The 142,828-nt window shown below is 40.5% G+C and overlaps 9 protein-coding genes across 17 annotated transcripts; 4 read left to right on the top strand and 5 right to left on the bottom strand.

The window, feature by feature from the left end:
* Nucleotides 1-42,625: 42,625 nt before the first annotated feature.
* ndufa4a (NDUFA4 mitochondrial complex associated a) lies at nt 42,626-46,120 on the bottom strand. Its single transcript, XM_078269126.1, has 4 exons — nt 45,976-46,120; nt 45,227-45,315; nt 44,914-44,974; nt 42,626-44,490 (listed from the first exon to the last, which is right to left on the bottom strand). Exons 1-4 carry the CDS (start codon nt 46,015-46,017, stop codon nt 44,434-44,436), a joined length of 249 nt encoding a protein of 82 aa, XP_078125252.1. The 5' UTR covers nt 46,018-46,120; the 3' UTR covers nt 42,626-44,433.
* An 803-nt stretch (nt 46,121-46,923) lies between these two features.
* slc35b1 (solute carrier family 35 member B1) lies at nt 46,924-53,934 on the bottom strand. The gene is made up of 9 exons (XM_078269125.1): nt 53,360-53,934; nt 52,255-52,358; nt 51,875-52,005; nt 51,738-51,768; nt 51,214-51,374; nt 50,947-51,073; nt 48,334-48,440; nt 48,041-48,194; nt 46,924-47,606 (listed from the first exon to the last, which is right to left on the bottom strand). The coding sequence occupies exons 1-9, from the start codon at nt 53,482-53,484 to the stop codon at nt 47,554-47,556; spliced, it is 993 nt and encodes a 330-aa protein (XP_078125251.1). The 5' UTR covers nt 53,485-53,934; the 3' UTR covers nt 46,924-47,553.
* Nucleotides 53,935-54,768: 834 nt separating this feature from the next.
* fam117aa (family with sequence similarity 117 member Aa) lies at nt 54,769-63,657 on the bottom strand. Of its 2 annotated transcripts, none has more exons than XM_078270086.1 (8): nt 63,117-63,657; nt 61,698-61,843; nt 59,252-59,347; nt 58,956-59,069; nt 58,009-58,125; nt 57,406-57,637; nt 57,104-57,278; nt 54,769-56,107 (listed from the first exon to the last, which is right to left on the bottom strand). In XM_078270086.1, exons 1-8 carry the CDS (start codon nt 63,238-63,240, stop codon nt 55,894-55,896), a joined length of 1,218 nt encoding a protein of 405 aa, XP_078126212.1. In that variant the 5' UTR covers nt 63,241-63,657; the 3' UTR covers nt 54,769-55,893. The 2 variants fall into 2 exon arrangements, with proteins under 2 accessions (XP_078126212.1, XP_078126213.1); XM_078270087.1 differs by lacking the exon at nt 63,117-63,657 and adding an exon at nt 59,914-61,475 and having other exon boundaries at nt 61,698-61,784.
* Nucleotides 63,658-64,822: 1,165 nt separating this feature from the next.
* Nucleotides 64,823-78,464, bottom strand: rundc3aa (RUN domain containing 3Aa). 2 transcript variants are annotated; one of them, XM_078269213.1, is made up of 11 exons: nt 78,226-78,464; nt 69,189-69,316; nt 68,806-68,939; nt 68,599-68,684; nt 68,239-68,328; nt 67,468-67,548; nt 67,215-67,380; nt 66,949-67,106; nt 66,271-66,384; nt 66,056-66,162; nt 64,823-65,669 (listed from the first exon to the last, which is right to left on the bottom strand). In XM_078269213.1, exons 1-11 carry the CDS (start codon nt 78,330-78,332, stop codon nt 65,527-65,529), a joined length of 1,314 nt encoding a protein of 437 aa, XP_078125339.1. In that variant the 5' UTR covers nt 78,333-78,464; the 3' UTR covers nt 64,823-65,526. The 2 variants fall into 2 exon arrangements, with proteins under 2 accessions (XP_078125339.1, XP_078125340.1); XM_078269214.1 differs by having other exon boundaries at nt 69,201-69,316.
* Nucleotides 78,465-79,891: 1,427 nt separating this feature from the next.
* On the top strand, nt 79,892-82,709 carry rnf113a (ring finger protein 113A). The gene is made up of 10 exons (XM_078270405.1): nt 79,892-80,020; nt 80,401-80,480; nt 80,561-80,659; nt 81,016-81,123; nt 81,474-81,583; nt 81,695-81,801; nt 81,909-81,998; nt 82,083-82,176; nt 82,263-82,369; nt 82,483-82,709. The coding sequence occupies exons 1-10, from the start codon at nt 79,915-79,917 to the stop codon at nt 82,548-82,550; spliced, it is 969 nt and encodes a 322-aa protein (XP_078126531.1). The 5' UTR covers nt 79,892-79,914; the 3' UTR covers nt 82,551-82,709.
* strada (STE20 related adaptor alpha) lies at nt 82,614-94,310 on the bottom strand. Of its 3 annotated transcripts, XM_078270403.1 has the most exons (13): nt 94,183-94,310; nt 92,398-92,455; nt 91,839-91,896; nt 89,577-89,605; nt 87,028-87,130; nt 86,505-86,626; nt 86,139-86,247; nt 85,891-86,014; nt 85,125-85,296; nt 84,825-84,929; nt 84,361-84,614; nt 84,216-84,258; nt 82,614-83,675 (listed from the first exon to the last, which is right to left on the bottom strand). In XM_078270403.1, exons 2-13 carry the CDS (start codon nt 92,407-92,409, stop codon nt 83,520-83,522), a joined length of 1,287 nt encoding a protein of 428 aa, XP_078126529.1. In that variant the 5' UTR covers nt 92,410-92,455; nt 94,183-94,310; the 3' UTR covers nt 82,614-83,519. The 3 variants fall into 3 exon arrangements, with proteins under 3 accessions (XP_078126529.1, XP_078126527.1, XP_078126528.1); XM_078270401.1 differs by lacking the exons at nt 89,577-89,605; nt 91,839-91,896 and having other exon boundaries at nt 94,183-94,309; XM_078270402.1 differs by lacking the exons at nt 89,577-89,605; nt 92,398-92,455; nt 94,183-94,310.
* Nucleotides 94,311-94,318: 8 nt separating this feature from the next.
* Nucleotides 94,319-105,199, top strand: ddx42 (DEAD (Asp-Glu-Ala-Asp) box helicase 42). Of its 5 annotated transcripts, none has more exons than XM_078270398.1 (19): nt 94,340-94,411; nt 95,739-95,875; nt 96,038-96,256; nt 96,387-96,537; nt 96,644-96,705; nt 97,134-97,170; nt 97,542-97,694; nt 97,795-97,899; nt 98,110-98,229; nt 99,185-99,361; nt 99,471-99,599; nt 99,708-99,807; nt 99,890-99,937; nt 100,036-100,133; nt 102,092-102,368; nt 102,548-102,774; nt 102,860-102,970; nt 103,450-103,557; nt 103,910-105,199. In XM_078270398.1, exons 3-19 carry the CDS (start codon nt 96,045-96,047, stop codon nt 104,558-104,560), a joined length of 2,766 nt encoding a protein of 921 aa, XP_078126524.1. In that variant the 5' UTR covers nt 94,340-94,411; nt 95,739-95,875; nt 96,038-96,044; the 3' UTR covers nt 104,561-105,199. The 5 variants fall into 5 exon arrangements, with proteins under 5 accessions (XP_078126523.1, XP_078126524.1, XP_078126522.1 ...); XM_078270396.1 differs by having other exon boundaries at nt 94,396-94,411; nt 95,521-95,875; XM_078270397.1 differs by lacking the exon at nt 95,739-95,875 and having other exon boundaries at nt 94,319-94,411.
* A 1,839-nt stretch (nt 105,200-107,038) lies between these two features.
* limd2 (LIM domain containing 2) lies at nt 107,039-121,260 on the top strand. The gene is made up of 4 exons (XM_078270406.1): nt 107,039-107,219; nt 119,798-119,842; nt 120,076-120,212; nt 120,314-121,260. Exons 1-4 carry the CDS (start codon nt 107,217-107,219, stop codon nt 120,471-120,473), a joined length of 345 nt encoding a protein of 114 aa, XP_078126532.1. The 5' UTR covers nt 107,039-107,216; the 3' UTR covers nt 120,474-121,260.
* Nucleotides 121,261-124,883: 3,623 nt separating this feature from the next.
* map3k3 (mitogen-activated protein kinase kinase kinase 3) lies at nt 124,884-142,254 on the top strand. The gene is made up of 17 exons (XM_078270400.1): nt 124,884-125,180; nt 129,317-129,396; nt 129,922-130,043; nt 131,225-131,265; nt 131,714-131,813; nt 132,209-132,322; nt 132,560-132,671; nt 133,513-133,646; nt 133,833-133,906; nt 133,999-134,066; nt 134,525-134,620; nt 134,751-134,912; nt 135,465-135,613; nt 136,839-136,970; nt 137,923-138,052; nt 138,206-138,383; nt 139,544-142,254. The coding sequence occupies exons 2-17, from the start codon at nt 129,393-129,395 to the stop codon at nt 139,770-139,772; spliced, it is 1,845 nt and encodes a 614-aa protein (XP_078126526.1). The 5' UTR covers nt 124,884-125,180; nt 129,317-129,392; the 3' UTR covers nt 139,773-142,254.
* Nucleotides 142,255-142,828: the final 574 nt, after the last annotated feature.

Raw genomic sequence — 142,828 nt, 5'->3', positions numbered from 1 at the left:
TGGAGATTTTAACTTACAGCTTATTATTTCGTTTTTAGGGTGCACAAATTTATGTTTTGATTCACTCTAGCCGAGCAGCTAAAGTGAATCAAACCATAAAAAAATAACTTCTACAGCTGAAAATTGTGTTATTAGAGCTAATAACATAATTTTCAGCTGTAGAAGGCAGCTGATTTAAGCAAAAAAAAAGCTTTAAAAACTGACTGCAAGCTACCCGTTCAGCACCAAATAGCAGGCAAACAAAGTTAGCTACCAGCAGGTGAACATAGTGGAATATTCAAGAGCTAAAGAGACACATGTTCCTCAGGGGTTGGTGGAGAAAAGATGATAATATGTCAGTGTTGTGTCCACCTTCATAAATTGTTTGTGCTGCCCCCAAGTGGATAAAAAAAACTGTTATTGCAGGTTTAAAGAATATTCTATAGTATCATGTCCTCAACTTCAAATCTCACCTTCCTTCCTCATTGTTCCACGTTTGGAACTAAACATTTATATAGTTTTTGTGGGCTATACTTTCTGTGTCCAATATACACACTGGTCAGAGGTGTGATACTGGGTTGTGACCACAGGAAATGAAGTATGACCTGGAGCTTGTAACAACCCCATCAACATTTTAGATAAGCAGGATGGGACCTGGCCTTCATGCCCTTCCTGTCTTCTCTGTCCTGTGTCGTTTCCCCTCCTGTGACTCTGGCAGTCTCAAGTGGTCATTTTGGACAGGGACAGATGACAATAGAAAATCCAACCAGTCATGCCACCGGTCCGTCTGGGGGAGAAAAAAAAAAGAAAAGAAAAGGAAAATGGAGCTGCCAGACAGGGAGGTGGGAAACTAAAATACAAGAGCAGAAAAAATAGAAAGCAGAAAATTAAAGATCCGACAAGACACACAGGCGGGAGGGGCAGGATGAAAGATAGGTCGATGTACAACAGGCTGTTGAAATAGAGTGAGAAAGACGGAGAAAGAAAAGAGTGGAACAGCAGCTCAAACAATAGTCAAGAAACAGAGGAACAAAAAAAGGAGAGTCACTAAAGGGATAGAAGACATTAAGCAGAGGGCAGTGAGGAACATGAAGAGATGGGTAGCCCAAAAAATAAAGAAAAATGTCAGACTCAATTTTTCTCTCAAAAGAGGGGAGAAATAAGGTGGAAGAAGAAAGGGTTGCTCCTCTATGTCTCACCGCTCCTCAAACCTGCCCAGACTTAAAAAGACCAATCTGTAGAAAGGGACAAAACGCCAGGGGTTGTTACATCAAGCGCTTCACTACATTCAAAAAGAGCCACAGAGGAAGAATAACTGATACAATTAAGAGCATAACTGTCATCACAGCCAACCAACTCATTGCCTCCCACACACAGGCATTGAGCAATAGACCCATCATGAGGAGGGATGAAGGACTGCTAATTCCACCTAGCAATGCAGCACTCACTACTAATAGTGAATACCAGAGACCTTTAAATGGTTAAAGGCCTTACAGCATTGTAATGCAACAGAAACTGGAGACACATGTACAAAACCGCTCCATCACAACACGTTCCTGACTCCTTTGCATCCTAAGAGCAACGCTGACATTTAAATACAATCTTCCTGACATGCAAATTAAGTACAGCCAATTTCATAACCTGCATGTGCATAAAAAAAAAGACTGATGTTTGAATTTCTAACCAATCACAGGTGGATGCATACCCTCACTCAATAAAATACAAACTAAATGTAATGAGCTCTCAAGCTCCTTCACGGTGACATTTCCTCTTCCATTTCTCCATCTTTTACAACTCTCATTCACCTTACCTCCATTTCTCTTTTTCACCCACTACCAGCTGCCCCCCACTCCACCTCCACTCGCTCAGCTTTTCATTCTAAATCCACTTCTAAGGCTCCATCTTTTTCTCTCTTCATCCAAAACAACAGCCATTCCAGAAAGAGGGCCATCAATCTTCTTCAATGAGACCAGAGTGCGAGGGAGTGCCAAGGCTAGAGAAGATTACTATCTCTCCTTACCACCACTCAACACCGGATAACATATAGAAGGAGAGGATGGGCAGACGGAGAGGCAGGGAGGGTCGAGAGCAAGTCAAAGAAACAATCTTAGATAGCGAGCGCACACATTTAGATCTTAAAAGCCTCAAACAAACTGTCAACAGCAGAGGCTTGTCAAGTAAAGAAGCACAGCGGCTGAATTTAAAAACTCTAATCCTAACTGGCAACTCCAAACCTGAACCCTTGATTTATTTCTTGAGAGCTCTGCTAATGGGAAGACAGGAGCTACACTGCAGCTTTCATCTCCTTCAAACATCTGGCTTTGCTCGAGCATTGGAATTCATTGGTCATTATCATTTTTTTCAATATCAATTAATCAAATGATAATTTTTCTTTTTATCTGTCAAATGTAATAAAAAAAAAGATTTTTGCTTGACAGGTGACTTTATAAATGACTGTTAGGGCTCTACAAATTCTTTTAATATACCTATTAAATCTGGATCTTATCAAATCCCTTATCAAATTTGATTTGATGTTTAGCTTTAAAATAACTCAAACTCAAAGAACTGTATTCACCTTTTGTTGGTCGAGAAGACAGAAACACTACTCTGACTAATCTGAGTGTGACAAACCGAATATAAACATGTCTGTTTTCTGCTCTCTGCAGCCGGCGTCTGCGCTCAAGATCATTTGTGAGGGAAGAATCTCCACTCTGTAACACCGCTGTACAATCACAAGTGGACTTAAGTATTCTGTAGAACCAACACAGTGATACCTCTTCTCCATACGTCAGATTCAGGAGTCGCATATTCCCCCAGTAAAACTGGTTTGGAAAATGGAGGGTGGTCGGTTTAAGTCCAGCACTGACCACGCTATGGAGTATGGACTGGTAGCCGGAGAGGTGCCAGTTCACCCACTTGAGCAAGGCACTAAACCCCTAACTGCTTGGAGCACTGACTATGTGGCAGCCCCATACCTCTGGCATCTCTCCAAAACCACTGCATGTGCATGTGTGTGTATTTCCTATGTGTGTATGTAAAAAAATAAGAATTTCCCCAAGAGGTACTGATAAAGTACTTTTCTTCTTAAACCTGGTATTTCAATGTGCCAGATAGCCTACATAATCAATCAAAATTTGAGAGACTCGCTCAGCAAATACAGGTATTTTACTTTACAGGAACCAGATCCAAAATGTAACCCAACTATAGTGACTGTTTCAGCACTATAACTATATGTAAGTAAGTAGAAAGGAGGTGGGGAACTTGATGGAGCAGCTGACATGTATTTATTAGAAGACATTCCAAGCAAACAGTGCGAATGTGTTAGCGAATGTGTGTGTGTCTTAATAGAACGTGTTATGTCCTAATGGGTCAAGTGTACTTGTACTGAGGGAAAGAGATGGGATACACAGGAAAGTGTGGAGGAGAAATTCTGCATAAAAAAATTCACCTTTCAGTAGCTAACACAAGTAGGGTATAGTAAAGGCTCTGTGATCACTTACTTATACAACATGGTCTTCTCAAGCAACCATGTCCAATCCAAGGACACAACAAGACCACCAAGCCAGCTCTGACAGCTACATCCACAATTGAACATGATAGGGCTAATCGTTATGCAGCTTTCTCGCTGAGGAGAACCTACATGGGGGAGTTTTGTCAGGCATAATAAACTCTCCTTGAATTGTCAGAGCTCTGTTGAGAAGGAAGGTTAAACTTAGAGCTGTCTGTAAAGCTGTCCCTCTGCAGCAGCAGTGCTCTGACTGGGGATCAGCGTAGTGTGGCTTCTGTTGGGCCTCTGGGCCACACAGCGAGAAAGAGGACAAGGAGGAGGAGGAGGAGAAGGAGGAGGAGGCGGTGGGGCTCAACCCAGCACTAAAGACTATGACACTAACATAATCACTGATAATTGATTCAGCTAGTGAGGAAGGTGTAATATTAAAAGATAAAAACGGGAGCGGTGGTGTCAGGACAGCACTGGGGCTTAATGTGAGCTGATGGGGCCGACGCTGCCTGTCACACGCCGTCTAATCACACAAAAGGGGACGTACACATATCATCAAATCCCTCCCAGCTCTGGACCCGCTCAGCACCCTCAAAGGGGCTTTGATCAGCCAAGGGAAGCGAGGGGGCACACAGGCCAAAGACGGCGAAGAGATGGAGGAGAAGACAGAAAGTAGACAGGCATCCTTTTCTGTTGCAGGACGGCCCTGAGATATCACATGAGAGGACAGGAACTGTGGGGTGTATCAATGACTAGCACCCAAGGTTCACACTACTTATTGAGCTTTAACGTAGGCAATAACCTTGTCCAGTCCAGCAACCCTAATAAATACAAGCAGAGTTGAATTTACTTGCATGTGATTTTATTCAAATTTCATTTACAAATGATACAAAATGTTCCAACTTGATGTTTGATTTGGATAATGCAGTTTCCAGATACAAAGACTAGATGCTGATGAACACTGAAATAAAGCTAAAACAATGACAGAAAATTAACCAGCAACTATTTGATGACAGATTTATTAAGTCATTTATCAATAAAAATGGCAAAACATTACCAAGTTGTAGTTTCTCAAATCGTGAGTTAACTATGGACAATCATGCAATTAATCCTGATTAAATACTTTAATCGATTGAAAGCCCTAGGAAAGATATATATATATATATATATATATATATATATATATATATATATATATATATATATATCTTAAAGTATTTAATCAAGTATTTAATCAAGATCAAGGTATAAAGAAAAAGCAGCAAACTAAATAAATGCAGCCTGTACAAGATGTTTGTTTCAAAGTTAATTCCTTTGCTATTAGCTGTATAATTGCTTCACACTTGCAATAATTAAAGTGGAGCATAACAGTCAGTTAATATTGCAGTTACACTATGACTAATGTTATTCTTGTTAGCTTATAATGAACTGACTACTACAATACTATGGCCTTCCATTTTACCCTGTTCAACCTGTGATTTGAGCAGACCGGTTTTTTAACGTGGCATAACATAGAGCGCCAATTCTACTCACCCTCACAGCTTTGGTATTAACGTGTAATGGAGACACATGAGGTAAGTCTACTAGCGGTGACTAGGGTGTGCCTAACTGCAGAGTGAACTGATGAAGACGGAGGGCTCCCTGTAGCCTTACAGTCAGAGCGCTGATAAATTGGCCAGCCTCCAGCCTTTCCCCAACTGCAGAAAGGATGTGTGCGTGCATGAGAATCAGCATGGACGCCCGCTAGACTGGAACTGACAATATTAAGTGGCAGTGCCACAGTTTTCATGAACACAGGGAGGCCAAAAGAACCATGGGCCAGGAAGGCCTCTATTATGTCACCGAATCGTAGACATAAAAGGAGCCAGTCAGACTATCTGCCCCCAGTCAGACTATCTGCCCTCCTCTACAGCACCAACAGACTCACCTTTCCAAAATTAAAAGGTTGCTCAGTACATGAACAGCAGGCGAAAGACAGACAAACACACATTTCCACTTTGTGTGGCAGACATAAACACACATCCCCTCATGTTGAAAATGGCTGGTGGGAGATCAAAGATTTTACAGATGTTTAACAGAACATAGGAGCTCCTTTAGAGGTAGACTGCAGGGGGCGGATATCTTACAGAGGAGCAAGGGAGGAAAGAGGGAGGCTGAGAGTGGAAAAAGGAGTAATAGCAAATAAAAGGGGGAAGAGGCACAGCGAAAGCCACAGGCTAAGGACGGAAGGGAGAGAGGAGGAAGAATGAGAAGTAAGTGAGAAAATGCAAATGAGAGGCTGCCGAGCAAAAGAGGAAAGAGAGGAGAGAGAAAGTGAGAGATTACTATAGGGACTGTTGAAAGAGAAGCTGAAGACCAGAACAAAGCTGACAATGAAACAAGTGTGGTGGGGGGATAGCGAGCACAGGAGGAAATGGCAATGCATGAAACATGACGAACACACATCATGCTGCCTGTTGCTGCATAAATGGGCCTCATGCTTTCCTCATATGTCCTTCAAAAAGTAGTGCCGGCGGCTGCAGACATCACAACACACGTTCCAAGAAGAAGAAAAAATGCAGGAGACAGAAAATGAAAAGATGACGAGAGGTAGCGAGAAAGAGGGCAAGGTATAATAAAAGGATGGAGACGATCCCCAGAGAGGCGGCCCATGGCATCGGTTTGTCACAAGCCAGCGCCACAGGGGGAAAGAGGAGGAGGACGAGTGTAGGCAGCAGACTGAGAGGTAGCTCCTCTTCTGAGTCTCGCGCTCCCTGGCTTTCCTCCACCAGCAGCTGGAGGCTAAACTTAAGCTCCGCCAACAGCCACCAGAGAGATAGGAGAGGCCTTGGGTAGGGGTCATCTACAATCACCAACCAAAACAAAATTCAGGGACGCACATCTGCATCATTAGCAGAGGAGCCAAGAGTCCCCTGATGTCCACAACAGATCCCTCAGAAATGTGGCCACCACAGTGCCTGTGCACACAAACATCCTTTGCACAATCGCCATAGAGCGATGTCAGCCTGCTTTTCATGAATATTCATCTGCCTCATTAACACTCAAGTGGGGAAACACAGCATATTGCATGAGACCCCCGTTACTTGGAGAGAGGACGAGAGCTGAGGGAGGGAGAGGAAAGGGGAAGAAGAGATGGGACACATAGTGACTATAGAGGAAGCAAAGGGGAAGAGAGACACAGTAAGAGGCAAAGCCTTCTTTTCATGCCAGCAAACTTTTTTTGAATCTCAAGAGTGGAGGGAGCTGATAGCCTCCTGTCGCTTCTCCTATGAAGCCAGACTAGGACAGTACGAAAGCAGCGTCAGCAGCAGAGACAGCACAGCGGGAGCCCAGGTTGGGAATTACAGACCATTTTACCCTGCAAATCCTCCAGTAATAAAAATCTTTAAAACAGCAGCAATTTCTCCAGTAATGGCTGGCTGTTCACAATAACTGCTAAATTGTAGGGGATATGTGTGAATACACCTCAACGCAAGCTGCTGCCAAACAGACATTCATGCATGCCCCATCCTTGTTCGGTAACAAAACACACCCTCACATACAGACGTACAAAGCCAGGCTTGCTCACACGCAGACACTGATTCTGTCAGTCCACTCAGTCAGTCTTTCTCTCCGAGCCACTTGCCAACAGACACACATGCAGACAGATACTACCACACATAGAGAGGGGATTATTTTCTCTTTATGTTGTAATGCCAGTGAATCTCTTAACATGAACTGCCAACAGGGGAAATCTCCCATCCTGCAGCTGTGTCCTCAAAGAGACTGAAAACTGTAGAAACAGAAGACTCTATTTCCTCCTTCTGTGACTTTGGTGACAGAAAAAGCCGGCCACTCGGGGAGGAGGAGATGAGGTAACGTTGGGCGATGCCCAAAATTTTGCTCCACCAGAGTCACTCTGGTCCTTCAAAGGGCTATGACAAAACCAGCGGTACCATAATTTGACCAGGTCTTTGGAAATCAATATTGCTGCTTACATCAGGGGCCTCTACCAAAGCTATTTCATATTCCACATTCTACACACAGTCTCTGACAAAAAAAACAACCTTCAATTTCAGAACAGTATGAACTATCGATTTCACAGCCACGATTCTTACTCTCCCTCCGCCTCCTCCTGTCCCCTCTCTTTTCCAGACCCCTACCGTTGACACGCAACTCCTTTAACAAAGAGTGTTTTCTGTGGGGGGTGAAGAAGGGAGTGCAGTGACGAACTGGCCATCTGGAATTTGGGCAAATGCCAGAAGGGCCGCCCCCCTTTTGACCCCGATGGGCCACTACTGATAATTTGTCTATATTGTGATAATAAGTTATTTTATGCATGCAGCCACAAATATTCAAGATTGTACTGCAGCGAGGTACATGGAAAGATTCACTGGGAAGGCAGAGTTCCTGATTGACAAAAATAGGGCCGGTGTGTAGCAAATGCCAGGGCCGTTTTTTGATCCCAGTCCGTCACTGGTGGAGTGGTTCTTACCTGTGAACTTAACATCATTTTAGACCATTCAAATCCCTTAAGTGGCTTCCTATGACTTCACTTCAACAGGTTTGGGACAAGGTCCTTCTAATAGAAGTTTCATGAGGGCACTACAGTCGTTTCATTTAGTTCTTCAAATAGCAAATAGTGGAAGCGAATAGTGAAGACCACAGCTACTTCCTACTCTTTAGATGCATTTCTAATATTTCACTGTTGTTTAAATTGTCTGCTCTTCCTTCTTGTTTTCAGATTTATATCTATATGCAAGCAGTTATAGTTGCACTTAAGTTTGTAATTGTTATCTAGAGATGCAACCAACAATTATCTTCAATATTAAATAATCTACCAGTTGTTCTTAAACACTCATTACATTTTTAAAGAAATATCAGAAAATAGAGAAAAATTCCCCTACATTCCATTTATTATTATAAAAAAAGACTAAGAAAACCAGGAAATATTGACATGCAAGCAGGAACCAGTTAATTTTTTTGGCACTCGAAAAACCGATTAACCAATTATCTAAATTATTTGCTACTTCATTTTTGGTCGATCAACTGGCCAATTAATCGACTTTTGGCTCCATTATTATTATCTTTAATATTATTATTTGGCTATATCAGGTGGCACATTACTAACTCAGGAGGCCACTAAAAAAAATTAAACAAACATGTAAGTAAATGTTTGATGTCACACAATGACAGTAGGGATGCTAATTAAGATTTCTTTTGGACCTTTTGACTTGTCATAGTAGGAAAAGCACAGCTGAAATTGATAACCTTAACGATGGCTCAATTCCATCAAGTGTCCCAGTAAGCTATTTCAGTGAGTCAGCATGCACAACACCAGGGCCTCTCCTAAGTGGAATGCAGCCATCATTAATGGTTTTGAATACACCTGTGCTTTTCCTACTATGACATGCCAACATGTCTGCCGTGAAAAAGGTCTTTTTCAGACTGATAGCCGATCCTCGTTAACCGATCATTAACCATTAACCGACAAGCAGGCAGAGTCCCAGTTCACCCGTCTGGAAGCTGCTGACTTGTACCAGTCGCAAAGCCACGATGTTCCGTGCATTGTCGTGGACACATGCAGCCACTTTCCTGAAACCACTTGCGGTCCACAGAGCCCGCGCTTGTTTCCACCGCATCCACCTGCGAGGTTGTCAGCTCTGTGTCTGCCTGGCCTACTCTGTGTGCCAGTCCTCGATAGAGTGGCATGTGTCACCCGTCCAGCAAAGAGCAACGAGCTTAGCAACAACAACAACAACAACAACAAAAAGTTTGTACTAGCAAGTTAACTAGCAGTAAAGAAAAAAGATTGTATAGCCTAATTTTCTTTTCTCATGCAAGAAATTGTTAATTACTTTTTTTATTTTTTTGTTTTAGTATAATTGTTTTTTTAACTGTTGATCATTAACATCCATAAATAACAGTATAGTATGACTTGAAATGTGTAATATTGTAAACAATCTGCATGCAACTACTAGTCATGTATGAGTAAATAATACATTACAGTTGCCTTCAACATTTTACCTAAAAATGGTATCCTTCTCAAATGCCAAATCAGATATTTCAGCCATGACGGAGCTGGATCTGGTAATCAAACCATTAGGATGGGTCACCATTTTCTAGGCTTAAATGCCAGTTAATATCAGCAGAATTGGATCTGACGTTTGGGCAGTTTGGACACTTTTAACCAACAGTGTTGTCATCAATTCATATTCAGATGGCTTTCCTGGGTCACGAGTTGTGCTGAGCAGCCTGGCAGAGACTGGGGACCTGACCAGTTCAAATCACAGGTCCAAACTCAGCATGCATGCATGATTTAAATACATCTAAATGGCAGATGGTAAGAGAGCTGGCTCGTGATGGCTCCGAGACAGAAGCAGTGATGTAGGAGAAGCAGAGGATGAGGCTGCGTATTAGAGTGAGGAATGGCTTGGCTTGTCTTTAAGATTACTTTTCCTCTTAAAACATTCACTTCATCTGTGTCACTCCTGCTCCCAACTTGTTATTGGAAAATAGAAAAGCTGGAAAACCATTCGATGCCAGCACTGTCTGCATCAGTCACACACTGACACACACATACACAGAAAATACATTTCATCCTCTATATCCGAAACAGCCAATAGCACTGGCAGGCATTTGCGACCCCAATCCATATTTCAATTTCCCTGCTCTCATGCAAACTAATTCAATACTTGTTGCCTTCCCTCACAACTGTTCAGCAATGTGATAAATGAGCTTCTTGTCATGCTGCATCTATAAAAGGCCCAATCAGAGACATTTTTGAGTGGGCCTCTGCCTATATAAATTATGTCTTAGTTGGTCCGCACACAGGAAGATTCTTGGAAGTAGCATTAAAGGATGGAAAATCAGTGCTTTTCAACATTTTCTGTAATAAAATGCAGATCACTTTCCTCCATATGTTCTGTACTAGAATGCTTTCAGCCTACATTAGCTACATTTCAAACTCATATTTTACATCTGACAGTGCTTAAATCTAGAGCTTAACTACTCATGTTTTCAAACCAATTTAATAGACCTTTTTCACGGCAGACATGTTGACATGTCATAGTAGGAAAAGCACAGGTGTATTCAAAACCATTAATGATGGCTGCATTCCACTTAGGAGAGGCCCTGGTGTTGTGCATGCTGACTCACTGAAATAGCTTACTGGGACACTTGATGGAATTGAGCCATCGCTTTTCCTACAATGACAAGTCAAAATGTCTGCTGTGAAAAAGGTCCATAAGCTTTAAGCTAACAGCGGGATGTCAGTCAAATGAGTATTTTGAAATATGATGTACTCATATTCAAGATTTGAACTTTAAAGTGGAAATCAGGTTCAAACAAATATCGCACAAAAAAGGTTTTTCTACATTTATCAGTTCCCATTTGTGAATTTGTAAAAGTCCGTCAAAAAGTCAGACAGAGAAATGCCAAAGCTGTAGGCTATGACGCCTTCGCCCAACACTTTTTTGGAATTGATCTACCGACACAGCTCAGGAGCCGACTGTCCACAGTGATGAGCCAAATTTTAGGGGAATTTACGTACAGTATATTCTCTGAATCAGGCTCATTGGCGGAAAAAAACTCCATTTACTTAGAGATTCTACAATGGATTTCTGACGAGGGGACGATTTCAAATGACTTTCCCCTGACTAAATGGTGTTTGATGTACAAACTGCTGTAGCGTTTTACACTGTGACGACCTAGAAAAGACTCACACATGTTGACATCCTCCCCTGCAGCACCATTAACAAAGCAATTCCCCAAAAGCACACAGCCAAGTAAGAATATGAGTAAACAAATACAGTACATGGCTAGCTGGGTGCAGCAGAGTCAAAGAAATGGTGCAGTGCAGAAACATTTTGTTTTGTAAAATGTACAATACTCTGAAGTAGTCCTCACTTTGTACGTGATACCACTACGATGGATACTATATTATTGATCCTTACATTAACTGTCAATGCATTCTGCATTCGATGCTGAAAATGCACAAGCATGTGTGCAAGTATGTACACACATTTGATATTGTTGAGACAGGAAAAGATGAGTCAACACTTGCTCCAACTCCAGCACCTGGCTACACTTTTCCTCACAACTCTTTGGCCATGTAAAGGGAGAAGCAAGCAGGCAATAGCGACAAATTTAGGGGCTTAAACGGCGACAGCTTTACGATGCCTGAGCGGCCTCTATGACTCCATTTCTGTCAGGTTCTATTAGCTTGGCCTCCACCGTGTGTTTCAATTGGCTCTTGGCCTATTCCCAGCAGTTCCAGAAGCACCTCACGTAAATAAACCAAATGGCTGCATCTTGTAGTGTATGAAGAGGCGTGGGGAGGGCTCTGGGAAGCTGGGCACTTGTGTGTAAAGAACATCAGACAGAGTGGTTGAATAGTTTAATATACAGCACCGAGCTGAATGGACACAGTCGAGTAGAGGGAGAGCTTGACACACATCAGCCTAAGAGTTTAAATTTGACTAATGTTTAAAAAGAATACAAGCAGCCAGGCGAGAAAAGCACTACTAAATCAAGACAAGTGGTCTCATTCCACTCCACACACACTCCAATAAACAAAAGACAAAGTGTGTCTATCTGCCAGCTGCCAGGTGGTAGTCTAAGGAAAGGCCACCTGTCTAATAACTGTTTTTGATGCGCACAGCTCAGCAGTATGAAACTGAGCATCTGGCCTGGCCCCTCCAAACTGATCTTGTTAACAGCATGTATATGTGTTCCTCTTATATAGAATTTATTGCACCCAAAAAGGTTTTCACCTACCCAAAAACATGATTTTCTGATTATTAATTCAACCAATTATGCCTTGTGAATGCAGTTTTGCCAACAACTCTCAACTGCCAGATGTTCACTGGATATTTTTTATAAGCATGCAGTGTTTCCCTCAGTTTGAGAATTTATTTTTTGTTGTCTACCAGAAACTGAGAATCATTTGAACTATTCTGAAAATAAGTCACTGGTTATTTTATAATCCAAACACCCCAAGAGTGAAACAAAATGTAATAATAACTTCTGGTAAGAATTATTAAAATGCAATGCTTGACATGCTGTGGCTGAATTAGTTTTTTTTATGGCTTTGAAAAACATTTCCTTGCACAGATAAAAAACTAACTGGACTGTAGCTCAGTCTGCTGAAAGAAGAAAGACTGCTCACACAATGAAATGACTATGACTATCAGCTACGTGTTTGAATTTTTAAAAGAAAATAAATACAGAAAAATACAGAAATCTATTTGGGAAGAATACACAAAAGCACATGAAATATTTTTTATTAATAATCAATAGTATAATTATGATAAATAGTAAATATCTATTGCATTTATGACTGTAACACTTTTTTATTTTATTGTTTTTGTATCGTTCTGTTTGGTCCTTTTTCACAGCAGACATGTCATAGCAGGAAAAGCACAGGTATAATTATTACCTTTAATGATGGCTCTGCTTTATTTAAGTCTATTGAGCAAGCACATGCGTTAGAGCTGGGCAATATATCGATATTATATCGAAATCGTGATATGAGACTAGATATCGTCTTAGATTTTGGATATCGTAATATGGTATAAGTGTTGTCTTTTCCCGGTTTTGAAGGCTGCATTATAGTAAAGTGATGTCATTTTTTGAACTTACCAGACTGTTGTAACTGTTCTATTATTTGCCTTTACCCACTTAGTCATTAGATCCACATTACTGATGATTATTAATCAAAAATTACATTCTGTAAATATTTTGTGAAAGCACCAATAGTCAACACTACAATATCGTTGCGGTATCGATATTGAGGTATTTGGTCAAAAATATCATGATATTTGATTTTCTCCATATCGCCCAGCCCTAACATGCGTACAGTGACCAGGCCCTGAAACTAGAGTGCAGTCCTTCTTAGTATTGAATATTGCGCCTGTCGTTTTGCCTCTATCATTTCAAAATGCCTGCAGTGAATAAGGCCTATGGCATTTCTTCTGTGCTGTAGTCTTTCTTTTTTTTTCTGATTATCAACAGTAGTGTCTACAGATCTTTATGTTATGGTCACTGAATGCTGTGCGTGCCAGTGAACCCAATTCTATTTCTTCTGGCATATTTTTTGTTCAAATATGACTTAAAATGTTTATGGTTAGCCAACAGAAAAAGTGTTGCCTCTATGCATCGTCATCCATTTTGTAAAATATTACAGTATTTACAGTCTACTATCACTCTGGATAATATGTCTTTATTACTTATGCTAGACGGTAACATCAGATCCTTTTAATGAGGTGAGTTAAGGGTAATTTTGTTGGACTATAGACAGGTCTGACTTAAATGACTGATGACCTGCTGAGAAGAAAGTACTGTATTTCAAGTAGAGCTGCCTGCAGCTTAATAAAACTTTCACACCATTATAAGTCATGGTCGTGTCAACAATCCCTCTTTACCAGCTATGTAAAGAATCTGTGCGGCAGTATAAAAGGAGCTGTAAAAATGAGAAGAATGCAAAGCCAGCCGGCGAGTTATCTTTGAGATTCAAATACTTTCACCCATAGACTGTTATGAATCAAACAAGACTCCCATTCAGAGTGTTTCTGAACTCCCACACGCCACCCTGCACATGCATACAATTCCAGCCCAGCTGAGCAGAAAACACTGTGGGGCAAACTCTCTGAATTCAAATAGACAGCAGGGGTCTCATTTATAAACGTGGCGTACGCACAAAACGGGGCTGAAAATGTGCGTACGCCACTACCCACGCAAAGGTTGTGATTTATAAAAAACAAACTTGACGGGAGAATGTGCGGTCCTCACGCAAACTCTGACCCATGTGTACGCACATTTTGGAGACGCAGATGGTGAGGTGGTGAACTGAAGTCAGACTGCAGAAAGTAAATGGGAAAAACGACTACTCGTAATATTTTCAAGTATTGATATGCCTCACGCACATTTCTTCACTCCATATATCATCCACGTTATCATAAAGATTAAATCCAGCTGTGTTATTTGCGCTTGTACTGAGTGATACTTGTTCCATAAACACCTTGTAAAATCCAACTCAAATCTTTAATAAAAATGTGTCCTTAATGTTTAATCGGCGCTGTCTCACCGTCACATTGTCCGCTACGGAGCGCAGGAGGAGGAGATGGCCCGACTCCATGGAATACAGGATAGCATCAAATACCCTAGCATTAGATAACCTCAGAACACAGTGTAAATAACTAAATATCTGTCTTTAATACTGTGCATATATCATCAAATGTCAAAGTCCGGAAATACAGCCGTTAAGCTCTCGCGCAATCGTTACACTTAATGTCCTCATTATCGGTCCTAACTTTAATACTGTTCATAACAAAACCTGCATGAAGAAAAGTGTGTTTGCCTATTAGACTTTCTTTCGTCTTCAAATTGTATCTCGGGTGGGGATACTACTAGTTGATGCTGTGTTGGCAACAATTACGAATTGTTGTAAACATATAAATACTGCGGTGAACCCGTGCGTAATGCTGCATGATGGCACTGCTGGCCCTGCAGGAGGACTACGCCAGTGGAAGAATCAGGACAAAAAGAGACTTCAGGGACCATGACAATGACAAATGTTGGGCGTACGTACACTTACAGTAAGGATCCTACGCACAGTTTTATAAATGAGACCCCAGGACTTGTAACTGCCAAATAAATTTATTTTCTGTAATAATGCAAGAAACCTTCCTTGCCTAGTATAACAGACATACTTCTCTGCTTTATTACAACTCACAGTTTCAAGTTAAAACAACATAACCACATTTAAAGCGGCGATAGCGTGGGTGCGGCCGCCCCAGAACCCCGTGCGAAATAGGGGCGCCGCTGATCTTGCGTCACTTGACATAAAAGGGCCATTAGTGAAGTGACACACCGCAGATTAATGGCTGAAGGAAGCTTATTACTGCTCAAAGTCTAATGCTGCAGTACTCCAGCTCTTCTTATCAAACGTAAGAGTCACTTAACTCATGGTTACAAATGTAAACCAGCACAACAATGACAATTACCAGGCAACAAAACACTACATTCTAAGCAGACACGTTTAATAAACGGAATTCATAAAGTTACATTTGTATTTTGAACAAACTGCAAACTTTTCAGCAAATTTTAACACAACTCTATTTACCGCCTTGCATCATGGGAACTGACCCAATGAACCAATTGCACCTGACTGCAGTACGCAGATCGGGGTTGGGCTAAATGTGGGCGGAGCTAAACGTTTGACTTTTGAAAAGTACTTTCCATTTCAATTTGAGAAGAGTGAAATGCCAAATTCACAATTGACAAGCTGTTGACAGGTACTCCCTCCGCCGGGGGCACCAGTGCTTTCTTGTTTGCCACAACACGTGTTATATTTTAGTTGAAATTTGAATCGGCTACATCACTTATCTGCGGTGTATAATTAATTTATTGTATCCATGCTTTAACTTTGCCATGAAAGAAGTTATTTTAAACTCGAAAGGCAACTCTTTTTTGTTGCAACACACACACACGCTTTTTTTTTCAACTGATAACTTAACTTACATACCCAAGTTCAATCAACACATACATATCTGACAAAAAATTTAAATAGTCGACCCAATGAATAAATGCAAGTTTAACTTTCAAAAACTCAAAGTTGAGTTCAAAATCCACAACTTGTATAAGCTCGTTCAGTTAAAAATAAGTGGACATAACTACCGTAAATGGGTCTGTAATGTTTTACAGTGTAGCTGGTCTGATTTGCATTGAGAGATGATTTTATGGAAAGTACCCAATGCCCACACAGTACCCACACAGACATTAATGGCTGTGTGTTGAGTTATTTTGAGGGGACAGCACATTTACACTGTACACTTAATACTTTATATTGTAGCAAAGTGTAATTTCTTCAGTGTTGTCCCATTAAAAGTACTAAAATGTGAGGGGTGTACTCACTTTTGTGAGATACTGTGTGTGTATATATATATATATAGATATATATATATATATATATATATATCTCTTTCTAGTGTAAGACATGTTTTGTTTTGTTACTTGCTTCTACTGTGAAACTAACTTTTGTGAATTGATTTGTTGTCTGATTTGTTCATTTCTTTTGAATACTGTTAACTTGTAGGCAACCATCCTGATATGCCAGTTTCTTTACCAGTGTCAGAATTCAGTGTTTACATTCAGACTGAATGGGCTGTCAACACAGTTTCTATGCCACAGCAATCACTGGCATTATATTACCTTAGAAAAGAAATAATACATTTTGGAGAAAGACAGCACTGTTATTGGATTGGTATTGCTATATCTGGGGAGAAAAGATTGGAGCATCCTTGTTCATTTGTTTTTTGAAAAGTGGTGTTTTACTCTTTAGCCTTAGTAGTAAGCAATGGTGGAATGTAACTAAGTGCATTTACTCAAGTACTGTATTCAAGTTTAATATAATTTTGAGGTACTTGTACTTTACTTGAGCATTTCCCTTTTATGCTAGTTTATACTTCTACTCCACTACAATTCAGAGGGAACTACTGTACTTTCTACTCCACTAAATGTATTGAACAACATTAGCTACGGCTGTGCAAATAATCAGCTCCCAATGATCACAAAAACAGAATAATCGAGAAAAACAATTATTTAGCTCATTATGTTTCGCAAGTAAACTCTTATTTATAAGTTTAAATAGGAAAAGTATTAAAGCAAATTTCACAGTTGTATGTTTTTTTACTGTTGATTTATTTAACTTTTTCCACAGTTTTTTTAAGTTCAATAATTGCAACATCTTTCCAGAAGTCAACGAGTAATCGTGTTAAATTATCGTGATTTCGATATTGACCGAAATAATTGTGATTATATTTTTTTCCATAATCGAGCATCCCTAGCTACTTTGCAGATTCAGATTATTGATACAAAATATACATCAACTAATAAATTATGATTATTATTATAAATAAAGCAACCTGGCAGTATGCTGCAATATTAGTGATTAGGGGTGTCACGATTCTCCAAATCCTCGATTCTAAGGTCACGATTCGAAGAAAAAAAAGCAGAGGGGAAGACTTGGCAGTCCCCTAACTTGTTGCTCTCTCTAATATAACCAAAATACTGTAAGCTGCTCTGTTTAGGATACAAAACGTTCATGCAGGCTGAAATTCAACCGTGCAGTTTTGTTGGGATAAAGCTATAAGCAGAAGGAATCTCTGCTAGCTGCTAGGCTAACGTGCAATGGTAAACACAATGGTACACGCACGTAGCAGAGCTTCCAAACTGTGTTTCTTTTTGTCAACAACGCAAACGTTGTCAACATAACTCACTGGAAATCCAAAATACTTCCACACCGGCGACTTCAGTGAAAGAGGAGGGGGTTCAAGTTCTGTTGCTAGGTCTGCTACATCTGCAGTTGCCAAGCTATCTTTTGACTGGCTGTAGCTAAGTTAGAGGAGGTTGACATCCTCTAACTTAGCTACAGCTAGTCAAAAGATAGCATGGCAACTTCAACACGTGTGTTTTTTTCCGCTTGGCAAGCCGACCAGACATGACATGGGGGCGTGGCAGTATCGACGATTCCATTTTTTAATTCGATATTTAAGATTGTGGCTTACTTTCGATAAATTTCCATTTAAAATCGAAATCGTGACAGCCTTATTAGTGATGCTTAAACATGAATGCCCCACTAATTATAATCCACTGATACAACATACATTATTCTGAAGTTTACACTGGGGTATTGCTACTTATGTAAAAGATCTAAGTAATACCAAAACTGGTAGTAAATATGTTTTATATGTTCAGCACACTCAAAGTCAAAGTTTTAAATTAAGTTAAATAAAGTAAAAGTAGCTGAGTAACTGTGGGTTAATTCTATTGATCTTGCTGACCCAAAAAGGTTACTTATAAAAGTAAGTCACAGTTCTTGATCTGCTTAAATAAAAATACACAGTGGTGGAAAATGTATACTCCGATCTTTTATTTAAGGACAAGTAGTAATACCACAATGTAGAAATACTCTGTTACAAGTAAAAGTCCAGCATTCAAAGTCTTACTTGACTAAAAGTGCAACATCACTTTATTGTTGCCGCTGGTAAAGGTGGAGATTTTTTTTAAACTACTTCATATAGCCTACTGCCATGTAGCTTAATCCATAATAATAATCATAATTTATTAGTTCATTAATAGTTTGTAGTAATAATCTGTATGCATAGCTGCCAAATAGGCTAAATGTAGTAAAACATTAGAATATTTGCCTCTGAGATGTAGGAGTATAAAGTAGCATAACATGGAAAACACTCAAGTAAAGTTGTTCTTAAGTACAGTAGGCTACATGTGTAAATTAAGTTACATTCCACCACTGACAATACATCACTTATTTTCATTGTGGCTTGAAACCACTTTTACTTTGACTGCTAAGAGGTGAAGTTAGGACCTCAGTCTGCATTGCAGTGTTCCGCTGGTTTGTGGTTTGTACAGGTGCAACCATGGATTTAACCTGCAGCTGCCCTGCACTGCGCATGGAGACACCAACAGAGGCGGGGGGCACCGTGGTCACTATTTGGCAGGATACTCAGACTGAGCTGGAGGACGCTGCACCGACTTCTCTTATACTGTGCTCATTATTTTGCATCTGGAATTTTTACACAAATATATTTCGCTGTGACACACACAAACAACCAACAAACCTCGATATGACACAGAAAATGACATAAAGCACCCGAAAAGTCCTCCACACAATCTCGACATCTTAAATAACACACCTGAGCCGATACTAACCTGCTAACATTAGCCAGCTAGCGGCTAATATTTAAGCCCTGTAAAAGTGTTCCCAGCGTTAAAGCGAGGCAAAACGCACGTTGTACGGGGAAAGTAGCACAAGGTACAAACGATAAGTGTGCGAAGAGACAATTGTGTAGCTATAAAACTCACCTTTGTTTCGCTGTTCCACGACATGGATGAAGGCTTTTTAATGTCACTGCACTTCCGGGTTAGCCTATGACGGTTACAGGCGCCCTACAAGCGGCTGGCCATGCTGGGATTGTTTTGGTTTTGGTCTCTGGGTGTTACCTACTGGCTATGGGTGTTACACTAGAAAAAAAACACCTCCACCTCCTCCATTGCATTTAACCCCCAGTGGTGCCCAAACTGATTAGTTTAGTTTAGTTTAATTTAATTTAATTTAATTTTAACATAACTCATTACTTATTAATGTTAATTAAGATATGATATACAACTTTATTGATCCCCCAGGAGGGAAACTTAGCATTACAGTAAGAAATAGACCAGAGAGGAGGATGTAAAAATATGCAGATCCTTTCTCTAAGTAAAAGTAGGGAGCATTTTAAGGAAAATTGTAGGCCTACTTAAAGTATTGAATGTGAAAATGCTTCTTATGCAGCAGAATATTTGTGGATTTATTTTGATTATGTATGCATTATTGTGTACAATTAATTTTATTGTTGCAGCTGGTGGAGGTGAAGGAATATTTATACATGTATATAAGTATAAACTTATTTATGTTATTTAGCCTAGAGAGATGCATCATATTTTATAAGCTCATATATGTTTTGAATGAAAAATACTTCTTAGATACTAAAATACAGAGTAGAAGTACTAGTTACATTTAACCACTGCCAAAAAAGTAGATAAAAAAAAACAGGATACGGATGAATATAAATATATATATATATACTGAAAAAAATGAAGCTACAGTAATTTGAGCTTGCTAAAGTGTGCATGAATGTAATGCAAGTGCAAAATGAATAGTTCAGTTGTTTTATATTTAGAAAACAATGTGTTAAATGCTTCCATTAGTTAGTAGAGTAATAAAAAAGACTATTGGCTTAAATTCTCAAAACGGTGAAGGGGCAACAAAGAGAAGGACCCAAATGCAGACAGTCGGGGCTGATGTCGAAACTATGTGCACATTCATATGTGTAAAATGTGACATTTCTTATTATATGGAGGATAAAATGTAGCCAGACATCAATGCAGAAGACATGTCTAAAAGTAAAAAAATAAGTGTCTTTATTGCCGCATGCAGTACCCATTTTCTATTTGGAGCTGGGTGTACAGGCACACACAGATAGATTGTGTTTGTTGTCACCAGTAATTGCTGCACTTAATTCCCAGAATTCTAGTCAATATAATTTATAAAAAATAAATAAAACCCTATTAGATGCATGCTTTTTTTTTCTTCTTTTTTTTTTTTAATTATTGCCCCCAGGAAAGTGGGTCATATATGCAAGCAAGACATGTGAGGATACAGGAGGTAATGCAACAAGCAATTAAAAGCGTACTGAGAATAATGCAAAACATAAATTATAGTGCAGTGTCTTTTTAAAGATTTACAGCTTTTTCCGGTTTGATGATATGACATGAAAAGATGTGCTATAATATGATTATGATCTTGATGCCAGCGTCTAAATTGGCTATGAAAACAATGGTGTGCACGCTTGTTTATGTTGCAGATGTGAGTATGCAGTATTATGGATATTAAGTCACCACATGTGGGTAGCTGCCCATGTAGGATCACCTGGCAATTTCGCAATGTTATAAGAATATCATAATATGATTTTCTCTTTTGAAGATCTGAATCACAATTATCCAACTTCAACAAAAGCACTTGGGATGCACTACGAATTTGCTGTGATGCTCATCCAAAAGGGTGTCTGGTAGGATATTTAGTTTAAGACAAAGCAAATTAGGAAGATAAACAAAAAAGGAAAGATAAATCTGGCAATTGAATAAAGGAAGAAGAAAAAAGTTGTTATTTCACCTGGATTGTTTTTTTCTCAGGAATGTTTGCTCTCTGGAGAAACAAAATGCTGCAGGGAGGGTATTGATATGATCCTTTTACAGGTGGAATTTGCTTCTCTGTTGTCCAAAACAGTCCACGTTCCCACAGTTTTAAACATGTCCTCCAAACCATACAACCATATAGATCGTTTATTCCTACCCTCTAATACAACCCATGGCGTGGTGGCAGGAAACACTGCCCACAGAAGCGTTTTCTGTCCTCATTTCCAAACGCATTACGGTTTTAAACACGTTAACGTTGTTAAGGCACAAAAACCACTTGGTTATATTTCAAAAAAAGATTGTGGTTTGGGTAAAATTAGTACATTGAATACGTTACTTCACGTTAAGTTACGCACGTGACGGTCATGATCACTACGACCACTAGAGGGCGCCTCCACTATAAACGTAAGAATGGGTCGTAATTGCTGCTTGAACAAACGACTTATAGGGTCATTTTTCGGGGGAGGACGGTCTCGATTCAAATTATATACATCTGTGTTGACATTCTGTGTAGCTACTCATGGTGTTTGGAATAATAATCCAAATTTTCTTTTGTTATCTTGTTGTTGTTGTTAATCTACAGTGCATCCCTACATGATTCATAATGTGGAATTTTCCCAGCTGGTGTGATGTTTCAGTACATGAAATTGTATTACTGTGTGACAATCCCAGCTTACTCCACAGGTCTGGCACCGTGTTCAGCCATGGCTTAGCTCCGGAGTTTAATGCAATTATAAATAAATAAGCATGTGGTCGGGAAGAAGACAGGGCCCTATGGGGACAAGCAGAGAAAAAAATAGAGGAAGTTTAATTAAAGCTGCAAACTGCACTCCCACACACAGACACACGGTAATAGAGGCAAACCAATACACACCAGTTATGTGTTTGTGTGTGTGTATTTCACTTGCCTGTGTGAATGTGTGTTTATAGCTACAACTATACAAAAGAGGGAACTGTGTGAGTGCATGCGGTGCGTGAGTATCAATGCGCACATGCTCACTTTTGAGCATCCATGTGTGCACGTCTTCAGTCAAATCAGTACATGAGGAGGGAAATGTGAGTGTAGATTGAGTGTAATCCTGTGTTGTGTTCAGGTAAAGTCCTCTAAATTTCTTCATCACACAGGTTACCTTCCTGACAACAGAGAGGAAGGTTTTTTGCTTGAACCCAACATTCACACTCTTGACACAGCCACAGTAAAATTATTTGGTGTATGCAGCTATGTTTTTATTACATTATTTTCAGCAAAATGATTGAACTGCCAGTCTCCTTGTAATTACCTAAGGGGTGAAAGCAAAGGCACAGCCAGTAAAAGTCTGATGAGGGAGTATTGAATTTGCACTTTAATTAGAGTGCTTATAAAGTGTGGATTACACAAGGACTCCAGGGCCACTGCTCTCTCTCAATTACCACAGTGTACTATAGGAGGAGGCACAACAGGCAGGAGAGGTGGACAGCGAATGCATCAGGGCAGAGCAGCAAGGTGGCGGAAGAAAGAACAAAGAGAAATAAGTACAAGATGCTGAATGATGGTGCAGCCTGAGCCAAGTCTTTAATCAGGACAGATCCATGCAAATGCAAGGACAAACAACTGGAGGGAGATCCATTCATGTGTGACTCAGGTCTCCCTCAATCCAAGTTCTGGCCTTGGATTCACCAAGGACATCTGAAAACATGCAGCCATTTGAGGTAGGCTATTAGACTTCCCCGACGCTGCACAGACTAGTACTTCACTGATTTGAAATGCCTCTGTATGTGCATTCATTTCCATTTTTCTGTTGTTTAAATAAGTCTCCTTCAAGTTTAAGGGTGTACAGAGGAATCTGTTGAAAAGGATCCAAAAAAAAAACAACCTTAACAATGTGTCTGAGTCCCTGAGTTAATTCTCAAATGGATTATTGAGCCAATGAGTGAAAATCACCGGCCATTTAGAGTGGATTTGTCTGCGAGGCAGCGATAAACGACAGCTCGCTTTTCTCCGGCTTAGCTCCTCAATTCTGAGGAGATGCTTGAAGGGCATGCTTTTGGAGTAAACAGACCAATGGCATTGAAGGAAAAAAGAAAAATTTCAATTTGATTACTTGGCTGTACTTATTAAGACAATGTGAGATGATATGTGAATAATGAATTGTTATAGAGACGTATGAAGAGTTCCTGGTGCTTAATTCCTGGTAGTGATGTTTGCACAGTGAGATTTTAAAGGTTTCAAAGGGAAACTGTGCAACTCTGAAATCACTTTTACAGTATAATAAGTTGGAGGCTGCAATAACACAGGGTGGCAGTGTTATACATATGGGGAGGTTACCTGAATTCAATTTGACAGTGTTATAAGATGTAACTAGCAGTTACACGAATGCAAAGCTTATGCTAATTGGATATGTGGATGAAGAAATAAAAGGACAACCTAACAGCTTACTGCAAAAAAGGGATTTTATATCCTTTAATCTCCAGCAATTTTCTTTCTGTTTAGATCATCTCCTTCCCTTCTACCTTTCTCTCCTTCACTCTCTTTCTCTCTCATTGCTACTGTCAACAAAGAATGTGCAGGCTTCCCACAGGCCCTAAAGGAATCTCTCACACTGCACTCACATAATCACTTCAGACCCGACTGTTTAGGCCGACATCTCCACTGGGACTTACCAGCCGCTCGCTGCAGGCCAAATCAGACCACTGAGTTAAAAAAAAAAAATCAACTGCAACAGTGAAACAAAGAAGTGCAAGTCAGACAGAGGAGCATGATCAGTCTGAGAACATCAAGCGCACATCTTTTGGTGGCTGAATGTCATACTTTCCTCCTTCAGTAATGGGATGATTTGGTGCCCTCCTGTATGAAAATGATAGACTAAGAGGCTTCCTTTCAAAGCGCAATATCATATTGTGTATGCACAGTGTTCAGTGTGTGTGTGTGTGTGTGTGTGTGTGTGTGTGTGTGTGTGTGTGTGTGTGTGTGTGTGTGTGTGTGTGTGTGTGTGTGGCAGGTCAAGCATGAGTCTTTCACTGCCATAAGATCAGTTTAAATTCCAGCCTTTTCAAAGACCAAATGGGATCCAGAGCTTCATCTACTTATATCAAATAAGCTGGATTTAACGACATGTTTAATGACTCCTTACATTGGCAAATTGGCTTTATTTGAAATCTCCAGCTCTGTAAGAAAGAAGCCCTTTTTTCCTCCAATTAGAGGCATCCTTTGGAAGACAGACTCGCTGTTCTAAACGAGGATCATTTTTTTTTCAAAGATAGAGAAAGAAGAGCTGTTGATGCTTGGTCCCTCGCTAATGTCAGGCTCGAACAGGCTGGAAATATATTAAACTATCAAGGTGGGGAAATATTTTTAACAGTGTCAGGCAGCGACTGAAGCCTTGTGGGAGTTGACAGCTTATGAAAAAGAGAGTTAAATGCATCTGCTGGATCAGACTCAAGATCTCCTCACTGTATTTTATGGATGGTATCTCCACTTCACTTTTCATTGTTTTCAATATATTTCCACTACTTTGTTCCACTTGTTTTTTTGTGCAGTCAAATTTGTTTTGGTTTTTTTTTACCAACGCTTACAGCATTATGTCAACATAAATGCTGCACTGAAAAGTTGCACACTTTGAGATGTGTCGCTCTGAATTCGGCAAATTGTTGTATTGAAAGTAGCATATCCTTGCTCTGAGCATAGTTTGCCTCAGTGAACCAAATTATTAATATCCTAATTAACAACTACAATATCAAAAGTGTGAGACACATAACCAAAATGAGAGGGTTTTTTACATTCTCAGAGGCTGAGCTATGCAGCTCAGTTTGAAGGACTCAAAAAGCTACTTCCCCTCCAGCATTGACTTGCATAGAAACATTTGCATAGTAAAGGGTGATATAGAAGCTGAAAAAAGAGTAAATATATGTGAAATACTAAATGTGAAGACACATGTATACAATAAGATACAACATATTGCAACATATTAATATGTAATAGCTAAATCAAAGATCAAACACAATTATTCAAACCCTAAACTTTAAAGGGGTACTCCAGCAATTTGGTAGTGTTCTTCTACAAAGTTGGGGAATATAATGGCTAAGCCTAAAAACTTAAAAACCACTGAGGGACTGCTGGACGGACTTGAAACAAACAGTCTATGGCTAGTAAACTAGCTGACCCTGAGCTCTTATACCTTACACCGCTCAGTAGCCTTCTGTTGAAATCATAGACTCCAATAGTCATCGTTGCGTTTTGATGGACATTTATTGATGCGGTGTGTAGCGATTTGATGCGGTCAAAAACTATTTGTGCTCCTCCGATTAACAGCACCCCCTGTTACCTGCTGAAAGGTTCCTACCTAAATAGACATCACTCAAAATCACACTAGTGACACCAGTGGACAATTTGTGTCCTACACCCAAAACAAATGAAAAATGGCTCTTACAGGGAACTCGAAAGAGGCAGGCTAAATGAAGACTGGTCAAAACTGAAGCAGCAAAAGCTATGATATCCTGAGTGTTATGGGGCCTTTCACACATATGGACTCAAACGCTAGAGGTACACAAGGATGCCACTCACTGTGAATGGAAACTCCAAATAGCAGCCTGATACCTTCCCCACGATTCAACTCAAAACCTTTGCTGCAGGACAGCATGAGGAACTTTAACTTTATGCAAGGTGCATGAGCGACAACCTGGACCAACCAATCATGTTTGTTTTGATTTCCAGCTGTCAGCAGCTCAGCTGTTAGCGCCAACTCCACTATGTAAAACCGCTTTAGACAAATTTGGTAAATGGCAGTAGAGGTCTTTCCCAGTCATGTGATATACATTTAACAAGGTACTGGGACTTGACAACAATGCGTGGAAACACATTGCTCGGAAAATGAACTACTTTGCTATGTTTCCAATCAGACCGACTTTCAGTCCGTATTTGTGACAGCCCACAAACCCTGGATCCTACACTTTCCATAATGCAATTTCATAGTGTCTTTTATTCTTTATTATCTGGTAAATGTCAACACCTTTCAAACTCCATACCTAATTTGTAACACAGGTTTTCTCTCCCTTCAAAGCCAAAGAAGATATTGTGTAAAATTGTGTGCCTCTTTAAATAATACTGGTTTAACTTATTGTACGAACTTATAATAATAAAAAGTACATTCAGAAATTAGCAGGAAAACAAATGCAAAAGGAATGGCAGCAATGGTAACACACATCCAACATTGCTTCGGGCTACAAATCATAATTCAAAGATAAATCGTTAAGATCTGTGAAAAATATCATTCACCTCATTTACTCCTAGGAGGCCCTTGTATGTGTCTTTCAAACTACAGTCATTAACTTCAACTAAAGTATTTTCTGAGACAGAAAGGACACTGGCTGTCTTTCAAGGCTTTGACACGCTTGGCTCCATCTCAAACATGTTGCACTATTACTCTGTTTCTAATTGAGGAGATAAACAAGGACATGAAAGAAAAATGCCAAAAAGTCACAGCATGAAGAACAAAACGAGCAGCTTTCTGTCAACACACACTCATTTGTCATTTAATTTAACCACTTCACCTCCGTCTTGGTAGTGTATCCGTAAAGGGCTTCACCTGTTAGATAAAATCTTCTGCTCACTGACCAGCAGCCAAAGCACCGTACAGCACAGGCTTATCTGTTACTGACACAGCTGGGGCATAATGACCTCATGCCACAGGTCGAAACCTGTTTCTGTCCTCCATCTCCCAAATGAGGCTGCCTCTGCTCATTAGGGAACCAGCGTTTAAAAAACAGAGAAAAACAACCAGTGCCGTGGCCATTAAAGATGCCATTGACTTTTACATTAAGTCTCATAAATGTAAGGTAATGTACGACGGCGTAAAGCCAATCCCATCCCATTTCTGTGTTCTTTGAGGCTTTAACAGATCTGTTCTCATTTCACGCTATTAGAGAAGGTCTGGGACTGAACACTTAACATCTCAGCAGTCCCCAGTCTAATTTCACATTGTGTGCCATAATCCAATTCCACCATTTAATATGACTTTTTTTCTTTTAACCCCAACCAACATGGCAAGAAAAGTTTATTTGTAAAGCACTTTTAAGACTTACCTTAACTTGGTGATCAGAAGACAAATCTAATGCTAATGTAATCTTTTGTATCAATTGTTTGCTAATAGGTATCAACTTAATGTGTAAAATGTGTCAGTGTTGTGTTCACAGCTTTGTTTCTGCTGCTCCCAAATGGCAAAACATCAGTTATTGCAGATTTAAGTCAACATGTAAATGAGCCTGAGCTGAGGGCAACGTGTTGCTCTTGTCTAAAGATGCTTGATATATTTTAACAGGTCGAGTGCCAGTCACGATCAAAAACACAAATTGTTTTTTCTGTCTGTATTTAAATGGATCAGGCCTCACATCTTCAGACATCTGTTCTAGATATATGGTAAGTCCTATATCCTAAAAAAAACTGCTTCCCACTGTTTTTTTGTATTCCTTGCAACAGTAAGCAAGACAGCCCCAGACAACCTTAGAAGTCCAGAGGGTTTGTAACACAGAAGCAGGTCACAGATGAATATTTTGGCCCTAAAACGTTCAGTGCTTTACAAGCAAGAAACACTAATAATATTTTAAAAGCAGTCCTTTGACTTACAGGCAGCCTGCAGAGTGCAGTGATCTGATAACTGTAGTATTGTTCTTCTTCCTAAGTCTGAGTAAATACTGTAGCCCCAGCTGTCTGGTTGCTTTTTGGAGAGACCTGAGAAGACACCTTCACACTTGCCTAGCCAATGATAAATATAACTGGAGATGGACGTTTTACTGACACAAATCCTTAAATTTGTGCTTTTTATTGTGATGTTTTTTATTTGGTTGCTTACTGTAAATCAAGGTTTGAATCCAAACTATTTATTTTTTTTACTTCTTTTTTAAGTACACAGTCTATTTAGTTTTACAGCGTGGTACAGCTGATAAGTTGTATCTTTTTTGCAAAAAGTGTTTGTGTCAGAGAAACATGAGTGAAAGGCAAAAAAAGAGATCAGGACAAAAATGATTGACCTGGATTGACTACTTCAGACTCCCAGACCACCAAACAGACTTTGAATGCTTCCTCTGATTCCCTCTGTAGAGGAATCATCCAGAGGGGAGGTGATGTTGGAGAACCTTCACTCACCTCACACATGGGGCAGGTCACAGTGACCTCAAATCTGCACAGATAAAGTTCTGAACATCACTGGGTCTACCAGGATGCAGTCATAAGACCGACCTCCTTATCTCCAGTTGGCACAAGATACCATATCTAATGCTACAAAGTGTTGAGGGACAGTTCTACTGCAAGGAAGTCCAAGTCGCAAACTGGGTTGGGTTCACTGTGAGATTTCCAAGCAATTATCTGATATCATGTCAGCCTGTCAACGTACAGTATACTTTATGTGTATACGTTTTAACATGACTATAATCCTCACAATCACCTTGTATTTTATTACTATCTATTTATTTATTTATCTATTTATATCTAGCAGGCAGTTTGTGCTATCCATCCAGCTTATCTTGATAGATTCAGCCAACGTTACATTATCTGTTCCAAAGGGAACAGTATTGAAGAAAATCTTGTGGTTATCTTTGTTTTTCATTGTTTCTTTCCAAGTTGGACTAGTGGAAGTCAGACAATGTAAAGTTTTTTGCTCTGAGATAGATAGATAGATAGATAGATAGATAGATAGATAGATAGATAGATAGATAGATAGATAGATAGATAGATAGATAGATAGATAGATATAATTAACTGTTACAGCAGCAAAAGATAAAGAGCAACAATAAAAAGAAAATGCTTATCAATAGCATACTACTTATAAATGATAACTTCAAATAAGTGGGATAGTTTTGCAGCCCAAACCAGGGTTGGTTTTGACAAGAAAGAGGACTCAAATAGATGTTGCTCTGTGTCTGCTGGATGAGTAGTTAAGTGAAGTAACAGCAAGAGATTGTCACACATTAGCTGTATTGCACTGTACTGTGTGTGTGTGTGTGTGTGTGTGTGTGTGTGTGTGTGTGTGTGTGTGTGTGTGTGTGTGTGTGTGTGTGTGTGTGTATATATATTGTTGACTGAAGGATAAAAATAAACTCTGAATCTTGGTCATGACTTTTGACCTCTGCAACTCATTAAAAGAGCTGTTTTCTTTGCAGAGTACAGTATGTAAAAAGATTTACAGTGCTTTGATGAACATATGTTTATACACTCTTTGAACCTTAAAACCATAAAAAGTAAGTCAAGCTTGTGCTTTGCTCCTGTCTATATGGAGAAAGAGTATGGAGCTGAATACATTTTGCTGCTCCACTAATCAAAGACCTTGAATATGGGCCAGGACATTAATGTCAACGAATGGCATACAGGCAGGAGAAAGAAGGTAATGGGGTTGGCAATATAAATCAGTGCACAAAAAACTCTATTATTGGTAAAGTAATAGGGACCGACGTTGTTTTTGTAAGCTTCAGCTGTTTGCTTAATTGCAGATTTACAACACTAGCTCTCATTTACATATGTAAATTCTAAGCAGGCCAACAGAGCTGTTCTTGGCAATGCTTCTGTTTGCCTGCAGGAGGGGGGAAAAAGTGGGCTGTGTGGCAAGAGAAAGAAAGAGAGAGATAAACAAACAGAAGAAAAATAAAATAAAAAAACAGAGAGAGAAGGGATTGTTTAAGAAGTGATGAGCAGGAATGGTGGCAGAGTTCTGGGGTGAAGTGGCGGTCTAGCAGAGGTGGATGGATGGATGACGAGGAGGGCTTTGTCAACACAAGAGACGGTCTCCACTTTCCCCTACATATGGCAGCAGTCAGGACAAGTAAATAAAAGGACATGTTGCTCTTTCCTGTAGGTTAAACCAGAGAGCGCCCCCGTACAGGTTATCTGACAGTTGCGAGAGTCCTTAGGGCAAATTACCCACTAAGTTCAAGGACTCTCAGACTCACACTAATGTGCTCAGATGTGCACAGATGTTGCGTTGCCTGAGACTGTGATCTGCTAGCATTAGTGGCACTGTGTGTTACTAATTCATATAGACAGCTGGGGACAGTAGGAGCAGGTCCCCAGCGCTTTACCCGCTTCCAGACAGCCACATGCCGGCAGCTAATATCGCCGGGGCATGTGTGTGTATAATGTGTCTGTGTGCATAAAGGAGAACGTAGGGCCAGGTAGTAGTACAACTGAGAAAGAAGGCACTTTTCACAGGCCATAAATGAGAGAGCGCAGAATTTTGCAGCCAGACACACTTTGATCCTCATTGTTCCAGTGAGATCTCGGTAAACGGGGAGAGAAAGCCAACATGGGAACATGCAGAAAGAAAAGAGTTCAAAGTTTAAACTCACCCATCTGAGAGAGAAAAAATAAGCTTTGTTTAAGGGAAAAATTTGGCAACATGTCACAAAAATAAATACTCATCTATTCTCATCTCATCCCTGATTATGAGTAGCAATATCTATGCCTGATTATACCAATCAGCGACAGAGATGATATGACATAAAAATGATTCAACCTATTCCCAGTTCATGAATATACATTAAGTCTACCAATCATCCACTGACTGGGGAAAAACTCTAATGTGCATGTGTTTATGGATTTTACATTTACTGTACAGCTTGACTGAAATATAATTTAAGAAGAAAGTGGTACAGTACTGACCACTTATAAGTGATAACCCCCTAAAGAAGGAAACCATTTTAACAGCAAGGTGCATTCAAATATAGTTAAAGCTAGAAAACCTGATGAGCTGAAACCTTATTAAGCCCAAAGATAGCAACCATTGGATGTCTCCCTCAGAGCCTTTTCTGAAATAATCATGGTTTTACTTGAAGCAGCACCAATATGCTGCAGATTGGAGGAATGAAAGCGAGTTACTGATTTACAATTAATGTGACTTGGCAGCAGAGCAGACTGATGTCTCTGGTCAATCTCTCCCACTCGTTCCCTCTTTCACACATGCATGCACACAGACACAAAGGCAGGAGAAATATCAATAACATTCCTTGCCAGGTATTCTCACTTTGCTCTCCTCCTGTTGACAGACTCCTCTCTCCCTCTGCTGATCTACAGGCTGTCCTAATTCATAGATTCTCCTGAGGAACCATCAATGTGCCTACTGTGTTATTATTATCTTTCATCTGCTTTACCTGTTCATTTTACCCCTTTGTGCACACTTTTGGTGCAATGAATGTCCATAACAGTGGAGGTTGGGTAACAGTCCAGAAATGAATCCTATTCCCAGATGGTGAAGTTTATAGTGTGTTCTCACCACCTCTTCTCTTTAATGTAGCTAAAGCTTCTTTGTTTGGACCTCTGTGTGGGGAAATTGACCCAGGAGTTGGTAACACAACAGCATGATGTGTTTAAAGCTGAAATGAAGGAGCATGTTTGTTAAAGGGGAATTCCGCCAAGTTTACACATTAAAGTCTGCACACAGGTCTTGAGGAGTATTACTGCCTATAGGAAACAGGTCAATTGGTAAATTGCCTCAAGTGATTACTTGAGTCAGTGTCAGTTGGAGACTACAAGTCTGAAAATGAAACAAATCTGAGGGCTTGGAGTTAGAAAGAAGTGAGGTTAGCAGATAGGTAGCAGATCTCTGTAGCCCGCTCCTCATCTCTGCTTAAGGCTAGCAGGCTCGAGGCTACATTAGCTACTACTAGCATAACATACTCAAATCTCAGACCGCTGACAGACTGTCGGCGGTTAAGTTGTATTTTGTGTAATGTAGGCGGCAGGGCTTGATAAGGAAAATACATTATCTCTGGTTCTGCTGCATTGATTTTGATCCTTTTTTCCTTAGAACTCTGCATTGCGTCTCCAACAATCTTATAAAAGTGCAATGTCTAAAAGGATGGAGTTCTCTTTTAAGACTGAAGCACATTTTCTCCTTGCTACTTTCAATCTGAAATGGAAATATCAGGTTCAGCACCACGGACAGCGCCAGTCTGGAAATTGTTAAATGGCAGCATACAAATTTTTTTTTTGCATTTTATTGGGTCACAGTTAGGCTACGATGACGGTGTTAGGCTTCTACAGACAAACACTGGTCTTTGAATGCCTACAAAAACACATTCCCTCTTCGAATCAATAATCCAATATGTTCAGTCAGAGATAACAGATGATCAGAAGATAGGTACTACGTGGTGCCAGAAGGCGCCTCCATCACCCCTGGCTCACACATTTTAAGTGAAGAGATGGCCCGCCAAGCATCTCAAAGGACTGCCAATCACCTCCAGTAATGATAATACCAGAGATAAATGAAGGCAATAACTAGCAATGGGATTAGATTTATATAAAAGTGTGAAAGAGGGAGATTTGGGACATTTGTCTCCTCCACTACAGTGCAAATATGGCAGTGAAGTGCAGTGAACGCAAGTGTGAGAGAGTTTTTAGTGGACATTATGCTGACATTATTACAGAATTGTCACATCATTTTTATCAATTCTAAATACAAATATTTTTCTATATAACTTACTGCCCATATGATGTCTATCCAAGAAAACAATCAAAAATATATCCAGCTATAAATTTCAATTTGCACCTGATTTTAAGTTTCTACATCAATGTTAAATATACATGTGGTATCTGAAATGCTCTCCGGTTTTGAAAACTAATTGTCAGCCAATCTAATGGCATTTGTTCTTTCTGTACTTGCTGTTACCTGTAGGAGATGCTTCGGAGCATCTATATTAGTAACGTGTCTGTGTGTGAGAGAGGTGTATAATCACACCTTGAAATACATAACTGATTTCAGGATGTTGGAGCCTGTCACATATCATTTATTACTGCAGTGAACATTATCCAAGGTTTCTGACAACCTTATGTGAATAATTGCTAGAGTGAACAAAATAATCTAAATGTTTTTGAGCCATTCATTTCCATCCAATAACATGCAATTTAGTGCATTGTATTCACTGTCACACATGGTGTTGTGACCATTTAGTCTCTACTTTTGTAGCTATAAATGTGGTTTTAGTCTCATCACACTAAACTGCAATCAAAGGCACTATAATGAGCAAATATGGACTGTATGAGGCGTGCATATTAACACACACCCTCTGGTCCTTCTGCATGGACATTGAGTCATCATGGAAAGAAGCTTAATGCATTTTTATAAAATAACGTATCAGGGCTTTGTCAACTAACAACCTGGGTCATCAAACAAACAAACAAACTAAACTGCACATCTATTAAGGCTAATCACCGTGAATAGATGGACATTGGGGTCCACAGAGAGCTGAGATTAAAAACAGTGGGTGGCAGAGACAAACAATACAAGGCACTGGAGCTAATATGCAAACAAAATCAAAACAGAAGCAATATTATTTTGCACTGATCACGCACTCGTCTCGTTACGTGACCAGTGGTGTATTCAGATGATGAATTCACATTTGCACAGACAAGCTGTTTATAACTCTGGCATAAGTGACAAAGTACATTATGTCTTGACTTCAAATAAAAAAGTTAAGCATTTCAATTTGTTTTATTTTTTTTATTTCCAGTTGCATTGTGGCAGCAAGTTTGCATTTCACATGATGTTATGAAAGCAATATATAGGACGTCATTTGCATGTTATTTTGGGGTAAGCCATCCACCAACTGCTGTTCAAGATAACAGGAAATATGGAGCAGGCTTTAAAATTGAACTGCTCTTCTTTTGAAGGGAACTCAAGGGACGATGGCTACCAGCAAAGAAGTGGTACTAAAGACTATAAACAAAAGAAACCTTCAGCCGAATACATTCAAGAGGAACTGTCAGTTCAGCAACAGTAGGCAAGATTTCAACCAAAATGATATATACGGTAATAGTGTACATCCTGTTTTGTTAAGTTCTGATTTAAAATGGAAAAGTATTGTGTGTGTGTGAGAAGTGTAACAAAGAAAATTCAATTCAGTTAATCTCCTCCTGTTTCACTTTGGACCTTTAAACCTCATTGAAGTCTGTGCTGTTTGTGTGTTTATGGCAGAGTTCAAAAAGAAAAGATGAGGTTATGTTTCTCCACTACATCCAAACCATTTTAATATTTGCACATACTTTCATAAACAAGTGGCTACATCAACATTAAGTAACATGTTTAGGCCTATATGTGATGTGAGACATCAAACAGCACCAGCAAATAGTTCTATGTTATGATGGGCGCTGGAATTATAGATCTTCAAGCTTCATTTTGCCCTGTTGGTTTTATTGTTTGTCTGCTCTTTAAAAGAACGTTAAATGTGACATGAATCTGACTAAATGTTGCAGTGTGGGTATAATTATGTTATGGGACAGACAAAAAGCTCTTCAATAGGCTAATTGTGCCTGCGGTTGCTTCCCACTCGACTTCAGATGGGTAGCCAGTAGGCCTGATTGGCTACATACAGCCTAATCAGACATGCCGGATTGTCTTGCTTAACATTTTATCCCCATCTTGTATCAATTTTCAACTAAATTAGCCCGGTCCACCAGAGATGTAGCAGAATCAGGCAGGGGGGAGTGGAGGGGCTGCTACCACAGCACTTCATTTCAGCATCACAGTATTCACAGTCTGCCACAGTGAAGGCTGCATAGTGTGCTTAATGTCATTCAGAGGCAAAGGAGTTTGTAAGTTTATTTGATTAGGACAATGCACATTAATCAACATTTGTGTAAATGCGCCAGTGTTAGCCAGTCAGCTAATTTTCAACTGTAGTCCTAATTACCTAGCAAGCTAATCCTGAGTCCATGTGTCCTGGGTTAGCTGACGTTAATGTGTCAAAAGAGCACTTATTTTAGTGATACATTCAGAGAGGTTATACCGCCCCCTGTAGGCCCAGCTCATTGTGACATACAGTACATTCCAGGGTCAGGACTAGAGTTTTGGGGGCCCTAAGTGGACCCCACTCCACATTGTGTGTCAGGTGAGGGCTTCACACAGACTTGGTGCTGTGTAAAGCTCTACAGTGAAGTAAGCAATGACATTTTAAATTGCCATGTTAGCTATAGCTGGAAAAAATAAGGCCCAATTATCTTTTGAATGGTTTTTCAAAGTAGATTCAATAACACCTGGATGAAAATGAGGTTAAGAGACTCTCAAAAACAAGCTTTTGGAGGGCCCCCCATGGCCTGGGGCACTAACCATTTTCTGTGATCCCAGTTAGATTCTGGCTAGGGACATTTGATGCATGTTATTCCCCATCTTTCTCTCCTCATTTCTTGCCTCCTCTCTACCTCCTGACTCCCTAATAAAAGGCATTAAATGCCCCTAAATAAAAAAACTTCCAGAAAGAACCGGACCCCTCTCTAACTTTAAAACATGGACTGCTGGTCAGATTTCTCTCTGTGTCTGTTTACTAAATATACATACTTCTGTTTACATTCCTCTGCAGACCCCTCACATACTCCTTTTTTTTGGCTGTTATTGATTTAGTATTGAATTGTGGAACTGTGGACTGAAGGCAGCAGCAGTAGTGGAACAGCAGGTAGTAGAGTCAAATCTGATCAGAATAGCGTAGAAGTGTGCTGAAACGTAAGTACTCCTCATTTTGCTGGTCCACAAGCACCTAAAAGAAGTGTAGAAGGTTGAGGGATGAGTGAAGGAAAAGGCTGAGAGTAAAGGACTATGAGCTGTCTGATGGGTGACGACGAGGAGAAAGGAAAGTTGCCTTGGCTGTGGGCAGATGCTGGTTGCAGTGCCAGCTGGTAGGGGGTGGGCCCACCTGTCTCTCCCCGTCTCCCTCTTCTCCACTGTGGAGAAAGCAACAGATGGAGTCCGAGTTCTGCTCTGGTCCCAGCACTGCTTCTTCAGTCTGCCCAGCTCTCTACCGCCCCGACCTGATGGCACGGTGCCAGGGGAAAATGGGGGCAGCGCCCTGCACCCGGACCTCCACCGCCACAAGGGTCAACTGCTTTACAGAGAGGGGTCGCCCTGCTGCATCTTTCTCCCACAAACACTGTGCTGCCTCCCCGTGGACGTAAGCAACAACTACATGTTTGCTTTGAAGTCTGAGCAGAGGCTTTTCTTTATTCAGACAAAAACATGCCCTCTCAAGGTCTCTCAGCGATGCCAGCTTTGAAATGATCAAGACTGGAGGCTTCATGTAAGCGGCTCGTTTTTCAATGAGATAGAGAGGTGCCAAATTGAATATGTCGTACTTATTGATGTGAAGCTGTATTATCCCTAGGGAGTGCTTTGGATGTATAGTGATGCATGTGGACTGTGTGATAGCATGATACAAAAAGCATCATGATGCATGGTGGAGGTCAAAAGGTTGTGTCAAACCCCAAAGTCCTGAATTCTGTCACACTGGCTTGGTGACCTTTATGTCACTGGTTTGGTGATAAATCAATGATTGAAGTCTCTAAAGAAGCACTGCCAGCTCATTAGGGATCCCTTAAGAAGCGAGCCACCCACACTAGTTGTTCTACTGGACCTCCTATTAACCCCCCGCTCATTTTTTCCAACAATGCACACAGCTCTCGTTAAAAGGAGCTGGTCCAAATGAAGGAGAAAGGAGAACATTCTAAAATGTAATCGTTGTAGTAGCTCATATCAGCCTTGATAGTCTGTTTCATTAAAAGGTAGAGCTGAATTATGACTAAGTTAATCTCTCTAAAAGCAGCATAACTGGGCTGTTTCTCCTCCAAGCTGCTCCCAGAGGTGCCTTTAGAGTACATTAATGGATTATCTGCCATTCAGGAAGAAAGTTATGGTCGTAGCAAAAGCTTCCTTTCAGTGATAAACAAATCGGACTAAATCCCAAGGTAGTTATCAATATTTAAATAGGTTTCTTGTATCTGGTATTTTACTGTAAAGAAGTGACAGTGGCGTACTTCAGGCTGTTGCTCTAGAGAGTGACAGAGTGGACAATTCAAAGACAACCTGGAGCCCAAAGGGAGGGACAAAATTCCTTGAGAGGTCTCTAAAGAAACTGCAAGGTATCATGGGAGTCTATATGAGTCTATACTCACAGGAGGGTATAGACTTAGAGGTTTCTTGCATTGCCTTTTAGGTTTCCTTTAAAGCCTTGCGGTATTGAAATACATTGATTTAATGGAAATAATCTGGATATTTTCCCACCGCACAAAAAATTAAATGAGTTTCCAATGGCCCAAAGAATTGACTGAGAAATGTGTAAAGGCAGTCAGTCCAGTGGTTTGGTATTATCTAGACGGACAAAGCTTCTCAATTATCACCAGACATGAAATGAATCTAAAGAGACCAATTTTCGCCAAATAATCAAGCCATTATCATTCATGACTCAATCAGAGTGGAAATTACCAAGTCTCTGCTTATGCCCAGCAATGTGGAAGGAAAAAAAGAACAGACGTGAGGAAACAAAAGGATGATAATGGAGCTTGAACCAGTTTGGGCTCCAGTGGGACCACTGTTCATGTGCGTCACTGGAGGTTGGCGAGATATGGGCGCTCTGCCATTCCTGAGTCTGATTGAGTGCAAATTAAATCTTGTTTCATCATTTGAATGGAAGGCAAAGAATGAGAGAAAATGGCAAACAATCTATTTGGAGGCAATATCTGTAAAGAAAATCATATCAGAAGAGCATTCAGGGATCATGTTCAGTGCATTTGGTGAATTATATCTAATATTTTATCACAACAACAAAACATTGTGCAAGTCTGTTGGTGTTCAGTTTTATCCTTAATATGAAATCAATAAAGGTTGCTTTGGAAGTTTTGGTGAGGAATGATATGTTTTTGTAAAGTGATGCCCCAAAAAGTGACATTTGGAAGAACAAAAAAAAGAATAATGTTGTGTGAACTGCATGGTCAGGGATATAGAGGTCATAGTGATAAGTGGATGGAGGAAAGAGACCAAAATATGAAAAAGGTCCTGCATGTGCTTCCAATCCGACTTTTATCAGCCAAATTTCAGGAGACAAAGGGTTCAGTTTCCCAAAATGTCAATTCTTCATTTTGAGAAATGTGCTTATTCGCTTTCTTGCCAAGAGTTAGATGAGAAGACAGATAACACTCTCGTACTGTATCTGTTAAATATGGCGGCTAGCTTAGCTTAGCACAAAGACAGAAACACAGGGAAAACAGCAAACCTGAAAGGTGGAGCACCCGAAGCAGCGACTTCCTAAAGTCTTGTCATCGCTGCAAGGTTGCAGAGACTTCAGAAGGGGCGTAAACCTCCGTAAAACCACAACGTGCTGTTGATACACTTTGGGTTTTAAACGGACTAAACAAACAAGATATAACATGCTAATTATTGAGCTTTAGAGGTGTTGCTAGGTGAATTTTGTTACCTTTGAACAGAGCCAGGGTAGCTGTTTCCAGTCTTTGTGCTAAGCTAATATTATTGATCTAATTGAATTGATCTTCTCTAACTCTCTCTAACTTGACTCTTATTAAAAGTAGGCCTACATTTTTGCCATTTGAGTGTATTTACTGTTTCTCAGAATGAACATGGAAGCTTTTGGTTTTAGGACAGTTTTGCTTCTTGTCACCAAACGTGTCTTTGTACAGATGCGCATTGACCTGAGTTTGAATGCAATGGAATATTTTTTTTATATAGCCTACTGCTTCCAAATTGATTTTACTCTTCTTCATACAGATCAAAACTGCCAAAACTTAAATGATTCTCAATCAGGCTAAGACATGGTTCTGGAGGACTGTGGGACAGACTGGTGTCACGGCCACTAGTTAGTCCTCAGAGGTTGATGTTTGGATTGTTTGTGGTGTGTTTGGTGGTGTGTGGATATGCTGTTTGGATAGTGTGTGGATGGAGTCTGGTTGCTTGGTGTCAGCATGGCTCTAATCAGCTGTTGGCAGGCGAATGAGCGGGCGGTCTCTCCCCGCAGCGGCACCCCGGGTCGAAAGCCGGTTTGAAGTTTAATGATGCCAGCTGCCAGCTCCACCAGGCTGTGAGTGCTAACGAGCTGGCACTGGCGGCGGACTGGGCCGCGGCGGCAGCACCTGGAAATGTAGCACACGTTTCGGAGGGGCGGGGCTCCGCTGGGGCATTTGAGGGGCCTGCTGGAGACCCAGGACGGCACCCAGAGGCCCACATCTCTTTGAAGAGCGCCCCAATTTCCATATTTCATTACGCACTGCTGACTGACAAGGCCCAGCCAGATGTTCTATTTTCAGCTATTTAAATTTTGACCTGCTTTCCTACCATGGATGCAAAAAGGAAGAAGAAAAAATGTCTTCATCAAAACACAGATGCCAATGATGATGGGAACTTGGATCTGGCGTGTCTGCTACTTTTTGTAACATGTAAATCTTCATATATTTCTATCCTCATAAAGCATTAAGAGACACATTAGATGTTGCTCTTTAACTTCCTTTTTTATTTCAGACATTTCATTTGTTTGACAATCTATCCCAAGGCCTTCGCTGTCTTGCTCAAGGACACTTTAACAAGACACCCTGATTGTTTCAGAGATCAAATGTGAGACCTTGTATTTATGAGACAATATCTAACCATCCAGCCAGCCCAGCACTGAATTGGCTGCAAAGTGAGTGATGCATGCTTTGAAACACCACATAAAGCATGCTCGCACAGCTTCTCTGTCCCTGAGGTATCGGAGATGATTAATTCCTGTGGTATTCCTGTTGAAATGGCTGTTAAATTGCAGCGTCCTTACTCAATCCTTCATGCAGAAATACATCGACAACCCTGACCTTTTTGTGCATCTGCTGCAAATGGCACTTTGTCATTCTGAATGTGCAAGCTCAAGGATCAATGTGATTTTGTTGGAATAAAACTTATATGATGCAGAAGAAGTGTGTGTCCACGTCTGGGCTTCATGAAACTGGATAACTCTTGAAAGAAGAAGAAAGAAAGGACAACGAAGGGGTGAAACACAGAGGGAAAGAGTGCCGAGCAGCTCAGAGTTGAGCACCAAATGGCAAAAAATGAGAGACACTCCCTCTGCGAGAATCACAGGGAGAAAGGCTTTTACTCATTACTCAACACAGCTCACAGCAGAGGAGGGGAAAGCAGTTTATTCCCACAGCAATGCATCTGTAAGTGTGTATGTCTGTGTATGTGTCAGACTTAGAAAATAGAGATATAATTGAGAGGTAACTAAGGCATTACAGAGGCAATATTGACACTGAAGACAACAGTGGATGAAAGCAATGACTTTCTTCTCTTGGGTTCAGATCACTGGTAAAATAATAAATTGAAGAGGGTGTATTCATTTGTGGCCATGTTATTGAACTTTTCTGTCCTCTGTGTTTAATTGAGACAGCACAGAACAATTATCATCTGCAGATCTGAAGTTCACAGGGAGTAAAAACAGGAATTAAAGAAAGATAAGGTGACATAATCTTTTAGTGTTTAGTGACAAGAGGAGCTGTAAAGTGGAGGAGATATTACTAACAGCCCACGCTGTATGATAACATGATGCATCAGCACTGTTTTGTGTATGTCTGGAGGCGCCAATGGAAAGTTTCTAAATGTGTGATTTAATTTGGTTGATTAATTATGGCTAAAGCAATTTGAATCACGTTTTGGAATCTAGTTTACCAAAGAAAAAATATATATATATATAAACATTCAATATATACATTTCATAAATAAGATTTTAAAACAGACAAAAAAAAACGATGAATCAATCTTAACACAACTTCACTGTTTTGGTTCACTTTCACCGCTCTCATCAATCTCATTTCCAGCTGCAACAGGCGGTTGTCTTCAGCAAACTGTCCACATGTGCACTACCTGCAGCACTTAAAAAAAGAGAGTGAATATTGGACTTACATTCACCAGATGGCCAGAAACAAATGAATCATAATGTTGCTCTGTATCTGTTCAGTTCAGTATCAGTTTGCTGAAAACAACCGCCTGTTGCAGCTGGAAATGAGACTGATGAGAGCGGTGAAATGCATAAAAAAAAGCAACTATTTGAAAAAAAAACCCAACTTTACAAGAGATAATATGTGAAGGTTTGCAGCTTGTTGTAACAAAAAGGTCAATGGATTTTAAAGCAGCAGAACGTATGTAAAAAACCCATATAAAGTCAGTAACATCACTTCTGTGGGGGAAAAAAGCTGTCAAGGAAAAAAATGAAAAACACTGCACATTATTTTCTAGCCAGCGATGGTTCTTATAAATGATAAAAAAGCAGTAATTTCAGCAAGCTAAATGTCATCTGTTTCTGCATAATCTTCAATCTTCACTCCAATCGCGCGATAAAATTAGAGTAGACCTACTCAAGATAAAAATACTTGAAAAGATAACACAGGAGTCTAGCTGCCGCTGACAGACTGTACTTGGTCAGCGTTGCATAAGCTTTATGAGCACTTCACTGTCATTAATGGAAAATCACAGCTGCCATATTATGGAGGGCAATGACAATAAAATGCCTTGAATTTCAACTATATAATGTGGGTTTTTATAAGAAAACAATATTACTAAGCAACCAAGACATCTGTGCGTGGATGCGGGTGTAAGATGACACGTTTATTTATCACTCCTTCGTTTGAACACACATTGAAACTTTTCACAGGCACTATGAAGATGCTGTAGTAAAGACTTTGTTAGTATGAATGGTGCAGGATTCTCTGCACTCTCCCCGTTTCTGGACTGCCTGACCTTTGGCATGACCTTTAGAAAACAATTTGCTGCAGAAATCGCCTTACGCCTCGCCTCACAAGTCTTTCCCTCGTTATTTTTTCAATGTTACCTTCGCAGTGTTGCAGAAAAGAGCTGGATTCAACAGAGGGGTCGAGGGGTCAGGAGGAGGAGGGTAAAGATGCAGGTCAGATTAGTTCTACAGTTGTGTTCAGCCAGTGGCCTCAGAGAATTCAATGCCAGGAAGCCATTTGAACTCTGAACTCTCAAGCTGTCTGTCAAAAGCTGACCTTGTTGACTGTTGACTGTAGGAAAGCCTGGACAGTGGCTACAGAGCTTTAATGTCGGGCAACAAAACACTGAACATGTGCAAGGTTAATTCATTTTCTCTGTAATGCTTTATACTCCTGAATCAACATCTCTCAGGCCAAATGCAAAAACAAATAAAGGCAGTCCTTATGACTCTACAAATTCATTGTAACGTCTACATAAAACAATGTTGATCGGTCCACCACTGTAGTCCAGACTGAAATATGTCTACAACTATTAGATGGATTGACACAGAATTTTCTGCAGACATTCATGATCCCCAGAGGATGTATCCTACTGCTCCTCGTACTTTTCCTGATTTGATACAGACATTACGCTCCCCTCTTGCTGATCCCTTAACTATCCATCTAGTGCCGAAGCCTTTGGTTTATGACTAAATACTTGCTAACTAACTAAAGGCATTCCCATTAGGTTCAGCTGTACTTTGTGTTTAGTGCTAATTGGCAAATGTTAGCATGCTAACATGCTAAACTAAGATGGTGAACATAGTAAACATACACCAGTTAAACATCACCATGTTAGCATTTTCATTGTGAGCATGTTAGCGTTTTGAAGTACAGCGTCACAGTCACTCGCCTTGTTGATTTCAACAGCCATGACAACAACAGACTTCATTTCAAGGCATTTTATTCTTCAGTTGTAGCAATAATGACTTATAAAATCACAGATGAAAAACATCTAAACATTTGTAAGGTTTTGAAAGTATATCAAAGCCCTGATTTGCAAGATTTTCTGTACTGTACAGACGCTAGATGGCCAACTTTGCGTTGACTTTAATTCCGAGATGTTTCTTTTTGCAATTTAACTGTTTATTACAATAATGAATCAAGTAAATCCAGGAAACCTCGACCTTTTCACATTTCACGATGGAATCAATTAGTTTTGTTGCCACTCTGCAGTGGTAGCTTGAACTAAGGCAGAAAAAAAGTTTTATCTGAAAATGATTCATTCATTTTGTGTTTTTTGTCACCCTCAAACATTCAGCCACAGCATGTCACTTGCTCTCATTTTGCTTCCATTAAGATGAAAACCACAGGTTACATCAACAAATAATTGAGCTCATGAAAATAAAGGAACTTTTGTGTTACTTCCAATCTCAAGGACTATTATTACTTTTAACTGAAAACAACTCAAATGTTCCAAAATGAAGCATGGCTACATGCTGTACCAGAAGTTAATTCTTATTTCCCCAGGTGAAGAAAAAGACATATGCGAGTGCTTCAGTCGTGGAGAGGGTGGGTGAAGATTTAGATGTGGGCTTCTTTTCAAATACGAAGATCTCCTTGACATTTTCTGCACTGCGTTGGCGGCTTATCCTGGTTGCATTTTCCCTGAGCTGCATATGGACCAGCCCGACCTGTTGACATTTACATACTCATCTGGCTGAGAGTGATGGCATTCTATAAGGAGAAACACCTCCACATGTCCTACCACTGTTTCCACCACTCAGTGTGGGTGTGTGAGTGTTACACATGAACAGGTTATTGCTTTAAACAAACACAAGTCGACCTTTGCAGGGAGAGAGCCATGTTCTGTCGTTCTTCCCTTTGAACAGCACTTCTGATGCTTAAACACATTTGCATTATAAAAAGGCACAGGGCAGAGCGCCCGGATAGTTCAGCTGGTAGAGCGGGTGCCCATATATAGAGGTTTACTCCTCGACACAGGGGACCCAGGTTCGACTCTGACCTGCTGCCCTTTGCTGCAGGTCATTCCCCCTCTCTCTCCCCTTTAATGTCTTTAGCTGTGATGTCAAAAATAAAGGCCCAAACAATAATCTTAAAAAAAGCAAGGGGCAGGTGGTAGGCCTCGTAAACCGGACTAAATACTGATGAGGTTTCATCACAACGACCGGACTGCTACAGCTGCCACCAGAGGGAGCCCACTGCTCAAATGTGACCAGGTTAAAGTCTGCTCCCGCCATACCAAAAGACTGGATAGCAGCCAAGAAGAGTAGTACATAACTCACCAGCAGCTGGGTGAAGGCAGGACAAGGTGAAATAAGGTGAAAGCCCAGCCCATATAGTAACAGCAGAGCATGACGTAACTGTAAACACAGTGTGGAGGGTGGTCATGTAAATATGTATACGTTTGATGCCTTAAAGTGACAACACAAATTAAGACATGAACCAAGATCAATGACATGGAACTCAAAGTGCCCAAAAATAAAATCAGAATAAATGAAACAGGGTTTTTTTTTTTTCCTATATGGAGGAGAAGAGACTCTCACTTTATTGATGACCATCAAAAACGAGAAATAAGAGACATGGCTTCCAAATGCCAATAGAATGCAATGAGGAAACTTAAATATGATTCATTGTGCGGGTTTAGCCTCTGCATCCCTCAGGTTGTTGTGAGGAAGTTCCAAATGGGTCTGTGCGGATCAGCTCATCTTTGTGGTTTGTTTGTTCTAGCTGATTAGAAATCAGGGCCCTGCTTCTTCAGCTTGCTGTAGTCCAAGTTAACTGCGTAAAACTGAGAATACAAAACAAATCTTTACTCAAGAACAGATATTTCACAAAAAATGCACAACATAATGCAGTAATTTCCATCCATGTTACAGAATCATTCAGTTTCAAAAGGTGATTCATAAAATGGTCTCATAATAAAGTATATGGAATACTTTAGCCTTCTTGTTGTCCTCTGGAAACTCCTTTTACTTTTGATCAAGTGTGAGCAGTTAATGATATGATCGGATTTGTTACTACAAGTCAGCGTTAACCAGATTATGTCATTTGATTAATTCAACTGATGGAATAATCCATGGCTCAGCAACTAGTCTGGCAAAGATCCATACTGTAAACCCTGAATATAACCACCTACGCTTCAGCAAAGACAAATCAAGACTGGAACACATCATGATAATTAAGATTTCTGAAGGAGGTGACTAAGGCACACCTTGTACTGATCAGTTGGGGCCAACTTGTTCCAGGGCTCTGGGTTGTTCTTGCGATCCCAGCTGGAGGAGAAATCAGGTACACATTATGAAAGATTAATCAACAGAGACTGTAACTTGACAGACAGTCATGGGCGAAAAAACATATTTACTTGAGTTGTTGAGTACTTGAACAGCTGTCAGCAAATCTTAATATATGCAGATAACATGCACTCCCCATCCACCCCATTTGCTATTTTGGAAAAGGGCAACAACAACAAAAAAGTAGAATTAAAGCCACAAAAAGAATTCCTGTGTCATGACTAGAGTCCTCACCTGACATCAGGGTTTCTCAAGGCCAGACGAGCGAGGTACATCATGGACATTGCTGCCCCTCCACCGATGAAGAATAAAAGGGGGATCAGCTGTAGGTGACAAAGAAACCTTCATCAACATAAAGGCAAACCGTCACAGCTCAAGGAAGAAGCTAAACACACGGAGCCTGCTCACATCTTGTGTAAACAGAAAACACTGCCCTGCAAAACAGCATTAAAACTGACCGTTGCACATAAAATGTGTACAACTTTCCTTCAGTCACCGCTTATTGACTAAGATAACTTACTCAAGTCAAATAAACTGTACAGAATAAACTTGAAAAAGTTCTAGTAAACACTTAGAAATGCTAGTTGCTAACGCTACCTAGCCAGCTAACGAGTAACGTTAGCACAAGTTGCTTTTTTCAGCACAGCAGACCCTCTTCTCGGCTAGTTGCTATCGTCTTGTGGGTGAAGCTGTGACCTGATTTGACTCCAAAACATAATCTGTCAAAGGTCTTGGCGCTTGCTACATTGGGAAACCGTGTGTTACTCTATAATTGCTGCAGAATAAAATAAACAGTAAAGCATATTTTCATATTTAACATAACTTCTCAAAGTCAGAGGGGTCAAAGTCAAGACTACTAGCTAGCTAGCTTGCTGAAGCTAGCTAACTAGTTTAGCTAGGTTAAGTTAGCAACACAAATTCCCAGATCAAGGTTTAAAACCTCTAACATGAATCTTTAGTGGATATAACCGGGCTATACTTACAGCTGGGTGGCTTCTAAGCTGTTTGCGCATTGTAGCGAGCATTTCGACGTTAGCGAGGGACAACTTTGAGCAGAAATAAACGGGTAATAAGACTGTCCGTAGTCTTGCCAAAACGCACTATTTAATCTGCGAGCAAGCTCGGAAAAAAGGCCAAAGAAACACAGACAGGATGCTAGGCATAACGCCTGACTGACGTTGGCGAAAACACGTAATTATTAATTATTATGTGTACGATGTAGAGGTTTTATGTCATACTGGATGTAATAAATGTCGATTCATTTTGTAGAGTTTCATCAATATGCTGATGTTTCGCTTCATTTTTTATTTTCAAACAGTATTTTATACTGGCAAAGCTAGTGGTTGAAATGTTGCTACAATCAACAGATTTCAACCCAAAAACAAAACCCATTCATACACCTAACGTTACATGTAACACAGATAGTCTTCTCATTAATGAGCCGTTACACTCTAAATGTATATAATGTATGTGTGTTTAATCCTGTTTCACTAACGTCCCTGTGGCTACATCTGATCATTTTATTTATCTAGTTGTAGTATGATGAACTGTATCTCATACTGCATTAGTTTAATTATCTTTAGATAATTAAAATGGCAGCATCCAATGACAAATAAATAACGATTGAATTGCTATGTCAGTGACATGATGGAGATAAAATAGTTCACTGCTCCTGTCTCGCATCAGTGTGAGCAGGTGAACTGTCTATATTATAGTGTGACAGCAGGGGGCGGTGTTTCCTTTTCCTACTTTTAATTGGTTGGCTAACAGATCCATACGTTTCTGGTGGTAATTATTTTCCCTTGTAGCTTTAGTAAGTGTTTGTTGGCTATTTTACAGTCATTTCCACCAAGCATCACCCAATCAGAGTATCTCAACTGACTGAACCAATCAAGTGCAGTCTGTTCAATAAAAAGTAAATCACCATGAAATATCACAATTTCCCTTTTTATGGCAAGTAATTTTCAACTTGTAGAAAATAAAAGTAAAAACAGTTCAATAGTAAGACTGGACAAAACACAACAGGCTACATACAACAGTTTATATTTGATAAATGGCATGATGCTTGGCTGATTGTTTGCCAAGAAATAAACTGCATATGTGATAATTACACATATTCAAGCAACAATTTGTAAACCAAGCCTTACTGGGTGGCAAGTTCATGAGTTAAATGATGGAAAACATATGCCTTATGCCTTGTTTGGTTTTAATTTCCACCCAAGGGAGGTGAGCTGGTTTTAGAAACATAAGATTTGTCTAAATACAGTATTTTCCAGTCTTTCAGTCAGTCCAAATTCCCCCACAAAAGTGTGGTATCTTGTGGTCAAAGTTCAGTAAGGACTTGATCCCAAGTAAAACGTGTCTCTTCGATATATCAACAGTACACAACAGAAGCTGGACTCTCTTTTAAATACAGTTAAGTTAAAAATCTGACCATACTTAAACAAATCATAGGCACATACAGTATGCCTGTGCAGGACGTCTTATGAAAATAAAATACTGGCTATAGAGTGTTTCCTTTTGCAATGTTTTTTGTCTTTCTCTTGTGTGCTCCAGATGTTTTAGTGCGTCGTCTTCTTGGGTACTTTGCCAAATTTAGCATCAAATCCGAGACCTAAAGAGAGAAAACCAAAGGTGTGATTAAGGAGCAAAGGAAAGCCTTATCAGCTAAACAGAAATGATTGTACACTCAGGATTTAACGAATAATATTACCAATTTAGCCAGTGAAAACAAATAATTTGAGCAGTCCACCTTTTTAAAACAATGTCTGTGTTATATTTTACTGACTCCCCTTCAGCTGTACTCTCAATGCATAATTTACCACTCAACCAAATCGTTTGCGTGGGAAGGATTCCCCAATTGGACCTAATTGTTTGTAATAACAAACACATACAGTAACTGCCTCAGACTACAGTTGAAGGCTTCAACCATGTTTTTGCAAGCATTTTCTAGTGTTATAGTCAGTCATACATTTTTCAGTGATACAATGCATTAATGAGAAAAATGCAGAGAGGGCAACAGTGTGTTAAACCAGAATTAACTCTCACCAAGGAACACCAGGATGGTGCCAAGCCACTGCATCATACTCATGACGTTGCCAAACAGAATAACGGAGCCGAGGATGGTGAAGAACTTCCTCGTGGTGGTGACGATGGAGCAGGTCAGAGGGCCAAAATACACCACCGTCATGAAGATGAAGGTCTGGTAAAGGAGTTTAGAAAAAAACATTAAGAAATGTAATTTAGATTTTAGACAAAATCTTTTATCAAAGTAAAAGGATTTCTTCCAAGGGAACACCACAACACCATCCATCATCTCATACAGGTATCCATCCACCCACCTGGCCTAAAGCACTGGTCAGTCCAAACAGAAGAATGTTGTAGATGATGCTCGGGTGGCGTTCAGTAAATCTTAGGAACTCCCATACCTCCCCTGTCCACAATACCGCTGAGAGGAAGAAAATAGTCAGAAAATGTAATTTCAAAAACAACTCAGTAATTGAACATAATCTTACATATACAGTCACGTGAAAAAATTAGGACACCCATGCTAAAGTTGACTAAAAAGAGAAATAAAAATAAAAAATCATCTTTTGCAAATTGATCTTAATGCCTTAATTAAAAAAATTGAGGAAAAATCCAATCTTTAAGGACACCAATTTTGTTTGTGAATGAATAATGTATCGTAAATAAATAAATGTTCTTCCTTAAAATACAGGGAGCATAAGTAAGTACACCCTATGTTAAATTACCATAGAGGCAGGCAGATGTTTATTTTTAAAGGCCAGTTATTTCATGGATCCAGGATACTATGCATCCTGATAAAGTTCCCTTGGCCTTTGGAATTAAAATAGCCCCACATCATCACATACCCTTCACCATACCTAGAGATTGGCATGGGGTACTTTCCATAAAAGCATCTCTCAATGCAAATCAAACCAGCTATTAGGCTAACCATGAAATAAAACCATGCCAGTCTCTAGGTATGGTGAAGGGTATGTGATGATGTGAGGCTATTTTAATTCCAACTGGAATTTAACTGTAACTGGCTTTTAAAAATATTAATCTGCCTGCCTCTATGGGAATTTAACATAGTGGTGTACTTACTTATGCTCCCTGTATTTTAAGGAAGAACATTTATTTATTTATGATACATTATTCATTCACAAACAAAACTGGTGTCCTTAAAGGTTGGAGTTTTCCTCATTTGTTTTTTAATTAAGGCATTAAGATCAATTTCCAAAAGATGATTGATAGATAAATATATACACACATTTTATTTATTCCTCTTTTTAGTCAACTTTAGCATAATTTTTTCACATGACTGTAGTTGCCTTATCCTTGGCACTGATGTGCTAAGACAATCAGATCATAGTGTGGGCATACGGCATCACCAAGTGGTGTAATACAGTAACAGCAGTTAGATGAAGCCTTGGTGTGGAGGTGTCATTCGTGGGAGTGGAAGTATAAGAATACCTTTGCATCTGGGGAAATACCAGCACTTTAAAGCTTTTCGACTTCTGATAAAAGGCAGCAGGAGTGTCTTTAGGTGTGTGCAGAAACTAAACCTGAGGACCTCTAAAAGGCATTTTAATGCAGCCTGGAACTGAATTCATCACCTTTGAAAAAAATATGTTTTTTAATGTAATGCGTCCTATGAAAGAGGGAGGCAGATGTGCAGTAGAGATGGACACTTACTAGAGAATTAGCAGGCACTGTCAATTAGTTTAGCTATAAGAATGATAAGAGTTTCTCAGTTCTGCGGCCAGGATAGCTCAGTCGGTAGAGCGGGCGCACGTATACAGAGGTTCATGCCTCGACGCATAAGGTGCAGGGTTTGAGTCCGACCCGGGACGATTTCCTGCATGTCTTCCCCCTCTTTCATTGCTTTCCAATCATTAAAGGCGTAAATACCCAAAAAAATAATCTTAAAAAAATGAGTTTCTCAGTTCTCACACTGGCTTTGACCTTTTGATCGTTATCTCACAGCCCATAAGTGCCTAACCTTAGAAAGCACCTCATTAAATTGTATTATTTTTGTGTGCTTTACTCTTCAGCATATTACAGCAACCTCCTCACTGAACTGCAGGCTTTGAGGTGCAGGATTCATTATCTATAAAGAGAACACTGCACACTTTGATTTGACTGAATTAATGAGTTTTGGGCTCCTGAGAGAATAGTGTTCAGCTTTACTTAAAGAGCCTCTTGTTTATTTATTTTTTTACTTAGTCGGACTGCGATTAGCTACTGCATCCCAGCAGCGTTCCTACAAATCAACACAAGTAATAATGACGTAACACTTTACAGCAATGATATAATTCAGCTGTTGATACTAAAACACCATAAAGTGATATGACATATACACCAGCACGGTAATAAAATACCTCAACTTGTATTCAAGACATGTTAATTAATCTGGGCCTTCACTTAAGATTATTTTAGACCTTTTCAGTCTTGTCAGACATTTTACAGTACATGTGCAAAACTGCAGAATACCCAAGTAACCTGTATAATGTGGCACTGGTGAGCATGTTAACACAATATGACAATTACAAGTTTTAGCTCAAGAACAAGCAAATATGTGCCACCAAATGGCAGGATATACAAACACTACATCAGTTTAATAACAATTTTTAAATAGTTTGGGGTTTGAAAATGATCAAAAAGCCTAACAAATATTAAAATCTTTGCTTTTAGCGTTCTCTGACAATTTGCCGTTGCTTCGCAACAGGACGTTCAGTGCACCAGTGTTTCTGTTTCATGTGGCCATATTTTGGGAGTACTGAATCATATCAAGGTAATTTTGCTGATTAGTTTCTCCTCTCTGGCTGCAGGTGTGCCAATTGGCCCGGTGTAGTTTTGGTTTGGGATGAAGCCTTCCATGCTTCCTGGCACTTCACGGCACATATTCATTTGGACGAGAATTGGGCAAAGAGCATGGTTGCTGGACTCACCTAGTCCCAGCACCAGAGTGGACCACATGTTGATGTTCAGCATCATGTGGTTGGCACTTGTCTGGAAGCGAGCCCTCATGTGGTCCTGGGCCACACCAGTCAAACCGTCCAATGTCAGAGAGATCAGCTACGACAGAGCGAAATGCACCATCCAAGCCATGAGACAAATGCCATAGAAATGTCACAGTAACTATGGCTACAGTAGGAAGACACAGATGGATCAGGGTGCAAGTGAAATGGATGGAACATAAAGCTATATTAACTCACCAACAGAATCTCCCCAAACCCAAAAACATGGTCATCTGCAACAGCTGAGCTCTTGTTGGGTTTGTAGAGGAACAGCGCTACACCGCTCACAATAAGCAGCACACACAGATACTTAGCCAGTGGGTACTTCTTCCTTAGTATTGTCACACCGAGGATCATCACTGCAACAACACAACAGCAGTATGATGGACGGTTTTAACAATGGATACCAGGGAGACATCTCTAGGGTTTGAGGTAATCCTACCCTGGACACAATGTCAGACCTTTACCCCTGAGAGTGGAAAATTGTGAAAGTGTGTGTGTTTCTCTATTTGTAACAAGAGATAACTAGCTGTGAGCTGTGAGATATAACCTTCATGTACAAACAGAACAAACTGTAACCTGCCATATGTGCTCTCAACTCAATACGTGAAAAGAATTTGTTTATTCAATGTGTCCTTGATCAGTTTAGAACGATATCAGAATCACTCTTGTATGTAGGCAGAAAGCAGAAGGCTAACTACAAGTGATATTATCAGATTTACCTGGTATGGGCTTGCAGGATTTCCCCAACACCTATCAGAAAAACATAGCTTTAGGATACAATGGCACCAAGCATTAATAAATCCATAAGAATCATGTTAACCAACTAACACTGCCCTATCTAAAAGGGCAGACTCACCTGTGTGGGGTAGTTGACATACTGAAGGGCAGAGTTACTGGACACCATGGCTCCAAGATAAGAGAGGGAACACAGCCCATAGAGCCAGCTCTTGGTGTGATCCGGCTTGGAGCCCTCAAAAAACTGGATCACTGATAATAAAGAGGAAGAGCTGGCTTCAGAAATATATTAAAAATATGTACGGGTATGATGTAGTCGCCGTCAGCGGTACCGTACAAACAGAAAATATTTAGGTGAATCATTGGTAAAAAAAATAAATAAATAGAAAATCAACATTCTAGGGAAAAGAATCCATTTTAAAAATCGTTGGCAAAAAAAATCACGATACATACACATTTTTTCTCCATGCCTATTGGTTTTTGTGTGCAGCACATACTCACAGATCTTAGCAAACAGAGCACTGACAATACACTGGATAAGGACCAATGTCCGGGCAAATCTGAACTTCTCCTGTTGGTCTCCCTGTCCATAATCACCTCGCGTGCTGGAAGAGTCAGAGAGACAACACTGTGTTGAGTGCAACAGATCACAGACAATCTTAAGTAACCTACAATGGTATTCCTGGCAGAAGCATGGGTGTTTATATGTTAAAAAGTGGAGTGCTCTCATGAGTCCCCAAGCTATGAAAAGGCCCCCCAGAAAAGAGAGACCATAATGCATTAAGTTACAACTGACAGGGTGGGCTGGTGGTGGTGACATTTTGTTAGGGGGGCAAGAATCTTTAGCAGCTTGCTTGCTGGTGTCAATGGGCAATCGTCACCAAGAACTCATAGGAAACAGTGATGTTGTTTAATAACAATGGAAGTCAATCATTTAGGTTTGTGAAAGGGCTGCTTGGGTGAGACACCAGTTTCGAGTAATCATTTTGAAACCATATATGATCCCTGTTAGTGACAACATACCACCTGTGTCATGCCTCAGTATTTGACATGCAATAGAAACTGAGCTCCCCTTATTTCATTCACTTTTTATAGAGAACCACAAATTACTCGTTTATTTTATTTTTTTTACAGTCGAATGTTAATAAACATTTAATCAGATAGATATATCTATCTATCTATCTATCTATCTATCTATCTATCTATCTATCTAATAATGACACAACTTGAGTGAACTATAAATAGAGGGTGCATGGGTCAATACACTATAATATGACCAGAATGTCAAGCCAAACTCCATTACAAAATTTAATGTCAGATTTGCCTTTTTGCGTTGGTAAAGGCAACGTTAATACCTCGGATGACGTTGCATTAACGAACAGTTAGCAATCAGTTAGTTAACAGTTAGCTAGTAACGCACTAGCATATGCTGTACTGTGTTGTGCATTATATATAGCTACGTCAAATTAAAAATAATGGCTCGTATTGATTCGGGAACTGTCGGCATGAAAGCCACCATTAAAATTGGCGGATTTTTGAATGGAGTTTGGCACAGAACAGAACTGTGAAATAAACCAAGCAGGTTAACTAGCTAACTGTTACTTACATAGTCTCTTGTAATATTCCGTAGTAAAAGTAACACACGAAGACACCAAGGAAGCAAACGATGAACCGTATCCGCATGTTGTCCCACATCGAGGCAGGCTTCCCAGCTCCCTTTCCCGCAGCCATGCTATCGTCCAACAGCCCGGGTATGTTAACCGACACCGCTCCGCTCCCCGCGCCCCTCACACCGACGTCCCGCTCCACGATGAGGCGAGCCGGTATATGGTGCTCGCGTTTTCACGTTAGGTGTTTCTGTGGTAGTAACGGTTTTGCCTTCAAACCTTCTTGTGCACAGAAATTGTTAATTGCCAAAGCTCGCTAACGGTAACGTTACCTTGAATTGTCTGGAGCTGCACAGACACTCACATATCATGTCATTTGTTTGTTTTGTATCATTCTGATGTATCTAAATTTCTCCTCCAGGACAGCTGTAAAATCATAAACATCCCATTCCCACCTGGGTTTCTGTAAGTTAGCTGTCCTGTCAGGCGAGTCCAGTTCGTATTTTCATTTAGAAATGAAAGACTATAATTAGTAGAGAAAAAAGCGGTAGCGTCCATAGGTAGCGTCAGGAAAATTGATTTTATGAAAGGACCTCAGTGGTGTCAACAGCTATGCCTGAACAATTAGATTTTTATGTTATTAGTTTAATAAATTAAATCTTGAACTTAAATACATGTGTGTGTGTGTGTGTGTGTGTGTGTGTGTGTGTGTGTGTGTGTGTGTGTGTGTGTGTATAGACACTAAACTTTAGTGTAACGATTAAAATAAAAAAAAGTACCAGAAGTAAAAGTACTCACTATGCAGAATGGCCCATTTCACAATGATATATATTATATTATTGGAATGTGTACATCACTTATGTTGCAGTTGCATTTCATTTTAATTGCTGTATATACTGCTGGTAGCTTAGCATATAATAATACATAATCATTTATTATAGTTGATTTATATTTTGTATTAATAATCTAAATCTGCAAAGTAACTAAAGTTGTCGAATAAATGCAGTGGAGTAACAAGTCAAGTACAATATTTGCTCCACATTGTAGTGGAGTAGAAATATAACGTAGACACTTGTACAACAAAATTGTACTTAAGTACGGTACTTGAGTAAATGTACTTAGTTACTTTGCACCACTGCAGAAATATGAATTGTTGTTATAATTTCATTGGCTGTGTTATGTCGTGTGGCAGTTGCAAAGGCAGCTATTACAAAAATGAGGTCCTTCCTCGAAAACGTTGCGTGCCTTTTTGTCGTCCTAGGATGTGGATTACACTTATTGGTCCATGTAAGGCAGATCCTTTCTTGACCAATCACAAAGCAGAGTTTGGTGAAAAAAGGCGGTGCTTTGATTAAAAAACCGCAAATCCACGTGTCAAAGGCAAGTAACAACAACACCAGAGGAATGATAAGGAGTACAGAAGGTATTTAAACGGCCAGAACGTCTGGTTATTTTACTTTCTTCACAATGCCAATAACAGCACACAAAACAATAAAAGTATGAAAAGGGTGCATAATCAGGTCTAATAAAAAAATACCTATTTTTTCAACTATAGGTATATTTTTTATATGAGTGTTGCATAGGATCATGCTGACATGTGTTTCATCCATTTGAACATTAACTCCAGCAGATAGAATCAACCTCTTTAACATCCATTTCTGACCAGAACCACGTGGTCCAAAGAGGCTCCGATTAAAAAATGTCTTTTTAAACTCAGCTTGACACACTCAAATTCTTAAAAAGTTGACAAAATTGCAAACGTTTGGTTAGAACAATGCCCCCCCCATAGGCAAGTAAAGCTAATAAAACATCCATTCCTGCTTATAAAACAAAGTATAAACAGAAGTCAGCTTCTTTCAGTGAATACAACAATAGTATCACCAGCCTCATAACTCCTTAAAAAGATACAAAAATATATATCTTCTTAGAAATACATCTGTAGAAAAGCAGGCCACCATTAAACTATGGGCCAAAAATATGTCTCTTCAAACAAACTGAAATTTCAGGAACAAACCCATCAAGTTTGTTTCTCAAATTAAGCTGAAAGCATCTAAACTTAACAATTCTTTAATACACAGTAAAGGATAGTAAGAAAGTAATACTTGTGTGTTGTAAGTGCTTGGGTTTTTTTTTACTCTGAATTCACTTATTTTAAATTCAAAATGAAAACATCCCCAGCAGACTGCAGTCTTTGTCTGAACTGCTGATGCACAACTAAAACAATATTAAGTTTTATCAAAAAATTTCCAGTCCTGTAGTTAATCCACAGCTCACATGGGGAATACTAAGTACGGATGACGTAAATATCCGCTTAAACAAAGCATCCTGCAGGTGGAAATAATCAGTAAAACAGACAGATTTTAGTTAAAGTTAATCTGAAGTATAAATCACAGTCTCTTGTTTTGATCACAGTGATCATGGTACGTTACAGCAGTGATGAGCCAGGTGTATCTGTAAAACATATCCAGTTTCTGCAGGTTCTGGCAGTGCATTGTGGTTTAGCCCTGAGATGATGCTCTGCTCAGATATCCACCTACTGCATGCCCAGGTGCCTTGTAGGAGAGGCCTGACCTGGGCAGCCGGTGACCGGAGAGACTGACAGCCCACGGAAGAGGAGGTCCATGGAGGGCAGGAGGGGCTTTAGAAGACTGACAGGGCAGAAAGCGGAGCCTCCATGGGGGGTAAAGTTGACCTTGTTGGGGTCAGGGCAGGATGGCTGAAGGAGAGGCTCATCCTGACAGGCAGCCCTGGAGGTAAAGAGATGGAGCGTTGGCATGTAACCCAGGATACTTGATAATTAAGGGCTCTCAAACCACAGCTCTGCATGTATAGTTTAATAAATTAAGAATTATTTAGTCCATGAAATGTAAGAATATAGTCAAACATGTCATTCACAAGGTCCCATAAGCCAAGGACGCAGCCCAAGTAAGTGCATTAAAAGGATAACCTTTTCTTTTGTGAGTTTTCGTCGATACTGTGACCGGAGAAAGCGTTTGCTCACTTTGGCATTCTTCTACCAAGATAAGGCAAATTTGCACCATGATAATAAATGAAGCTGTTATTTCTTGTCAGATGGTCTGAGAAACAAATGATAGAAGTGCGTGAATTAAAAGGATAAACATTTTTGTAAGTTTTAACTGATAAAGGGCTACAATAATTATGAATCAATTAATTGATTAGTCTATAAAATAAACAATAGTGTCTTCAAATGTCTTGTTTTGTGCAACAGTTCAAAACCCAAATAGATTCAATTTAGAAATATATAAAAACAGGGAAATTCCCACATTTGAGAAGCTGGAACTAGTGATGTTTGACATATTTACTTGATCAAAATATTTAAATATCATAAAAATAGTCAATGAATTTATTGTCAAGCAAATAATCAACTTTTCGTTTAGCTCTAATTTCAATCGAAATATGTGCCCATACTGGAAAACTGAAATTAAAGAGTTATAGAAATTTGCATCACGTAAACTATATATCCACACATTAACAGTGATCTTCTGCCAACCTATGCTAAAAATACTGGTGTAGATATAGGTCTCAAATTTGTTTTGGTTTGATCTGATCTTGATTTAGAGCTTTAATGATATGCTCTTTTGCTTTCTTGGTACTTAAGGGGGTTTTGGTGGGTTCCCAAAGTAAATGTTTGGCCCCTATTGGCTTACCGGCCGCAGTGACTAGGAAATACATGATCATGTGATCTATGCATAATGCTCTGGTTTGAAAAGGTTTTCACTTACAACGCCTCCTCACACACTCGTACTCGCTCGCAGCCTTCTGGCGGCTCGCGCTGGAAGCCGTGAGTTTTGTTTGGCCGAGGAGCGGAGGAGCAGGGCTGCAACAGAGGAGGATCCAGTGCAAATGAAGGGAGTGATGTGGACGGAGCGGGACACAGCGTCTCACAGTCCACTGGCTCTGCATGACAGAAACAGGACAGAAATACCCAAACTCTTATTAATAATACGAAAATTATACATAGCTTTTTTTTAAACCTCATCATACAGTTTAAAAAGTACATCAAATAAAAGTAGCGATGTCTAACCTGGCTCTCCCATGGGACAGGGAGACAGTGACGGAGACAGAAAAGATGGGTTCAATGGAGAAGGGGAATTTGAAGGAGACACAAGCGATGGATCTAAAGGACAGGGGGACTGAGAAGGCGAGAGGAGGGAAGGATCCAGATCCAGGGGGCCAGGGGAGGGCTCACTCTGAGAGCCACTGCTGCATCTCTGGACAGGGACAGGGGCCCTGTGGCCATCTGGGATATCCAGAATCTGGAATATTCAAGAGAAAACAAGTGAAGGGGTCAGAAACAATACAGGGCAGAGTGTGATAGGCTTTCCTTTCTGGAAGCCAGGGTTTACTAAAATAAAAGGCTAGAAAGTATGTAGATAAAGATGACTTTTTAATTCTTTTTTTTTCACGATTATAATTAAGGTGTTTCATGCCAATAAGCTCATCCTCTTAGGACTGCTAACCTGTGCTATGCAGCTGCTTAGACATTAGGTCAAAATGTAGGCCCCCTGGGTATTATAAAACAGTCTCAGTATCAAAAGTTAGATACAAAAGTAATTATTTACTTTCAATAGTTTACTAATCTTTACCCTAACCCTCAGTGGTTGTAAGCATAGCTCAGTGGCCTAACCTCATGCAGATCCTCAGGTTTCTCAGAAACAAACACCTCTTCCAGCTCCAAGTTGAGGCCTTCAACACTACGTCGCAGTCGTGGAGCGAGTCTGTTCAGGGGTATCAGGGGCAGTGTCTGGAGAAAAAAGTCAAATACATGCTTAATGGTGTGCTTTAAAAGCAATGGTATTTCTTCACTTGTGTAAAATTGTGTTGTGGTTCTGGTTCTATACTGGCTGTGTTTAAATTTTACACTACAAGTGCATAACCACTTGTTTTTTTTAAAATATCAAAAACGGAAATGTCTCTCCCCCAGTATCAGATCAGTGACCAGTCATAAAATGCCTCCAAAAGCAAAAAGAAAACTAATTTTCTACCCTCAATATTCAGTGTTAAACCATCTCTAAAATACATTGGGATGTTCACTGAACTCCTCCTGTTCCGTGTTGGTGTACATGTCAACCAACAACAGTGAACACAACAGCTGTGTGCCTGGCTTTAGTTAATACTGAAATACAGAGAAACATTTTTTTCCATTTCATCATTTTTACAAAATGTGTTTGTATACCGACTGTGTGTGTGTCAGGTTTGTGCATATTTGGATACAAATAGGAGCTAGTACAAGCCAGATCAGCCGCATTGACTATTAGTGCTTTATTTTAATGCTGTTCATTACCTTAATGGATTATAAATCATTTAAATATATATAATATAGACCTGCCCATGTCTGACTGAGCATTTTGCCCCTGTGACAGCATGATATGCTGGTTTCAGAATGTCTTTCTGTGACAGCATGGCAACACAGAGACGTGATGACAGCAGTTCCTAAGAAAAGCACTGCAGTTTTTTATATCCCTGTTACTAAGCGCTTCCCAGTCTGCCTGTTTGTAGACCGTTTTGGCATCAGTAGTCGTCATGAAAACTTTGTTCTTTGTGTCATCAAAAGAAAAAAGAGCAATGGGCTACCTGAGTGATGCCTGCTGCATGACCTGCTGGCAGGGGGTTGTGGGGGAGCTCATATCCTGCTGAGGGAGGGACATGGCGGGAGCGCTTCTGCAACTGGTTCCTCAGCTTGGCCACCTGAGGGCAGAGTAGAAAGAAAAATTATTCAGGAGTCACTACTTTTCATTCTGAAAAGGGAGAGGTTACTCACTTTCCCCTAAAGGGCTGTTAATGCTTCATGCCATCGGTGGGAGGATGCAGAATAAAGAGGGTGAGAAGACCTGATTAATGAACTGCTGTAGTGATAAACAAGTACTTGCCTCCCTCAGGTGCTCTGCACTGCCCCACGATGCTGAGCGCTTGTGTTTGCCGGCACTTTTCCTCCCTCGGGTCTCCTCTGCCCAGGAAGTTGGAGTCTTTGAAAAAAATATTATTACAGTGTGGTGAATAAAGAGTCCAGTGTTTTTCTCACAAACTTTTGGAGGCTTTGGTCAAAAATGGCCTTTTTTTGGCAGCAATTCTGGCCAACCTTTTGGAAGCCTCTTATACTTTCTGTTAAACCCAGTGAACTCCAATCAACAGTACGACTTGAGAGTACAACCCAGAAGTGTAGCCCCACAGCTGTCTTGCGCACCTGCCCCACAACAGCTGTACAGAGGAAGGCGAAGAGAAAACCACCCTGAGCTGCAAAACAGCCCCGCTTCCACACACATTTGAAAACATCCAAACCACAATCATTGTAAAGACTATAAATACAGTGCAAGTATCAGCATTCAACACCTCAGTGCACTTACACACACACACACACACACACACACACACACACACACACTATGACACATACAGTAACCTTATTATTCACAAAGTCACGTACTGTAGAGGAAAAACAACAAAGGCAAACAGAAAACAACTGACTTTTGTACACTTCTTATTTTGTCAATCACAACTCCTTAACGTATCACTTTCACTCATATGACCGTACCGATTTCTTCACATTGACTCGTGATTTTCTACCAGAGGGAGTCTGGTTGACCGCTCCCGGCTGTTGGTTGGGAGCAGACGACTGGCAGTTCATCATCACCAGGTGAAACCCAGGCTGAGTTGAGCCACAGGATCAGATACTCACAGTTCTGGTGCCTCCAGTCAACTGCTTCACACAGCTGCAGACAATGATCCAGTCTCTGGTGTCCATGCCATTCATAAGACAGCTGACATTACACATTCAGCTCTCACTGTAGGGCTCTGCAGTAGGGCTCCGTCATGGTTTTCTGTCCCCAAAATACAACCTGTTATTTAGGTGTCAGCCTCAAAGCTCAGAGAAATACTGGTGCCATCACTGGCTGCAGGAAAACACAAACACCATCTTGTCCTGTTCAGTGGACGTAGTGCATCGCCTGGCTAAATAAGTTAGAACGCGGCATGAGTCGTCATACAGTGACATCGGTGTAGAGTTACAGCTGCCAACCCCCCCAATCATCCAACACCAACAACCCCACCCTGCCCAAAACATGAACATGGGGATCATGGGACACAAACCTATAAAAAGAATCAAGGTAGCAGAACATTTGGTTTCTAGCTTGGACAACTCATTCATGTATACTTAATTCCTGTTAGCAATATGGCCACAATAATAGGAACAGGATTATTTTGACTAACAATTAATCAGTCCGCAAAATGTCAAATCATATTGCTTGTTTAGCTAATCAACAGTCCAAAACCAAATGATATTCAACTTAAAATTTTATAAATTAGAAAAAAGCACACATTTGGAAGGCTGCAGGCAGATAATATTTAGCATTTTTGTACTTGGGTTATTCAAATTCTTGGCAATTCTTTTCTTTCAATCTACAAACTTATTGATTAATTTTAGCATTAAACAGTGGTGTTGTATGAAAGGTTGCCCGCACACATACATATGCACATCTGTAGCACAAAGCTGTCGAATTACAGCATAGTTTAAAAGGGTTAACTACATTTATAATGGTTATTCCGTGTACAGTTTATTATAAATCTTACACATACGTTTGTTATTTGAAAGTATATAGATTTTTTCTTTTGAGTTTGTATAAATGTTAATGGAAGATGTGTGTTTGATAATGTTTGATAAATAGTGGTGTCTTGTAATCGCATGCCTAATGAAGAATGAAAAGTAATGCAGAAGAACTATGGCAGAAGGAGGTGCTGGATGGGGTGGTGTTGGTGTGCATGTGTGTATGTGGTTGAGGAGAGTGCTGGGGGATGGGGTGTCTGTATAATGAGGTCAGAAGGGGTCTGTTCCTCACAATGGAAGCAAAGGGGGTTCGTTCGAGTTTAAATTGTGTCAGGAGACGAAGACGAAGCTGCGGAGCTTGGTGATGTTAGTCGGGGCTTTGTGCACTAGTTAGGAGCAGATACATTTGCGGGGGGGAGCGAGGGAAGAACAGCAGAATTTAAACAAGAACAAAAACGACTATTTCCAGTTGGCTGCCTTCCATCCTCTGCATCAAACTGGAACCACCAGACACCTGCAGAGCCAACATCAGATATCTTGCCTCTATAGAAATCCTTAACATACAAGAAAAGTAAGACAGAGAGAGAACATTTGGTCTCCTGTCTGCTTTTTTCTGCAACATGAAGCAACAGGTTTTATGGGGAAAGTGTTCTTATACCAGTATCAGCACTGGTATAACAGCCTGCCACTCATCTAGACCTGGTTATTACAGTAATTACACCAAGGTATCAACAATAACTTGACAGTGTCATGATATATTAATATATATGAATCACCTGTGTGGCTTTGTCATTGACACAGGTAACAGCCGTGCTCTCTGCCTCTTTGGGCCACTGTCCCTGCAGATAGGGTCTGACGATGGCGTCCAAAGAAAGAGTTCGGCGGATGGTGGGTTTCGGTGGGCGAGCTGTGGTCCTGTCAGCTTTAAAGAACAGAAATAAAACACATTAAAGTCAGTGAGCATGTTGGTGTTGTATAAGCCTCAATACTTGTCTGAACAATGTCTGTCTTGCAGACGTAATAAAAACTCATGCCTGTGTGATCGCGTTTAGCTTGTAGTAACACTGCAGGTGTATAAAAAGCATGCAGTATGCAGAGTTGTGTGTCTGTGTGTGTGTGTGTGTGTGTGTGTGTGTGTGTGTGTGTGTGTGTGTGTGTGTGTGGCTCTTTGTAATCTCTGGCAGGTGTGGACCATGCCTTTGACCTGCAAAGCCATCCAACTATACAACACTGGCAACAGTCGACACATGCTATACAAGTATATCTACCACCAAAAAACACACACGGTATGTTGTCATGTTGCAGGGCAGACAGGATGTATAAATAAACACCACTACATGCAGATGCCACTTGCATGGATACAGTTGAAGGACAACAAAGAGGCTTTGTAAAGCTACTGTGTTAGCGTGAAGCATGCAGCAGAGATCCCACAGGTCAGAGTGCAAAAGGGCGACTGAGTGTCCTAATAACATTATGAGAACAGTGTTCTGTTTCAGGGTTAGCAGCCTTCATTGTTGACTTAACTTTCTCATAGCATGTTGGCATTTTACTTTTTAGACCACAAATCAAGTGAGAAGTACGAGTTGGTTAATAGTTCCCTTTTAATTAAATAAGTATTTCTGAATAATGAATTAAGAACTTATTCATGAAAAAAATGGCTTCATCAACACTTTTTTCATTTCATTTGGCGAGTGCCTGTGACTGATATTATATGCTTTCCTTTAGGGCTGCAACCAACTAACAATATTTGCATTATTGATTAATCTGCTGATTAATTTCTCGATTAACCGATTTTGTCTATAAAATGTCCATCACAGTTTTTCAGAGCCCCAGTTTTTGTCCAAACTCTAAACAAATATTGAATTTACAATGATATAAGACAAAGAAAAGCTGCAGATCTTCACACTGGAGAAGCACATGTTTGACGAAATGACTCAAGCGATTAATGGACTATCAAAAAAGTTGCTGATTAATTTTCTGTCAATTGATTGATCGACTGATCATCTCAGCTCTACTTTCCTTTGTGATAGGCCTACAATGATAAGTGATAGAGAAGGAAATAAAGTTAGTAAATTAAACCCTTGGCCATAAGTAACATAATTTAGATATTGATAATAAACTTTTTTAACAGTGGACCACATGGAAGTGAACGCAGATGTAACCCCCCCCTCTCCTCCTCCTGAGTGTGTATTTACCCGTCTTGACCTCCCTGCAGAGGAGAGTGGAACCCCTCTGGAGCTGGTATGGGACTGTGGCTCTGAGGGGCTGCAGGCTGGGGTTGCTGCACCCCCGAGGCGCTCCTCCACTTCTGCCCGACATCCCCCACTCCGAGTTCCGCTTATGAAAACACTCACACGGCTTTGCTTTTCTTCGTCCCGTCGTTCACTGCAACTCTGCGCGGCGCTAGCTTTCTGTCTGCCCACATTCAGTTCATCCACAGTTATGATTCAAAACTGTGATCGGGCACCCAGCTTGATCTTTCTTTTGTGATGATGATGACCATGATTTTTGTTGCTTACTTTCGGGTCGAAGGAGCTACAGCAGAGACGAGCGGAGTGCAGCTTTGCAGTTTAACGCATCGTAATAAATCGCGCATATTACCCTTCACGTTGCTGTCTGAAGAGAACACCAGCAGAGACCACGCGCTGCTCTCACACACTGCTGTTCGCTTACCATGTATGCAAAGTGACAACACAACAGCCAACAGCTCTGCTCAACCTGAGCAACTCTTGTGCAGTATATGATTCCAAGGCAGGACGATCTGGTTGGTTGCTGCAGAATACTACTGAACACTTATTGGTCATCACATCCATCTGTCTCCTAAAGGACCCCCCCCCCCACCCACACACACACACACACACACACACACACACACACACACACACACACACACACACATATACTCCCAACCATGGGGTCTGTCTGTGTGTGGCTGTATGTGTGGTCCCCAAAGTGTGGTTCAGGGACAACAAAGGTCACTACAGAGGCTAATAGGGTCCAAACTCATAAAATAAACACTTGGAAAATTATATTCAGTTTGATATCATGGCATTGTCATATAGTCTCCCAACAACTAATTTTCCCTATCTAAATAAGCACATTTGTTCATAACACATGCATTCACAGTGAGTTTTTAACTTGCTTATCCTTAATAAAATGTCAGTCTGGGGTCTTTTTTGTACCGTTTACACACTTTAAACAATAGTTTTTGTTTAGATTTGTTATTATTGATGCAACAAAACCACACGAAACAAGAAAAAAAGGCCTCAACTGTTACTGTCAAAGTTACTAAACATAATTAAAATCATACCAAATGTAAAGAGTGCACTGTTTTATAGCCAATAAGTGCAATACAATCTCATCCACATTATTCAATAATACGAATGATGTATATGTTCCTACTAGTTATAGCATATATTATTATTATATATATATTATATATATTATTATTATTATTATAGCATATTCAACTCTAATATTAATGTATAGATATTGTTGACATTATTGCATAATGACCAAAAGGCTTTAAGGTAACTTTTTTTGTATCATGCACCATTTCATTTCAGTTGCATGAATAAAGCGTTCTCACACTATCTGATGCGCTGTTAACTGTGGTGGTCTCTGAAAGGTGGTGTGGCTTTTTATAAATTAGCTACCTATGTTTTTCTCTTTAATACCCTCAGATTGTTCTTAGGAATTAATAAGCAATCTGGGCATTAATGCAATATATTACACCTTATAATCGTAAACCACAAGATGGAGCTAGAGCACATTTGTCCCATGCAACCGGCTGCCCCATCCAACATCTCCATTTGCCTCCCATTCAGAAACCATTTTCTTTAAAATCACGTTTTTGTTTTGGCATCTTCCTGTGTTACTCTCCTACACAAACAGACACACATAATGGAAAAAGATTTATTGCAACACAAAACAAACAAAAATAACCCATTGCATACATATTGAAAGAACATACTGCTGTTGCATTTGATACAATCAGATAAATAAACATGGGGTGGCAGACCTCAGGCACCGTTCAGTCACACCCATAAAACTTACTTCTCAGTGGTGTGAGGACAGTCTGTACAACCCATCCTCTACTTTATATGGACGATCTGTATCTGATCATCACATCTCTCTTTGCAAGTAGCTGCAAGTTTGGTTACATTTTGACATGAAACTTAAAAACAGGCCTACAAACACAGAGGCGACACCATAGGGAAGAACACTGATGTTCAAAAAAAGAGCAAGGTGGCAATACAATTTAAGGAAATAAACAGATGCTTTAGAACATAGGTCTGACAAAAGTTTGCAGAGGAATCACATGATCTTGGATGAAGGGATTCACAGATAGTACAAAGTGGTTGTGAGAGAGAGGAGTCGAGCGGATAAGGCGAGGAGAAGGGAAAGAAGTGACTTCACTCTCATGTGTACAAAAATCCAGAGATGACTTTCCTGTTCTCATGGAGCTGTTGATGGTCTTGGTGGATTATGGGAGCAGGGTTTTAGTCGGGTTTATGGGCAACGCAGCATCACCAGGCAGGCAGACAGGTTGGGGGTTAAAACTCCATTGTTGTTGTTGTTGTTGTTGTTGTTGTTCTGGAGCTCCTAGCTGGGAGTGAGCGCAGGGCTGGGTTCAGTGCTGATGTTGACCAAACACTCGTTGGACTTGAGGCTGGCCAGGGACTTGGAGCTTGGTAAAGAGGCCAGAGAGCCACACAGACCCAGCATGGAGGGAGTGTTGTCTTTTCCTACGGGGACAAAACAGAGAAAAAGCACAATAAAATTGAGCCTCTGATCGTGCATAGTTCAAGCTGCCCACTTGAAACACCATAAACAGCCATCAAGCCTGCCTTTGTATGAGTATGTATGTACATGTGCATGGGTGGCTGCCTCTGAAAGGCTTTTATGCAAATATATTCCTACTCAAGCAGAAATGTTACTTTACTACTGTGTTTTCTATACTGGAGTAAAACAAGTAAAATGTAGCTGATTCAAAATGTTTTGTTCAGTTACTCAGGAATTATTGCATAACATGGCTGACAGATTTACAGTACACTACAGATCCCTGCAGGTTTAAATGTTGCATGAACATGTTGCATGATGAATGTAGTAGCAGTGAAAAGTATTTTTTTACCTGCTGAAGTCCAGGCAGCATCTCCATTCTGTCTCCCATCAGTCCTCTGGGAGTCAGAGTTCAGACTGACTTCAGCAGAAAGTTGCTCCAAACTGTGGAAACTCCTCCTGCATGGACAAAACATCATCATGACACGCATATCTAAAAGTTCTCTACATTAATTGCATCTAAAAGCGTCTGCTAAAAATAGAACCATACTGTTTGTGTAAGTTTACCTGCGGAAAAGCTTGACATCGCCCTGGTTGTTTGTGATGGTGGACCACTGGTTGACTAGCGGGATGGAGAGATCTTTAGCCAGATGGGAGGAATCACAGGGCATGAGGGCAGAGCTGCGTGAAGCACAGAGCACAAATAATTCATTTCAGAAGTAATACTTTTCATTTTAGCAAGCAAATATGTACCTGAACATCGAAGGTGGCAGTTAAATAAATCACTTATCTCTCGTGAACTTCAACGAGACACTTTTTTGTGTCTCATTAATATAACGCTACTTCCTGATGTTGTTACAGCAACCAATAGTGCCCCCAAATTTCAAAATCGACAAAGTTCATAGTTGACTTTAAAACATCAACGGTAAGCTGGGGAGGACATTTTGGGATTTGGGGCTGCTATTGGGTGCTGTAACAATATCAAGTATTGCACCTTTAGGTCTGTTTTTTTTTTTTTATTGTATCTTAAAACAATTCAAATAAGATGTGTCAGAGCAAAATATTGCGTATTACCGTATATGAGTATTGCATCATAAACTGGCATAATCAGAAATTGCATCTGCATAACATTTTTCTTTTCATATTGACTAGTTACATTAACTAGGTTAATAGAGCAATACTTTATTTTCTACTGAGGAAAATAAAGTATTGGTGAATGTATTTCCAAAGGTTTGTGTTTCTCACAGTTGTGCTTGCAGCTCGAGCACGACGGCCTCCAGCTCCTTCTTCTCCTGCTGGGTCTGGACCGTCAGCTCCTCCACCTTGGCTCTCAGACGCTTGTTCTCCGTTTCCACGTTCTTTAGCTGCGACTCCCGCAGACGCACCAGCTCCTCCAGGTAACCCTGCGACATCAAAGTAAATAGACAGGGATTTGTGTGTGTAGAAACCCATAGTGAAAAACAAGATTTTTTAACAGCTTTAACTTGGTTCTAGCAGCTGTTGGTAGTCACCTTCTGGGCATAGACGATCTTAAACCTCTGCTCCATTTTGCGACACTTGTTGCTCCAGCTCTCCTCGTCCGTCACCAAGGGGATGTAGGGATGCTCGGGGACACTTTCCTCGCTGTTACTGCTGTCCACACTGCGACAGTCCTCCTCATCACTCAGGTAGTCGTAGCTACACAGCAGAGAGGGGACAGTGTTGCAGCGTCGCACATGCATAAAAAATGTGACGCTAAAATTGTAGTGACAGGATCAGTCTTACCTCTGAGTGAACTTCAGGTAAGGTGTGTAGTCAATCACAGCTGAGGATTTCCCATCCAGAGTCTCCCCCTTCAAGCAAAAACTGCAGAAAGACGGAAAAAAACTAACTTGCTTTGTGACTGAAAAAGAATTGTGTATATTTTCAGTAAATATCAATTATTGAAATGAAGTATGGAAGTCACATATGCAAACATGTTTGGCTTTATATGTATACAGTGCATGCACTATACTATATATAACGGCTCCTTTTATACTGTATATGTGTCAGACATACTTTCACTTACATAATTGATACAGAAACACATTAAACATGAGAAAGTACATATACATCTTCTTATCACGATGTATTATATGTATATATGAATACATACTACCTGCTAATACTTTAACAGAGTAGAAAAGGAGTTTGAAATATATTGCGACTTCATGTGGAGTACATGAGAAAGATGCCTAAGACAGATATGTTAATATTTATTTGATATAGTCCTATTAAAAAAGTAATAAAAATAGGTTTGAGATACCTCATTTTTTCAGTATAATCTGTTAATCTGTACTATGCTATACTCAAATTCACAATACTACTTCACGACTTTGTAATCCCTAAATATTGGGCAGAGAAAGTTTGAAGACTAACCTACTTAGGATACTTAAAACAGCTAACAAATATATACCACCTACAGTAACTGTTGATTCAAATAAAAGCCTGGGGTGTACTGGTGTACTTATATATTGAAACACTCTGTACATCAGCATCTGCAGTGTATGTCTTCACCTGAAGTCAATGGCACTCAGTCCAATCAGCATGCCAGTCAGGACTTGGGCCTCCTCTCTCAGCATAATGGCTCCATCATCATAGAACCTCCTGTCAGGTGAAGAGGTGGTAATAATCTTTAACTTTCAGATATAATACTGATACAACTGGGATTCTGCCTGCATTTTACGATATATATTTCATGTTAAGCATCATAGCAGACATGTACTTTCCTCTGGTGCATAGACAGGGATGTCTTTTACTTTGAGTGATTAGAATGAACAGACATAGCCACCATGAAAGAGTAGCATTCCTGCAGCAGGGGTCACTTAGAATCAAAAACTAAAATAAACTAAATTGTCTAGATTGTCCCTTTCTGACCTGGTTGTTCTCGTGTCCCTCAGAGCAGTGGACACATATTCAGACAGACGTTTCTCCATCAGCGCCACTCGAATCCATGCACGCCCCTGTAGGACAACGCAAGAAGTGAGTAGGAACAGAAGAGCTTTCTTTGCTGCTCTCTCTTGCAATATCCCACATACACACACATTCAGTCATGCACACAATTCTGCATACAAATGTCCTTGCCTTTGCTCGTGATGTGCTGATGTTCTCTATGTTTTCGATGCTGGCGATGCAGTTGTTCTGCACCTTGCTGCACGCCAGCCGAATATATTCCCAGAAACTGCGCTGTCCATCTGAGCTGAACCAGCTTCCTGAACCTGGTCCAAAAAGATTCAAACACAGCAATGAATCACTTCTGCAAGCAGTACAGCTAACTGAACAATCATACACATTGTTGCCCTTTTGATAAACATTTAATTTTGGTTAACGTCTGCAGTATAATCTATGCTGTAAATATCTATCCCTGTTTTAGAATAAATATTACATATCTGGGTTTTTACTGTCTCATTCATTCATTCCAAGTCATATTAACTGATTTGTACATCTTTTCCTGTGCCATATGTTACCTGCAGTGTTACCTTTGAAGCGGTGGCTGAGGATGTGCTCTAAAATGGCGGCAAAGTTAATAAACTCCTCAGATGAGTCATCTATAGGCTCTGCAGTGTACTTTTCTAGGAGAGTCTTTACAGAGAATCTGAAACAGAAGCACACAGAGAAAGAGGAATTACAAAAACCCAATGCAATGCAATGGAGAAACACTACTTCACAAATGTGAAGGATTTGAACTTTCTGTTGGTTGTGTGCTGCACAAGCCGATGAAATGCAGCCGTGTACTGTACCCATGCAGACAAATGTACTACTGTATTTAAATCCTGCAACAATAGCGGGGAGGCGGTTTTTTTTCTTATTTTGGGAACCACGCCATCTTATCATACTGAGGTCACCCCAATTGTCTTGTGTACTGCACAATGTACCCCTTCAGTGCTTTGGCAGTGTTATCATGAAAACAATACAATTAACCCCCTGTCTTTTCAGCCTTTGTGCATGCTGTGCTTCCAGGTCCCTCTGGGTCTTGTCTCTCTGAGGGACCGGTCAGCATCAAAGAATGATCAAATAATTCCCTCCCCCTCATCTATACACGGTGGTCTGATCTATTTAGGGCATCCGCTGCGGCAGCTTTAGTTTGGCTTTTGACCCTGCTGCACCACAGGCAGTTATGCAGCTTGCATGTTAGGAGCTGGCATCCAGGCACGGGCTCGGGCTGACTGCCTCTGCTTCGATGGGCAACACTAGCATCACCGAGGGCAAGACTGCCCTAGCGGTGGGAAGCACCTCTATAGCCAGGGGAAAGACTACTGTAGCCATGGGCAACTCCTCCATCTTCAGGGGAGTGACCACCACCTCCATGGGAGACTCCACCATCCAAAGGCAAAAGACGACTGTGGCTCTGGGACGGGCAAGCTTCAGCCGGGGAACCACAACCACCTCCTTCCGCAAAGCCTTGATGTCCAAGCGCAAGAACACCTAGATGGAAAGGACCCTTGAAGCCGGGGCTAAGACACCCAAAGCAACCAAGCAGTCCAAAAAAGAATCTAACAATGAGTGGAAAACCTCATTCTTGTCAAGCAAGACCTCCTTCACCAAAGGCAGGTTTTCGATCCTGAGGACTAAGTACGCCATCTCCTGGGGTAAATCATCGATCTTCTGGAGCAGAACCACCATAACTTTGGGCAACACCAGCATAGCGGTGGGCAAAACCTCTGTTACACGAGGGGAGACCACAAGCTCTCTCACCACCCTGACCTTCACCCATGGGACCAAGTCTGTGTCTGTGGTCAAAGCCACCCTCATCAGAGGCAAAGAAACGCACAGCAACATCTACTGGGATTTTCACACATGATTCCTGCACACACTTAAAACAAAAACCCAGGGATTTTTCTATCTAGTCAGTTTTACCAGGTCAGTAGTCAATAAAAAAAAAAGAGCTGCTATGTTTTTTGATCAATGTGTGTACAGGCCAATGTGGCATGACATCATCTGTTACCTGTTTGCGCAAGGTAGATTCCCGAGCAAGAAAGCGCTAAGTGAGTTGCAGATCTAATGGGTTTGCAATCAAGAGTGAGATTTTCCAAAGCCATGCTGAGCGTGTTATGCAAATGTGACAGCGATGAGATGATGGTTTATGGTGTGTCTACTTGGAAGGGAGGGAAACTGTGTGAAACAGCCGTGTGGGATGTATGTGGAGACACTAGAGTGTGTGTTTTTCATCAGCACTGTTCTCCTGTATATTGTGCATGTACAGTCATCACCATGTCTACATCTTTGGTACAAATGTGGTATTTTTGTGCACGCTGATAAGATTGGTTGATTGCCTGCATTTCCATAACTATATGCTGCCATATTTCCACCAGAAAACACAGTTTTGAACTAGAAAACTGTAAAAGCTGGTTGATGTAACAATGCTTATAAAAGTAACATGTCTAAACACTGCTTGGCTTGATTGTTTTGTAAATAGATCTGAGTATATGGGAGATATTCTAGGAGCTAAACGACATAAATAGTGCTATAATGCTATAATGAGTTGCAAATGATCAGTTCAGCAAGAACACAAATGGGTAGCAAACATCAACCGAGGGAATGACACCCATATTTCATACGGAAGGACGACACAAATACAGGAGTGGTGCAATCAAAGCCTCAACTAAATGTGGAAAACATGAACACATTCATCCTTTCCCATTTTAAAATCTGACACTGTGTGACTTATTTCACATATGGTATACTGTATACAGTCGTACACACACAGAGGCTATGTCTTACAATCAGAGGCTATAGGGAACAATGGCTCGGAAGAAAGTGATGTCACCACAGATTGCCCCTTTTGCAACAATGTGTCCTTCAACCGGCCGGTGTCGTCGTGGAGATGGGACAATCACTCCACTGTCCCTGTCCCCCCAGAAAGGCTGTGGCCACCTACGGCTGCCTCTGTCCATTCACAGGGACACATGGGTGGTATGTGGCCTTCCAGAGCCCACGTCGATCATCTCAACGAAGGCATTATGCGACACGGGGGTCGCACTATCCACGCTTAGCATTCTGGTCTGCTCTGGATTGTAGCTGATTTTACTATTACCCCCGAGGGGCAGAGCAGGACGTGCTGCATGAGTGTGCGATGCTTTGCGTTGAGTGAGCCCCGAACCCCGTCGTCGAATCTGGGTCAGGAAGACGAGCTTCTCCTCAATGGGCAACACCAGCTTCACCGAGGGGAAGACGGCCTTAACTCTGGGCAACACCACCATAAAGAGGGGAAAGTCCAAGCTTGCCATGGGGACCTCCTCCATTACCAGGGGAAAGAGCACAACATCTCTGGGCTCCTCCACCATCACCAGCGGAAAGACCAAGATCGCCCTGGGGGGCGCCTCTTTCAGCAGAGGCACCACCACCACCTCTTTTCGGAAAGCCATCTTCCCAAAACGCAAGACGCTCTAGATGAGAGGGGACCTAGGCGTGGGGTGGGGGGACAAAATGTCACAAGAAAGAAGAAGAAAGAAGCACCATCACAGAGAACATTTGGACACCACTACAGCATCTGCACAAGGCCTGTTCCAACTGAGAGCCAAAATGGATGGATTAAATTTACTTTTGGACCTTTGACTTGTTTTTTGGTCATGCCGGATTTATCGAGGAAACAGGTCAGTGGCATCTACATTCTGTCTCGTAATGTTATCTGCAAAGACCAAGTAGGTCAGGTTTCAAGGTATAATAGAACTCCAGCATGTTATGTGCTCTACTCCACCATGACCCAAAATCCACTTGGCAGGTGATGTCAGTTTGCCAGTTAGCACAAATATTGTGTGTTCCCCCATGTGCTCCCCAAAGAGATTGGCTCCTTGACATTACTTTATTAAGTAATTCCAGTAGAAAAGTTGATTTTGTAGAGAATTGTACTAATGACTTAGACTTCTGTCTAAAACTTAACATGAAAAGTGGGTAGTGAAACATAGGGTCAAATCTGGTCATATTTGTGAAGACTTCCAAAGACAGAAACATTTATGAAATCAAGCAATTCCTCATTATACAGAGTGCCAAGCCCTTGGAAAACCACCATGTGTCCCCAGTGGTTCCCTGGGCCCAGTATGGGAACCACTGATTAATGGCTATGTGTTTGTTGATGTGATAGCATTTAAAATCATAACAGAAGAAAGTCAACAGTTGCAAAAGGCCTCTCTGACCTGATAAATTGGCAGCGTTCCCTCAAGAGGAATATTACAGCAGATTATTTTAAATTAACTGAAGTCCTCTGATCTGAAGGGGAATTGCTGGCGTGCCTTAAATGCAAATGAATGGAGTGGAATGGCAACATGCTCTTGGTACGATTTGACACTGAAAAACAACTGCAGGGCCTTCTGACAAGCTTCTTTTGTGCCCACTCTCACTCAGCATGGATCGCCGCCAAGCCCACTCTCAGCTCTCTCTTTAAATGCCCTCTTGTTCTCCTTTCTCACCCCTCTACTGTACTTACACAAGTGTGTTTGATCTGCAGCATCACCTAGGATAACCAAAATGACATTTATCAGCAGTGAAACCTTATCTAAACACACAATGCTTCACATTAACTCTCTTAGCTTTCATTTTATTCTTTTTTCCCTGACTCCTTTCTCCTTCTCCTTCTTTCTGTCTCTCTCTTTAGTCCTGGCATAACCAGCAGGATCAGATGACACAGGCAGACTCCTCACTGGCCGCAGCATTGTGTAACACCAGCCAGTGCTGTTGTTTATCGGCCTGGACTGTCGGGGAGACGTCCTGTCCTGTACTGGATCTGCACAAACAGCCAAGATTAAAAAAATGCATGTGCTTTGATAAATATTAAGACAAGAACGATAATTTGGGCCAAATCCGAATAGACTAAAAGACGTAAAAATGAAACTACAGCAGGGTGTGTCTCTCTCTCACCGGCCCCATCTGTGAATAAGCGTCCGGGCAAAGTGTTTCATGGTCAGAGGAGGTGTAGAGGGATAAGTGTGCAAGATGGACAGTGAGGGTGTTGGGCTGAGAAGCGCTGAGAGTGTAAAGCAGATGTTTGAACCTGACAGGGGGAGTAAAATGAAGAATAAGTGAAAGTGGTGGTGAGAGAGTAGGCTGATCCACAGATGAGAGACGCCCGAATGTTTAGTCAAACCTACAGAAACTTCTGCTGTTATTTCACATACTTGATGGTAAAAATAAGTGTAGCTCAGGAAATCAGTAAAAATGCAAAAGAAGGCTGCACAGAAACTGAACTATGTTATTCCAGACATGCAAAGATTTGTTGACGTTTCCTATCATTCTATAAAAATGGAATTGAGAGACGGAAAGTGGCACCCATTACTATTGTAAAGAATAAAAATAAAAAAAGTAAAGCACAAAGAGCCACCCACTTGCAGATGCATGTCCATGAGATATGAATATGTGGACGAGTTTACTAGCACACAGGACATTTTATTCTCTACTCTTGAGCCACGCCCCGGAAGAGCTCAAACCTCAGCCAAGATGCACCACATCGCCACCCTCCCTCATTCCTTTTCCTCCCCGTTCCTTTTGTTTACAGGAAGCAGCTGAAGGGATAGCGCCTTACATCAAGTCTCACTCATCTTATCTATGTTTTCTTAGGTTCACCGTGTCCACGGCAACATTGTTCCTCCATTCGCGGACGATGGCATGAGAGCTCTTAGCCAGACTAAAGCAACAAAACAGTAAATTTTAGAGAACAGCATGTTGCCTGTAAACAAATTGCCTTGTGACTGTTGATCTTCAATATTTTCTTCAAATAAATTCCCACCGACTGCAGGAAGCCTCAGCCCTGCCATGTAAAGCTAAAAACCTGTTGCTAGTGGCAACAGCACAAAGATACAGTAGATCATGATGACACTGCTGTCACTGTGGACATGATAAATATCACCCAAGTCTCTTCAAAGCAATTAAGACAAACCATCTTTGGATTTTCTGATGCTGTCGGGTAAAAAAACATTGCAGCTAAAATCATTATTGTTTTAATGTATTACCCCTCAGTGTGAAGGCTGGTACAAGCCTCTGCAGGAGTTTTTTTTTTTTTTAACACGACAAGTTTTAACCTGGTGAAAACATTTTGATGAACTCAAAAATGCCTGAATATTCTTCTTAGTTGACATTTTGAAGTTGCAACTTTTTTCACCTGACCGCACCAGTCTCTTTTATTATTTTTTTTCTCTGCCATTATTATTCTTAATTTTAAGTCTTTATTGTAAGGTCTTTAAGTGACACAGGCCTCATGCAGAAACAGTTTCCTGTGGTGGTGCAAATGTTTGATCAGGTTTTCCTTTTACTATACACAAATGTCTATTGCTGTACATATGTGTTGCTATTCAAATGGGCTCATTCTGTTAAGTATACACTGTAAACACAAGGCTCTGAAACATTGAGCAGACCTCTGTGCCTGGTACTTGTGACCCACATTATGCCAGATCACTCAAATACACTTTCTTTTTTTTTTTAAAGAACTGTGATGCCAGTTTGTCTTTGTTAAGACCCCCGGTAACAGACAGGGGAACGTGACAACAAGTGAATTTCTTGACCCCCAAACCTGAACAGAAATAGCCCCCTTCTCTGAAGTCCCAGAAAAAAACATAACTTCATCAAATGACTTGTGAAAATGTTAATCTCTGTGTGTGCTGATTGTATTTTAAACATGTATGATGTGACAGTAAAGGGGAAAGAGGTCAGACTTTATATATACACATACATGTATTGGGGGAAAATAAAAGCTTGGCCTGGTGTACTAATATAGCACTAACGTCAGCTTAGTTACTGTAGCCAGGCAGCAGTTCAAGCTGTGGAAGTAGCTGTGTCTCAGCAGCACGACAGAGCTTGGATCCTGTATCCTGCACCAACGTGATGCCCAGCCTGCTTTAATGCACAGCCAGGGGCCCACTGCTGATTCAGGATCTCTCTCCAATGAGACTGTACAAACACACAACAACCTTTTACTACTTGAATCAACTCTGACCAGAATGGCATCAAGAAGAAAAACATTTATCTTAAAGGTCAGAAACATCATGAATGAGGAGATGCAGATCTGACAGCGACACAGACATGCCTGGAAGAAGTTTCCCTCCAACTGAACCTAATCAATGTCATGTTGTTCATTAGAAAGTGGAAAGAAGCTGTGTAGTAAGCAGTACTGATGAAAAGCAGTTTGAGATATATTTATGTGTCGTCGTGTGTGTTTGTCATTAAAATGCTTACATGATTAAATTGGTCATAGCACGGTCAGGCCAACCTGAAAACAACTGTGTTTTTGTTCCCTCGCTAATCTTTCTCTGTGTTGTGAGTCTTTTGTGAAAACTTCTCTTTCTTTGCAGGCATGCTCTGTGTGATGTTTTGTGTTTTGTTTCACTGTATGTGTCACTAAAATGCAGACAGGACCTTGGACAGAAAGGTACTGGAATAAAAACGCTTGATTGTGTGTCTATTTGAGAGTCCGGACTTTGACTTTGTTTTTTTTTTTACTTTTGACTATGTTCATGAATGAGGCCAAAGACAGTTTGAATTCCTTGAAAATAAAACAGAAAGGAGGTAAGAGCAGGATGTGGATGCATAACGTCACTTTGGCAGAACGCCTGCACACACTTCCCAAATATAATTACGTCCCTGTCTGCAGTACCATTTATGACTATAGTCAATTTGCAATTCAAGACATAAAGCAATGCTATAATACATTTTACGAGAGCACTATAAAAGTATCAAAGTAAAGCTGTAATTTACAAGTCTCTAGTGATACAGACTAAAAGCTATATACAAGCTATCTGAAGATGTCACCTTAAGCTCTAAGAAGATAAATATTTTATAGTATTTTTCGGACGTTTTATATACTAAACCGTTAATCAATGAATCAAAAATAATAATCAGCAGATTAACTGATAATGAAAATAATTTTCACAGTCCCGATATTAAAGACACATTTAAGCCGGAGTGGAGGTATTGTAGCAATATGAATTTAAGACATTGCTATGTACAACACTGAGACAATAATAATAAATATGTGTATTTTCAGAAGTACCATTTGTGACTGCAGTTTATTTGCAGTTTAATAATTGTAGTCATCCTGCAGATAATATCAAGGGGGCATCCTCGAAACAGAACAGCTACTCAGTGTACCTGTTATACTGAATACCTGAATACTATTATTGATTCAAGAGTGATTATCAATGAAAAACATTACATTATTTGACTAAAACACCATAAAACAGGTCATCACTAATATATTATTGAGTCCATCAGGGACAGTTTCATCCAAAAAAGAATATTTATAGAAATACTACAATAGATTTTAAGCGTACTTAATTAAAGACTTCATGCAGGCTATTTAGATCAGGGGTTTCCTATCTGAGGGTCACAAGATGATTTAAGGGATAAGAAGGAAAACTATATATATATATTATTTCTGTCTTTTCTCTAAATGTGTGCTTTTTTTCTTGTGAGGTACTGGATACATTCACATCCTCTGGGCCCCTGAAAAATCATATTCAAAATAAAAACAAAAATCAGTCTTTGGTCAAACTACTCACCAATCATGTTCACATTACGGACTCAATCTCCAATTTGGGGTTACATTTTCATTTTAGGGGGGGGTCACAAGACAAAAAAGGTTGGAAACTACTAATTTAGATCATACTGAGATACACAACAGATGACTTAAAATGTCAACTATGTACATAAAAAAACAACAACATGCCACCACTGTGAAAGAAGCCTCATTACTCGTTGAGTAACATTTGAGCTCTAAATCCAAGAGATGTAATTTACATGAGCAACTGGATACCTCATAAGGTGAGTTCAGGGTCATCGCAGCTCTCTGATGCACATGAGTTTACAGCCTTAACCACTCTGACCAGTGATTTATGAGACTGCACATCGCGGTCCACCAGCATTCGCTGTACTGTGTAGGTTGAGGGACACTGATGGGGGGAGGAGTCCTTGCACTGCTCCCAATGTCCTTGTCCCATTCAGGCACTCAACCTCACTGTGATGGAGGAGGAAACCTGCTGTTGGCTGTTGTATTTTCTGTCCAGCTCTAAAATCAAAATGAGCCTACTAGTCTCATGTTTTATCCTTTGAAGCTGCATCTATCTGTATAGACAGGAATCAAGCAGGTGTCTCAACCTGTTCAAATTAAAAGAGACTTTCCTCTAAGAGGTTTTAGTGATCCTGCATAAACGTGACACCAATGATATGATATTTAGAGCTATGCTACAGCAAAGTGCATCCAGGAAATTCAAAGGACAACATTGAAGATTAAGGGAATATAGGTCTACAGAAGCGGGTGTGATAGCAGGGGTATGTGAAGGTGAAAATGCACCTGACTCCTCTTCATCCCTAGCATTTCTAGAAATATGTCATTTTTTCTGCATTATTTTCCATATATTGTATGTAGCCTACTGCTGTCCGCTGTTTCACCCCAGGAATAAATAAACATCCTCCATTGTGGTCGTCAGATTATTAAAATGATGAACTGAGCAGCATGCAGGGACTGGTAGGCTACTTGTACATAATGCTGTAAATCGACGGAGTCGTGAGGTAAGGCTATACCTGCAAACCGTGATGAGGTTTTTTCGCTCCACACCGACGCTCCGAGCAGACGGCTTTTTCGATGTCAGACCCATAGCCATTGCTGTGTGAATGCAGCCCGACTCCATCCAGCGGCGGCCCCGGGGCCTCTTCGGGATCCGTGCCCAGGCCAGGACCCCTCCCTCCGCGGGCCCTGTGTCCTACAAACACCCGATGTCCTCTTCGGGGAGCCACGGATGCTGCTGCTGCTGGAGGAGGAGGAGGAGGAGGACAGAACAGCGACGACCAGAGATGACTAAATGTATAAGTTCCGGTTAGAACTTTCGAAATAAAATCACCCTCATTCATTTGCGTTTTACTGTGTTGATTGTCGAATAACGATACTTTTATTTCGATCTTTATTTCCGGTTGTATTCAGCGAACGTCATGCACTTGCTTGGCACAGCTGAGATAAGTGATGCCTTCACGTACTTTTGTATAGCCTATTCGTACTAAATTCCTTTCAGGCTAAATACTTCTTCAAAAAACCCTAAAATACATATTTGTTAATTTTTTGTTTACCTACTGTTAGGAAAGTATCATATTAAAAAATACAGAATAAATAAAAAAAATTGTAAAATCGTTGTTATTTATTTTCTATTATAGTTAATTTGTTTATGTTTACTGCACTTGCTTTATATTACAATTCTAGAGCTGCTATGTAGGCTAGACTTCTTGTTTTGCATATATATAATATATATTTCTATTTATTATATATAATAAAGTGTAAAAAATAAAGTTTTAAGAAGAACATCCAAAAATACTGTAGGCCTACATGGATAATTAATTGACTGATTAAGGAAAGTTGGTTTACAGAAGGGGCCCAACTTCAGTATCAGTATATGGTGTAGAGGGCTGCATTGGGATTGGGGGAATTTAAAAAAAAAAAAACACTGCGGGATCGGGATGTAGCCTGGAACCCCCCCACGCCAGCAGAAACCATAGATATACATATATACTGACTGAGTATATACTGTATAGCCCATCTATGAGCAGACACTAGCGTTCACCGTCCGCCCGCTCCCTCATCCTCGGCTCCTTCCTCCCCCTCTCTCCCTCTCCTCTCTCCCTCATCCTCAGCTCCTTCCTCCCCGCCTAACAGCAGCAAGCACCTGCCTTCTTTGCCTGCATCTTCTCCCTATTAACCTATAAAATGACGTGTTTTCTCATGCGGGACGGGAGAAGACACAACATCAATGTATCTCTATTATTGTGCGGGCATAAATTCTCATATTTTGCGGGTACGGGCGGGAGTGGACATACACATTGCGGGAGCCGGCGGGAGTGTAACACACGTGTTGCGGGTGCGGGCGGTAATGGTCAGAAATTCGCCGGCAGCGGGATGAAGAAAACGGTCCCGCGCAGGGCTCTAATATGGTGTCATACCACACAGGCAGAAAAACAATACAGCAATAAACAGTATAATCTATCATACTATTGCCATATTTCCGTGAACAGTGAAATACGCCGTGTGTTCTGTGAGGGAAAAAAGTACATTTAAGAATGTTGTTTAATGTAATTATATGTTGAATATGTTTTGGTTTTAGAATACAGGTAAATTATGGACAGTAGTGATTGTCATCTTGACCAGCAGGAGGCCACTAACCAAGACTCCAAGACACTAGAGGGCGCTGTGGAGACAGCGATTATTTATATAGCAGAGAAGGCAAGATGGCGGAGTCTGAAGAGCCAAAAGCGGGTCCTTGTACTTTTCTGTTCAAAAAATCTACTAAGAAATTCTCCGGACGAAAGAGAAAAGCAAGCGACAGCGACAAAGGTAGTCATTTATCATTTAGCTAATGTTTTTCAGGATGAGAATCCCTTGGGCTAGGAACGCTGTGGCTTTGTCACCGGTCCTGAATTGTCAAACACAAACTACGTCTTCTTGTGTTTGTCCGTTTTTTTATTCATTTATTTATTAAAACAATAACATTCACCTGATAAGAGCCAAACGAACCGAAAGACGAGAGCAACTCTGTAAATTGTGGGCAGGTTGTTCAAATGTTCGTCACACACAAAAAAAACAATTCCCTCAATTTTGCTGTGTTCCAGTTCCCTCGTGAAGCCTGTACAAAGTTTGAGCTTTCATTTATGGAGAACAGCATTCTGACTTCAAGAGAAGATGCAAAAAATAAGTTTAACTCATTCTTTTTTCAGATGGCAACAGTGATGAGGACCAGAGCTCTGTGGTCAGAAAAGGAAAGAAAGACACTCGAGTCAACCCCATGATTCAAAGGGTACAATAATAATAATAATAATTTCAAAATCCATTTTGGGTTTAATAGTAAGGCCTGACCCTGGTATTGTCCCTGTTCAGACAAAGAAGGTGGAGAGAGATGAAGAATCGTCCAGTGAAAATGAAGGAGACAAAGAGGAGAAGAAGATCACTGTTGCCTACAAGTCCACACGGTCAGCAGTAAGTTGAGGCATTTTTTTTTATCTTACTACATTTTGTATGAGTGGCAGGAACTATACAGTTTAAATCCCCCTGTCAGGGAAAGTATATGAGAAACAGCAACTATATGTCGGTGCCAATGAGCGAGGTCAGTAACCTCCCAGCTACTTCCAGTGAAGCTGCTCAGTGGCCGAAAAGTGTTGTTCTCCATCTGCATCCGTGTTTGTCTGAGTTCTGATAAGTTAACTTAAAAGGTTTTGTTTTTGTACATTCACAGTCATGTATGTTGTTGTGAAGCCACAATCTCTTGGCTTGATGGAAGTACTGTACAAATCTTTTTTTCAATTTGTTATTCTCTCACTCTTGCCCCAAAAAAGAAACCAGAGGGACCTGAGGACATGGGTGCAACTGCTACATATGAGCTGGACACAGAGAGAGACAACGACGCTCAGGCGATCTTTGAGAGGAGTCAGAAAATCCAAGAGGTATAGGAGATTACATGATGTTATTCTTAATGGCAATTTTTTTTGCAAAAAGCTACATTTTAATCTACATTAATGGAGTGTGTCATCGTACATTTTTGATGTTTTAGTTAAATATTCAGTATTGGTATAGTTGCAACAAATATTACATTTTAAAATGAAATTGAGTTGAAAATGTATAACTACACAAAGTAATACCTGAAATATCAAATTTGTGATTTGATTTTTCCTCAAAACTTTTCATAAAAGGTCAAAAGTAGCATCTTCCTAAATGTTAACTTACACAGTTTTTCTGCCAAATAATTATAAAGTTTCCTACTGACTGGTTAATCCTTTTTGTACCCCTTCAACAGGAGCTGACGGGTAAAGAGGACGACAAAATCTACCGCGGCATCAATAACTACCAAAAATTCATCAAGCCCAAAGATACCACCATGGGCAATGCCTCCTCTGGCATGGTCAGGTATGTACTAAGGCAAGACATATTCACCACGTGCTTTCATGATACACTCTTCATCACCTATGAATGCTAATGTGTAATCAATTATTGTCGATGCATATCATTTTTGAACAGAAAAGGACCAATCCGAGCCCCTGAACACCTGAGAGCCACAGTCAGGTGGGACTACCAGCCAGACATCTGCAAAGACTATAAGGAGACTGGTTTCTGTGGTTTTGGAGGTGGGTATGAGATTTGTACCAATAAATCATAGAAGCCATATGTTGAATAACTAAGACTCTTTAACATATTGACCATTTACTGTAGTGTTCTTCTCTCCTGCTATTAGACAGCTGCAAGTTTCTCCACGACAGATCAGACTACAAACATGGCTGGCAGATCGAGCGGGAACTGGAAGAGGGCAGATATGGAGCCAATGGTGAGTTCAGGGGGGTGATTTCATGTCATTTTGTGTGTGCCTGCTGCATCAGCATTTCTTGAACAATACTGTGCTTTCATCTAGATGAGGAGAACTACGAGGTGAGCAGTGACGATGAGGATTTGCCCTTTAAATGCTTCATCTGCAGGGAGTCCTTTAAGAATCCCATCATCACAAAGTAAGCCTCATTTCCTCTACTTCTTGACTGTACAGAGCCTTGTTTATTACCAGCTGCAATCTGTTAACCAGTTAAATATCTCCCAGGTGTAAGCACTACTTTTGCGAGGTCTGTGCTCTTCAGCATTACCGCAAGTCCAAGCGTTGCTATGTCTGCAACACTCAAACCAACGGTGTCTTCAACCCTGCAAAGGGTAAGTAGATACTGTCAAAACACCTTTGAGATGGGGGAATAAACTACCAGAAATTCGTATGATGAATGCAACTCAATGATTCCCTTCAATCTATTATTTTCCTGTTATTCCAGAGTTGATGGCCAAGATGGAAAAACGCAACGCCGCAACAGACCAGCCACCATCGGATGAGGAAGATTAGCAACATCTGAACCTTTTCTACCCTCCCCTTATGTTTGTCTGTGTACATTTTGAATAAAAGGACTTAAGACAACTGCCTCGCTGTGTGGTACCATCAAGTTAAAACATTAAAGTGAACAATGTTTATTGTTACAAAAGTCAAGTTTGACATTTGCAACAATTTGCTTTGCCCTCACTTTCAAATGCACATGCAGACAAAACAAGCACCAATGTAACGTTCACTTCTGACATAAGTAACACACCCAGAGTAAGTTCAAGGAAATACATACTTCTATGCTCTGAAGGATAAAGAAAACTGATGTTAAGCTTAACCTCTGTGTGACAAAAGCATGAGATGTAGGTTACACTGTAACAAAAGCAGAGAGAGCTAAGAAATGTGTATACATGCTGTTCATTTAGTTGACCCTTGGGACAAAGTCGAAACCTTCCATCTGGTGTAGAGAGGGGCTGAGTGAGCTGTGAGGACCGGTGTGCACCCTTATGGTGGTCTCGCTGAGCAGATGGGCCACATCAAGTGGCCATGTTCAAACAAGAGGTGGAGTGTCCCCTCTGAATATTTAGTACCAACTTAAATGTTTGAGGCTCCATCTACTTCCATAGATTGTCCTCTGAAACCTCAGCAACAGCATGAGGAAAAGAGGAGTCCTGTTGTGTTTTGGCTCCAGGTGGGGTTGTAATTTGGGAGTACATTCTGTGTGTGTGTGTGTGTGTGTGTGTGAGTGAGTGAGTGAGAGAGAAAGGTCATCAGTGCATTGCTGATGGCAAGAGTCTGTTTATATGTAGAGAACAAAAGTTTGTGAGGAATTAAAACCCCAAAAAATGGCTACTGGCTTTTAAGAACAGCAACTCCTTTTAGTTTGAGATTTAAATTATTTACAAGGGGACCATTACAAAAACAAATCTCGTCCAGTATGCTCAGAAAGTTTTTCATCAGAATACCACGAGCGACTCCCCACCTAGTCCTCCACTGTCAGAAGTCCCAGTCGTCCACCTCCAGGTGGCTGAGACCTGACTCCAGACTGGCCAGTCCAGAGGGAGAGTTCTGCAGCTGGGAGATCTCCAAGCTGGTGATTGCCGACACAGGCCGCAACAGCTCAGGCAGCGCCTCCGAAGGCCGGCGTTTGATCTGAGAGGGGGAAGAAATAACATTTGGAGGACAATCTTTAAATATTACTTTTTTAATGTCACCATACAGTAAATGTACAATAAAAAAAAAACATCTATCTGTACTATAACACCACAAAGTTCTGTTTCAACCAGAAGTATAGTAAGTTACAGGAAAAGACATCCAAAGGAAATTGTATTGGTTTTTAGCTGCTGTGCTTGTTGTACCAGAGGTAGTCTAGTTTACCGGATGTACATTGCTGACATCCGACACATGTTCCTCCCCTTCTGCTATCTATTTTTGCAAGGGCACTGTCGCTGCATCTCGGGCTTAGCGACCTTTTGATGGTTTGTGATTGACGTTTTTTGCAGTGTAGCTAGACCATGCTCCAGTGCTGACACAACGCTGGAGATAATTCTGGCAATGCAAGACTACACCAGAGGTAAAAAAATAAAAAAGTGCCAAGGTAACACATTAAATAAAAATAGTAGAAACTAACAGTAGGAAAAGTAGTTGTTTTCATGAGTGATAATGTCAGGATTAACCTGGTATTTTACACACCTGTTTGAAGAAGGGATGGCCTATGAGAGTGGTGGCAGATGGTCTGAAAAGGAAAACAAAGGGAAAATAGTTAGTGCCTTGAACCGTAAATATCCTACAACATGTCCTGTACTATATTTAAGCATGTAGGAAGAGATAGGCCAACCTCTTCTCTGGCTCTCGCTGTAGACACTGCTCGACAAAGGCATGGAAGTGCGGGGAGAACGTCCGGTTGTAGGGGTGTCCCCCTGACGAGGAGGAGGGCTCTCCATTGGAGTGGCGACCACCTCCAGCTCCTGGACACTCGCAGATCCCGGAGTCAGCCCCAGAGCGAGACGGTTTCATTGACAGCTCCTCTGGTGGGATAGTGGTAGTGTCCAGTAAACACGGCACCGTTCCATTTAGCTTCTCCAGCAGCATCTGTGGAAGTGAAGTGGATATGGAGGAGTTAGGTAACCTACCCTTTGATTTCAGGAAAACAACATACAGACCTTTACCTTTCAATTTAAAAGATATAGCCCTTTCATCCTTTGTAATTTTTTTTAATACTGAAAAAGATTCATGTTACCACAGTTTGTCTCATTTGTCACTACATTTCTGGCTACAAACAGATGCTAGGTCTTTTCTCACCTGTGTAGCTGGCATGTCTTTGAATGGCACATGTCCATTGGCCAGTTCACAGGCTGTGATGCCGAGGCTGTAGATGTCTGACCGAGAGTCGTAGCCCTGCAGGTTCTGAGAAAGAAAACATTCACATTCAAAATTTAATTCACTATTTCGCTTCTATTTCATTTTAATTTTTTTGCTAAATGCATCATAGAGAACTGTTACTCTTGAACTTTCCATTTCCAAAACTTGTGGACCAGAGGCAAAGACGGTATTATCACAGTATTATAAAATGCTTGATTGTGAAGGAATGAAGTGCTGTACCTGCTGCAGCACCTCAGGGCTGAGCCAGGGCAGCACCTTAACGCTGTATTGGGGGAAGTCGTGGACAACTCTGTCCCTCTGGCCATGACGGATCAGACTGAAGATGCTCCGTAGACCTGACATGCAGACCTGTCCGTCAGCTGAGATTAACACATGGCTGGCCTTCACACTCCTACACATAACCAAAGACAGTTTAAGACACTGAATGTCACGTAGACTGGCATGTTGGTTTATCAATACTGTCAATATAATAAAACACAATGCATAGGTCCAGAAACCAGCACAAGAAAACAAGAAATATTGGACAGCTTATTGTGTATGAGAGATACTGACTAATCTCCAACTATGACATAATATCTCCCCAACCGGTTAGTCATGCCAATAACCAAGTAATGCTACAATGGTAATGACCTTGTGCAGCTTTTTTATTTAGATTCCTGATAACTGTTGGAATATGTTTGTTGCTTTTCTTGTTTTAGGTCAAAGTTGATCTTATGCAACAGCTTCATGGTGACAATCTATAAAACCTGCAACAAGACCTCCTCCACCCTCCCCTAAACCTAATAAAAATCATTAGTTTGGCTTTCAGCGGAGTGTTTTAGTGTCCCATGGTGGCATACATACTGTGTTACACAATTCCAGGAGAAACATTTAATATTTCTTGAACAGTTTCCACACACTTTGGTTTAATTTTGCTTTGGTGTAAAATGATATGTGATACAAAAAGACATAAAAACCCAAAACCTAATGTGGAAGTGTATCTTACCGGTGCACATATCCCATGTGGTGGATATATTCAAGAGCTTTGAGCATGCCCAGTAAAATGTATGCAATTGTCAGCTCAGTCATACCATCAGCAAAATGTGTGCAGATCAGATCTCTGGCTGACCCTGAAAGCACCATCAAACACAGATAACCATGAGCTGAAAGCTGTCCTCTATTAGTGCAGGCTATTTTGAAATGTTGTTTATTATGAATAATAAAATACAGTGACAGTTTAAGTGTATTTTTTACCATAAGCCATGAAGGGGGTGATGACCCACAGCTCATTCTCAGCTATGAAGACGCTTTTGTAGGGTAGAATACTGGAGTGGTGAAACAACTTTGACACATGTAGTTCGCCCTAGGAGGCAGAGAAAAGGAAACTACATCTTATTATGTCAAGACGACAGGCAGATGACTGTGAATCTAATTAGGCATTAGAGGGTGAGCAGTAAAGACAGAAAAGTTAATGAGAACACCGACACAAGGGTTACATAAGTATACCCAATGCAGCAGTGAGATGAAAGAAGGGGGATTTTATTTTAAACAAGAGAGAGACAAACACTATGGGAGGAGCTGAGTCATGGCAGAGTGATGGGATCGAGTGCTGATACAGACCTGCAGGTATGTAACCATGTCATTAGTGCATGGCTCCAAGTCAATCCGTCGGATGGCTACGTGCTCCCCGGTGGGTTTGTATCGAGCCAGGTTCACTGTCATCAAGTCGTCCAAGCCCCGGCCTAAAACACAGACTTCATTGAATAAACTATTCATCTCATTGTTACACAAGTATGCTCCAGTCATTGGGGGACGAGTATTTATGTTGTAATGATGTTATCAACAACAACAAATGCATATCTTGGCAATAGTACTGTTTAGCTACTGTTCAAAAACTATATTGTCAAAGTGAAAGAATAACATTTTAACATTTAGATACCATTCACTAAAAAAATAAAAATAAAAAAAAAAGATGTTTTGAAGGCGTTTTATTTTTTAATATAATGATGAGGCTTTACTTTAGCTAATACTATTATAATACTACTTCTAATACCTTTCTGCTAATAGAAAAACAGAATGAAACGTATGCGCCTTGAAATCAATACACGCAGCCCAGTCCGGCTGTGTCTTAGCCTTTACATACCGATAATGGTGAGGAGCTCGTAGGAGCTGCTGTCAGGGAGGAAGCTGCCCATGGTGTCCTGACGTGGGAGGGGGGTCAGACTCTCCTGGCTGTCCTCATGGGCCTGAAGGTAGAGCGGAGGAAACAAGAGTGACTGAAGATGGGCTGTGATACATGACTTCACTAACTACAGTGCAGGACTGTGTTAAAGAACTTGTGAGTGACTACTGGAGGGTTGGCCATACACTACCGTTCAAAGGTTTATAATATCCTGCCACAGAAGCTTGATTGCGTACAGTCAGATGTCTAAGAGGACTACTCTATACTTTTCAATAGTCTTTGATGCTTTTAGGTTGTAGAAAGTCCTCTTTACAAATATGTATGAAGGGTTTGTTTTGTACATGGAGAACAAAATGCTGTTCAATGATTCAACCAGACTGACAACTGAAAGGGCAGAAAGAGACAAAGATCCCTCTGAGCAACAGCTGAATAAGAATAGAAGAAATCGGCAGTCCTTGGTAAAATAAACTGGAAGCTTAGCATCAAAATGTGTGTAGATATAAATAAACAGGTTCCTGTTTAAGTGGCAAGCGCACAATATAACAAGCTGGAATTAACAGGCAATGTGTTGCTTTAGTAAAACTGTTCTTCAGACTTCACAATAGAAATAAGTTAGTCTAGGGTTAGTACTATTGGAACAGGATCAAGGAATATCAGCTGAACATACTATGGACTAACAAATCCCAGTTTAAACCTCCTCTTTAATCTAACCATTGAGTAGACTGCAGAGGGCTCAAAGAAAAACGCACTAACTCAATATTAAGAGTCAAATTGCACCGTTGTTGTTCAATACTGGCCAAGAGTCACTTGCGCTTTTCTGGACTGAAAAACAAATCCAAAATCCAAGTTCCAACAGTATTCTCCCCAGACATGTCACACTGTGGGGACGTTGTCTAAATGGAAGTTTTAATCATCTAATTCTTCTTCTTTTCGGACCAAAACTATTTCATATGTAAATAATACATTTGCTGTCTTAATTATACTGTTTTTTTTTTTAAAATCTCTGTTAAAATATTATTTAAGGAAAGAAAACATAAATATAACAGCTGATTCCAAACTTTTGAACGGTAGTGTAAGAAGGTAGTGCGAGAACTGTTAAAAGATCACTAGAGGACAGGCGTGGTGGTGTGTTATCATGGTGCGTTAGCGTGACCCCTGGCACTAGCCAAAGAAAAAAAACTGGAATTGGAAAACATTGGTAACACATACCGGCACTCAAACCATCATCGGAAAAAATATTTTGTGAATACAAGTGTCTACTGTCGGTCTAGTAATTAAAAAATATTCCAATACCAGATGCCCTCAATATAAAACTGTTGTTTTTATGGCGAATGACAGTTACGATTGATCAGTATTTGTGAAACGATAATAGCAGATGAACTACTGCTTCTATAATAATAATAATAATAATAATAATAATACTATAAACAGAATAGCAAATACAGAATCCCACAGTGTGGTCTACACATATGTAGCCTAAGCCACCCTGTGTTAGTTGCATCACAAACACATGTAGAGAAAAGTTAATATTCTTGGCAGCGAGGACTCCTGATTTCCATCATTTTTTGCCATTCAAATGATGGAAATGGACAGATTGCAGTAGCAAGCTGTGAAGGCAAATGAAGGCAAGCTGAATGAATATTTGGATTGTTTTTATGGTGACCAGAATGAAGACTCACATTCAAAATCAGAATAGTGCACTTCCTCGAGCATAATAGTATCCTACGGACCGGAAGTGGCTTCAAGTTCAAGATCAGACACAGAACTCTGAAAATATCCTCACAGATAAAACCAAGAGTTGCTCCAGTTCTCTGGATGTGAAGCCAAACGATGCCTTTTGCCATACTTATACTACTATAGTGTTACAGACTTTACATTAAAACTGGCTTGATGGCAAAGCCAAACATGCTGTGGTAGCCATCAGGTAAGGGAACATCTGTAAATGTTGATCTAATCACATAGGTCGCTGTACAAACTGCCATCTTGATCAGATTCAGAAGGGGTTGGCCATGCATTGCTAAAGCTGAACACATGGAACTCCATCCATCTAGAGCCTGCAGGGACACACAGTGTCTGACATCAAAGTGTGACACAAGCAGTTCGCCATCAACTCAACAGACCGTCAGCACAGATAGCCGTGTCAAAACGCGTAACACTCACAACACAAAATTAGACTCTTAGTGAGGTGACACCAAAATCCAAAACAGTGTCACAGTTCAGTTACCTGGAGCGCAGCATTTTAACAGCACACAGAGGACTCAGACAGGGCTTTTTAGATTAGACTTAATTATTCTCTTTCTATTCCACTGGTGAGTGAGGTGACCTTCTGAGCTATGAGCATGTACAGCGCGTGTCATGAACTAGACACCCATGCATGCATACATGTGCAAAGCCTCAGGGGGGGTTGTGGATTCCTCTACATCTAAATCTGTGTGCGCACATACACATGCATGCACGCCCATACACAAAGGGCAGATGGGGGATGATGATGACAGGAGTACCACACTTACTTTCCTGCGAGAGAGTCCCTGAGCTTGCTCTGGGGTAGAAAAACCACATCAATGACATAAAGACATGTACAAACACAAAACAAGAGAAGGACCCGTGTTTAGAACAGCTCTTGAACTGGGAAGTGCAGCATCTGGCAGTGGGAGTTTTGATAGACAACCGGTGATGGTTTCCCTGCCACTTACAGGTTTTGTCTGAACCAGCAGCTTTGTCTTACGTGACCATCCACAAAGTGACGCATCATTATCAAGTCAGATGGTTTTCATGGTAACTTGTGAGATTATGATTAAACTGCAACTGCAAAAATTCTCACCCCAGTAATTTGCTTACATCAGCATAACAGACTTAAATATTTTATTACCAAAGCAGATGGAAAAAAAAAAAAGAAAAACAATCCAGCTAAACCCTGCAGGTTCTTCCCAAATATTATGCAGCAATGATAATACAGCACAGCCATATGAGAAATGATACACTTCAAAAAGCATGCAACATTGAGCAATGATCTGCCAGCAAGAAAATAAGGCAAAGAATTAAAGCACCCCAGAACCTTTCCATAATACACAAAAGCTTTAATAATGTGCCACAAATTATACTAATTATTAATGAGGAGAAACATTACACTTAAACGGATAATCAAACCACTGATAAACAGCCACAGGTTGATTGGAAAAGGTTTCATATCGTATTTGCTTAAACTAGTTCCTAGACACTTAACCTCCAATCCCTCCAGAGATGCACTTCTGGAGCCAAGCCAAAGGTGAGAAACTAATTAAAGCAGGAAGTATCCCAGTCTGAATAGTTATGGTAGTCACAGGTTCAGGTACAATGTCAACCATTTTCTGTTTGTTTTTCTACAACTGTGTGAACATAAGTGTAGCTACGGTGGTCGAAGGATCCAGCCCACAATGAAAACATTTGACAAAATGTGTCAGCAGGAAGATCTATGTCTGCTCATCATTGGAGAGTCTTTGTGAGGGTTTCATACAGTGTAGATTTTGTCGCCGTCAGACAGAAACCTTGTATCTCCATATTTTGTCATAAATCAGTGCTATCAGTCACCTTTACGTTGGTCTGTGGGTTTTACAAATATTTAAACAGTGACGAAGCGATTTCATCTGAGGTAAATAGATCCACAAAAGTTTTTTTCAAATTAGCCTTTTTTTTTCATTCCCCACAAAGCAACGGTTTCAGACATACAAGGTTTTTGCCTGACGGGGACGATGTGTAGATTTGTTCTGAGTGGTCTAGAGCCCTGGTACACAACATAGTACCACACATTATAGGGCAAACCTAAGCCCCAAAACATGTATTAACTATTGTCGATATTATATACAGCATACTCACTCATGTTTTCTATTGTGACAAAAAATATTACCCACACACTGTCGGAACAAAAATGAAAAGCTACCGGTCATGAAATGAGCATGTGACAGTCTTCGCCTCTAACAACCCGCTTGTCTGATACTCTGGTTAAAACAAAGGTGTCCTGCTGCTGCTGTACAGAGTTCAGCATATCAAACTCTTTTAGGCCGGTTATTGTGCATCACGCAGCAGCTGATAACACTATGGATGTTTATTGTACCACCATTTACATGTAACTGTTGATTCGGATTCTTCTCCCCCTGGACTGCTATTATTCTACCCTTCATGATACCATGTAGGAGATACACCAGCCCACGCAAAAACATGTATATCTTATTCGTAATTACCACTGATGTATAAGTTTCCCCAGTTATCAGCTCATATTTATAGTAATTTCACTATAGCACCACACTGAGTTCTATACCTTTTGTACCTTTATCTGAAGAGCCAAAAGTTCTGACTAAATTCAGACGTTATTTCTCAATAAAGCAAATGTGGTTAAAGGCATGAGTTACCACAAGAGATAACTTCAGAATTAATTAGGTATAATGGCAAATTAAAAATATTTGACAGCCAAAAACAAGTAGGCAACCTTTTTACACGTGAGATAAACACATTCACAAGAAGCATTAAATAAAATGGCCATTTTCTGATACATTATTGTAGCAAACAGCAACAATAAGGCAGTAACACTTAAGACAGGTAACCAATGAGTGATTTACTGGATGGAAAGCTTTCAAAATAATTAATTAAGTAATTCTAGGAGGACATCTGAGAAGCAGAGCAAAGCTTCAACTAGAGCAGAATGTTGTTTTCTGTTTGTGCTCATGAAGGGCCTAGTGTGTAAGCAGTGGTTTGGGAATGTTGAAACGTTTTGTTTCTCCGTATGCGTTGGACCTCACCTCCAAATAACTCCAAATCCCGCAGGCTCTCCACACTCAGTTTCTCAGATACCCAACGCTGACGGACACAGAGGGTTAATACCAGACATGGAGAGAAGAGAGCAAATGCAAGCAAGAATAAAGAAATGTTCCACAGAAACATAAAGATGATTCATGTTGACTTCCGAATTTGCAGCTGTAAAAGTTTTCGGTCTCTTTTATTAAGAGAATATCACAGAAAGTTCAATAAAAAAAAAAAGCCTAGCAATCCTTTCTTGTCTGAAGAGAAGTGATTGAGTGAATAGGCAAACTGTTCTCTCTGTCCCTGTGTAAGAACGTTATAAAGATAACTGTACGTTATTGTCTTGTCATGATAACAACAGTGTCTGGCTGTTTGCAATGAAAGTCATATGATGACATGGTAATTATATATGTCAGATTTCCCTTATAGGGATTAGGCTTCAATGAAAATATTGATTAAAAACATACAAGTACTGTAGATTTAATCCTAGATCTAGAATTAAATTGAATCCCTAAATTGGCCTATGTCTAAAATAGGAGGTACTTGGCAAACACTTACAAGAAAAGACATGGATCCTCTTGAGTGTGTTACACGTGAAAACACGTCCAGCAAATACCTGTGAAGACAAGTCAAAAAACTGTGAAGTAGAAGATTTCATCATCTTCATTTGGTCTCCTCCTGCTGGGGACAAAAGTCACTTGTGGTTGGTCTATCATATTAATCATTTGATTTCATCTGATGGGATTTCACTTTAATATCAGAATCTTTAATAAATGCATCCCAAGGCGTATACTGTTTCACATACTTAACAAAACACAACATTAAACCAAACAACAAAACAAATACTACAAACATATACTGCATCAGACATTATGATAAGTAGCTGCAGTGTAATCACTCACTATCACAAAAGCTGATATTCTTTAATAAAATATGACAGGGTTATGATGTAATATTACCAGCCAGAGACAGGGGTCTTTTATTATACACAGTTTGAAAACTTGACTTAAGCGTTTGACGCACAGATACATAGCAGTTTAGCCAGTTTAGCTTTGAGCTGAACAGAGACAACTGAACCATGCACTGATTCCATACTGCATAATAGTCCTTATTATAGACTGGAAAAACAATAACAGAATCAGTGTGTTTGCTCCAAATTACCTCGGTCTCCTAAGAAAGTAACTACGTTGTTGTACCTTACCACAGATATAACCTATATTTGCACTCCAAGATAAAGCAGCATAGACGCCCCAATATTAAAACTTGTTCAATTTGTGTGTTATGGACAGTAGCTGGTAGAGGATTAGAGTTCACAGGGAGACCAACAATTATTTGTACAATAGTGATGAATAGGATCATCTTCAGTGCATAACAAAGACGACAGTGTAGTGACATTTGAAAACCTAAAAAAAAAAATATTTGGAATATCAGTTTTACAAGCATCTGTATAAAGTATGAAGGGTACCTGGGGTGCTCCTGATTCAGTAACAATGGAAGTTGAAATATATCTGATAAACTTTCGGGGCGCCATCCTATGGGGCACACCCCCCACTCTTACATCTCTCCATACATTAATGCATGTGTATAGGTCCTGTTTGTGCATGTGTGAATTCTGTGTGTTTGTGTGTGTGTGTGAATATATAACAGAGTGAAAAATGTAGTTCCCCTTCGAGGTATTAATAAAGTATACCTCCCTCCCTTCTTTAACTACATGTACTCTATTTGTAAGAAATAAATGGTAACACTGAATCAGGTGAGGATTAACTTTTAGTTGAATCCTCTTTGTCAATGAGAGCGATTATCATTACTACACTTTAGAATTCTATCATAGAATAAACATACCCTGACAAACAGCACACATCTGTAGAACATACATATTTTAAAATGTAAGTGATACTTAGTGAAATTACTTGTGTTTTAGGCAAACATGTTAATTTGTCATGCCTAATGTATGTTATGCATATATGTTATTAGAGTGATTATTAAACCTTATATAGTAAAGTAAAATCCACCAGCCAGGTGATCTCTCAGTAGTTGTGGCTTTGAGTGATTACATCTTTATCAATGCTTATGTGGGGCTGAAACCAATCACATTCACGCTTGAAAATAGTGGTTAAAATGTAAACACAGAGATGCTGACTTCCAACGATAGTAAACGAAGTAATCTGAACAGACCAACAAATCATTAATATCAAAATCGTCCCAAGTAGAGCTCAGTTCTTGCTAATGGCTCGCTAATAAAATGCGCAGGGCTAGCAATAGTAGATTACCGTTAGCTAAAGCAGCTACCTTGGATTATTTTAGCAACAAGAAATGCATTATTTTATTGACTTAATAACTTACCTATATGATGTTTAGAACAGCAATGCCTGGTTGGAGTGCTGTTGTATTTTATGATAACTTATTCAGCTAGCTATCCTCTCCAGCGAGATGTTTTTGGCAGTTCTCCACTACGCTTTGGTTGATCGTCGTCGTCTCACTCTAACAACGACAGGCACTTTGCGCGTACAGATGACGTAAGCACCGCTTGATCTACTGAAAACACTGGAGCATTTACTGGCATCAGAAAAAGGTAATTAAGCCCTGTTAGCCACTGTTACAAAAGTAATTGATACATTCAGTCAACGAATAATGTTATCGTATATCGGCTGTCAAATGCAGCCCAACTACACTAAATTCACGGTGTTGACCCTAGCCTCGCACAACGGTATATAGCACACCCCCATCACGGCCTAGTTCATTTTTCGGCCTTGAGCTAATGCTAACGTTATGTGTAGCTAGCTAGATCATCGTGGCCAATGTTGTCGTGTTATCAAGTTACTCTAAATCTAATAAACCGCCCTAACCCAGCAAGTAAATCATAATGTTGTATTGCTTTGTACCGCCGTGTTAAGATAGCTAATGGCTAATTAGCTAGCTTTATGTTAACGCGGTTACGTTAAGTCTGATAACGGTGTCTCCTGCTGCAAAGTCCAATTTAAATTATGCCTGATTAATGTAATATTTCTTTTTGGAAAACATGCGTTTATCTATGAACGTGAGTGGAAATGCCTTCTCACATCTACGTAGATATGACTTGTAGCTATGCACACACTATGTTGTTAAGCTAATGCTGCGCTAACGTTGCTGCGTTGGAGGTAACGTTAGTCAGTAAAAACGTATTCAAAGGGTTTTTCTGTTTTTCTTGCTAGTTAAGTCGTTTTTTTGGTTAGTTGCAATTCAAATCAACTAGCAAAATGAATGACAGTCAGGGCTAATACTTTACTACTTGGCCTTTTGACTAATAATGATAAACAAATGTGAAAACTGAAGTAATTTGAGGTGATACAGAAAACCATAGGCAACATTAAGGATTCATGTGTCACCTACCCACCATATACTCAAGTCTGCTGTTGCTCAATCGATAGCGTGCACAACATCAAAACTTCAGGAGAGGTTAGGGAAGTGTATATTCTATAACATATTAAAACATTGGAGTGTACACGTTTTTTGCTAATTAAGATTTAAGGTATATGTCCTTTAGGCATGGTAGGGCACCGCCTGTAGTGTGTTTAGTTGGGGGGGGGGAAACACTCTGCAGGGCCTTGCAGTCCTGTTCGGTGCTGTTTCCGTACCAGGCAGTGATGTTCCCCTGAGATGAAACCGTTGCCTTCCTCACCACTGAGTCACTACTGTATGCAGCGCCCAGGTCAGACTCTCTGGTATTTGAAGCTGTCCACCCTCTCCACCAAGGACCTGTTGATGTTAAGGGGGGTGAAGTTCCTTCCCTGCTTCTTCCCAAAGTCCATTATCATCTCTTTAGTCTTGCTGACATTCAGGAGTAGGTTGTTGTCCTGACACCAGCAGGTCAGGCTCTCTACTTCTTTCAGGTAGGCCTGTTCATTGTTGTCTGTGATCAGGACCACCACAACTGTGTTGTCAGCAAACTTGATGATGGTGTCGGAGTCGAAAGTGGCTACACAGTCGTGTGTGTACAGGGAGTACAGCAGTGGACTCAAAACACATCCCTGGGGGGCTCCGGACTGTTGACTAAATGGCAAGCTGACAAGAGTTTTCCAAGATTCAGACAAGTGCTAAGTCATGTTTAATTGGTAGTACCTTCAATAAAGAACCAAGCCAAGAACAAATTAATGCAACGAGATTTGGTGTAATATCAGAGGTATCTTAAATGCTTGTTCCCCCCCCTATGTTTTCACAGCACAGCTATGAACTGGAACAAAGGTGGTCCGGGTGTGAAGCGAGGGTTTGGGTTTGGAGGCTTTTCCCTTGCAGGGCGAAAAGAGGAACCCAGCCTTCCTCAGAAATCTCACACAACATTTGGAGGACCTCCAGGATCAAGTGGATATGGGAGGGGCCAGCAGCTCCCATCGTTCTACAAAATAGGGACAAAAAGAGCTAATTTTGATGAGGAAAATGCGTGAGTATTGCATCTCTCCCATACATACGTATACACTTTTACATATGTTCAGTGCAACCCCTTATCAGTATATAAAGTGATTTGTGGTATTAAATATTTAGAAAACTGCATCTTTGTCATTTTCAACAAGGTATTTTGAAGATGATGAGGAGGAATCCAGCAGCAATGTGGATCTTCCGTACATCCCAGCTGAGAACTCGCCCACACGGCAGCAGATGCAGTCTGGTGGTGGGTCAGACAGTGAAGATGACCCACTGGATGCCTTCATGGCAGAGGTTGAGGTGAGAAGAGAATTACAGTTCGGCAGATAAGAGGCAAACTAGAATATGCTTCCAAATGCTTAATCTGCGGTTTGCTCTAACAATCTTGTTTTGTTTTCTCCTCCAGGACCAAGCAGCTAAAGACATGAGGAAACTGGAGGAAAAGGAAAAGGAGAAAAAGTCAGCCAAGTAAGATTCAAATGTTTTCATTTGTTTGATTTTTAGTCACTTCTGAGGTCCTTATGTATGTGCTTAAATTTAAATTTGACCATAAGGGGAAAGAAAAGGATTGGCCACATGAATTATTATTTTGTGAGCAAAATTATAAGCCCACTAATTTGAGATGATGATGATGATGATGATAATAATGATGTTAATTTGTATACTCCTGTACTATTCACTGTCTTAACTACCAGTAGCAATGTGGCAAATGCAGACATTATATATTAAGTTTCTTCAATTTCTGGCACAAAGCATAGCACATCCAGCAATGTTTTTGCTGGCTTAATAGATATCATCAGGTAAGCACTGACCTTAGTCATAATGGGATGTGGGCTGTCTTGGGTGTATGAACGAGCCGCAGGGAAGTTTTTTTTTTTCTCCGCTTGTCATTTCAGGGGTATTCGTGATGACATTGAAGAAGAAGATGAACAAGTGAGTGAGCCCTCCAAAGTTCTTCATCCACTACATCGTTGATCAGAGGTCTTCAGACCAAACATTCTCTAAATCTACCTTCTCTAATGTTATAAAGCCCCCCTTGCCTTCCCATCTATTTTACAATGCAGGTTGCATTTAGGATTATTGTGATGGAGTTGGTTTTCTTGTGTAGAATATTCTTGTTGTTTAGAAAGTGTAAAAAGAAGCATGTTTATGTCAGGAAATGTCATATGATGATATCAGATTGTGAATAGTAAGCTGTCCTTCTGTTGAGCTGAATGTCTCAGTATGTCAGTTACTGGTGCCTGGACGCTGTGGTAAGCAGCACGCTGGCTCAATTTTACCTTGAAATGCTGTGCTCTCTGCAGGAAGCCTACTTTCGCTACATGGCAGAGAATCCCACAGCCGGGCTGACCCTAGAAGAAGAGGATGAAAACATTGACTATGACAGTGATGGTAACCCAATCGCCTCTACTACCAAGAAAATAATCTTGCCGCTTCCTCCCATTGACCACTCCGAGGTACAGTTGACACTATTGATTGAGCACAGAGACAGTTTTAGTTGTCTCAACAATGGACCACCATTTTATATCTTTAACATGTGTCATGTTTTTCCTATAGATTGATTACCCACCCTTTGAGAAAAACTTCTACAATGAGCATGAAGAGGTCAGCAACCTGACTGGAACCCAAGTGTTAGAGTTAAGGCACAAGTTGAACCTAAGGGTAAGTCCGGGATTTATGCACACAAGTAAATAAATGTTATATGGCTGAAATGATACACGTCATAGTAATTATTACTTTGATTCAGTTATTTTGGTCAAAGTTTTAGCAACACTTATTGCTCTTTGGAGAGACTTCATCATGTGTTAACTGTCATCATCATAATTGTTTTGAATGTCTTTAAATTTGTTCTTTTTTGTGTGTCTTTTTCAGGTATCTGGTGCTGCCCCTCCAAAACCTTGCACTAGCTTTGCCCACTTCAACTTTGATGAGCAACTAATGCACCAAATCCGCAAGTCTGAGTACACTCAGCCCACACCGATTCAGTGCCAGGTAATGCTGCACGTTTATCTTGAAGGGATACTTTGGCAATATTCAACCAACTTTGTGCCATAATAATGTTGGTAGTATGTGTAAATGAACTATGCTAAACTTCCCTCCATTTTACCAGTGCCCAGATCTCCCTACTCACAGGCCAGCAGAAAAACGCCAAATGACGCTGCTGCTCAAACTACAGATTGTATTTCCGCATGCAGATACAAAGATTATAGAAGCGGATTGGGAGAGACAGCTGCCCTTCTCTCTCTTTCTCAAACTCAGACCAAACTCAGATTAAACTCTAAAAGTAGACAGTGCTGATCAAATATAAACCCAAAATTCTGTTACTGTATTGAATATTTCTTGCCTAAAATGTTTTCAAAAACATATTTCAGTGCATTGTTTGGTTGAAATATGAGAGTTTGGGAACAGAAAGTGGGCTCCTTACTGTTTCCTGTATTGCGAAAACCGAGGCAAAAAACCCCAGATGAAATGGTAAAACTAGGCAGCTCTAATCAAATATCAACCAATTATCAGTTAATGTATTGCCTATGTCTCGCCTGAAATGTTTTCAGAAACATATTTTAGCTTACCGTTGAACTGTAAGACATGGTTGCTTGTTACCAGCCTATCGCCCTATTGATTCTGTGACGTGCTTGTCACCCACCAGTGGGTGCGTTGATTGGTCTGGTGCGGCGCAGTGTATTCTGGTAGTTGTAGGTTTTCTACTTTTTTGAGTGAAAGGGAATACCATAGCCCCTTTTCTCAGAATTTTCTAGCCATGTAGCACCAATAAAAAAATAAAAATAAAGTTTGCGCCATTCTACTGCATAGACAGCCCAGTTTACTGAAAAGACCCTCTTTCCAGCGGTACAATACTTCTTTAATGTTGCAACATAGTTTAATATAATTTTTTTTGGATGATTTCATAAAGAATCTTTATTGTTTTTGTTCTCAATCTGGGTTTTAGGGTGTGCCCATAGCTCTGTCTGGACGTGACATGATTGGTATTGCAAAAACTGGCAGTGGCAAAACTGCAGCTTTTATATGGCCCATGCTGGTTCACATCATGGACCAAAAGGAACTGGAGGCAGGAGAAGGGCCCATCGCCATCATTGTGTGTCCCACCAGAGAGCTTTGTCAGCAGGTGAGAAATGGGAAGGGACTGAGTCAGGATTTGTGAACGTATAGAGGATATTTGCTGTAGTGTTAACGAAAATAAATTGTTGTTCCACTGATGTGTGTCACATTGCCAGATCCATGCAGAATGTAAGCGTTTTGGGAAAGCCTACTCTTTGCGTTCTGTGGCGGTTTATGGAGGAGGCAGCATGTGGGAGCAGGCCAAAGCTCTGCAGGAGGGAGCAGAGATTGTGGTGTGCACTCCGGTAAGAGAAGAGACAACCAGCTTTTGTCTTTAACCCACCTTCTAAGAATAAAATTCACACTCCACTGCTGCAACGAATGAGATATTTACTGTTTGTGTGTTTTCACAGGGTCGTCTGATTGACCACGTTAAGAAGAAGGCCACGTCACTTCAGAGAGTGTCATACCTGGTGTTTGATGAGGCAGATCGCATGTTTGATATGGGCTTTGGTGGGTTGGCATTATCAGTGCTGTATCAGAGATGTTTAAACCTGTTTTGTGCACTGCAGCTTATTTCTCTTTTCCCTTTCAGAATATCAGGTTAGATCTGTTGCTAGCCATGTCCGCCCAGACCGACAGAGTAAGTGGGATTCCTTAAGTATTAAGTGTTTCATTGTCATAGATAGTAAGGCTTCAGAGCGTTTTTTTGTATGATTCTCAATATGATTTCCTTCTCAGCCCTTCTGTTTAGCGCTACTTTCCGAAAGAAGATAGAGAGACTGGCCAGAGACATCTTGGTAGATCCTATTCGTGTGGTGCAGGGAGACATCGGAGAGGTATGCAGCGTCATACATCTGCAAACATTTTAAAGATGTAGCTACACAAAGAGATAAATTATTCCTTGTTCACTGTGCCTCAAATTCCCAAAACACAAATTCAAGGCTACAAAATGAAAACACAGTTACAATACTCTTAATTAATTTTTTTTTAATTTTAAACTTAAAGGTCCAGTGTGTAACGTGTTTAGTTGTTCATTATCAAAATCTGTGTTGCCCGTTCACAACTTTTTTCATGAATATTTACCCCCACCATCAATTCCCAGTATTCCTTTTGGCTTGAAATTTTACATCTGCATTCACATGAACTGGGGTAGACGCTCCATATGCGCATACGTTAGCCAGTAAGGGACATACAGGACATACTGCTCCGCCTTTCACGTTTTCGCTGTCACATGATAAACTTGCAGGTGCTGCTAATGCTGCTAATGGGTATCGTAGCTTCCCGGCCCCGGCAAGTTTGAAGAAGGAAAACATGGAGGACCACACGTATTCAAAATCCAAATTTCAGGAACAGGAGTCGTCTTCTTCGCCCAGAAAAAGAAAAAGGATATTGAAAAGAGCAAGAGACCGGCTTTTTGAAGCGTGGAGGCTACCGAGTAGGTCTAGACCACACTCTATAATTTACAAGGACCCAACAATTCCAGTGATTCCCCCAAGAGCATGCATAAGTGCGTAAATGCATCAGTGGCAAGGAAAACTCCCTTTAGGAAGAAACCTAGGACAGACCCAGGCTCTTGGTAGGCGGTATCTGACGGTGCTGGTTGGGGGTGTGATGGACAATGGCAATAATAGTCACAATAAAGATATTGACTAGAAATAGTAGTTACAGTAGATCATGGTGTTGCAGGGCGCTACTGGGCGTAGCAGGGCACAGCAGGACGTAGCAAGTCGTAGCTGGGCATTGCAGAGCGTAGCAGGGTGTAATAGGGCACAGCAGGGTGTAGAGCAGGACCACGGCGACAGCTGCCACCATGATTTAGGTGCCATCCTGATCCAAGGAAACATGCTGGACGGAAGAAAACAAAACATAACGACTCCGGGGAATAAGCTCCCCAGAGCTAGGTTAGTAACAAGCATTTCTTGGGACATGGATACACACAGATGGAAAGAGAGATGAGAGAGAAGCTCAGTGTGTCAAAGGAGGTACCCCGGCAGTCTAAAACTATAACCGCATAACTAAGCGCTGCAGAGAAGGGGAGATAGGGAGGCTGCGTGCCATAACTGTGGCTACACACCCTCCCCCGCCGGTCTAGGTGAACGCTGCAACTCCTCATTCCCTAAATATACGTAAGCTTTCTATGGGGAGAAGCAGAGATAGGGTGGGGGTGCGCCATGACTGTGGCCACACACCCTCCCCCGCCGGTCTAGGAGAACACTGCAACTCCTCACTCCCTAAGTATGAGCTTTATCGAAGAGGAGAGTTTTAAGTTTACTCTTAAAAGTGGTGTCTGCCCCCTGAACCCAGATTGGGAGCTGGTTCCACAGGAGAGGAGCCTGATAGCTAAAAGCTCTGGCTCCCATTCTACTTTTAGAGACTCTAGGGACCACAAGTAACTGTGCATTCTGGGAGCGCAGTGCTCTAGTGGGACAATAAGGTACTATAAGCTCTTCAAGATATGATGGTGCTTGACCATTTAGAGCTTTTTAGGTCAGAAGAAGGATTTTAAATTCAATCCTGGATTTTACAGGAAGCTAATACAGGAGAAATATGATCTCTTTTCTTAGTTCTTGTCGATATATGATCTCAACGCTAGATGGGAGAAATTCCTACACATTGGACCTTTAACTGTGACTTGAAAAAGTTGAAAGTTGACAGATAATTCTGTCCTGGTAAAATATTGAGGTAGCAAAAGTTTTATGTTTTTAGGTGTGTATTACACTTTCATTAAAATGTCAATAAAGACACGCTTTAACATGCAGATCCCATGTTTTAATTACCTTACTTCTCTGACCAGGCCAATGAGGATGTCACCCAGATGGTGGAGATGCTGCCCAGCTCGACAGATAAATGGGGCTGGCTGACTCGGCGGCTGGTCGAGTTCACCTCCTCCGGCTCAGTTCTCATCTTCGTTACCAAGAAGGCAAACTGTGAGGAATTGGCTACTAATCTGACCCAGGAGGGCTACAGCCTGGGCCTCCTACACGGAGACATGGACCAGAGTGAGAGGAACAAAGTCATCAGCGACTTCAAGAAGCAGAATTTGCCTGTTCTGGTGGCCACTGATGTAGCTGGTGAGTACAAGAGGAGGTGGTGAGGAAGTTTTCTACCTCCCATTTCTTTCCCCCATTGTCGCTTTCCATTTCAAACACTTGCTCAGTGAAGTGATAGTTCAGACTACTGTATATTGAGAGCCGAGTGTCAAAACTATAGTATCAACACTTTCCTGCTTCCTGTTTGCATTCCTCTGCAGCTCGTGGTCTGGACATCCCATCCATTCGCACAGTGGTGAACTACGACGTGGCACGAGACATCGACACGCACACACACAGGATTGGTCGAACTGGTCGCGCTGGAGAGAAGGGTGTCGCTTACACTCTCCTCACCAACAAAGACACCACATTCGCTGGTGACCTCGTCAGAAATCTAGAGGGAGCTAATCAAGCCGTTTCCAAAGAACTGATGGATTTAGCCATGCAGGTGAGAATAAATATGTCAAAAAATAAAAAAGCTGTAAAGTCAATTGAATATTTTCAACTTTGTTTTCTTCACATTTATTTCCCAGAATCCCTGGTTCAGGAAATCCCGATTCAAGGGTGGTAAAGGAAAAAAGATGAATATTGGTGGAGGTGGTCTTGGTTACAGAGAGAGACCAGGCCTGGGGGCTGAAAGTTCTGTGAGTAACTACTTACCACACTGTTCTTTTTTTCTGCACTAATATATGTTGTAGTCTTCAACAGTGATCACTACAGAACTATTAAAGCCATAGTTTCTGTTAATACGTTTCTGATTGCTACAGTTAGATTTTACGCACTTAAATGTGTATTCTTAACAAGTTCAAGAACGATGCTTGTGGATTTCACCTTTTATGAGGCAAAAAAAAATGGCTGGTAAAAAGCCTGTGGCTAGTGGATTTTAAAATCCACCTGCCACAGTGGCTGGTGGCCCAAAAAGTTAACTTCAGTCCCTGTTCATAGTTATTATTATGAACTGTAAAATGAACCAAATTAAACAAAATTTCAGACATCTGTAAATGTTGATCCTCTGACAGCATTAAATGTTCTATGATGGCTTAGATAATTATTTTAGATTGAGTTTCATGGTGATAGTTGGAGAAAATTAAAAGAGATGTGAGCAACTATGTTGTTTTTGCAGGAACGCAGCAGCAGCAGCTTGTCTTCCACTAGCAGCTTTGAAGGTTACAGCAAACCAGCCACTGGGGCTATGGGAGATCGCATGTCTGCGATGAAACAAGCCTTCCAGGTAGAACTCTCTCCTTTCTGTTGTTCTGCCTTCAGTTTATTAATTTTAACATTTTACTAAAAAACGATTGTATTGTTACTTGTATTATGAGGGAGATAGTTGTGTTGTCAGCAGCAGAGTGACTTTTCAGATGCGGAAATCTCAGCACCTGGCTAAGAAATATATAAATCAGCATACTACTATTACCATCCTGCAAATATATTTTGGTCATTTTGTGTCGTGATGTAGGGTAATTCCTTTTTTTTTTTTACAGTCTATGTGCAATCCTTATTTTAAAGTTTCAAAGTAAGGATTTCTTGTTTTGCCTCCCAGGCAGCTAATCTTGTCCTCTCAATGTCTCTTTTTCTTCTAGGCTCAGTATAAAAGCCACTTTGTGGCTGCGTCCAGCGGCCCTCCAAAGCTCACCACTAAGTCTAATAGCTCATCGTGCTGGACCAGTGCCGGCAGCCTGAGCTCTGTGCCGACTGAATCCCCCAACAGTTCAGAAAGGTCCCAGAGCGCCGCCTTGTGCATGTCTGGCTTCACCAGCGCTGGCTCCCTGAGCTCTGTGCCCACCAGTCAAACCAGTTCACAGCCGAGCTACCCTCCACCTGCACCTCCCCCACAGAGAGACATCCCACGAGACAGACACGGGGAGGACCGAGGGCGCCATGATAGTTACCACCGCCACAGCGACAGGAGCGATCGACACAGTGGAGAGGATCGCTATGGAGACCGGGATCGGCATGGAGATGGAGACCAGGATCGGCATGGAGACGGAGACCGGGATCGCTATGGCGACAGGGATCGGGACCGCCACGGGGACCGGGACCGCTACAGCAGCAGCAGCAGCAGCCGCCACAGCGATAGTCGCAACGGAGATGCAAGCAAGAGGGACAGAGATGACCGGAGGAGTGAGAGGGATGGGGGAGACAGGGGGAATGGGGAGGGCAGGGACAGAGGAGATGATAGCTTTGCTGTCCCTGAACCACCAAAGCGTAGAAAGAGCAGGTGGGACAACTGAAGGAAAAAAATAAATAAACACATCAATAGAATAATATGTGCAACCAACTGCTCGATGATGAGCTTGTCTGTTGTGTAGGCAGATAGCAGAGCATATCAGAGACGGACAAAAGCACAGGACTGTAGGGAGAATTTTGTGGACTTATTTCAAATAATAGTGTACTGACACTTCTGTCAGGTTGGTTAGGACCTCATGATTTGGTCAGAGCTCAACAGTGTGTGTCAGACAGATAAACACAAACGGCTCAGAGACAGTCACTGTACTTATAGGACATGTTGGTTATTGCCTTGTTTCCCATCACTGAGCTCCTAACATTCTTTTGTGCTTGCAAACCTGAAGCTTTATTTTTTGCCAAGTGCGTTTGTGTGTTTGCATTTTGTTAATCTACAAAGCTAACTCATATAATTGTTTTATTTTTGAACGAGCTCTGTGATGATTCACAGTCACACACATACACGTTTAAACTATGTATAGCTCTTTTTGTGTCTTGTATTCAAGTTCTAGTGAAGTGCCTTTTTTGGCATTTAGTCTGTCTGTGCTTTTGAAATGTTTTTCAAGAAGATGCATTTGTTTGTATGAGAGGAAGTGTTCAAACATGGAAAATGTGAAGTTTTGATTAAAAGACTCCTTTGGCATCTACTTTTGTATCTGCTTGCTATGACAGTTAAACTATGTCACTCTTTTGTGACTGAAAAGCACTGCTTGAATTGGTTATTTTGTGCAGTTATATCAATTTTATATTGTTTTATTTTGTCCTATAATGTGCCATTCATGGGGCAGACAGCATCAGGCATGAGATGTAAGAAGGGTTCAAAATTAGCACCAGCCAAATGCTGGTAATATATGCAAGTGGCTGGTAGATTTTCTTCACTCACCAGCCCAAAAAACCAATGGTAATCTATTGAGTGGCAGGTAAAATTTGAACATTCACTAGCCATTTGGCTGGCAGACGTAGATTTTTTTAACCCTGGATGTGAGACAGATCACTGTGAGAAAATAGATGTCATAAGACTTGTTGCATTAAAAGTATTTTTGTTGGTTATAATATTTCCATAAAATACTATGTATGTATTCAGATTTTAGTGCAGATTTGGAAAGAAATATATTTATTTTTGAAAGTATTTACCGGTAGCACTAGTATGCTATCATATTTCTCCAAATGACACCGGAAGCTACCGCTTTAACAAGTTAAACTGATCTTTAGATCAGAAAATTGTTAAAACAAGAGTTAATAGCATAGCTAATATTATTATTGCACAATGATAACACTAATAAGTTGTAAATATTGACTTAAATAACGGTTATACAACACAGTTAGCCACGAGAAAACGTAGCATTGCAGTTCCTCACTGTGACCACTAGGGGACAGTGAACAACCCATGATTCGAAATGCACTTGAATCAGCCCTTTAACTCCCCCTGTTGTTTTTGTCTGATGACAAAGGGAATGTTATCAACACTGATACCACTAATAATGTTGAGTTGTAGTCTTCAACAGTGATCACTACAGAACTATTAAAACTGTTAATACGTTTCTGATTGCTACAGTTAGATTTATTTTTAATGTATTAAAGTATTGGCCAGAAGTCTTACAATGGCCAATCTTGTCTGACTTCATGTTTGAAAATATTATTATGCATCACATTTTGTATGTTTTGTGTGCAAAGTAGTTACTGTAGCTGTTAAATAAATGTAGTGGAGAAAATTGTACAATATTTCCCTCTGAATTGTAGTAGAGTAGCATAAAGCAGCATAACATGGAAATACTCATCCTTGTTGTTTTTCAGCCAAAATGATAATTAGGTAGATAATAGTGTTTAGACTTAATTATGGCATAGACATGGGAAGACCAACCAGCTGTATGATCAAAAACACAAAACAAATTCAGGAGGAATATGATCAACAATAAAAGCACTAACATCAAAACAAACATAATTTACCTGAGAGCAGTTACAAACTTAAATAAAGGTTAGCAGTGGTGGAAAGTATCTACATTTCCTCAAGTACTGTACTTATGCACAATTCTGAGGTACTTGTACTTTACTTGAGCATTTCTATTTTATGCTACTATATACTTCTACTCCACTAGAATACTCCACTACAATGTAGATACAAATATGCTCCACTACATGTATTTTATAACCTAGTTAGTTAGCTAGATATGTTGTTGATAATGCAAATCAACAATGTACTCATTAATGCATCAATATTATAGCTAATGTACATTATGAAATGGGCCATTCTACGAGTATTTTTATGTTAGTAGTTAGTATATTTTAATGCCAATACTTGTGTACTTTTACTTAAATACAATTTTGAGGGCAGGACTTTTACTTGTAATATAGTTTATATTTATATTTATGTAAAAGCTTGAGTGCCATCCTTGTTCCACCCTTAGTTGTGATTTGTCCGACAGCCCATGAATGCATCAATAGCAGATGAGAACCAATAGCGTGCGACATCCTGCCGAAGAAGAAAAAAAAAAAAACGTTCTGTTGAAAAAGACGTGAAGCGAAGCGGAGAGCAAAAAATCACCGGCAGCGGGGCCAGCGTTTACAACAAAAGCCTCGCAGAAAACTGAATGAGAGAGCACATTTTGACCTCAAGCCACTGAGTGAACAGACGTTATCAGCCAGTGTCGCAGACAAGAAGCGCAGATGGTGAGTGATTTTTTTTTTCTTTCGTCCGTTAGTGTCTGCACCCTCTCTCCCTCCCTCCGCTGCTCTCCTCTCTGCTTCTCTTTTTTTGTGAGATGAGATGAAGTGAGGTGATGATATTCGTCCACTCGCTAACGGGGTCAGCTTACCGGGAGCCGGTTTGTTATATAAGCCGCGGTATGAATGTTGGATGTAAATGCCGTATTTAGGTAACGTTAAAAGTAACATGAAAGGAGGCTTTTGTGTTGAATTTAAGTAGAATTTAAACGGTCACCGTCGTGTTCCTCAATGCTAGCAGAGCGCCGCTTGAACGTGTAACGTTATTAACGTTAGTTAGCTAGCTTGCTGGCTGGCTAGCTAATTAATATCAAATGTGATTCAAACCCACTGAATTATACATCCAACACAAATTTACCCAAGCTAATTTGTGTAGCGCTAGTCACATTTCTAACAGATAATTAATTTAATTGTCCTCCGCTATCAGCCGATTTGTAAATTGATTTGTGGTTTTATATTATGTGCCCTGATCTTATGTTTGTGTTTTGTTCGAGTAGCAGTTACAAGCCTTAGCAGATGAATGTGGTTTTTTTTTGTTGTTGTTGCAATTATATATGCTGTAACTGGCCTAATGTAGCCTCCAACCTGCCAAGTGTTACATAAAGGTCTTTAGTACAAGTACTGTACCGGTATGCACAGGCAGTGAAGTAGTCCGTAATAGGGATTTAACCCCATAGACCACAAACAAATTAGTTACCATGTACCATGGTTACAACATTGATCTTATTGAGACATTAGCATTAATATCCTAGTTTTTGAGTTTTTTGTTTGTTTGTTTGTTCTACTTTTAATCTTATTTGCAATATGACATTTTACAGAGAACCTGTGGCAACCTGGTTATCCATATCACCATATACATGATCATAACAGTATCCAGGTTTCTGATCATCTCTCTCAGCCACTCCCTTCTGTCGAGAGTGATCAGAAACCACTGAGGTCTTTACATGCCACAGTATCCTCCAGCTAGCATACCCAGGTTTTCTCAAAACGTATCCACCTATGAACCCAGGGTAAGATAGAGGTGTGTGTATATAGTCCAAAAAACAGAGTAAGTGGGATGCCAGTGTGCAAAATGTCCACTGCAGCTTATGAACTCACCTACAGCTCCTGAGATTGTCATACGAGTAATACCAAATGGATGAGTGACTGGATTTAACCTCTGTGTAAATCAGCATTACATTTAAAACTCTACATCAGTTGAAGAAAACATGTTTCACTCTTTTATCCAAATCGCTTGTCGGTGGTTGTGTTGTTGAGTAGTTTACAAATGACTCTGTGGTCTGGTAAAACCACTTTTTATCCATCCAGGCCACCACATTTACAACAGTCTGTCATTATAGCCCTGGCATATGGCGACAAGGCTTAAGTAAGTAGTATATGTTCATTTTCATTTCCTGCCATCGTCAGTGGGCTGCCTGACTGTATTTTCAGTCAGAGTTGACAGCACACATTGACATCCTGCTCGGCTGGCTGATTTACGTCAGTATTCTGGTGGATTTGAGAGGCTGTTGTTGCAATTTGACTTGTTTGTCCAAAATATAACCACATAATGCAGATTTAGACAAAGCATGTTGTACAAGCTGCAGTGAGGACTAATACCATTTAGTTTCATCATATGCTCTTCTGTAAAACAATTGCCATTAAAGGCACACTAACCTGATTTGTTGGGCATGTCAAAAGTGCCATATGTTGGGAGGGGGGGTGTTTTCCTGCTTTCAGATGTGCAGAACAGTATTAAATGGGTCGCCAGCAGGCTCAGGCGATAGAGCTGTGAGCTAAAATGGCTAGACTAATATGGCGTTTTTCCATTACATGGTACCTGCTCGACTCGCCTCGACTCTACTCGCCTTTTTTGGTTTTCCATTACGAAAAAAAGTCCCTGGTACCGGCTAACGGGTACTTTTTTTTTTTTTTAGTATCACCTCCGTCGAGGTTCCAAGCGAGCTGAGGCGATACCAAAAGGTGACGTGAAAACCTGTAGACTACTGATTGGTCAGAGAGAATCGTCACTAATCACTTTGTCATTATTGCTAGCGACAGATGGGGGTGTCCTGAACAAACCCGCCATTTTCAACATGGCATCATGACTTTGCGTAAACCTACACGCCACTTTCCTAAAGCCAAATGGCGTGTTATCTGTACGCATTTTGAGCTATCCACTTGTATGTCTATGCTGTATACAGCGGATGTAAACATACACACGTGTTATCGCAAGAACGTGCCGTGCTATCGCGAGAACAACGTCACATGCGTGTATAATTTTAAAAAAAAAGAGTTGGTTTTAGGGAAAGAACATTGGGAAAGGCTTTAGTAACACTAGAAAAACGACAAAAACACGACGGTGACTAACGTCACACGCTTAGGAAAACAAACGGTTGGGTTTAGGAAAAGAATATTGGGGAAGGCTTTATTACATACAAAAATAACGGTTGATAAACGCCACACGGGGGACGCGATCCCCGCTCTCCTTGGTGATAGTCCTGTGTTTTACCCATCCGCCACCCCAACCAACCTCCGTTCTTTCATACTACTCGCTACGGCGATAATTCACATGTAATGTAGGTCAATGGAGGCCAAACGGCGTTGATAAACATGCTAAAAAATGATCAAGCCAAAATGGCATACCACGCCAATTAGTGAGATTAGTCTGCCATTTTGAAATAGTTTAGCCAGCGGTGTTTTTGCTGCCTCCAGATTCTTTTGAAACAAAATTTGTCTTCTGGCTGTGGTAACAGCCACATGCCGAGAATCAAAAACAACGCACCTTCGACGTTCTGCGTGTGCGTCGCGTTAGGTCACGGTAGTTTCCTGTGGCGTCGCTATGACGACCAGCCACGCTCACCTAAGGCATGAGGCGGTACTAAATCTGCAATGGTAAATGGAGGACGGGACAGCACGGTCGAGCCGAGTAGAGTTGTGGTAGAGTAGAGTAGACTCGAGCAGGTACCACGTAATGGAAAAACGCCAATAGTTTTAACTAGCTGCTTGGCCGTCCCTTTCTTTCCCATTTCCAATCATTTATCGTGTTAGTTAGCCATTGCTTTGAAAATGAGAAATATAGTCAGGGTGGTTGTGTGAGCAAAGAAGCATAAAGCCTATTTCAGGCCTAGAAAAATTGTAGATGTGTCACTGTGTGATTTAATACTTTTAAAGGGATTTTATTTGTTGGCATTATTTTTATATATATATTTTTTAAATCGGTAGCTCTCAGCTGTTTAAATCATTTATGTGGATATTCTCTGTATTGTCTAAACAGCAACCATGCACTCACATTGTTTTGCATCTCTGGCTGTCAGCACTGATCTAATGCAGGCTATCTGGTTTGTAAGGACCTTAGGGCAGTGACTGTTTAGAAAGATTCAACGTGTAGAGTTTCCTACAGTATTTTCTGTCAACAGCAAACGTCCAAGAGGCACATTTTGAAGTCTGCAGAGCTCTGTGGCGATGTACTCGCTGTAACTTAAATTATCCACATTTAATCTTGGGAAATAACTACTTAGGACGACTTATTTGGTGGAAAAAAGTCTAAAACATTAATTCCCCTGTCCCTGTGTCATTCATTGTCCCAGTCGACAACGTCTCAGTCTGCAGTTAAGGAGCCTTCAGTTTATGATGGAAATGTTCTGATCTCAAAGCAGATATTTGCATGTGAGATTTTCTTTTTTGAAGAAGGGCTGGGGCATGGGGTGGGCCGCTGCTAAATGTACATAGCAGGAACATTTCTCTCTTCTTCAGTCTGTGATAACATCTAGCACTTGATGCTGTTTTTTCGCTACCTTAAGTGAGTTGCAGAAGGCAGCAGCCTCTTGCTATGTCGAGTCAACACAGGCTCTACGAAGTCTTCAACACATTCTTTTACAGGCCGTCGCAGGTTTTGTTATTTGCCATTTAAAAGAAAAAACCTAAACAGACCAGCTGCTGCAGCATACCAGCATCAACCATGAGTTTTCATGAACATCGCAGGTTTGAACACCATTTAGTTTAGCAGTCCCTCCAGGAAAACGCGATTATGCGATCACATGCATAATCAGCCAAAGTCTGCATATTTATTTTTCATTTTTTCAAATACGGCGCACTTTCGCCGCATAAATTGCCGATTTCCGCTCAAAATATGCGGGGCTTGCATGATTTCATAATCCCCGCATTTTCGTTGCAAAAAAGTCACATATCTTAGCAGAAAGTTGAAAAATGTTGCATTTACTTCACACAAGAGCAGCCATTTTCCCGTTGCCATGGGAACGTTATGAAGTGACGTGAACATCATCGAAAAGCTGCAAACCCCGCGATGAAGCCATGATGAAACCGCAGTTTTTGCAAGTTCCCGCAATTTCATCGCATAAAATTGCATAAATATCCCACATATTCCATTGCATTTTTTAAGAAAACGTGCCGCATAATAAAGGATTTTTGCCTGCAACAATCACAAAAAAAACTTTTTTTCTAGGAGGACTGGTTTAGGGACAAAAATGAGAGATGTAGCCTAATGCAATTTTTCTTGAAGAACAGACATCGTATTTTCTGGCTTTATTATTAGTATCTGATTTTATGAGATGTTTAGCTTGGTAATAGACAGATCTCTGACATAAACGATCAGAGGACTTAAGTAGTTTTAATTGTGCCCTCAGGCAGCTTCTCCGAAGGAGTGACGCAAGGAAACACTGAGGGCCTTTTTAGCATAGTTAGACAGACAATGCAGTGCAGAACCTAAGGTTCTGTGAGCAAAGGTTGCTGACTACTAATTACAAGGGAAAAATCCGGATCACTTTCTTGATCTGAAAGGGCAGCAGATTCTTTGGAATTATGGTCAAATGTGAACATTTAGTTGTTGTTTTTTTTTACTTTTGAAAGATTGTAGATCTCCTTTTGAATCATCAAAACAGCAAAGAACAATAACACTTCTGAAATGCAGCCTTTTTGAATGGTCTTAAAGTAATCTAGACCTGCAATCATTAGTTGATTATTAATTAGTGGGTCAGCAAAAAGATAATCTGCAAGTATTTTGATAATCAATTAATCCTTAAGTAATCCTTAAGTACTTTTTAAAGCAAAAATGTCAAACAATTCCTAGTGCCAGCTTCTCCAATTGCTTCTTTTCTCTGTTTTATAGTCTGAATATCTTTGGGCTTTGTACTGTTGATCGGACATTTGAAGGCATTGCCTTTTGTGATTGCCATTTTTCTTTCTTTTTTCTAACATTTAATATAGAATTAGTTGTTAAATTGAAAAAAAAAAAAAATTGGTAAATGAATTGTTAATGGATATAATCGGTAGTTGTAGCCCTAATTTTTTTCCACCTCTGAAGTTGGGCAGTTTTTAAGCTCTTGTCATACAATAGCAACATAGTCACATATTTAGATAAATTCTTTTTAAAGGTTTTATGTGGACCTTAACAGTCTCCCCAGACAGGAAGTGAAAAAACACGTTTGATGGCCTGTGCCTTCAAACACAGAAACTGCCCCGTCACTTTCTGGTTGCATACAGGAAGCCAAAAAATGGGAAGAGAAGTAGTGGCTGACCAAACGGCACAACACACTCCCAGATGTGATTACTCTGCAGACTGTGAACCTCCATCTGCACTCTCCAGGATCAGACGGTTTCATTCTTAGTTTCATCAGTTCCCCAGCCAGTCAAGTGTCAAAACCTCAGCTAATACGTCCTCTTCCATCACAGAAAGTGTTTTTTTTTTTTTTTTTTATTAACCACATGCCAATTCATTTTTTTTTTTTTTCAGGCGTCTTGTCCACAAAACTTGCTTCATGTTGAGAGTTATTGATGGAAGATTGCTGTCAAGGGGAGCCTATATATCATCCCTGCAGCAACTGTTTTAGTTGTTGGACCAGTACCATGGCTAAGTCTGTCTAAAAAGTGCAATATATATATACTGTAAGATGTTATCTGCAAAAAATATTAAAGGACAATTCAGGCGCAAATTGAACCTAGGGGTTAATAACATGTGTACCGAGTCAAACGTTCTCTGGGATCTGTTTTCATGCTAATCGAATGTGTCTCTAGCTTGAAACAAGCTACCGAAGCATTGAGAACATTGTAAGTGTACAGACCGTACACGAACGCTGTGCTTGAGCTATATTACTGGTTGCATGGCGTTCGTCATTCGACTGGTCATGACTGTTATCCAAGATGGCGGCCGCATGTAATCATTAACGCTGCTGTCTTTATAATCTATCTTTGTAATAAACTGTCTGTACACTTACAAAGTTCTCAATGCTTTGGTTTACATGTAGGGACCCTCATTATGCTACCGTTTAAGTGTGGTGCTATTTCGAGCCTTGTTAGTGGTATCAAATAGCGATTTACCCCGAAAGCTAGCATTAGCAGCTAACCCCCAGTTTGCGGTAGCTTGTTTCAAGCTAGAGACACATTTGAGTAGCATGAAAACATGTCCCAGAGAACGTTTGACCTGGTACACATATGTTATTAACTCCTAGGTTCATTTTGCACCAGAACTGTCCTTTAAACTTAAGACTCATGGTTTTATGTTGCTAGTATTGGACTGGAAAATGTTTGGTTAAAGTCAAACTGCTTGACAGTTGATAGATGGGGCTCATTAACGTTGTTTTAATTGTGTTTTGAAGGATGAGTTTCTTCAGAATTCTTTTACTCTGGTGTCCTAACGATTAAACATTGAATGATCACGTTTCTAAAAATAAAGGATGAGAGAGTGTGGGAGCCTCGTTTTAGATGAATGACATAAGACGTTTGTTAACATAGCGCCTGCCTTCCCTTCTAGGGGCCTGTTGCAGTGAATCGTGCACCACAGTGTATTCAGAATTCAGTGTTGATCAAGTATATCGGGGGAAGGGGGTGTAATTGTGTTGTGTCCATCAGCACTGGGAACATGTTGACCTTTCACCCTCGCAATATTCTTTAGAGTTGTTGTAACTGTTCTAAATGGCTCTGGTTTGTGTCAGCAGATAGCCACTGTAAACAGTGAGATTTAGACAAGCGGGATCAGGTTTATAGTTTGTAATGCCTGTATTGTCTTCCACTACAGTGAAGGACTTATTAAGGCACATACTTTGAGGAATAAAGGAAATGTAACTTCCCTGTCACATTTGTGACAGTAATGGTTAAAGGATCCCCAACACAAAAGGTTAAATCCAAACTCGTCCTTCAGTGTACAGATAGAGATGCAGGATTAAAGGAATAGTTGGAAAATATACACTTATTTGCTTTTTGATGAGAAGATTGAAACCACTCTCTTGTCTGTAGGGTAAATATGTAGCTATTGCCAGCAGCTGGCTAGCTTAGCTTCACATAAAAACTGGAACAGGGGGAAATAGCTAACAAGCGGTAAAATCCACCTAATAGCACCTCTATAGCTCACCAAATAACAAGCTAGGCTATATCTTGTTTGTTTAATCTATACAAAAATTGAAGTCTAAAAAAAGTCATGGTTTCATGGTGGGTATGTGCTGGACAAATAGCTGTTTTCCCTGTTTCCAGTCTTAATGCTAAGCTAAGCCAACTGGCTGCTGGTTGTAACGTCATAATTACCGTACAGACGCAAGAGCGGTATTGATTTTTTATTTTTTTTTTCTCCAACCCTCAACAAGCAAGCAAATAAATTTCCCAAAATGATCTATTCTTCTAAACAAATTAAAATGGAAAAAGGGAACTTGGCACTATCGTACCAAAAGCTTCTGTGTGGCTGCAACATTAACATAGAAACGCACACACACGCAGACATGTGCAGACGTGATTAAAATGTAAGTGAGGGATTGAGTTGAACCCTCTGTTCAAAAAATGTAACTTGTGTGAAAATGGTCTTATTAAAGACACAACTCCTCAGCTGGCTCTAACTTCTCACAGTGGTGTGGTATGTCTAATTGCTTCACATTTAAAACAGTGTTGTACATAGCTAATTAACTACACAGCAGACCTTTATTGATGTTTACATTGAACACCTTGTTCTGTGCTCATGAAGGCCCTTCATTTCCTACCCCTCCAAGTATTTGATTATCCTTTGTCTCTTTACTTAGCCAGGAGGACTCTTGAGCTAATTTGTATGCTTCTAAACAGAGCTCATATATCTTTTGGAGTTTTTTCACTCTGCAGCTAAAGCATTCATACAGAACAAGTGGTCGTTAGCATTCATTTTTTGGGGATGAAAGTCAGTTAGGACTTTAGCTGCGGCTGCTGTCCTCGTACGGACTCTGAAAGAGAGACAGAGGAAGCCGTATGTGTCATAACAGCTTCCTGCCACATTTGAGCTGTTTGGTGGCAATTGAGAATCATGCACATATAAGGTAAAAGAAGACGAGATGGCACAAGCGACTCTGAATTCTTCCGGGATGCCTGTGTATGTGTGTGTCTGTGTGCTTGGAATGCATGCCTACCTCCTAACATGGTAACTAATCTGTGTTTTGTTTTTGGCAATTCCGTGCCTTCATCAGATCAGTTTTCCTTTTTTGGCAGCATTATTATCATGATTTCATATGTACAAATGATGCCCATATTGACCTAATTTTCCTGCTCTGACAACCTGCCACAAAAAGAGAAGATCAAAGTCATGTTGGCTCAGCAGTCGTGCTGCAGCAACAGGAAGTGGTCTAGCATGCAATCTGCTAGATAACCAGCAAAGTGTAAGCTGTCTGCTAGCTTAGCACACATTAACTGAGCTCGAGAGGGTTCGGGGATGAAGAGGAGACTGTTGGGATGTGATTGCATCTCCAGGAAGCTGCATGGCCTCACTTAATGAGCCAATCATTTGAAAAGCATGTCATCCGGTTCTCATAAGTGCAGACACCACCCTTGCTGCTTTTCCTACTGAGTTGTTAAGTGGTGCATTAAGGTTAAAGGGTCAGCAATAGTATTCTCTCTATCTATGTATGTATGTATGTATGTATGTATGTGTATATATATATATATATATATATGTATATGTGGCACAATATACATTTGTCAACTAATCTCGGGTTGTATTAGGTTGGGAGAGATGCTACACATCAGTGAGCAGGGCCTCTGTCAGCATGAATTGTGTGCTTAATACACACCGAACATTTTGTGCTGATCATGGCAGTAACATCTTTTGAAGAGAAGATGACCGAACCCTAAGCTCCAATGATTTTATACCCATATTTTGAACACAATTGGTCTATTTTCATGGCAAGTTAAACAAAAGTGTCACACACACCGTGGCAATCAACAAGTTAAATGTTTGTGGTCATTATGAAGAAGTACCTTGATTGCTAATGTCTCACATGTATTGTGATTGTCTACCCCTTCTTTTCCTCTTTTCCGGTCTTTCTAAGTGGAACACACTTCATTAATTGGTCACTTAAACGGCTTTTGATCTCAACTCACGTTAAGCAGGTCAACATTTTTGAGGAAGATGCATATACTTCATTCTTTCATTTCCATCACTGTGGTGGAATCTTGATTTGTGATTTTGCTTACAAAGCAAGACATTTTGCAAGTCAAAGAGTAATGGACCTACAAAAATGAAGATCAGCAGTTGCCAAAGATCTCCTTGTCTTTGCAACTCTGGTAGCAGTCCTTGAAACCCCCCCCCCCCCACACCCCACCTCCACCACTTCCTCCAGCTCCAGCCAAACGGCCTTACATAACAGGGTTTTAGCAAAGTCTGCAGTGGACTTTCCCCCTGCCTAAACAGAGGCTGCCCTTCTTCCCTGCACACTGGCTGCTCCATGGCAGTTACTGTGTGAATAGTCTGTTTATTATCTGCTTGAACTACCTGTTAGCCTTGCTTTAAGATGTGGCCATGCTTGTTGCTGCTGGGGACTGGCTGCTATACTTGAGAGGGCAGATACAGTCATTACTACTACTGTATGTAACCTCCTCCAGCTTGAGATGGTGCAAGCTTTTTTTTTCTTTCTTCTTAACCTTCTGAGCGCCTCTGGGGAAGTCTTTCAATTCTTCCTGTCATCATGAACCAAACTGTAATTACCTGACACCTACAATGTGCAGGGAAATGTGGTGACCCATGTTAAATGGCAGCCAGAGAATTTAAGAGTGGACCTATGATTGTAGGGGTTGAGTGAAAGAAATGCTTCAATACATTCATGCATTACAAAGATAAAGACTGGCAGAATAGTTGTCAGTCATGTTATTTCGCTGAGAAATCTCCTACCATTTGTAAGAGACTTCATGTAATATTTCCCTGTGAAGTTTCTTAACTAGAAGGCTGGGTCTGAGCTGTTCTGCTTTGTTGAGGGCAGCCCCATGCAGAGCGTCCCACAGCTCAGCTCACATGACCAGACAGAAGGCACCTGATCCTCTCCCAGGGGTGCAAAGAGACAGATGGAGCGAATAGAAAAAGGGTGGGGGAGAAAAAGAGATCAGATTGACAATACTGATACACTGGTAAAGGTAATAAGAGGTCAGTGAAACAATACATTCTTCCATCCTTGTGACGTTCTTCTGTTGCTTGCAATCTAAAGCCCTTTTCACACATGCAGCAGTGTTTCCTCTAGAATTTGTGTGTGGGGGGGGGGGTTTGAACGTCAAAAAGCAATGTTACCTGAAAACAGCGTGTAGTTTCTTTTTAGCATCTCACATGACACTTTCAGTCACTATGACCACTACTACGGTCAGAAACATTGTGCCAAAATATGAACAATAACGTCGCTGTCAAAGGGCTTATCTGCTAATGTTAGCTACCGACCGTTACCTTGAAACCATCCAGCAAATAGACGGTACCGTAGGGTGCCGTTACCTGAAACCGGTGATTTAACGTCACCGCTCATTTTACACACAGTTTAACAACAAAACAAAACGCCGAGTGAACATTACTAACTACGTTTTTCATGTTGGTTTTGAGCGGTATGCACCCCCACTAACCTAGAAAACGGTTTTAAAACAGTAGCGTTAATACAGCGTGTCGAAGGAATACAGAGTCTCCTGCAGCGGGGAGTCAAAGGCAGAGGGACCGCAGCGTTCGCTAACGTTAGCTTCTTGTCTCATCGGGGGTCTGATAAACAGTAAATTCATCAAATTCAGTGTCCACAATGCTATTTTCCAATAAACTGTAGCCGTCATATTTCACGGGACCCGCGTGAGTGCGGATTTCATGTCACGGCTTTCGTCGCCGTTTGTCACTTTGCCTAAGATTGAGTGACAAGTAGTACTCGCCCTGTTGTTTATTTGGTTGCCATGACTTCGCGAGTGATGACGTCCTGTCACTGTTCCAGTTGCTCACCCTAAAGGGGAGAGAGAGCGGATGACAGTTGGCTTGCGTTCAGTAGAGCATACGGCTCTGCAGAGTCGTGTAATTACGACTTTATGACTTTTCATAAACAGCTGAAGGTGTGCGGTGTACATAGTAGGTTTGCACGACATTGACAAAATGTGATATTGCGATATCGATATTAATTTCAATATATTTAAACATATGTAAATTTACAAAAGTTACGGGAAAATGTATCAAAATAGATTCATAACAAATTAAACAAGTTTTCTTACAACACAAGGTTTATTTCAACTGAATGTCATATTGGACTGGTACAACATGATTCGTTCCGTTTTGTTGTCTCTATCTATTTCTTCACTTACACTGTCACTCTGTCAAAATATGCACACACGTGGTACGCTCCATAGGGTTTGTCACATAGTGGACCCGTGCGCTGACTTGCACTAACGTGCAAGTGGCACGGTAACTGGCCAATGAAACATGATCATTATAGCGTTTCAAGCGGGCTCTAAATCAAACACAAGCCACACAGCCAACGGACGGGACGCAACGCTGCACAACATAAAATAAATATTGCATACTTATTGCGACTCTTTTGATATATTGCGATAACGATATTGAGTCGATATATCTTGCACCCCTAGTACATAGCGGAAACCCTGTTGTGCGTCTGCCCAATTTCTGATACCGTGGCGGCAGACATTTTTTATCAACATCGAGGAAACGCTGTGCAGTATAGACCTGAAATGTTCAGGAACATTTCCTGCACAGGGTTATGTGTGAAAGGGAGCAGGGATAGATATTCAGGGAAATCTATACCGCCAGTTTCCCACCTCAAGACCTAGTAACATGTCAGGGAAAATGCTGGTACGGCTGCTAGTTAATGAAAGCGTTAACAATGCAGGGACAAGAACGTAAAAGGTTACGTCCATCTGACAAAAGACACTCTCTTGTAGTGAGCAAACCAATCGCAACACATTTAAATCTTTGACTTGTTTACGGTTTAGCATTAACGCCAATGCTTTCGGCGGTGATTTTTACAACTAACAAGCAATATAAATTATTTTGTTTGCAAACAAGCTACTTTTTTTACAAGAACATTGGCACCAGACAAAAACGGCTCCGCGCCTGCCATGATCCTGAAAATAATAAGAGGCCGCCACGTACATCCGGCCTCGCCCCATCTTCTTCTTCTGTTGAGTTTTATGGCGGTTGGCATCCATAAGTGTTGCATTAGCGCCATCTGCTAAACTGTCACTTTCCTCATCTGAAAGGTTATCCCAGTAATAGTCTTTACACACATTTGAATACATCTGTTTGAATGTTAAGTTTATTTTTCTGTTTGCTTATCCAGGACACCAGGAACACCACGGAAGAGAAACCTGTCCAGCGATCTAAGGTAAATATGTCTTTTCTTTCTTATCCCTCATTCATGGTTCTGTTCTTCTGTGTGCGTTACTCTTGCCCCACTTCACTCTCATCAGCCTTTTGATCTCCAAAAAGAGCAAAGGAAGTCTTTCCTGCATTTTGTGTCTTTTGTAAATGCCAGCTTTCATCTCACTGAGGATCAAGGAAAAGATCACCGCCTGTTTGTGTGTCTGGTAGCAAATCGGTATATATGTATGTGCTCAGTCCTTCAGCTTTAAGACCCCAAAGGAAGTGTGTTCATCATGTGAGAAGACGGTCTACCCAATGGAGAGATTGGTTGCCAACAACCTGGTCTTCCATTCAACATGCTTCTGCTGCAAGCACTGCAACGCCAAACTTAGGTGACTATATACACTGTTTCCCTGTTTGTTTACTTGACTTTCTTCTTCTCCTGACTCCTTTTAGTTCGTATATAACGGTTTCATTCCTCCTTTCCCTGCAGCCTTGGCACCTTCGCAGCTCTTCAAGGTGAATTTTACTGTAAACCCCACTATCAGCAGCTGTTCAAAAGCAAAGGCAACTACGACGAGGGCTTTGGACGCAAACAGCACAAAGAGCTCTGGGCCTCCAAGGAGACAGATAATATAACAAAGACGGCATAACACCTCCAATACATCACAATGAACACATGTCTCATATGCTGGGGCACAGTTAAATCACCCTACCGCTCACTTGCTTTTTAAATGCCATCAGAACAGATACATGCACAAACCGCTAGAAAATGACTGGCCAGTCATAATCCATACCACTTAAAATGTAATTGTGGGGATATATTTAAGGTTCAACTTAATTGATATCTGTATTTTATTTTCAATCTCATGTTTGGAATTCGGGAGTTGATTGTGACCAAAAGCCTTCTCTGGTATGGGGAGTATAATAATCACTTTTCTTTTTTATTCTTTTAAAATAATTTGCACCCTTTTTATTTTTTTGAATAAGTAAACCGTATGCTCAGGCAAACATACGAGGGGTTACAGAGCATACACTCAGGTCGATTTTCACCCAGGGTTTTAAAAAAACAAATGGCATAGTTTCACTCATTTTAACAAAATACAAATCAAAATAATAGTCCTCAGTATTGTGACTTTGCTGTCAGACAGTTATGTCAGTTTGTTAGGTTTCATATATTTGAGGAACCGACAGGGTACAGAGTACTGTAAAATAACCGTGCACATCAGCAACAGCTCACCTCTCGTGTTTAAAGTTTTGTGTTTAGTTTAATTATTGTTCACTTCATCCCAAGGTTTGTTCTAATTTCATCGACCACTGTAAGTCTCGTCCTTGCATGTTGGGATGACTGGGTCTTAATAGCCTTATCTTATGACTGTATCCATATTTTGTGTTGTGAATAATCTTTCATTGATGTATCATAGCAACTCACTTTTGAAAGTTTTTAGAAACACTTGAGTTTGGATTTGATTGATGTTATGGCATAAGTTTGATCCTCTCTGAGCTTTTATTAATAGTTTAAATTTTAATGGAATTCTCAGATTGTGTTTTGTATACTATGTGTATGTAGAGCTGTAGTTTGTGATTAGTGAACATTCCCCACCTTACTGTACTCTCGTCTTGCACATACACATGATGACCAGACAAGATAATCACTAGGAAACTGAGGCCTCGCTCGTAAACATCCCTCACTCCGTTGGATGAAACATCTTAAGAGGAGCTGTAAACATTTCGTGAAATTGAATTACTACAATTACACTTCTGTCACAAATGAGGATGTTGATGGACGGCGCTTAAGCCTTGCATGAAAACCACACAATAGCGTTCCTTCGTCATTTCACCCTTTGTCAGTTGTTGGCGTCTTGTAGTGATTTTTTTTTTTCTCTTGCTGTATTTGAGTGTGTTAATATAGCTGGACAGTTTTTATGGGGGATGTAGACAGACCCAATCAGTGTCTTCAACATCCATCATTTTGTTACCACCAGTAAGCGTGGACAGGTTTCTTTTCTAAATGATTGCCTTCCTGTTCTCATCTCCTGTCTTATTAGCTAAATGCATCTTAGCACCTGGACCTATATCTTAGTATTGAATTTACTTGCTGGGGGTGGAGGGGGGGTCACCTGATGTGCTCCTGCCTGCCACATGCAAAACCCATTGCAGAGCACCCCCTGCTGGGGAAAGTGTGACAGTAGTGTCTAGTGTGTGAGAGAGGAAAAAAAAGAACTTGCCCCTGAACTCAACATACTGTAGCCTTTATTCAAAGTTTTTGAATATGTTGCCTCCTAACCAATTAAGACAAGATTTCCACATCAATATTTCGTTCTATTCAAAGAATGAGTCTAAAGCCATTCAAATATCTCATTTTAGAAAATGTCTGAATACCACTGAGACTTGAATGACACTTGAATGACAAAGTACTTTTGTGACTGAAGGTTTACTGTGAATTTGAGCATGCTGTGCAGAATAGAAAGCTAAATGGAAACCGATGGATATCTGATACTTTTTTTTAAAGAACTAATATCTGCTACTTTTTTTTTTTTTTTTAAAAGAGAAGCCTTAGAAATAAATAGCTAACCGTATTGCTTTTTGAAACAATTCCTTTGAGTGCACAGATCTTTACAAAGAAATCTCCTGATCATGCCTTTATAAAAACAAACCTGCTTACTCTAGAGCCCCACACTTTAGCATAGGATTATAATCAACCAGCAGCCATTTTTCCTATCTAACCACTTTTTATCCACATTCAATGTACAATAATTCTGTGTGTGACAATGTATATTTTATTTTTTCATTTTACAGAGTATTGTAATCTAGAAATGCTGTCTTTGTCATTCTCTGTTAGCAGTTCGCCAAGGTACTGCAGAATCTGTGAACTGCAACTTTGTGTAGTGTAACAGAGCAGACAAGGTACACTTAACACTGGTGCCAAGAGGCTCAGGTGAATGATTGCAGTGTAATGTTGTAAATGTTAAACCTGTGAGTCATTTCATTTTTGTGCTTATCTTGATGTGAACTTACTTTTCAATGCTGTTGTCATCGAGACATTTTAAATGTATACATCTTTGAAAATGTATTCTGTATTACAGACTTGACCTGTGGATTGAGGTGGCCTTACAGCAAAAGAACGCTTGGACTGTTTTCAGTCGTTCTCCTCTATTCTCTCTTCTCTCTGTTGCTTAGTTGTGGTACGGAAGTGTAACATTTCAAAATGTAAGCGCCCCCCTTTCTACGCCAATATACACAATCATCCTGTGCATTTTCTTTCTCTTTTTTTTTTTTTTTTACATGCTTTTGGAGAAAAAAAAAAATTAAATGCTGGTGTTGATTTAATTCAGTGATTTTAGTGTGTTTATTGATGTAAAGATGGCTAAATTCTTGAATTCCCAGGAGATTGACTCAAGGATCTCAACATTTTCAGTTCTATGGTTAAATTACTATCAGTTAATTTCTATTTCTTCTGCACTATTTGGACAGAAATATTGTACTTTTTACTCTACTACATTTACTGTATTTGACAGCTGAAGTTATTAGTTACTTGACAAATTAAGATTTTTCCAAAAACTTTAATGTTCCAGAAGATTTGCTGCTTTTTATTTTTTTTTATTATTTTAATTTCTTTTTAATAATTTTTAAGGTTTGGACTGTTAGTAGCAGAAAAACACTGTGAAGGTGTCACTTTGGGCTCTGGCTCTTGTGATGGCATTTCTCACTGTCTTCTGTAAACCAATCAATTGAATAATGAAAAAAATCCTATACAAAATAAAATAGCTCTACCTCAACCAACTACAACAGTACAATAATGCAGCAGTATTAATACATTAGTCAGGGGACATTTTTCTACGTTGAGTACTTTTAAGTATTATGGTATCAATTAAGTGGCCAAAAGCTGGGTTTTGGATGCAGCAGTAAAATGACAATGAAGACTTAAAGCCCGATTTTCCTATAGTTATGAATGCAGCAAAACCCGAACTACGTCACAGCTGGTCCGCCCCATTAATAATATTGTGCGCTCGCCTGTAGAAAGACTTCGACCGAGTAACAGCGCGCTCCCGCAGCTGCGCGTCGCTTATTTGGATAGTTTAGTAACCAGAAATCCCCCATGGGAATAAATCCATGTTGTTACACACGTATGGACGACGGAGAGTGAAGCATTTGGAAAACATGGACGCGACTTTGAAGTACATTTTTTGTCACGACTTGTTGGAATCTTAAAAGTGGGTTCCGGTAGCGATATTTTTTCTGTCAGGAAGTTTGACGTATTCGGCTGAAGATTATTTCTTACTTTGTTTTGGTTCGGGGGAAAGTTGTGGACTGTCGTTGACTAACGTTACAGAAGCCGCGCGACGACTCTGTGACTCTGAGAAAAGACTGCGTTCTCTTTCACGTTAAAGTCAGTTTGGAGCTCACACGAATACTTAAGGAACCGTAGGCTAATATAAGAGTCCGAAGCTGCAAAGTTTAAACATCGATGGAGTTTACCCAACTTCGCTTCGCTTGACATAATAAATCGAGGTTATGTGTATAATAAATGTATACATGTATTTTTTCTGCCAGTGTCATTTCAGTCACTTTTTGCTAAATGGTTGAACTCCATCATGTCGCGCGCTAAATCAAATTGTACTTTTTTTATAGGCCTATATGCATTCTTATATGGTTATGATCATATTCAAGCTGCAATGCGATGCAGTTTTATGCAAAAGTAAAGATATCTGCAGCCTAGACTGTTTTGGACTCTAACCTGGCAACACAGAGAAGGAAAATCTGCAAACTTAGCAGGAAGAATCAAAATCACGGAAATCGTTCAGTCTTTTCCTCTGGCGAAGCAGTTACTCACAGATGGATTTCATACAGGCCACACGGTTATTGTTACACCTTGTTTGGTAGTTTTTTGTTCGTATTTTATGGGATACATATCCCTGTCCTGCAAGCCCGAAAGCGTTGATAACGTGTGTGGCAAATGTGAAAATGTTTTGGAAATTTAAGTTTTCCAAAGATCCGAGGCTGCAGTGGAGCAGAAGTTTGTCTTTGGGCCACAGCTGTAGCAGCCTGATGTAGGCTTTTTTTCCCCATCGGAACAATTTCTCTGTAAAACGCACAGCTGTCTGATGTGTTTGTTTTTACAACCTGAAAATTATCCGTTTGTGTGAGTGCTTTAATTTCCCGTTGAAGAAGACGAGTTACCTGGGGGGGTCAGCCCCGCCATGGCGCCCCCGCTCTCCGGTGTGTCGGTCTGAGGGCACCGATGGACGTGAGCAACGGCTGGACCTACTGCGTCATCCCTGCCGCGAGACATCGGTGACCGGAGTCGGCTGCACGCGGGAGAAGCGGTCTTGTCGTGACGAAGGTCGTCAAGGCGACAGGTGAGGTTGTGCACGTGACAGGGTTGACAGGTATATGATGAATGCTGCATTCATTTCATGTGGGGAATATGGTAACTGTAGTCAGGAGTTTTGAAATACTATATCTAGCCTATATGTAATATTTTTTTTGTTCTTTAAAAAAATAATTTTCCAACATGAAGGTCTGTTATTCAAGTGGGGAATACTTGTCCTCAAAGTTGTCAGGTTTAAGTCTTTATAAGCTTTTTTTTGAGGGATTTAAATTGTAGAAACTGTATTTGCTAACGTCTCCAAAATCCCCATGGAAGTAAAGAGCACATTGGGCTACTTTATTGTCCTCTATGCATCATCTTCCTTATGGGAAACACTATAAACCACAGTTCATCTGGACTGTCAGGTAGTCAGCTATCATGTGCACCATGTGTTTATTTACCTTCATTTACACAAGGCCGGTTGGCTGAGCATGCATCTTCTTTTACAGCACTATTCTGTTTACAATTGCACAGAAAAATAATTATTTACAAAACAATCACAAACAGAACACATATAAGCCAAAACTTTTAATGGATAAGTAATGGGTTTTAAGCATAAGTGATCAATTGAGGTATTTTGAATTTTAGTTAACATTGCACAATGCTACATGAGACTAGGACACTAACAGCAGTGCTGGTACCTGCAGCATCATTGAAATGAGATGCAGTAAGGCAGCCCATGCAGAGTTCAGAGCAGCAAAGAAAAGATCACCAATAAATAAATATCTACAATCAAGTAGGTGTAGGTCTACAACATAAGTTTTGCTTTAAAACATATAAACTCAAATAAAATATTCACAAAATGTACGGCCCTATTTGTTAAGTAAGGAAAAAGGTATACATAACAGGTGTAACCATGCATATACTTGGGTTTACAAGCATTACTGATGAAAACAAACCTTTGACAGCATCGGAAAATATAAATAACTTGGATGTAGTTGTTGTTTAATGTTTGTCAATGCACCAAATAAACAAACATATTTGCACAAGTTAAAAGCATGTACATACAGAAAGTCATTGTTTTTAGTCTTTAAATTGCAGTTGCTACCTAAATGCAGCACCAAATACATGGAAGTACAGTATAAGCAGCCAACTTGCTAATAAGGCAGGCAGATTACTACAAAACATGGTATCTGCTTAGTAAATAAAAGGCAATCAATTAAAAAGTGCCGCAGTAGCACTAGATTGTGAACCGTTGGATGTGTTCATGCGATAGTTTTGTGTTAATAGAAGAAGCAAATAACACAAATAAATATGATTGTTACCATGGTCATGTGACAGAGATGTTATTCTCTGTTTCCTGCCCACGTACTACATATGAAAAGGAGCTTATAGCTAACTTTGGCTGTTTGCTGCCCCTGTCAAATAAACAAATACAAAAATAAATAAATATTATAACATGATATACAGCCATATCTGGTAAGATGGTGTCAATACCAGTGGCTCAATCCTTAGCTCAGTCAGGGCTTCGATTTATGACTTTCATAACTTACTATGAAAGTTAGTACAAATCTATACTAACACTTCCAATCTCCCCTCTAACCCATCGGAATCTCCACAAATTTGAAAAAGGTCCTCCATTGTGATAACTGTTATGGGTTGAAATAGCCATTATTCTCTGGATGACAAAGGCTAGTTGTTGATAGTTTTTGTGGTTGACACCTGTATAAACGTATGGACAATAGATGGCCCTCCTTCTCTTTTACTATTAACTTTAGCCAAGGCAAATACTAGCGACTTGTCGAGATTGCAATATTTAAATGTGGTGGGTTACCTTGAACCCAAAACACATGAACCTGAGACAGGCTCAGGCCAGGGGATTTTGCTGTGAAGCGCTGAGTCCAGATGCATGACTGGCCAGAGACAGAGTAAGAACTGTGGCTGGGAAAAACAGCCTCAGACTAAACACCTCTCGAAGCAGACAGAGAAGAGAGGGGGGAGGAAAATCCATGTAAATCCTGCTAGTCCTGGAAATGTGATACAAGGAAAATAAAACAGGCACAGCTGACTGGACTGGTAGAGCGCAGCCTTCTTCTCCATTGAATTCCCCTCATTCCGCTTGGGCGGTAATTAAAATCAGGAAAAGCAGGGGAGAGAAGAGGGATGCTGGGGTAATGGACAGAGAGGCTAGTTGTTGTGTTGTCGACTACAAGGACCCCTTGAGGTGCACAATTTGTCCTTTTCTCTCCACATCCAGCACCTCTACTGTTCCCTTTGGAGAACATGTTGTGGGTAGAGAGGAGATAACAGCTCTGAATGTCCTGAAGTGACTGTACATCCATGCAACTAGTGGGGGAGTTGCACCCTTTAGTATGGCGCCGCGCAAGCATAAAGTAAAAGGGTTGAAGGACAAAAGGACTTGGCATCTAGGGGAATATGAGAGTGGCGGAAGCTTTAAACGAACGTGGCAGTGCTTCGCTGACCACAGACGGACATGCCCGGCATTCCTGTGGGTGATTATTACCCAGAAATCCACAGAGTCAATGAGTTGCCTCAGGTACTGATGCTCCCCATTTTCTTTCTCTACATCAGAAAGACCGTTGCAGCTACTTCTGTAGGCTCTGGTATTTCCCTGAGTTATATTTTTAATCAAACCAGTCGTTAGTTCCCTAGGCTTACAAGGCACTTAACCACAGATCTAAGGCACATGGGTTAATTTGCTACAATATATTGCTGAATAAGGCAAAGCACATTTCAAGGTGCAGCACTTGCTTTATTAACAGGGGACATGTTAACGTGTGTAACAGTGTGTGTGTGTGTGTGTGTGTGTGTGTGTGTGTGTGTGTGTGCATTTTACATATATTATACACTGGCTCACTGCAACAGTATCTGTGCCGATAAGGGGATCAAGTATCAGCCAGTCGTTACCGTTTCTTTATCAGTTACATTCATTCAGTCACAATGGGCAGCCAAGTGAGCTTTTGCACCACAGCGATCTCTGGCTTCAGGTTACTGAGCTTGAAAATGACCCCAAGGAGTTTCACAGTCAGTGAGATATACAGATTTTAAATGTTAAAAGAGAGCTCTGGTATCGATTGAATTTAGTAACAGCAGATTGTACTTGAGGTGTGTTACTGGAATCAGGAGAGAAAAAGTCAGATGAGTGCATCCCTGGTAGAGTATTTTAGTCTCTGATTTTACGAGTGATTGTCTTTTGGTTTTGTTACCCGTTTTATAAGTTTGTTAAAAGTGGCCATGTCTGTTTTAGAAACCAAATCAATTGTGAAAACTAAGTTTGTGTTTGAGTTATTTTGTGTTCTCCTTTGTTGAATTAGTTTACATTCAATGGTTTATCGGTACAAATTTCGGGGGAAACCCTCTCCATTGAAGGAAATGCCTCAGTTTATGATGCTGTTGACGCCTTGAACTGGCCAGATAATATTGCCCAGTTAACATCTACATTGGAGCTATAACACAGCTGAGTCAGGGGTTTTGGCAGCTCATGCAATCAGAGAAATATAAAGCTGGTAGATATTTAAAATGCAGAAAACTCCCTGTAAAAAACATTCTTCCCGTATGAACTGTGCCAGACGGATCGCTGCCAGTGCAGCTTGAATTTCAGCCGTTTTCAATTGTCAGTCTTTCTCATGGGCAAAATACACAACACACATTCTCACATGCACTGCACTCTTCCTAACTCAGGGTTCAGGGCACTCAGTCAGAGAAATCTTTAGGTATGTGTTCTGCAGGCTTTGGTTACGTTTTACATGTCTGCAAGGAATTATGCATGAAAAAGGTTTTGTGACGTAAATGAAAAGTAGGGTCTCTGTTTAGTGTAACATTAAAACCCTCTATCATGTAATTTAATTACCTAGATACAATATAATAAGGGTGCAGTGCAGCCTCTTTGTCACACCAGCCTTCAGATTTCATACTTTTTCTTCTCCTCCTCATCTTATAATGTTTACCACCAAGGTGATGTTTTATAGGCTGAGGTACTTGCATACTGACAAGTGTTGTGAGACTGGCTGATAACCTTTGACATAGGTCATCTCCTGTCTGACTCGATGACTCGCATCCTTTCACTCTGTCTAGGAGCAAAGAAATATGAACAAAAACAGTACCAGCATCAGTTATTACACACTTTCTTTTATAACTAATTGGTTTCTGTTTTTACCACTACAGGCTGTGGGTCGATTGGCTCACCACAGACAAGTTTCTGAAGACTGGTTTGTAGAGCACGTACGCAAACATCGCAGCAATGAGTAAGTCCTCTATATTCTCATGTTAGACAGACAGCATGGTTTTCACACAGCATGAGTTAAAAACAGACACACACTCGCACCAAACACCATCCCTGAGGACAAAGTCTGTGCAAGCTGCTGCTCCAGACACTGTCGGATGAAGAATTGGTTTTCGCTGTTATGGAGATGGGGGTCTGGTTCTCTCCGCTGCCCTGGGGCTGTATGATGTCTGTCCAAACCACACAAGGAGAATATTTTCTCTTCGTGAGCTAGTTCAGCCAAGGCAGAGCTTGCCCTGAGATCAAACATGGGAATAGGCATATCAACACTGCAGTCCTTCCCTGCCTCTAATACCCTGTCACAGGATAGTCCCAATATGGATGTAGTTCAAAATGACTGACTACTTGTCTGCACACACATTTTAGAGCAGAACTAAGTGCAAGGGGCTCATATCTCTCTTTCTGTCATGCACACATACACACAGGCCATCCATTATCCAATCCACACTCTAATTGTGTATTTTCCCCAACCCATTATCCTGTTCAGATGAGAGGCAGGCTCTCCACTCTATAATGAAGGACCTGGTTGCCCTTCAGATGACGCGGCGCCAGCCTGTGTTGTCGTATGACAGCGGCAAACCCAAGACACCGGCCCCGACCAACAGACAGGTGCGGTAACGCTACAAATTGAACAAACAGAAGACTACAGATGGTTTAGAAGCTTAAGCTTGTATAAAGTTGTCCTCATACTGTAAAGCAGGATTTCTCATAAACCAAGGAATAATTGGAATGGTGCCCTTATTATCTAGGATAGACTAAAGCTATTTGATGATACATCAAATAGCTTTAGTTTTTACTGTGAGCTGTAGCTCAAACATGTTGGTCCCACGAGTAAAACACACATTTTAGGAAAGTTCTCTCAAAATTAAATACATTTTGAAGTGGTTTCAGTACTGTAGTTCTGAAGAAGCAATCTAGCCAGCTGTTTAGAGAGTCCCTGAAACCAGTCCATGAACCAGTCCATGAACTCCTGAGGGACACATTTTGTGGAAGTGTCCTTCAGCAATAAAGGAGGGTCTGCTGAATTGTAAATAAAATATCCTAAATAGTTAAGGCGAAGATGAAGCATGATAAACCGAGCAGGCAGTAGTCTTCTGCTTAGTACGCAGGGTGAGATTTGTCTTTAAGTTGTGTTCAGTATGAATGTAATGCTTTTCTTCATGGCTATGGGTCTGTAGACCATAGAATTTAAACTTTGGATCACTGCTATAATAAAGAACAGTGTAATTGGGTATCCCACATTCAAGTATATTCTTGTTTCTTAGTATTTCCCCTAGCCCACACAGTTGGCTAATTTAGAACAAGTACAAGATAGCCACCCACAAATGTATTAAATCCAGTTATTTTCAACTTCTTCTCTAAAAATATATTTATGCCGGTGTAGAAAAGTGGCCACTAGCCCACCCACCCTCACTTTCTACCACAGCTGCAGGCAGCCACAGAGAATAGCCAAAGCAGACAACTCATGTGCAATGCAGTGTTTGCTTAAAACCAGAGATTGTCCCCCTAGGAAAGACTCTCTCCACCATTTTCCCACCTCAATACCCTAAGTTTGGTCTTATTATGAGTGGACAGAGTGGTTTTTCTCAAATGATGTAGCAATGGAGAAGGCACAGAGTGATATGTCTTCCCAGCGAATAATCTTTTGAAGGCAGTGCATGTGCAAGTCAGTCTTTAAGTCTTTTCTTTTTGGAAAGTCACTTCTTTGACAGTTATATTGATGGTCATTTTATTTTGTTTGTGTTGTGAATGTTATCTTTTATTCTCCTGTTTTTTTTTCTTTCTCTCAGGACGATGTCAGGATAAAGTTTGAGTTCTCAGGAGAGAGGAGGTGAGTTTTGTTTTGGGCTTTTTTTTTCGTGTGTGTGTGTGTGTGTGTGTGTGTGTGTGTGTGTGTGTGTGCATTTTACATGCATACATGTATATATCTATACGCAAGTGAGAGAGAGCATAAACTCATGCTGTTCTCATCACATGTTATCATCAGTTCATGAGAACGAGCACATCTCAGACTCCACTCCACTTAATTCAGACTGGTATGTGAGCTGGAGAATGGAAGGGGAAAAGGAAAAGGACTGTGGTTAGTATGTGGCTGCCAGCGCAAACCACAAATATGCAAGGTGTACTTAGAGAAATCTGCACACACTACAAACAGCAGCTTGTGTGTATTTTGCTTGCACATGTGCATGTAAGTCAAAAGCAAATTCCTTAGTTGCGGGTACAAATCTCTTGATAATCTGTCTGTCTGTGTGATTTCTTGCTTCTTTTTTTATGTGTAGGATCCTGATGTTTGGACGGCCTGTGCAGTTCGAGGAAATCCAGCAGAAAGTCAAGACTGTCTTTGGCCAGCTGCTAGACCTGCATTATATGAACAATGAGGTAAAGTGGAGAAGCTGGAACAAGGGAATGTTTGGCATTACTGCTTGAAAAATGATTTGAGTGATAAATCAATCATCAAAATAGTTGCTAATTCATTGTCTGTTAATGGACTAATCGTCTAATTGTTTCAGCTCAACAAACATGTCTGAATATGTCCTTCTGTGTTTCTTTATGCCTGTTTGTGTTTCCATATTTGAAAGTGTAAAGAATTTTATTTTGGTCTTAATTGTTATACATATCTGCATGTATGTGTGTCTCTGTATTTGATTTATTGATTAAACATTTGTACATTTTAAAATGTTTCCAGCAGCTTTTATATGCTTGTGAATCTTTTATATTTATATATATATATAAAATTGGTTTTCCGTTTTCGTGTTTGTCTTGTATTCTTGCAGTTGTCCATCCCTCTGCGAGATCAGGATGACCTGGACAAGGCGATCAACCTGCTGGACCGAAGCTCCAACATGAAGAGCATCAGGATCCTGCTGCTCACTCAGGAGCACAGCAATGTAAGACACACATACATACACACACACACACACACACACACACACACACATTGGGCGGGCATTTACACCGTACTATTGCACCACTGACATTTCTTCACCATAGAGCCGTGTTGTGTAAAAACAAAGTTCCTCATTACATTTACATTACACTAACTTGCTGACAAGAAGCGATTGTTTAATCATGTTTTTGAAGGCTTCTTTAAACCTCATGTTCTCTTCTCCTCGTTCCAACTGCAGGCCTCCTCCCCCTCCCACCACGTGCTGTGTAAGCAGGTGAGGATCAATTCTACTGGAGACGTTAGCACGGTGTACCAATCCTCCGAGCCCAGGGGGCGCCACCTATCAACTGGTACATATCTTCACCTGTCATACATATTCTCTCTATTCTGATGGTTCACACATTGATTCAAAGGAGGAAAAGTAAACACTTTATTTTTCTCAAAAGCCTCAACATTTTGTTGAAATTCAGGGTAGCTATCACGTCGTTGTGCCATTGCCACTTCTTTTTTACTACCTCGATTTCCCTGTCTGTCGCCTTCTCTCTCGCTCTCTCTCTGCCTGTTCTTTCTTTGGCTTCCCCTTTTAGCAATGGGTCCACTTCCTTTTCCTGTTCACCATTACTAGACGATGCCTGCTGGACAGCAGCCAATCAGATTACAGAATGCTATTAGTTTGGTGGACCATTGGCCTGGTTTGAGATGAAGTGGATGCAGGAGGGCTTGAGAGCTGGACTTTGGCAGCACCAGGCCATACATATTAAAACCAGCTCTCAGCCAATGCTCCAGAATGGAAGCAATCAGTACTTTTATTGCCTTTTTTCTTTATCTTTGTGGGAGAGAGGGCCTTTCTGAATATTACATGTTTGTCATGACACAACTGTCACAACAGTTACTGCATGGATGTGAGTTGTATGAGTGTGGTCTCAGCTTGTGCACGTCTGCTTTTGTGCTGCTTGTACCCTTCCCTGCATGGAAATACATCTCAACATAGATGAACAGGGCCTATTTGTTTTAAAAAAAATATGCAAAATCATTTTGCAACAATATCATCATCACATCTGATGTTCTTGCACATTGATGTCGACATTTTTATGCACTTTTCAGTCCTCATGTCTGTAAAGTCCAGATATTGTTTTAAATTCTTATTTTTCATATTTCTAATGTTTGCTCTTAACTGCTGTCTAATCCCAGGTTCTCAGAACACGGGGCGTAGCTCGCCGCCTCCTGGCTACGTGCCTGAACGCCAGCAGAGGATCGCCCGCCAAGGTTCATACACCAGCATAAACAGTGAGGGGGAGTTCATCCCCGAGACCAGCGATCAGTGTGTGAGTTGTTGCTACACTATTAATGGGGAAATGTTGTGTTTATAACTATATTGAGATTTGATCACATAAACTAGAAAGATAAAATATTGGGTCCATGTTCCCAAAGTTGTCAAATATAAATTCTTAAAATTTTACACAAAGCACATGTGCACACACACCCTTTATTTTCCATTGTGCCCTGTGCAGGTGCTGGATCCCTGGAGCAGCGCAGAAAACTCTGTGTCTGGAAGCTGTCAGTCTCTGGACAGCAACTCAGACAGGTGAGGAGAAAACTCTGCCTGCCAGAAACTCACTACTAATTAAAAAAAATATATATATATTTTCTCCATTGCACTTCCTTCTCCTCTCACAGCCCCTCACTGAGGAAGTCTCGCATGCACAGAGCCAAGAGTTACCCTGATAATCGCCAGGAGTGCTCAGGTGAGAGCTGCTACAACCTTTAACTTTCCCAGTAACCATGAGGAAAATATTTAGTTAAAGCAGCACACTCACATCTTATGGGATAAAGCATTGTGACAGCCACTTCCATACTTCCTTTAAACCATCAGGACACTATGGTGGAAGATGGCTATAGACTTTGGCTGCAAGTTGTGAGAGATGCATTAACGTTTGTGTTTACAGCAAACTAACCAACCAACTAATCAACCATAAATATCCGACCCAGGCCTTTTATAAAAAACTGAGTACAACTTTACTAATTTGATAAAGAAATCTACATGAACAGTAATTTGAAATATCAGATCTGAAGTTTAAGCTACAAGGAAGAGTAATAAAGCAGCTCACGTGAATGTTGTGTGACTCAGTGTGCAACTGAGCTAAACTGTTTCAACTACAGAGTAATCCTGCTGACCCTTGACTTTGGTGATATTTGCATTTAGACCGGGAGAATCATGTGTATGACAGAATAGCAGGTAAAGGAGGCACCTATCCTCGTAGGTACCATGTCTCCCTGCATCATAAGGACCACAGTGAAGGTAAGATGATAAGCATTTTATCTCCGTTTATCAATGATGTGACATATTTCTCGTACTATTTTCTCCCTTAATTTGCCCGTCCGTCATGTGCTATTTAACCTTAGCCAGCCTTTTTCCTGCTCTACTTCAGGCCGTCGGACGTTTCCGCGGATCCGTCGCCCCCAGGGGAACCTGTTCACTCTGGTGCCTTCACGCCGGTCGCTCAATGGTAGCGAGGAGAGTGTGGGCAGCTGGCAGCTGGTCGATGCTCAGGGCAGGCTTCGTCCCCAAGATCGTTCTGTCGCGCATAAGTGTGAGTGTTGATCTAGAAGAACTCTGAACAAAATGTCCTTTAGAAAATACACTTCACTTTTTAGGATGACATTAATTCTTAATAGGTAAATAAATGATACATTGCAGGTTTCAAAGGCTAATACCAATGCTTAAATCATGTAATAAGGGTTTCCACCAGAACTTACTTTTAGCAGGATGAAAAAACCTTAGGAACAATATTTTAAAGGTGGGTCAGTAAAATTAGCTACTGAAACTCTGGGTAGTTAAATAATACAAGTAAAAATGGATTCCTATGTAAACTGTACCAAATGAATTGCTGTGCCTCATTACAAATCCGTCAATTAAGAGTCAGATAAGAAGATAGATATCAAATTTCAACTTTGTGCATCTAATACAGAGATAGTTCTGTTTAGCCTAGCTTACCACAAAGCCTGGGGGAAACGTTTGGCTTGTGAGTAAAAAGATAATAAAAAATGCTCTTTTCTGTGATATGTAAGATGGCATGTTGTATTTTTTATGTAAAACGTAAGTGAACAGCTGTGTGCGTGTGTATTTTTTATTTTTTTTTCAGCGCCCAGTGCTCCAATGACGTGGCGGCGGGGGAAGCTTCTGGGCCAGGGAGCGTTTGGTCGGGTTTACCTGTGTTACGATGTGGATACTGGGAGGGAGCTGGCTGCCAAGCAGGTCCAGTTTGATCCTGAGAGTCCTGAGACCAGCAAGGTGAGACACTAACATGGATAAATCAAGTTCACAGAGACAGAATGCTTGGTTGTCGTGTGCCTTCCTCTTTTCTCTTTCTCTGGTAATGTTGAGAACATTTCAGATATTGCTGATGGCATGCTACCTCGTGTTATTGCTTTAGTTGTTTGCTTTGCTGACATTGCATATACATGTAGACATCTTGCTACTTCTGGTTGCACATTAAAAGGCCTGCTGTTTTTGTCAGGCAATGGTGTCACTTCCTTTTTTTTACAATATAAATCATGGATGGTGACATTACAGCATTTTGTAAAATTGTTACTTATTATATTACTTTAGTCTGTTGATTAATAACAAATCATAAGTCTGAACTATCGCCCAACTGTAAAAGCGCCAAGAATGACCTCATATGTTGTGCATGTTAATCTGTTCAGGCCATTGTGCTGGAACGTAGGTAGTTAGCATAGCTGACTGAGCATTTAATTTATCAACCAACTATCTTGAAAAAACATATCTGCCTAGGTTGTGAGGTCTTAGGTCAGGAGACAAAAACTTTATTTTGATGCAGAAATAAAATTATCAATCTGCAGGAAAGAGATTGAATAACTCAAGAAGTGGAATGTATTGAAGAGGTTTTCTTTCCTCCCTCAACCCCCCTCTCCCCCATTTTAATGTCTTTTCCTGTCTTCCACAGAGAAAACATGCACTGTCACTTCCTGTATCTGAAAGGAGCCGAGTGTTGTGGGGGGGAGTGGTGGCAGTGAGGGGTGACGGGTCAGCATTGCCTTGGCCTCCCATCACCCCTTCATCCCCCCACCCCCCGCTTGTGGCAGATGTGAATCAGTTGTTGTTTTTAATAAACCAGCTTCTGTGTTGGGACTTGGGGATTACACTGACTTCCCTCTGTCTCTCTCTCTCTCTGTTGTGGCCTAATTCTCTGAAGTAAACACAGGAACTTATTTTGGGGAACTACGCTATTGGCTTTCATTTACTCTCTGCGTTAGGTTTCACTTTTGTTTCCACATGCAGCCATAAATCACTGTTTGTCGTCTTTGTGTTTATGGTTACATTTGTCATCAGTGGTAACAGATATGACAGAGCCTACAGGGCTCCGTCATGTCCGGAAAATGCATTCTGTTTACAAATGAAAACAGTAAATCACCAAAGATGCATTGTGACAGCTTTTATGTTCTGATGTCTGCGTGGTCATGTGACTCTTTCCCTGCTTCTCATTGTGTCTGTACAGGAGGTCAGCGCTTTGGAGTGCGAAATCCAGTTGCTGAAAAATCTGCATCACGAGCGCATTGTTCAGTACTACGGCTGTCTGAGGGACCACAATGAGAAGACCCTCACTATTTTCATGGAGTACATGCCAGGGGTGAGTCCCAGCTACTTTTAATTTTACAGCTTCAACCAGGTCTCACAGATAGGGTTGTTTTCACAGGTCAAAACCTAGAAATCAATTCCAAAACCTCATTCTTTGTGTTCAGTCTAATTGCATCTAATGTTAGGATGTAAGGAAATTATAATTTATACTCAGGCAACAAAGCCAGTTACAAGGAGGGCAAACAAAGGACAACAATTAATTCCAATGACTTAACAGTTTGAACTGATATTAAGAAGTGTGGTTGGGCACGTTTCCTCTATTCCTCTGCACCTGAAACTATGCCCAAGGTTTATAAAGTGAAATACTTTTTCTTTTTCGACCACAGACTTTTTTGTCTGGAACTCAGTGTTGACCTCAGTAACCTTGTTTCAGTTTTTGATCCTGGGCCATAGTTGTGTAGCCAACTTCTTGTCAAATCTAAACAACTAACACGATAAAGAGACAGCAGGAGATTAAGTTATGTACTAAAGCAGAAAAAGAACCAGAAGAAACACTTTGTTGTCATTCAGTAGTCAGTTAGTTCTTCTTAGGGCCTGGTGTCGACAAATAACTAATCGTAAAACAGATCAATGCTACTTTTTCTCTCCTCATTTCTGGCAGTTTTATCTCCCTTTACCAAGTATCTTTAATCAATTTAACTAATCACTGCAGTTGAGTAGATGCGGTATAAATGCAAAAACAAATGCGATAAGTGAAATTTGAATCCCTGATTTGGTTTTGACTTTAGTTTCTGGGACTATTTGTTCAAAAGGACCCATTCCATTACCCATGCTTTGAATGCATGACAGACATATTTCAGTTGCCAGATTTGAACTTGGCTCCTTTACTCCCTGTGTTCCTGGCTCAGACCTCCAGTGATGGGGTAGATTGGTGCTCTTAAACTCTGGATGTATTCACAGTATGTGTGTGCTGTTGTCTAAGGCACATGCTTTTTTCCTGTCAGGGTTCAGTCAAAGACCAGCTAAAGGCCTATGGGGCGCTGACAGAGAACGTGACCCGGAAATACACAAGACAGATCCTGGAGGGCATGTCCTATCTGCACAGCAACATGATTGTACACCGGGACATCAAAGGTAGTCCTGTTAAACCACAGAGGCTTGAGTATTATACTGTTTAGACACAAGATCAAAATGTAATAGTGTTTTTATAATATAGATGTTTGTGTTTTACAGCATGTGGAAGGTGATTGGTGAGATAACATATTTACGTGTTCCATGTCAACTCAGGTGCCAATATCCTGCGTGATTCAGCAGGCAACGTGAAGCTCGGAGATTTTGGTGCCAGCAAGAGGCTGCAGACCATCTGCATGTCTGGCACCGGCATCCGCTCTGTGACCGGCACCCCCTACTGGATGAGCCCGGAGGTGATCAGTGGAGAGGGCTACGGCAGGAAGGCTGATGTCTGGTAAGACCGGGAGATACACAGCAGTGTAGTTTTAAGTTTGATCCTTGGAGTGAAGTGTTTTTAGGGATAGATATGCTTGAGCTAAATTAATATAAATTGAAAAGATTTCTAAATTAAAACTGTTTCTATGAGCATAAATACACAATGTACAGGAGATTTTCATGTTTTTGCCTTCTTTAGCAAACTCAGATGCTTTTTGGTTAATAACATGCTGACATCATAATAGTGCATTCATACGTTTTGACACATAGTTTGAGTGACTGGATGAATACATGCTTTAATTGCCTGGTAGAAGCTGTAGAGCAGATTTTACAAATGTATCCACTAGGACACTACATAAGGGATATACTGCGTAAACAAAAGAGCATACAAACTGTTTCCTTTAGACTTATAAATCTTGATTCTTAATGGGATGTAGAAGTACTGTAACGACTCTGATAATCTGTTGTCACAAACAATGGAGCATTTTTGGCTTTAAGGGAATAAAGCTGCTAATACTGCTGGAGTATAAGACTTGTGTGACTGACAAGCAACAATTTGATGGAAATTACACCTGTATCTGCCAGTAAAAATAGTTTGGTTTAATATAGGGATGAAGGTTATGTTCATGTAGTGACTTGGTAGAAATACCTATATTCAACATGATAATTTTGAGAAAGTCACCAGGGGCTGACGGGATGAGACATGTGGATGTGAAAAAAGGGAAAATACAGATGTCATACTCCCAAAGTGGCAGAATCTCTGTGCTCTCAAAGGGAGAAAATATGTTTGTAAAGTGAGGAGCTTGCTGTATGTAACCCAGTTCCTACCACACTCCCACACACAAAGCAGACAAAATTCCCTTATGCAATCTGACTGGGTTGCGACCCACCAGTCGAGTGATGTGATTGGCTGATGGCCAGTCAGACAGGTCGTAGCAGAGGTTGGTATGTTCCAGGTTCTTAGCCCATGCTGCAGGGGGAGGAATGCTCCCAGGAGGGCTTGTTTAACTCCCAAACAGGTGGAGGAGGCCCCCTACAGCCAGCAAGTTTCCACTCAAAACATTCCTGTTAAGCTTTAGTGACGAGCTGCTAATATGTAGTATTTGTTTCAGCGTGTTGTGTGACTCCACTGCAGATTTAAGTAAAGCAAAAACAATCACGTATTTTTTTTTTTTACAGGAGCCTTGGATGTACGGTGGTGGAGATGCTAACAGAAAAGCCTCCGTGGGCTGAATACGAGGCCATGGCGGCCATATTCAAGATCGCCACTCAGCCTACCAACCCACTGCTGCCCTCGCACACCTCCGACCAGGCACGGGACTTCATTAGCTGCATTTTTGTTGAGGCCAAGCACAGGCCCAGTGCTGAGGAGTTGCTCAGACATCCCTTCTCCCAGATTATGTGCTAAAACCTGCCTGGTTTTCTGAACTTTAACCACAGAGCAGTATCTGTAGCTTCCTTGAAACCCATCCGTGGCAGAAATCCGGACATGGAACTGGTCTGGAAGTCAGTGTTAAACCCACCGAGCCTCTGCCACCGTTCAGATGCTCCTCAAACACAAATCCAAAGAACAAGACAGTTTAACAACAGCAGTCATCAATGCCTTGAAAACCAATGCCAGTACATGCTCTGACAAGAGTCACCACCAGGGGGAAACAAAACATTAAGTATCTGGTGCACGGCTGATCAGATGCATATGCACACACTCCAAATGATGCACTCCAAAGCCAGCATCATTCAAGGCATGCACCGGTTGTATCTTCATCAAGTATCCTCTCCTGTGTTTACATTCACATATTGAGCAGTTATGAGAAATGCCAGGAAGCCCTAAAGTGTTTGAAACATTTTATTTTAAAGCTACAGCACACGTCAGTGTTAAATGGACAGGATTGTTTTTGTTTTCCACCTCATCCCTGTCTCGTTTTGAACAAAAAAACTTCACCCTTAAACTAGATTCTGTTAAGCTATTTGTGATGCACTTCACATTTCTGACTACATGTTTTTGTAGATTGGATGAAACACAGATGAAGCGATGTCACATGGATATATGTGTAGAGTAGCTACACTGGAGTTTAAAAGAAGAATAATCAATAATAAACAGGTTGAGGCTTGTTTTAGCCTTACAGTATCAAAGCTATAGTGCGTAGTTTCTGTCCCCCCCCCCCCCCCCCCCCATGAGGAATTCTAAGTAATGACAACAACACTGTTGGCGCATCCACATGATACAAGCCTTACTTGATCGCACACAGCCCCCACCCCTCCTCCACGCTAGTAGTCAAGGAGGACACGGAGGATTAAAAAAACATGATGGACTCTTCAGAAGAGGTAATTATCTTCACTCGAGCTTCTTCACTCGAGTTTCTCCGGACGCCACAATCTTCTGAACACAGCCATACTGAGAAATACAGAGAGAGTTGTGTGGAGCTGATAGTCTTAATTAGCTTTGTATCAACTCATATGGCAATGGCTTGTATGTAATGGACGTTCATTATTATCAAAAGGTTACGCACTAAAGCTTTAAGCAATCTTTTACCATGGTTTAGTAATCTTATAGGTAGACATGAATAATAAGAGCCAAATACACACATTTCTCCACTAACAGTACCCTCAGTAGACCATGATGCACGGCAGCTACTAGCCCCAGTTTGTGGCTCTATGGTATTACCATTACATTAAAATCCCAGTGGCAAGCTTCTGTTTCTCTGAAAATAATCAATTCATTAATTGATCTTTGATCTTTGCTTAACCACACTTACTACTGCTCTGAGGTTAAATACTCTTCTAACCACCTGAATGGAAAAATATTCAGACCAGTGAACAACAAAAACATGTTTCTCAAGTTGCAACTATAGACAAATATATGAAACGTTCATTCACGTTGCATAAATTACAGAGAGATTTGTTATTTCCGGCTACCATCTTTGTTTGGATTTGGAAGCTTGGGAAACTTGTCAAAAATCATTTTATCTATATTTATATTTTATAATGCTTTAATACATTTATTTTGTAGTACAAACAGGGCATATGGCATTTCCAGCTACTTGGCTAATAAATACAGTCTTGAGAAAAAGGTTTAAAATCCTTTTTTTAGTAGTACAGCAAACCAATTTTTTTTTATCCAGATAGTTAAAAGAGTGGAAATACCCTCAGAGCAGCAGTAACTTCTGTTATATGATATTATGGGTTTTTAAAGATTACCGGGTCTTTATTTTTCAGAGAAACGATGGCTTAGCTCTGTGACTTAAATGTAAGTGCAACACATGAGAGGCACTTACTGAGGCATTGCAGTTACAATACCTGATTTAGGCAAAGATATGACTTAATTTTTCTCCACAGAAAAAACACTCCCTCCACTATCACTATTGCTGTCCTTCTATTTGTAAAACTAATGAATGCATGCAGAGAAATTAAGAGAATCAGTGCATTTCAGTAGAGTCTTGGAATATCAGACGAATAATCTACTCACATAAAGTATGAGGATGACATGCACTGTAAGAGGGGCTAAGGGTGGATTTATTTTTCTTTTTGACTCCTCCGTCTTGTTATACCTTCCGCCTCAATGTGACTTAGGTAGAAACCTGCCATCCTCTTCTTGTAGATATTCAGTATCACAGTTTTTCTCAGCCAACAAAGTGCCAAAAAGGAGCAGATCAAAAATATATGCTACAGACTTGTTATCAGTTATATGTGAAAGTTATGGTTTGAAAATACAAAGTTACGGCCTTAATATGGAAGTGATTTCCGTTGCCTTTGCCTAAGCACTAACTGTTAATGTGTGTCTGGCCCAAACATCCCTGACTGAGAAGCCTTAGCTTAAGGATCAATTTTAAATCAGATGTACTTTCATATAAAATGAATGTTGTGGAATTGTTGTTCTCTACCAAATTAGATTACTTCAAATGTGAAACGTGTTTCATTTTTATTTATATCCCCATGTCCATCCCAATTAGATTTTTTATAAGCAAATATATATGTATAAATATATTTTTTATATTTAGACAATGTCAAATCTAATGATACTTTCAGGACTTTGTGTCATTAAAAGTAAATCATTGAAAGCAGCTGGTTTTGCAGACATTACAGAATTGGGGTTTATAAATGAAAAAAGGGGAAAACGAACTCTGGCTGCCTGGTTCTTGTTCCAGCTCAAGACATCCATCCATCAACAAGAAACCTTTCCACACACTTAGCTAGACATTTAGATGACAGTATTACCTGACAGGTTACGGAAACTTTGCAAAATTTGCTCATACTGCTCTGATACATGGATGAGGTTTCATGAATGAAACCTTTAAAGGCTTAACTGCTGGGAGTATTTTGTGTGTGATCTCAGTGTTACTAAAATGTAATTGAAGGGTGTGTGTGAGCCAAAGATGAGCAGGATTGGAGCCAGTGCTGGATGTCAGAGTTCGTTGTTCAACCTAGATGACGACTTTGTTTATCCCAGGGTTCAGACGCGTCCAG

This window comes from Sander vitreus, chromosome 15, assembly GCF_031162955.1.
Source record: "Sander vitreus isolate 19-12246 chromosome 15, sanVit1, whole genome shotgun sequence".
Taxonomy (NCBI): domain Eukaryota; kingdom Metazoa; phylum Chordata; class Actinopteri; order Perciformes; family Percidae; genus Sander; species Sander vitreus.
This window is presented reverse-complemented; position numbering and strand designations above follow the sequence as displayed.

Bases quoted from the DNA above. Each gene is read 5' to 3' on its own strand.
- ndufa4a (XM_078269126.1), bottom strand. From the start codon at position 46,017: ATGCTCGCTACAATGCGCAAACAGCTTAGAAGCCACCCAGCT. The intron at 45,316-45,975 runs GTAAGTATAGCC...TGTCACCTACAG, and splicing joins AGCTTAGAAGCCACCCAGCT to CTGATCCCCCTTTTATTCTT. The intron at 44,975-45,226 runs GTGAGGACTCTA...TTTCTCCTCCAG, and splicing joins TTGAGAAACCCTGATGTCAG to CTGGGATCGCAAGAACAACC.
- slc35b1 (XM_078269125.1), bottom strand. From the start codon at position 53,484: ATGGCTGCGGGAAAGGGAGCTGGGAAGCCTGCCTCGATGTGGGACAAC. The intron at 51,769-51,874 runs GTGAGTCTGCCC...TTTTTCTGATAG, and splicing joins ATGTCAACTACCCCACACAG to GTGTTGGGGAAATCCTGCAA. The intron at 51,375-51,737 runs GTAAATCTGATA...GTGTTGTTGCAG, and splicing joins ATCCTGCAAGCCCATACCAG to TGATGATCCTCGGTGTGACA.
- fam117aa (XM_078270086.1), bottom strand. From the start codon at position 63,240: ATGTCGGGCAGAAGTGGAGGAGCGCCTCGGGGGTGCAGCAACCCCAGC. The intron at 61,844-63,116 runs GTAAATACACAC...TGTTCTTTAAAG, and splicing joins CTGCAGGGAGGTCAAGACGG to CTGACAGGACCACAGCTCGC. The intron at 59,348-61,697 runs GTGATTCATATA...TTTTTTTCAAAG, and splicing joins TCAATGACAAAGCCACACAG to ACTCCAACTTCCTGGGCAGA.
- rundc3aa (XM_078269213.1), bottom strand. From the start codon at position 78,332: ATGGAGTCGGGCTGCATTCACACAGCAATGGCTATGGGTCTGACATCG. The intron at 67,381-67,467 runs GTAAGACTGATC...TCTGCTGTGTAG, and splicing joins TACCTGAAGTTCACTCAGAG to CTACGACTACCTGAGTGATG. The intron at 66,385-66,948 runs GTGAGAAACACA...TGCTTCACGCAG, and splicing joins CTCGAGCTGCAAGCACAACT to CTCTGCCCTCATGCCCTGTG.
- rnf113a (XM_078270405.1), top strand. From the start codon at position 79,915: ATGGCGGAGTCTGAAGAGCCAAAAGCGGGTCCTTGTACTTTTCTGTTC. The intron at 80,021-80,400 runs GTAGTCATTTAT...TTCTTTTTTCAG, and splicing joins AGCAAGCGACAGCGACAAAG to ATGGCAACAGTGATGAGGAC. The intron at 82,177-82,262 runs GTAAGCCTCATT...AATATCTCCCAG, and splicing joins AAGAATCCCATCATCACAAA to GTGTAAGCACTACTTTTGCG.
- strada (XM_078270403.1), bottom strand. The intron at 84,259-84,360 runs GTTGGCCTATCT...TTTCCTTTTCAG, and splicing joins CAGCGAGAGCCAGAGAAGAG to ACCATCTGCCACCACTCTCA. The intron at 83,676-84,215 runs GTGTGTAAAATA...TCCCCCTCTCAG, and splicing joins GCCATCCCTTCTTCAAACAG to ATCAAACGCCGGCCTTCGGA.
- ddx42 (XM_078270397.1), top strand. From the start codon at position 96,045: ATGAACTGGAACAAAGGTGGTCCGGGTGTGAAGCGAGGGTTTGGGTTT. The intron at 97,695-97,794 runs GTACAGTTGACA...TTTTTCCTATAG, and splicing joins CTCCCATTGACCACTCCGAG to ATTGATTACCCACCCTTTGA. The intron at 100,134-102,091 runs GTATGCAGCGTC...TTCTCTGACCAG, and splicing joins TGCAGGGAGACATCGGAGAG to GCCAATGAGGATGTCACCCA.
- limd2 (XM_078270406.1), top strand. The intron at 119,843-120,075 runs GTAAATATGTCT...GTATGTGCTCAG, and splicing joins AACCTGTCCAGCGATCTAAG to TCCTTCAGCTTTAAGACCCC. The intron at 120,213-120,313 runs GTGACTATATAC...CTTTCCCTGCAG, and splicing joins CACTGCAACGCCAAACTTAG to CCTTGGCACCTTCGCAGCTC.
- map3k3 (XM_078270400.1), top strand. The intron at 133,907-133,998 runs GTGAGGAGAAAA...CTCCTCTCACAG, and splicing joins CTGGACAGCAACTCAGACAG to CCCCTCACTGAGGAAGTCTC. The intron at 136,971-137,922 runs GTGAGTCCCAGC...TTTTCCTGTCAG, and splicing joins TCATGGAGTACATGCCAGGG to GGTTCAGTCAAAGACCAGCT.